This window comes from Cheilinus undulatus, linkage group 22, assembly GCF_018320785.1.
Source record: "Cheilinus undulatus linkage group 22, ASM1832078v1, whole genome shotgun sequence".
Taxonomy (NCBI): Eukaryota; Metazoa; Chordata; class Actinopteri; order Labriformes; family Labridae; genus Cheilinus; species Cheilinus undulatus.
Window position 1 is genome coordinate 12,037,017 of NC_054886.1, and position 121,896 is coordinate 12,158,912.

Consider the following 121,896-nt stretch of genomic DNA (forward strand, 5'->3'; position numbering starts at 1 on the left):
TCACTTTGTTCTGTGATGTCAAGAAAAGAAAGCCTAAAAATATCAACTTTCAACACATTTTTTTGAAAAACTTCCACAAAATCAGACATTTTAAGCTACACCAATAACAACAAGCCCACAAAATCCTAGGGGGAGTGGTAATACATACACAGGGTATCTGAAATATTGCAAAGCATATTCTGTTAATGGTGTAATAGTTCTGTTATTGATTCTGTCAGACCAGATCTGTTTGACTCATGTTAAACATGCAGAGACAGCTTTACAGTAAGCTGGCTTCATAATTCACACAACTCCTCTTAAGACCTGTTGTATCATATTTGATATACTTTTATGATACCTCTATCTCATCAATAGGATCAATAAATCACAAAAAAAAAATCTGAATACAATCTAATAAATGATAAAAATGCCCTCAAGTGGATTATCAGTTACCAAAAACACCTAGTGTATCAATTCAGATACAAAAAGTATATATGTTAAGTTTTGGGGAAATTTTTTTTTTTTTTTTTAGTTTCAGTAGAAAATGAAAAAACATTTCAATTCCAAAAAATGAGAATTTTCTGGGTATAACTTGTATTTTCAGGCTTTAAGGGGTTAATAGCAGAATACATTGTGAGGTAACTTCTGCTTCCATATATCTGGAACAAACTCCCAGAAAAACATCAGGTCTGCTGAGAGTTTGAGTTCTTTTAAATCAAGGTTGAAGACACACCTGTTCACTGCTGACTTTGACTAAAGAAACGTTTTACTTTTCAAATTTTCCATTTTTGCCCGAACACTCTCTCTGCACTGTAGCTTTTACTTTAATATCTGTTTTTATCTTTATTGGTTTTTTTTTTTACTTTTCAATGTGTGTTTTTTTATCTTTTTTGGATTTTATACAAATGGCACCAGGGATGTGTCTATTTTGTGTGGGTCTTATTTGCTGTTTTTAATCACCTTTTACATGCTTCGTTTAAAATGTGTTCACTGTGTTTCTTTTTCCCTTTGTCAATGTATTTTAATGAACTGTGTGAAGCACTTTGAATTGCCTTGTTGCTGAAATGTGCTATACAAATAAACTTGCCTTGCCTTGCCTTGCCTTGCCTTAAAAGAACCACACAACAGCTTCCAGTTGTTTTGCATGCTTTTTTTGGAACTGCAGCAAGATGTCTTACAGGCTGGGACTGGCACATTAGCATGTTGCATCAGGAAAACACTGCAGGAGAAGACACACACCAGGAGGCATTCAAGGGTTCTGCAGAAAATAGGAAATCCTACATCCCCCTGTATTTCCCAAAACAATTACTAATAGCTCCCCTAGTGGTAGGAAGACTATTGACCTAAACAGGCTTAACATTATTCTGCTCACATTACAACACATTGCATCTGAATTTTTGCAAGTTTGAATTGTTTACCAGAAAAGTAGGTCTTCGGTTATCACTATACAGAAAACATGGACAGATTGCTTCACAGAAATTTTCACTCCACCGCCATCGACCATTGCTCAGAATTTTGGGGAAATTTTGATTTTTTTGGAGGATTTCAGCAGAAAATGAAAAAAACATTTCAGTTAAAAATAATGAGAATTTTCTGGCTAGAACTTGTATTTTCAGCATAGACTGTAGAAAGAATTGGACAAAACCGACGTGTGACAACAGTCGTCTGCTTACAATGGGCGAACTCAAACGGCTTTTGAAGCCAATTCGTGGACGCTTCCATATTAAAATCGCGGTCTCAACTGAACTTTAGATCAACCTTATGGCCGCACACTAAGTGCGACTTCCTGTCAGTCTGCTAGCTAGCATCCCGGTTGACAGAAACGGAGCCTCTGCCTGCCGAGCTATCTGTCAATCAGCCAATCAGCTTTCATCCTAAATGTAATCCAAATGATCATGGTACAAAAAAATTCCCCCCCGTACAGTGGGAGCACAATAAGACACTATCTAATGAGACACGTTTGGTGTTTTGAACCAGACTGTAAACCAGTTTATTTTGTGTGTCAAAACCAGCTGTTTAACATGTGTGCAGATGGGACTTCCGGTGTTCCTGCTGCCAGCCTCGAGTGGACACTCGCGGTATAGCATTTTTTTGCACTGCATGTTAGATTCTAGTCATTATCACTCTAAAGCCTGATTTATGCTTCTGCGTCATGTCAACAGTGTAGCTTCGCGTAGACCCCTATGCCATAGCCTGACACGCACCTCAAAAAAATCCTAACTACGCGTTGTGGCAACACGGATTGGTCCGCTCAAAACGTCATTCCTTCGTCCAGGTCCCTCAGTGGGCAACCAGTGTGGTAAATTCACCCGTTCTCAGCCTTGACTTGTTTAGTGGTCGTACAGTCCCTGTCCCCTGCGCTTAACATTTGCAACAAAAGAATTTGTTTGTCGATGTTGATGAGCTCCAACTCCAAACACACCCACTCCACCTCGGTCGCCATGACCGAAGATAAACAAGGATTCTGGTGTAAAACCACACACACAGCCACAACCCCTAGCGACATAGCGGTGAATTACAGAGCAATGCGTTCCCTCAACGCAGAAGTTCAAATGGTCGACGAAGGCCTCTCATTGATGACGTACCTATGTCGTTGAGGCAACGCAGAAGCATAAATCAGGCGTAAGAGCTGCTTCTCCTCATTGAGGTAGCACTGTCCCTTTAAGAGCCAAGCAGGGCTAGACCTGCGAGAGCACGGAGTTCTCATGAGACTTTAGCCGCACGCAGGAGATGTAAGATAACTGTGCCATACAGTGACTACTGTGAAATCCTTCAGTTCTCAAAGCTAATAATTAATGCTGTTCTTATATAAGTGCAGTCGGGGAATAAAGACATACATAAAAATTAATTTAGTGTGTTCCTGTCTTTTATTGACCCAGTCACACTAATTTTGGTGGCAGCGGTGGGTCAAGAAGTGTCAGAGATGTGTTTTGACAAAGATGCAACAGCCAAAGATTCAAGCGCCCCAGACATCGTTCCTAGTTACCCACCTGCTGGAAGTGGTTGCAGTGGACTACACCATACTTGAGCGTGCTACAGATGGTCGAGAAAATGTCCTAGTGATAACAGATGTGTTCACAAAGTTCAGGCAAGCTATTGCCACTCGAGATCAGAAGGCAGATACCACAGCAAGAGTTCTCCTCAAAGAGTGGTTTCTGAGGTACGGAGTGCCAGAGCGCCTGCACTCCGACCAAGGTAGAAATTTCGAAAGTGCAGTGATTGCTGAGTTATGCAAGCTATATGGTATAAAGAAAACTCGAACAACCCCGCATCACCCTCAAGGAAATCCACACTGTGAGAGATATAACAGGACTTTGCACGACCTCTTGCGAACACTACCACCTGAAAAGAAGCGCCGCTGGCCCGAACACTTGTCAGAGCTTGTGTATGCATACAATGTCACACCCCACTCAACTACAGGTTATCCACCTTACAATTCTGTGTTTCCAGTCCAGGTAATCAACCTCTCACAGGACGATATCTGGTTGTCCCCAAAGACTAGGCTAGACATTCTTAGCCCCTGCCAATGTATTGAAGGAGAATCCTGTGAAGCTAAGTTTCCAGCGGATTTCAGCCAACCATGAGGAAGTCACAGTAAATCAAAGAGACAATAAAGAACCAGACAGTGACATACAGAACACACTGGATCAGCTACACATTGGTGGCATACCAAAGGAACAGGCAGAGCTAGAAACGTTTTTGAAAAAGTATGCAGATGTGTTTGCTGTTCATGATGAAGATCTTAGGTGTACTGATCAGGTAAAACATGAGATCCCCCTTGTAGACCAGACACCAGTTTCCCAGCCCTACCGCCGCATACCCCAAAATCAGTATCAAGAGGTCAGAGAGCACATTTCAAAGCTGCTGCGAAAAGGAGTGATACAGGAGAGTTCAAGCCCTTATGCATCCCCTATTGTTTTAGTCTGTAAGTCTGACGGGAGCCTAAGACTTTGCGTTGACTACAGGAGGCTTAACCTGAAGACCACATGAGATGCATTTCCACTCCCACGCATTGACGAAAGTCTGGATGCGCTTAGTGGTGCCAAGTTCTTCTCCATGATCGACCTTGCAAGTGGATACCATCAGGTTGCAGTACATGAAAAAGACAGACACAAAACAGCATTCACCACACCGTTTGGCCTGTATGAATATCTGAGGATGCCTTTCGGGTTGTGTAATGCGGCCGCAACATTTCAGCGCCTCATGCAAGCTACAATGAGTGACTTGGTTTTCCAAATTGTGCTGATTTATTTGGACGACTTGCTTGTGTTTTCATCAACATTCCCAAGACCATCTGGTGCGGCTGGAGACTGTTCTGAAGAGGTTGAGGGAGACAGGGCTAAAAGTCAAGATAGAGGAATGTCATTTTCTTCAGTCTGAAGTCAGATTCCTAGGCCACACAGTTTCAGCCAAAGGCATAAGCACAGATCCTGACAAAATAAGTGCAGTAAAACAGTAGCCCAACCCTAGCACTGTAAAAGACCTTAGGTCCTTTTTAGGCTTTTGTAGCTATCACAGACGGTTCATCGAGGGTTTTTCCCAAGTTGCAGGACCCCTCCACGACACTGTAAGTGTGTGTATCAAAGAGAGTAGCCATGCTAAGGCTAATCAGCTGTTCAAGTCAGGCTGGACTCCACAATGTCAAGTAGCTTTTGAGCTATTGAAAGAGAAGCTAACCAGTGCTCCCACAATAGACTATGCAGACTTTACCCTACCTTTTACACTTGAGACAGATGCTAGCAGTCTAGACTTAGGTGCAGTTCTGTACCAAGAGCAGGCAGGTGAGAAGAAAGTGATAGCATATGCAAGTAGAAGGCTTACAGGAGAAGAGAAGGATGATCAAAACTATAGCAGTATGACGCTTGAGCTACTAGCAATAAAATGGGCAGTCACAGAAAAGTTTAGGAGTTACCTCCTAGGGTCAAAGTTTACCATCATCACAGACAATAACCCCCTGTGTCACCTTTCCACTGCCAATTTAGGTGCTATTCAGCAATGGTGGGTCGCTCAGTTGGCTGTATTCGATTTCGATGTCAAGCACCGCCCTGGACGATGTAACACTGCAGCTGATGCTCTCTCAAGGCGACTGTCAGCTGACGAACCAGAGCTGGCCAGTGAAGATGCAGAGTTTGATGGGTGTGTCGCCATCTGTAACTCCCTCAGGACAGGTACAGGCCGATATCTTGCTGTAGGAGTTGAGTGCTGTAAGATTAGGCGGCTACAGGCATCTGAGGTAGATGACACAGCGAGTGACCATGCAGTTCAGAGTAACACCCCCACATTGCCTGGCTACTCTAAAGCAGAACTACAGAGCTTTCAGACATCAGGCCCAACACTTTCAGTGGTGAAAGGATTTTGGAACCAGAAGAGGAAACCTGCTCATCAGGAGAGAAGATGTTTAGCCAAACCTGTGAACTCTCTCTTGAAACAGTGGCCACGACTGAGAGAGAGAGATGGACTTCTGTACCGACTGATTGAGGATGTTCACCTTCGAGAATGTTACCAACTGTTGTTGCCTGTTTACCTCAGAGAGCAAGTTCTCAAAAGTGTACACGATCAGAGTACACTTAGAGTAAGTGTGTGAGAGTGCATCTGAACAAGGGATGGAGGACATACCTGACAGGGATCTGGAGATGGAACCATTGCACAGCCCCCAGTCTATATCAAAGTGTTGACTTGTGTGAGGAAGAGGTGGAGTTGAGACCAGTACCTGCTCCCAGGACAAGAGGAGAGAGAAAGGTTTGAGTAGAAGCACCTGTTCCCCCTCCAACTAGGAGTCAGAGAGAGACAGCAGGCAAACACAAAAACCCATTCCACTTACCTAAGGCATCATGCAATGCTGTGTCCCTAAGTCCAGATGTGTTTTCTCAAATATTAGCAGGGATGGTCATTACAGTCAAAATCTTGACGTTGTCTTGACGAAAAAACGTTGACTTTTAGCAGGGGAGAATGTAGCCGGATGAACTAGAGACTGTTTAAAAGACGGATTCAATAACCTAAATGTTAAATTCTAGTCATTATCACTCCAAGAGCTGCTGCTCCTCATTGAGGTAGCACTGTCACTTTAAGAGCCAAGCAGGGCTAGACCCGCGAGAGCACGGAGTTCTCAAGAGACTGTAGACACACGCGGGAGACGTAAACAGAACGCCCGCGAAATGCTGGACTTCTGAGATTGAGGAAGTGTGTGTCATGGCTGCCGCGCTAAGGGAAAAGACTGAACAACAGGGGAGATATGTCCAGTTGAGTTCCAGAGGTGTGTGTCTTTGAGTGCAGACTACACATTGCGGTGAAAAAGCGAGCCACTACTGTTGTCTATCTAGTGTTGTCTATTTACAGTTATTGTCTATTTAGCATTGTCTATTCACTAGTGTTGTCTGTCAGCTACTGTTGTCAGTCAAGATTCAGATTACAAGCTTTAAGAATTTATTTTGAAACAAAAGTGTAAGATAACTGTGCCATACAGTTACTACTGTGAATAAAGACCCACATAAAAATTTATTTAGTGTGTTCCTGTCTTTTATTGACCCAGTCACATACAGTGCTTAACACCCTAACCCTAACCAAAGTAGGGTTTATGCCACAGCTGCCCTAAATTAACAGCATTGGTAATTACCAAAATCATTTTTTATGTTTCTGCAATGGTTAATACACCAATATGTAGAAGCTCTTTAACCCAAATGATATTTTTAATGCTAAAATATCATTGTTATTGTTATCCATGAATTTTCAAATTTACTGATTTACAAAAAAAAAAAACAGAAAAAATAGTAAGTGATTAATATGTCAAATTATAGTTATTTACTTGCATTCCTGAACAGAAAAGTGAGTTTTAGTAGTTGAATGTTATGCTTGATTAATTTCTGACTTCTCAGAGAAGCCCAGTGAGCCGGCTCAAATTTGGGTGAATTCAGTTTGAAATTCCTCATTCCTGTTCAAAATGGTAAATCGTGGGGAGCTCACTGAAAATGAAGAGTCCGCATTAAAGCACTTCACGATGCTGGATGGTCTTTGAGACAAATATGACAGGTGGTCTAATAAATTTTTTAAGCACTGTATGTCCCAAAAATGTGTACAATTTAGTAGTGCAATGGGTTACAAAAGTCAGGGTTCACTTGAGATTTTTCTGTCTCGTCCGATTTAGGAAACACAGGGGAGCAGAACCCAATTGCAGGTATGAATAAATGTAAAATATGTATTAAACAAAAGATAAAAACGTCATAATCATGAAATTATGGATCACTTTATTTTTTTGCATAAGATAAACAGGAAAAAAGACACAAAATTTACTCATTTACTCAGTAATACAAGAAATATTCTTTTGTAAAGTTAAAAAAAAGCATGTTAAGCCTAGAACTTGCGCCCATATAGTTATAAGTAATAATGTTAAACTGCTGAATGCATGTGCATGGCACATATCATGGGGTATGATGGAAACAGGTCACCAATATTTACTACTGGACTTATGTGAGCAGTATTTTTGTGCCCCTGTACAGGAAGCCGATGAGGAGCCTGAGACAGCAGGACCGCAGCAGCAGGACTCTGCTGTCTGCATTCCTCAAAGCAGGCAGTATGTGAAGGGCAGAAACAAGTGTCCTATTTGTGGAGAGGTGTATGCCGATATAGTCCAGCACCTTAGAAGCACAGAGAAGGTGGTCAACAAATTCAAGCTGGTTCTTCTGAGCCAGTTTTCCCATCGACAGTAAGTGTCCTGTTTCCTCTGAAGGATGCTCTTTTTTTCCATTACAGAAACTAGACTAAAAGTAACAAAAATAGTTCTGTGATGACTAAAACTAGACTAAAAGTAACAAAAATAGATCTGTGATAACTAAAACTAGACTAAAAGTAACAAAAATAGATTTGTGATGACTAAAACTAGACTAAAAGTAACAAAAATAGATCTGTGATGACTAAAACTAGACTAAAAGTAACAAAAATAGTTCTGTGATGACTAAAACTAGACTAAAAGTAACAAAATAGATCTGTGATGACTAAAACTAGACTAAAAGTAACAAAAATAGTTCTGTGATGATTAAAACTAGACTAAAACTAACAGGAATAAATCTGTGATGACTAAAACTAGTCTAAGACTAACAAAAATAGATCTGCGGTGACTAAAACTAGACTAAAATGTAATGTAGTTTTGGTCTGACATTCTTAATCTGTGATATTTCACCACTGTGGGTAAATCTGTCAAAAACAATACATCTGTAGTTATTCTGCCTCTAAGCTGTAGAAAGCAGGGACCCCAGGTTTGGCAGAGTGCAAAGAACACACTACCATGATTTGGTACCAGATTTAGGCAAGAATATAAATGCTTGGACTAGGGATACCGATATTGGCTTTTTTACCAATAACCGATAACCGATATTGTCCAACTCTTAATTCCCGATACCGATATAAACTGATACCGAAAATATGCAGGGTTTTTTCCACCAAAACTAATGTAAGGTAACAACATCACATATACCCTGTTGTGAAATTAACACATTATGCCTAATTTAGTCACTTTATTGTGATGCCCCACTGGATGCATTCATAAATGTAACAACAAGGCTTTCAAATGCAAACATTTGATTTCCCTGTGCAAAAATGAGAAACAACTTCAACTTAAGTCATGGAGAAAAGTGCCAACATGGCACTGCCATATTTATTATAAAAGACAAGTGCTTCTTTTTTCTTATTTTTTTACATGCTTCAAACAACAGCTTGGATCATGCTCTCCCTGAGATAATCCTGACAATACCCGGCCACTACAACTAGGGCAAAATACTTAGTTTTGACTTCTTCACAAATGGCAAAACTACAACAAAAACATTGAAGGCAAACAGCTTCAGTCCAGACTAGAGTAGTACTAATAATTGTAAACAAAGGAGTAAAAATGTTGGCTGATCTAAACTCAGGGTAAAAGTTTTTTGAAATAATTTTTTTTTAATGAAAATGTAACCAGTGTTTGCTTATTATTGTGTAATAATAATGTAACAGATGTAATAGGTAGTAAATAATGTAGGCCAGAAACAGAAGACTAAGAACGTCTGCTGGAGGGCAGGGACCAGTAAATAAAGACCAGTAAAAAGGGTATAATTTCATGAAGTTTGCTGCAGATAAATGGGAAATTACAGGGAAAATCATTTTTTCACTTTGTTTTACATTGGAGGTCAAAAAAATGTGTTTATAATGGAAGTCTGTGGTACAAACTTTGTAGTGATCAAACTGAATGAAACTTTTTTGGACAAACTGACATTATGCAAAAGTACTAATGCACCAAAATCAATCTTCTCACGTATTATCATGATAGTTAAGCTGATTATACTGATAACAAACAAAGTCAAATTTTTTCTGAATAGTGACTTATAGTGTATTTTTCAAAAAAGCTGTTAGTGGTATATGATCAAAAATGGTATCTGAAGGGCTAATTTTTAATGTGATTCATTAAATCATGTAATAAATCAATCAAGAACCCTTTCATGAAGAAACTGGGGAAAGAAAGTTTGGAAAAATATTGATCTTTCATAAAGTTATTCCATTTTAAAGGTCAAACTACAAAGTTTGTAATGAACAAACCTAACATAACTTTTTTTTAACAGGGCATAAGGGTCAAGAGATGTGTTCCAACATCCTTCAGTAATAGTCGGGTAACACAACAACCTTTTCTCTATTTACATGACTCTCTTGAGGTTCATTTTACATTTATTTAAATTGAAATGGAGGGGTATACTGCCCAGAGGCCCACACCAAAAAATGTTAAAACCGCTATTTTCATGGATAATGAAAGGTAACAAGGTATCAAAGAGATGAGAAACAAATTGGATGATAGATAACTGTTTTTAAGTGTAATTTACAGCTGATTTAAGAGATGGGTCAAAGCCGACCCTTAAACATATGGATGGGTTGTGAAAGCTAACACGGGAGCAGAGTTAAGAAAATCCCTGTAATAAAAGTACTTTTATCAGAAACAAGTGATGTGATGGCAATTTAAATATCACTCTGTGATGTATGAGGCTGCAATTGATTTTACAAAAGTCTCTCCAAAATAGATGCAAAGTAGGTCATAAAGAATCTCTACTACCAAGTTTCATATGTTTTACATTTTTAATATTAGCAAGTGGTTACAAAAATACAAAGAAATGCTTGTTTTATTTCACTTCCATGCTTCTTACACATATTTTCTTCTTCTACTGAATCGATGACTCTTCTTCTACAGTTTCAGCGCAAATCTGGACTCCCTGGTGCGTCTCTGCCAGTCTAAAGGCATCAACCGACTCGACAAGCATCAACAAAGGGTCCAAAGCCTGAAGGTATGGACTTGAATTTGGTCCCTCTGTGTGTTGTTGAGTCAGGTCTAGATCTTAAAGACCCTGTAAAGTTAAAATAAATCTGTATTTAGGTTTGTTGTATGACAGGTCACTGTGTTATGACCCCCAGGTCAAATTTCAGTCAAATAAAACATCTCAAAGTTTATGAAATTAAGCTTCAAAATCATAAAAAATGAGGCAGTAAAATCTGCTCCAGGATGGTGTGGTCATGTCTGCTGAGTGAGCTGAAGCCACACCCACTCAGAAGAAATAAGATCTCAGGTTTTAAAAATATTACAATCTGAATGGAGGACAGCTATCACACCATTATCCTGCCTCTTGACCTTTTGTTGACTTCAGAAGAAGAAACAAAGTCTGTTTTCTGGCTCAAATCTCTGTTATGATGCTTTAAATGATCCATAGACCACTGTGGCTGATAGATTTGGTAAATTTACCTCACACTGAACAAAAAACAGCATTTAACTGATTGTTTTCTCTCAATAAAGGCAGTGACATCAGCTAATAACAGACTGTACTGAGATGAACTGCCCTGTTATTTTATATTGTTCCCCACTGTAGGCTCGTGACATCATGAGCCCACATATTGGCCCCGCCCAAATTAAATTAAGCCAGGAAAGAGGTGAAAAAGTCTCCCACCAATCTCAATCTAAAATTCAGTCACATGTAGATCTCAGTGTTTTCACATGTTTACAGCAACCATATTCCAACATATCTAGTGTGTTTAAGACAAAAACTTTGGATTTCACTTTAGCAACCTTGGTCCTTCTTGTTCTTCCTTGCTGTGTGGTGGGTCTGTGCTCTTCATTTGATCCTTGTGTGGTCGATTTCCGGTCATCCATTCCGTTCTGGGGGTGGGGGTGGGGGGGCTGGAGCCATCCCAGGTGTCGTCGGGCAAGAGGCAGGGTACACCCTGGACTGGTCGCTAGTCAATCACAGGGCTGACATATAGAGACAGACAACCAGGCACGCTCACATTCACACCTACAGGCAATTTAGAGTCACCAATTAACCTAATGAGCATGTTTTTGGTGGTGGAAGGAAGCCAGAGTACATGACTAAACATGACAAACCATGAGATTTGCACGCATGCACGGGGAGAACATGAAAGCTCTGCACAGAAAGGCCCTGGCCCTGACCGGGAAGCGAACCAGCTACCTTCTTGCTGTGAGGCAACAGCGCTAACCCTTGTGTGCAGTGCCACCCCCGATATCCAGTCAGGAATGCTGTATTTATTCAGTGCTACACATCTCGCAGACAGCATGTTGCAGGTTAAATACATGCATGATGCTAAAGGGGGGGGGGGGGGGTTGGGGTTAGAACATTTTAAGACAGAATGAAATGATTCACTAAATGAGCAATCTTTGACTTTTGCAGAACCCTATGGTTATGCTGTACATCCAGAAAGCTAAGGACAGATATATTGCCTGAGATCTGGCCCTCCTACGTGCCTTGAACCCCACACCACCGATGGTCTCGCATCTGGATGAGGTGGATGATGCGGCAATTGAAGAGGGTGTCAGGAGGGTGATGGAAGCCAGATCCCGAGCTGCTTCCCGTGCTGCCTGCAGCACCCCTGAACCTGGGTGCAGGAGCTGCCAATTTTTCTCTGCTGACCTAAAGTTGGTGAAAGACCTGCTACAGATTGAAATTGAGAGGAATGATGAGCTCAAGCAGCTACATTCTTCAACAATGTGTTCAACTGTGAGTGTTGAGATATTCCTCTGGTGTACATCTTAAATGTTGTTGGTTATTCTTGATTTAAAAAAAAACTGCTTCATGTGCTTTTTTTCAGGCAGAAATGTAAATCATTTTCCCCCAGCAAAGCCCCTCACTATGGCGAAGAAACCCTCATATTATAATATCTGTATTAGTAATGAACTTGAAGGATAGAGGATGTCGTGTTAATGTGCAGATTGTAAAGCTGTCCGAGGTCAAAGGGTTAAGAATGAAGACCGTGCAAGTATATTTGATTTGCTTAATGTTCTTTCCTCTTCAGTGAGATTGGTGGAGGAGTTTAGGGGCCACACAGAAGGTGCCAACCCCAGTAGGAAAATGTCTGAAAATGCCAAGCAATGAGCCAATCATGTCATCCATTTCCTCAAGTACATGGCCGACTCAGCAATCCCAAATACTGACCTTCTTTTCCTGTCGAACCATGCTAGAGTCCATGGGTAAGTACCACACTGTAAGAAGCATCTATGTATGGTAGGGTAGAGGACATGACTATATTCGTATTTTTCACTTTCAAGTTTTGTTGCGAACCTTCAACAAAAAGGCTTCAAACCAACGAAGCTATCTGATGGATGCTGTGGCCTTTATGAAATACATTTCAAACATGGCACCGTCATCTGTCAGACTGGGAACCAAAAAAATCAATGCCCTTTTGGTGGAGCTGAGGGCCCGGATCGGAGATATTAGCCAGGATGTGGTCGGGCACCAGCTCAGTGTGAGGCGAGCTAAATCTGGTCTGTTTAACATGCAACACCCTACCTCCAAACATTAACATCACATCAGTAAATGCAGGGAACAGCCATATAATAAATGCAGAGGGAGAACATGCAAACACATGGAAAACCATGGACTACGGACCTTCTTGCTGTGAGGCAACAGCGCCAACCACTGCATCATCGTGCAGCCCTCCCACATGTCTTTTTTGGCAAATTTTATCCATCCATTTTCTACACCCCTATATATAAGTTTTCTTCAAAATGCCACTCTTCAATAAAGCTTTGACTGGTGAAGAACCAGGCCAACAGTTGCTCACTAGTCTCCTTTTTGCCCGGTCATGCAGTTTGTGAGGACAGTTTGATCTAGGCAGATTTACACATGTTCCATATTACTTCCATTTCTTGATGATAGATTTAACTAAACTCTGGGGTTCAGTGCCCCATATATATATTTTATACATCCCCTGACTTATACTTTTCAATAACCTTTTCTCTGACTTGCTTGGAGTGTTCTTTTGTCTTTATGGGGTAATAGTAGCCAGGAATACTGATTAACCAGGTGTCTTTACACTACAATAACTGCACTCACTTTATTATATTTATGCAGTCACTTATTTTATGTTACATATGTTTGTTGAATCTAAATTACTTTGTGGAAATCTGTTTTACTTTGACATTAAAGAGGTTTTTTGTCAAAAAAGTCAAATTATATTGACCTTGACTGATTTACAGAACCAATAAAAGGGTAAAACATCCATGGGGATGCCTTCTTTTATAGGTTTGAGACAGCTGATCTGGTGATGTGGCAAATATAAAAGAGGTGAATTAAAAAATTAAGAGCATCCTTATGTAATATCTGTTTGAATTGACATACGCTGTGTTTTGACGTCACAAAGGCTTGTGTGAGGCACTAATGAGTCATATAATGTGTCATACAGTGTGACTTCACTGATGATATCTTTGCATCCAAGCACATAACCATACTGAGCTGGCAATGGCAAATGTAACATTGCACTGTGCCTTTGGTGAGGTAAGTATTGCAGCTCTGAACATTTTTACATGCACAATAGTCCTAGCAGCAGTGAGAGTCCATTCTATCGCATCAGATTCTAGGCTGTGCATCTCCTGAGGTAACAGAAAGTCAGGGGAAGAATGGATGGATAGGAGTCAGGGTGAGATGGTGAGGGAGGGAGACGGCGGAGGACATAGACATTTAGTGAGGAAGGCAGACAGACAGGCAACAAGAGGGGATGAGACAGGTGGAGAGAGACAGGAGGGGAGGGGGGGTGAGGAGAGAAGTGGAAACAAGAGTGAGCTAAAGGGAGAGTGGGAGGGACACACTTCTGTGAGATCGAAGGGAAGCAGAGCGAGAAAGAAGGGAAGGAAAGGGAGAGAGATGGAGCAGTGAGTAGAGAGGAGGAAAGAGGAGACAAAGGGTGGAAGGAGTCTAGGGAGGTAAGGAGAGATGTAGCAGTTGTTCATTAGTAAGGATGTAATAGGGACTGGAGGACTGAGGGAGAAGAGACAGTGGAATGGTGAGTTTCATGGACACTGACTAATGAGAGGAGAGGAAGAAGGGAGGCGAGGAGAGAGGAGGAGAGGTGGCAGGGGTGAAAATGAGGCAGGAGAGGGAGGAAGACGAAAGGGGGAGTAAAAGAGAGAAGGAGGGGGGCTGGAGGTGAGCGAAGCGAAACTGCTTTACTGTGTCACCATAGGGGGAGGGTGGGGGGAGGGGAAGGAAGAATTTGCACGTACGCACACACACACTGTTGAAATCAGAAGCGACATGTGAGCAAGATGGCAAAAGAGGGGGACACATAAGTAGCCGAAGAAAGAGACTGGAAGGAGGCAGAAGAGCAGGAGGAGGGGTGAGGAAGGAGCAGAGGGATGCATTGGAGATGGAGCTGAGAAATCATCAGTACAAAAAGAAAGTGAGGGGGAAAGTAGAGGAAGGGTGAAATATTAAGGAGGGGAGAGAAGTGGAGGGGAGGAAATGGATGGGGGTGAGGAGGGAGAAATAATTAGAAGTAAGAAGAGGAAGAAAAAAAATTTCCAGGGGGCACAGACAGTTGGAAGAGAGGAGAAATGGGGGGAGGAGGAGAGGAAATAGGGCAGATACACTCAGGAGGAGGAAGGAAGAGGGATAAAGTACTGGAGATGGAAAAAAGAAGAGGAGCAAATGGAGGGATGTTTTAAAAATGAGCAGGCTGACAGAGGAGCAGAGCAGTAAAGATGGACAAACATGAGGAGGTAGAACTATGGTGGGGACATGAGTGAACTAGAATGATGAAGAGGATGTGGGGAAGAGGAGGAGGAGGAGGAGGAGGAGGTGATGCCAAAGAGACAGCAGTGAGAACGAACCTAAGGAGTAACAGGCTGTTACATGTCAGAAGCAGACACTTAAAAAGGCAGCAGCAGGTTCTTTGTATTTGTGTTAAATTGTGTTTACCGCAGCATCAGGTGTGATAAATCCTGTTACATATCAGCTATCATTGAAACATTCCGCACACACATTCCCTATACACTCGCACGTGGACACATAACCTTCTAATGCGCAAGCACACACAAAGGAGAACTCTTTGAATTGCTCTTTTTAGATAGAAAAATAAATAGACCAAGTAAGCTGAAACTTATTATCTGATTCATTAACAGTCCATGCATAAAGTCACGTACTTATCTGATTGCACTCTTTTATGCACACACACCAACACGTACACAGACACAGTTCAATACTACCCTACTCGCCTGCCCTTTTCTCCACCATGCATATATACAAGTCTGGACAGCCTGGCTCAGCACAGAGATGCACAGCTGACGAATCCCTCCGCCGACACACGGGCAAGTAGTCCCTAATTTATGGGATTTTGATAGATGGCAGATTACAATTCTTAAACACTTACTTTTTCCCATAATATCCAACTGCCAGTTGTTTCTTTCTGTATTTATATGATATTTAGAGTGGATAGTATGCGTGAAGTGAACGTGGATGTAGGTGGTATTATGTGCTGAAATTTGGTCAAAGCCTTTCAGTACGATGCTGGTGAGAGAAACCAGTTGTAATGTATTGAATGACGTGCTAAACAGCAGACAATTCAAAACTGTGACAGACTGCAAGTAGTAGTTTGACAGGACTACTTCTTGTCAATCCAAACGGTCGGTTGGGAGGAGAGGCAAACGCATCGGGGCGGATGTCCACCTTACTTTTCCCCGGGTGTTGTCCGCCTCCCCGGCACACTCGCGGCTGCTACCATCTATCCATGCAGTTCACTTCATTGTACTGAGTGGGCTCATCAATTAGTCAAGAATTAAGCCTTTTTGGATTAAGTAATTATCTTTAAGCACTTCGAAGAGGTCCTTAGCCAGCGGACGGAGGCGCACATAAGTTTTGAGTGCGGGAAAGCGGATAGAAACGACGCTCAGGTACAGTGTAACTGTTATCTCCACTTCAACTACACGTTACTAATGTAACGCAGTAGTAGCCCGCAAGCTAACAGGCTAACACTAGCATCCCAATGACCAACTAGGTTTGACTCTACATGCACTTTTAAGAGGGAGGGAATACAGTCTGCTATTATTTCCGAGTCTGTGAAAATTACTTAGACAGTTCCAGCTGCTTACGAGAACAGCTAGAGGTCCCGAAAGTGACCAGCAACCTGAGTTTCAATTGTACAGAGAGGGATTTTTCTCACTTCACATCAGCAGCAGCAGAAGCGTTGGTAGTAGTAGTACCAGCAGGGCAAGCATGGGGAAAACAAAAGGACTTCAAAGTCTGATACACAGCACTGATGACTGCTTGGGAAACGAGTGAAGTTATTCATTTAGCTTGCTAACTGTGTTAAGTAAGTATGCCAAGCTACTTAGTCAAGCACTTATTTTGTTAAATTTTATTGAACTGATTCACACAAACCAACGTTTGGAAATTAAAAGCCGTATGTTATATAATAAAGGCGGCGCATAAATATTTCTTTATACCTTTACGAAGTACCAAAGCAGCTATTAGGTTAGTCTTAATATAAAAATGAGAAGCATGACCAACACACTAGTCACTTCAGGAAAACTATCATCGGCGTTAATTGTCAGTATAAATATAAATGATACTTCTGTGAATTTCATTTAAGCAGACCCAAGAAAAGAGAAATTCTTACTGCTGAAAATAAACAGGGAGCTCGCACAAAGCGGGTTTTAAAGTAGTTGTCCTTCACAAAGGGCTGTGAAACTTAGAGCAGTTGTGATGTGTAATAGTTTGGGCTTTTATTGCCCTCAATTGTTGACGAATCTGCTTGAGATCGAGGCTACCACAGCAGTGTCCGAGCTGAGGCTACCACATAAAAACTCTCTGAAAGTATACCGGGTGAGATTATACATGTCCCTCTCCATTGTAGTTTATGGCGATCACACAAAGATAGAATCATCAAGATCTCCGATTGTGGACCGAGAGTGGCTAGGTTTAGATAGTATTAGTTAGTAGTGGAGTTGTAGTGGACAGCTGTTGTAGTTTTGGGGGGCCACCGGAGCCACAATAGACAAAGACCCCCAGAGAGCCTCAGACACTTGTATTGTCTGCCAGAGTTTGGTAGATGTGGTATAATCCCTGGGGCTGTTCTCATTATCCTAAAGGGCACAACAGATCATGTTAAATGTGGAGTGGTAAGGAAATATAATCCATGTTGCTCGGCTCGTGCTTTGTTCTTATCGCAGTTCAAGTTAGGTTAGTGAAGATGAAGTTGTTCTTGTTAGAAGAAAGCTAATGTGAGCATTAACGATTCGCTGCACAGTCAGTGTAACTAGTTCAATCTAGGAAAGAACCCGGTCTTTCTTTGTGTTCACCTGTCGTTCGTAACCACTCTGTTTTTGGGAGGGAGTTCTGATGGGTTACTTTCTGCCGTGTGGAGCTGTGTCCTGAGCTGACCGTCTAGTCTTTTGTGCTACTGTGAGACTCGCTGCTCCAGAGAAACAGGCAGCGAGAGAGAGAGAGAGAGAGAGAGAAACACAGGGAGAAAACGAGGCTTAGCCACGTAGTTCTAGCTAGCACTGGCTGTGGATGACACTTAAAATGAGAGAGAGCCCCTCATGCAGGAGGGCCCTCGTGTAATCCTTGGCACGCTTTTTCCACGTTGTTTTTCAGATGCTGCTCCTTGTCTGTGAAGATGGATTTCCTCATACACGCAAGTGTCTGAGTACAATGTGATGTGCAAGATGTGTTAAAAACGGAATACATTTTTGTGATGTGTAGTTTGTTATACTGCAGACTGACAGGGGAAACGCTTAACCAATTACAGATATGGTAGTGGGATTTTTTTCTTGAATGATAATTGTTACTTAACTTTGTGGATAGATGTCCTGATTCTAGCTGTGTAAAGATACACAGCTAGAATTAAAATAAATGTTGGGAAAGTATTAATTACACACCGCCTACCAACTCTTGTGAAGAAGACCACTGTCTAGTCAGCTGTGATGCTTTTCTTAGTGTGCTCTAGACTGTGCCATCATATTATAATATGATGCTAGAGCAATGCTACTCAGCCCTGCTCAACCAAAGAGCTAAATTGTTGAAAAATACCTTTGCAGGAGCCACAATCCAAGTCAGGGGTGTCAAACTCAAGGCCTGGAGGTCAAATCCGCCCTGCGGTACAGTTACACCCCGCCCACCAGATCCTATCATTTTTATTATAACTGGCCCACTGGTTTGAGGTCTGCAGATTTCCTCCAGTTTAAAAATGTGAACTTAACCGTGATGATTTAAAATATCCTTGTTTAGTCATTAGAAAAAGTAAAAAGTTAAAATAATTAGCTAAAGCCAGAAATGTGGTAAAATACATGTGTTTTCATTTCATATTCTTAATTTTGCATCTCACATTATGACGCAAAGTTATGGTTTTGACTTTTTATTTCATATGTTGACATTTTCAATTCACAATTTCAACTTTTTATCTTTTTTTTTACCTTTTAGATCCTAAATTTTAAATTTTTAAGTCATATTTTGACCTTTTAAATTTGTGACTATGAATTATTTCTCACATTTTGACCTTTTTAGCTTCTTACTTTGACTTTAATCTTATAATTTGACCTTTAAGATGCTCAGTATTAAATTTTAAGTAATATTTTGACCTTTAAAACTCAAAATTTCAATGTTCTCACGTTTTGACATTTTGAATTGATGATTGTGAATTTATCTCATATTTTGACTGTTAAAAATCATGGTTTCAACTGTCTATCTCATATATTTGCCTTTTGAAAACATTATTTAAACTTTTCATGCCATGCTTTGAACCTTTTGAAATAATAAGTTTGAATTTTAACTCAGATTTGCCTTTAGATGTATCATTTTGACCTTTTCCATCTCAAAATCATTTATCATCAGTGCTGAGTCCCCCCCCCCCCCATGATTCATTGCTGGTGAATATGAGGTTGACAGTCAGAATTCGGTCTCTGCTGTGATTAAGTTTGACATCCCTGATCTAAGTGGTGAAAAGCAGTGAAAAAATGGGTTAAGTTGCAATATAAAAAAGTTAAAGCTGGCAACAAAGTGGAAAAATGGGTGAAAAGGGAGAGATAGACTTAAACTGGCAAAAACTGGGTGAAAAGTGACAAAAATGGGGAGGAAAAAGTTGCAGAAATGGGTGAAACTTGATACTAAAAATGAGTTACAGGTGGCAAAAATGGTCAAATGCGGCAAAAACGTGTCAAAGAATGAGTGAAAAGTAACTTAAATGGGCAAACAGCAGCAAAGAGTGGCAAAAATGGGTAAGAAGTGGCATTTAATGGCAAAAGGCAGCTTAAATGGGCGACAAGTAGCAAACAAATTGTAAAAGGGTGAAAATTTTCAAATTGTAAAAAGGATAAAAGAGGCTGAAACTGATGGAAAAGGGCAAAAACGGGATGGAAGTGGAAAAATTGGCAGAATGTGGCAAAAAAGAAGTGTCAAAAATGTGCTGAAAGCAGCAAAAATGGATTAAAAGTAGCGAAAAAGGGCAAAAATTGCAAATAAATGCAATGGAAATGTACAGACAAAAAATAACGGTTGCCAACTTAGTTTGACAATTGAAGCCTACTGTAAAAGTGTGGGAAACAAACTGATTAATGTGACTTGTTATGGATAATTTCCGAGGTCAAAGTTTCTCTTTTTTAAGGTTTTCTGGGAATATAATATTTCAAACTAAGACATAAAAGAGCCACAAGACATCACAAGGAAACCAAGCAATTTTTTGAAATTGAACATGGGAATAGCAAATTATGAGCTGTTTTGTTTTGCTCTCTAGTTGTTACAAAAACAGTCAAAATTGGTGCATATTGTTTTTCCACAATCACATTCAGTTTAGCTGATTGTTGGTTACACCTTAAATGGCCCTCTGTTTAGCTAGTGGTTAGTATACTTCTGAAAATGACAGGATCATGTTCTGGATTAGCTAAAACCACATAGACATCAAATAGAGTTATCAGGTTTTGGCCCTGAAATAAACAACATGAAGAAGTGCTTGTGGCTGTGTGCAGAGGTTCACTTTAAGTCAATGCTTGGCAGAAGATTAGAACTTCAAACTGAGATGTAAATTCAGCCATTAGTAAAAGTGTTTTTAACAATAATTAGAGCTCATCTCACAGCATCTTTACTACTTTCTACTGGGGGTCGACCAGTTGTCATCCTGGCTGATTATCAATTCAGATATTTTGCTGATTATCTGTATCAGCATTTTATTCTACTGCTAATCGATAAGATTAATCAATAAATAAATGCAGTATTTTGGTTCCACTGTAGTGTGTGTCTTAGCATCTGGTTTTATTTTCACCCTCCACAGTCTCACCAAACACTCTCCATACTACACAATCTGATACAGTAGTATACGGTTGAGTTGTGATTGAGTCATCATAAAGTGAACTGGTGTATGGTAAATCAGGTCAGGGAAAATTATGGAAGTGCCTCCAAGATAGTGCCATAAGGCAGCTGTATTGTACACGAGTGGATTAGGTTCCAGTGGAAACAAACGGCTGTCAACTTATAAAAGAATAAATATAGATGGTGGTTACTGATGTACTGCATGATAGTTAAGACAGGAACTGTGTTTTGTTGATAATTATTTATTTTTCATTGTCTGTGTTTGTTGCAGTCATGCCCTCTGTGATGGAGCGCTCGGGGGCCGGGGTCCTGTCCAGGAGCAGAGCTAAGACTGTAACCAATGGCAACAGCCAACCACACTCTGAAGAGGAGAGCAGCGATGAAGAACATGCTCATGGTAGAAACACAACCATTGTTGAACTGCAGTGTTTCTCCTGACTAAATCCAACCACAAATGCTTCTTCATGTCATGACCTGCTTTTCCAACCTGAGGCACATGTAGAGTATACCTACAGGACACACACATCTGACAGAAAGATCAGGCATTATTTCAGTTTCAAAATCATTTCTTACTCCTCGTACTAAACTTTTAACAGCCAGCATTATCAGTAAACCAGATTTTCCAGCATTAAGAATTCACAGTGCAATATCTTCAGAAATTACCTCTTTAGTTAAATGTATGTTGTTATAAAATAAAGGACATACAATGTCTTTAAGTTTCATGGAGCCAATGGTAAAAAAGGAGCTCATAAATAATCATTGTGCAGAATCACTTTGCTCTTGAAGATGATAGCAGTAATTATTATTGCGTTTTTGAATGTTGGAAATACTGTACATACAAGAAATTCAACTCCAACTTTCCATGTCCTCATACAAACATTAAACAGTAGCTGAAATCACACAACTGTAAACTCAGAAAATCAACAACAACGCAGGCCTACGTGGTTAAAGGATCATGGAAGCCCACTATTTGACAATTTGTCGGACTATTAACTTTGTTTAATTTGCAGAAAAAGGGTTTTTCAAGGTGAGGAAAGCTACAACTGTTGTGTCATGCCTCCTTCTAAGTGGATTGTAATTTGTAGGGGTGTCAGATTTAGAACATCTCCTTGAGGCTGCTAGACTCCTACTATCTGCTCTTTTTCTTTTTAGACAAACTTGCTAGGCTGCTGATTTCTCAAAACACAGGAGCAGCTAAAAGCATCGTTAAAGATTACGACAGATCTCCCTGTGTTTGTTGATACGACCACTATGGCCATATCAGTGTTTAACCTGCACACTCTCCAGTCATGATCCCAGTGTGGATCCTTGTCAGGCCAGCTGATCGGGTTGCATTTGGCGCTTTGCTGCAGTGCTTCCTCCGTCCTCGTCACGGTTCTCCTCTGGCACCCCTCATTTTCTCCTCCTCTCAGTCTTCCACTCTTATCATCCTCTGCTCATATACATCTTCTTACACCAATCTCTCCTTTACTTGCTGTTGATCTTTCATGTTCTAACTGTTATCTACACTTGGTAAAAGATATAGTTTAACCATTAAGCAGTTTAGGGAAAGTTCAGAGGACAATTCTACGTTTTTTCAGTCTACAATCACATCTCTATCTCCCATTTGCTTCCTTTATCGTCATTCCCTATAACTAAGAAGTTTCTTCTTCACTCACCCTCTTCCTGCCTCTCTCCACCCTTCTACTCTAGTTTCCATCACCCCGTCTCCTCCCTTCCTGTCCTCTGTCCCTGAGGAAACAGTAATGTGTCCTTCCTCCTCGTAGTCTGTTTCTGTGCTATTCACATAGTTTGTCTTCACTCTATGCTTTCCATGTCCTTCAACATGGCACTTATTACTTAGTGTCCACCATTGCTTTTGTACTTCCGGTTATTTGCTTCTGTCATTTTCTGTCTGTTACCACTTTATGAAAATATCCTGATTGTTTTTCTATCCTGTTGTGCATTTCTGCAAACCTTTATGTCAGAGTTACAAATCTGAGGAAAATACATTTAGGCAGGACCGCCTCTGTGAGCACCTTTACGTGTACGCCACTGCATTTGAGTGAGAAAATGTAATAAGAGAAATCTTTTTGGCTGTACTGCACATTGACTGAGTTTTGATCACAATGCATGCTTTGCTGTTACTCTGCCTTGCTAGCTTGCCCAAATAAGGTCTTTGTAGTGGAAGGATAGTGATAATAAATCTGTTTAAGGGCAGGGCATGGTCTTGGTATTCAAGATAATTATTGTTTTAACTTATTTATTATTTTATACAATTGATAACACTGATCCTCTCTGTTGTCTTGCCCCCTGCCTTCTTTATCACTAAAGCTCTACCCACTTACAGAAAAAAACAACTCATATTTTTCTTGTGTCTCTTATTCTTTCTACAGACAGCATGATCAGAGTGGGAGGAGACTACCAGGCTCAGATCCCAGAGTTCAAACCAGGTATAATGGGAGAGAGGGAAGCAGCAAAGAAAGGGAGATGACACAGAGGAAAAACAGAGAGAGGGAGGAGATCAGGGCTGAGAGGGAAACAGAAGTGAGGAGACATTTGGATGACATTGAAATGGACAAAGGAGGGGAATGCAGATTATGAGAGAATTGAAGGTCAAATGACCAGAGTTAGACGAAAAATGAGAGGAGGAAACGCCAAGTTTTTCTTTCTACCAGCAGTACCCCAAACTAGTTTTCCTCAAGACTGTTTCCTTATTTAATCTCTTTAAATACTCTTTTTTAGTTTAAATGGTTTATTTTTGGAATAAAAGACACTAAACCTGAGCCACTTCTCACAGGGCTATCAAACAAGTGAGTCTTTTTCTGATGTGCCAGAATAGCTCAGTAGCTATGATAATCTGAATCATGCTAGTTTTAGGCCTGTTTTTGATTTTTTTTGTAAAGCTGTATATTTTGTAGAATAATGGAAGCAGGCTTGTTGAAACTCTTTGATGTCTTGAGATTTGGTGGGCAAGAAGCTGCCCCAAAACCATCAAATGGCACATGAGGAAGAAGCAGGCAAACCAACCTTTGCTTTGAAGTCGGTGCACAGGTGTTGAATTCCTACAGAGAACACTAGCTGCATACCTCTGTCTCCTCCTCCACATTTTTCTTGACAATGAAGTGAAGCTAAAAAAGACACCAGACAGAACAGAAATACTAAAGAGAGTGATTAAGCCAGTAACAGTTAAATTAGTTTGATATGCACTCACAATCACGACTTATCAGTTCTGAGAGGGAGTTTGCACACACTTAAATGAGTGTAAATAATGACTTAACATATATTATTATAATCCCAAAGATAAGTTGGATTTAAATATGAAATGCTTTTATTTTGTGTTAAAGAAGACCCTGTTTGTTTTCATTTCCAGATAGTCCAACCCGCTACAGTGAGAAGGACCAGAGAAGCATGTTGGTCTGGTGTCCCAACAGTCAGCTGTCTGATGCCATGTGTAAGATTCCCATATGAACTCACACACTCTCAAACCTGCTAGTACCAGAGTAACAATCTGACCCTTTGTCTTCATTTCTTTTAATAATTTCTAGATGTTTTCTTTTACTTTGTTCCTTTTGTCACTTCTTTGTTGAACATCCTTTTTCTCTGTCTCTCTTGTATGACCTTGTTTTCCCTTTCATGAAATACTGTGTTTTTCTCCTCTCTTTGATCCCACATCATTTATTCCTTTTTGACACTTAAAAAATATCTTTCCACTTTTTAAACTAACTTTCTTTTTTTATATATCAGTGGATGAGTACATCCTAATGGCCAAAGAGAAACATGGATACAACATGGAGCAGGTATGGACAAATCTCTATAGCTCTTCTCTGACTTGTTCTTCTTGCAGGTTGCATGACCCTCTATTTGTCACCTCTGTTCCTTCAGGCTCTAGGCATGTTGTTATGGCACAAACACGATGTGGAACGCTCACTTGCAGACCTGGCCAACTTCACCCCCTTCCCAGACGAGTGGACAGTGGAGGACAAAGTGCTTTTTGAGCAGGCCTTCAGCTTTCATGGCAAGAGCTTTCACCGAATCCAGCAGATGGTGAGAGACATTTTTTCCATGTTCCATGTTGTCTGACCCTGGCTTGAATCTGATTTTCAGTTTGAAATTCAACACTCAGTGCTAACTGTTTTGATTTCTGTATTTGTCTTCAGCTTCCAGACAAGCTGATCTCCAGCCTGGTGAAGTACTACTACAGCTGGAAGAAGACCAGGACCAGAACATCAGTCATGGATCGACAGGCGAGGAGGCTGGTCAGCAAGAGAGAGAAAGATGACAGGTATGAGATGTCATATCTTCATTGATTTCCCAGTAGAAATTTTGGTATTAAGGAATAGAGTTAGGTAGAGGGAAGAATGAATCCTGTAGAAAGAGCTGAGCAGGAAGGGCACATAAGGTTCTTTGAAAGGTAATGTGACATATACACAACTCTCTTTGCTAAATGATGATAAGTTTGACATCCAGTGAAGAAAGGTTTTGCAGAAAGATATTAGATACAACATATGATTTTTATTTCCTGGTGGTGGTCTTGAGCGTTTTTGAAATACACAATTGGCTACAGACAAAACTTAACTATGGGCATTTGAAGTTAAAATTTCTTGTTTTTTCTTTGTGTAGTAATGACGATATGGAGGAAGGTGACCCTGGCAGTGACAGTGACTTTGAGATTGATGCCAAGAAAGAGGTGAGCAGCAAGAAGCTTGATCGTGATTGTTTGCCTGGCTGCGAGGGTGCATGTTTGTATTTAGACATTTTTGATTTTGTTAAGCCTGCCATACATAAAGATTTTTGAAATCATAACCGTAACATTTTTAAACGTGAGCCCCACATGTGGCGACACACTTACAGATTCTGTTCACAGACTACCAGAGTCTCAGTCTGGTCTCATCTCTCAAAGCTTGCGCAGTCAAACGCGACTGAAGAGCGTAGAAGCTACTATGGTTAGCTGTTAGCTTCATGCTAAGTCCATCCCTTGTCCTTTTGTCTGTGGTCTGTTTAACAGTACACATTGTTAAACACCCGTTATGTTGCCACAAATCATCAAGTTGCTCCTTCATTTCTGTCACCCATCCAACTTTATGTTTCACATTTACAATCAGTGTCATGACTGTGTTTTTGTGTTTTAAGTTTACTTTCTTCTGTCAGCTTGCTTTCTGATTGGCTGTTGCTTCGTGTCTGCTCAGCTTTCCTCTGTGCTCACCACACAGAACATAATTTTTGGTTGCAAATATTGAAAATGTATAATAATAATGATCTCAAATCGGAGCACCTTCAACCAGGTTGGAGGGGGAAAACACACCGCACACTATGTGCCAATCTGGCAAGATAATCTTAAGAACCATCTGATAATCAGGCCTTTGCTGACTTTGGTTAGAAGGTAGGATTCAGCCCAACAATCTGCAAGATTATTGTGTAGCGTGCTCTAGTCATGACTTGCCTGAGGAGATTTTTGTGGCCATATTTCCCATTCCAGCTTCATTCATTATCCATGAATGTTAAACTGCTCTCTTGGATTGCTTTTGTTCCTGATTTATAATATTTGTCCTTGTCCACACAGGCAGTGAAACAGAATCCCAGCAGCACCAACTCTGACAAGGCCACACCCAGCCGCTCTGGGCCGGTGAAGAAGGAAAGTATCGGGGCTCAGTACCGCCACCACCCACTCCGCGCCCGCCGCAGACCACCCAAAGGCATGCACCTCGAGCAGGGAGACATCATGTCCCTGTCGGCTTCCCATGATGCAGGGGTCCTAACTGTGCGACAGCTAGACACACAGTTAGTGTCACTCAAGAGACAGGTATGGTACTAATGTATGTGTGCTGGTAAACCTGCATTGTTACCCTTCATCTCTGGTCACTTTCAGCATCTACATACGTAAAGTACTATTGCCGTTAGAGGAACAGCAATGAGTAGAAAATGCAAAAATTTAACAACAACAACAAAAGAATACAAAGTACATAAAATTAATTCATGATCAGTGAGAGGTGTTTTAAAGTGTTTTACATTTAACTGTTGCAAATAAAAAATGATGTAACACTGAGTGGGAACAGCAAGTGTAATAACATGCAGGATCTATACTATGTTATTTGGAATGCTGCTTCTGTTCTCAGAGATGATGTGCTATTATTACTTCTATTTGTGTATTAACTTATTTGGCAGCAGTCCCTCATACAAAGATTTCTCTGTTTCTCACAGGTCCAGTCTATTAAACAGAACAACAGCATATTAAAACAGGGTTTAAATGATGGCGTGGATACTTTCAAACCTGCTGAGGTAGTTTTTTTTAATTGCCAAACTGCTGTTTCTCAACATTTCCAGCTCTTCTATCATTGTCTGTCTTACCTTTATTTTTCCCAGACTTTCTATTTTCTTCTTCTCTGATCTTTCATCAGTGTGTCCCTCTTTTCTTAAATTCATATTTATGCCCTTTGTAACCCCCTTTCTTGTATTTTTCATTGTGTTACTGAGATTTTTCTTAATCTGCTCTTTGCTCTAATGCTGTCCTTTTCACCCCACTCTCCTCTTCTTTACCACCTTATTCTGTCTCTCCCTCAGCCCGCACCTAAGATGAACTCACGTTGGACCACAGAGGAGCAGCTCTTGGCTGTGCAGGGTGAGTAAAACAGCAGTAGAAAAATTGTCTTCCTCCTACATAGACATGTTGTTCTACTAGCTTTTCTCTACCTCCTCACATTTGCAGGCAGAAGACTTTATATTCACATTCACAGTTTACCCTCAGACAAGCTGCCTGTGTCTGTGATGTAGAAGCACAACACTGATAGAGGCATTGCTGGAGACTTCTGAAGGCAAAAGGCTAGAAAAGATTACATTTTCAAGTTAGCCCTTTGGCTAAGGTAAAACTAGAAAAATTTGCCCACAGCTTGGTTTTAAATGTACAAGGCTAGGTGAGTAATTATGATACAATAGATGGCACAAACCAGCCCCTGGTGTTGCATAGGCTGAAGAAATATATCCGGTAAAAAGATTGGCCACATGTCTTCTTATACTAGCCTATATAGATTGATACAGCTGCAATAGATTAGAACTACAGAGATTTGTATTTCCAATTGTGACTGGAGCCAGCTAAAGTTCCAGTAGAAGTAAAGCAGCCACTGTCCCAGAGCACTTTGACACATAAAGAGGCACAGTTGCCTGATAGAAGGGCATTCAATGAGGGTTATTCATTAGTGAGGGTTTCATGGTAGACGACATTACTTGTTTGTTGTGGTAATGGACACAAATTCCTACATAGCATGACACCCAAATGCATTGATGGTGCTGTCTGGATGACTCTTCATTTGCTATATGGGCAAAGGAATGCAGAATGTGCAGGGTTATGACTAGATATTTTGTATTAGATATAGGGAAAAAGTCTGTATTTAGCCAAAATGAATCTCGGGAACTCAGTAGCTATCGTTAGCATTGATTTAGCTGTGAATTGTGTCTATAAGCAGATATGTGTAGTTCATTTCTCAGTTCTTGTATTTGGTCAGAGTGTAAACAGACCAGTAAATAGTACGAGTCTTGTATCCAGGTATCTGTAGTCAAAACAAAATTGTGAGAAAGACACTTCTTTATAAAACATGACATGAGATTGTTTGGTTAAAAAGTTATTTTAACCCAGAAAGAAATTTATTGAAAGATTATTGAGATTCTAAAACACTTTCATCAAAATATGCAGCTATCAGGAACAAGAAAGTTGCAGAATAACATTTTGGACAAGCTAAAGGCATAAAATCATTTGTTTCTAACAGTAAGTTGAAGCTAAAGGCTGAAAACAACTGACAAACGCCTCTCCAACTACTGCAGCTGTGTGGTTCAAACAGGAGGAGGAAAGTAAAGCTGAAGGAAATGAGCAAGTTCAGTTAGATGAGTTTTATGAAGCTCAGGCCAGGAAAGCACAGGTGCATTGACCGAGCTGGCCTGGCATATAAGTCAGCTGAAAACATGCATCAACAAGTCTGCAAACAGTGCTACCCTCAATTTTTAAAATATGTTTTGCATAATATTATACCCGATATATAATGTATGTAGTATATTACTTGCACATATATATATTATAGTAACACTGTATGCACCCATTAAATGGACTTACCCTCTCTGTTTCTTTTCCAGCTATCCGTCGCTATGGTAAAGACTTTGTAGCCATCGCTGAAGTGATTGGAACCAAGACACCTGCTCAGGTGAGCAGCATGTGAAAAACTTCTGGAAAAATGTACGACTTTTTCCTGACCTCAGTCTAACCTCTGCCCACCCAGCTGTTAACTTTCTGACAGCTGCCTATCAGCATTAATCTCCTTCAATTTCATCCTCATCCTTCTGTCTAGATGAGCTTTTTTCTTCTTTATAGGATAACTATAATCTCCATTATCCCTCCTTCATTTGTCTCCGACCTTCACTGTGTCCTTCACTGCAGCACAGCTTTCTTTCCCTCTCTAACTCTGCATCTTCCCCTGTCTTTTCAGGTGAGTTCATTCTTCGTGAGCTACAGGCGTAGATTCAACCTGGATGAGGTGCTGAGGGAGTGGGCGGCTGAACAAGTGGCAACCAGCCGAGACCAGAGAGACCCCAGGAGAAGCAGTGAGGAGCTGTCAGCTGCTACAGATGGAGCTGCAGAGGAGGACGAGGTGAGCTTTGAATTTTTCAACATTGACTTTTTTTTTCTTAAAAACAAAATCTGTCTATATAAATAACTTGTCATAGGTCTTATTGTATTTTCTTAAGAAGAGGTGACATGGACATTTTGAATACACTTAGTTCAAATAACTTTAAATTTAATTTTCAAACCTCAAATAACAGAGTTTAAAAAATACTTCAACATACTGGAATCTCATTTTTTAGATTTTTTTTCCAAATGCAAAATAAGCCATGGACTTCGAGCAAATGTCTGCATGTCGGAGTACAAGGGCTAAAGTTAGACTATAATTAGCCTAGCTTAGCATAAAGCCTAATGAAATACATGAATAAAAATACTATGCACATGGAATATCTGAAGCTCACACATGAACAAGTTGTATCGTGTGACGATGACATTGATGCTGTGTGTTTGGAAAAAGCCCACTCAGTGAAGTCATGGTGTTCAATTCGGCCGATACCGAGTACCAATCTGATGCCGGTGTGAACTTTCTGGACTGACTGTGCAGACTAGGGAATTATTTTAGACCTATATTTCACTCAGAACATGGCTCAACAAATAGAGTCATAATGCACAGCATCTCTGCGAGCCTAAAGTTGTTTTCCCGCTCACTATTGAGTTTACTGCTAAATAAAATAATAATACAGGGGGCTGCATCACAGGCTCTCTATCTCTCTCCATTTTGCTCTATGCATAGACAGACCCTCACAAAGGCTAAACAGTATGACAGTTAGCATTTGCAGTTGGATTAAAACGGATAAAATGACATTCAATATCGGGTCGACTGGTGTGGATTTAATCATTTAAGTCCTGAAAAGTAACATGAGTTCCAGCCTCGCTGAAAATGCTGCCCCAAGGGATTCAAAGGCATCAATTGCGTTAATGGGTAGGCATAACGGCTAGCTTAAAGAGGTAAACAAGTTAGAGGCAACGATTTATGGTTCTAAAGTTATTTAACTTTTAAAAACCTGTGTCACTTCTTCTCATGTACGACAGTGCCGGTCTGGAAGGCATTTGAATGATCACATTTAGAGAAAAACTGTCAGGCAGCCACCGTTCTTTGGTGCAGCAGTGGGTCCTTTGGTTCTTCTTTAGAACCAAAGGACCCACTGCTGCACCAAGTAGCTCATGCATGCAGAGAAGAATTGATTTCCCATTTATAGCGCTAACATTTAGCATGGCTAAATGGAGCAAAACATAAAGTCAAACCAAACATATCTGATCAGTGCATAAACTTATTCACTTGCTGATACCAGTACCTACATTTTAAGCATTATCGGACGTGTGGTGGGTGTGCACCTGACATTGGTATCAGAATCAGAATAACTCTAAACTCCAGTGAACACAGGGAGGTTGTCAGAGTTTGTCACATCATACCACTTCTGGCACACAGTGATGTATAAACAGTAGTTGTAGGCAGTCTCAACTAGACGAACATCTGTTAGGAACTCATTACAAAATCTTAAAAAACTCTTTATTTCACATCTGTGTTTATGTAACAATTATTAATCATTCAACACACTTAAAGTTGTATTTTTTGAAACACTTGGCCTCTGTTGCCTCCTTCTCTATAAAGAAGAGCTAGCAATGTGTTGAGAGCAGATCTGAACATGAAACAGAATAAAAGGCTAAGAGTGAGTTTATCATCATAAACAAGGACATCAAATTGTGGATATACCTTTGAATAATGCTCATCGATGTGCAAGAAAGTCTCTTTGTTCAATGCAAAGTGGTAAAAATACCCCAGACACAGGTTGAAGATCTATTTATGGTCCTATCTATTTTCTCTTTTTGACCTGAAATAAACCTTATACATGAAAAAACATACTCTAACTATACTGGAGAAGATCTCACACACTGGTTGATCTAATTTAGTGTAATTTGTTTTTACTTGCTTGTCAAACAACAGTGCTGTGCTTTATACAACCCCAGTTCCAAAAAAGTTAGGGCGCTGTGTAAAATGTAAATTACAAAATAATTAAAAGATTTGCAAATCTCATAAACCCATAATTTATTCAGACTTTAACATAAAAAACAAATCTGACGTTGAAACTGAGACGTTTTAGCATCTCATTTAAAATGTTAGCTCATCTTGTATTTGATGGCCTCTTCTGTTAACAGTCTGTAGATTTCTGGGAAGTGAGGAGAACATTTGCTGGAGTTTTGGGAGAGGAATGTTGTCCCATTCTTGTCTAATGTAGAATTCTAGCTACTCAGCAGTCCTGGGTTTTCTTTTCCAGTCTTTACATTTTATGATGCTCCAGATGTTTTCTATTGGTGAAAGTCCAGCACCTAGACTCTTCTATTGTGAAGCCATGCTGTTGTGATAGCTGTAGTATGTAGTTTAGCATTATCTTGTTGAAATATCCAAGGCCTTTTATGACAGAGACGTTGGGAGCATATGTTGCTCTAGATTAATTTTTCATACATTGGTGAACCTCTGTCCATCTTTACTTCAGAGAGACTCTGCCTCTCTAAAATGCTCCTTTTATACTCAGTCATGTTGCTGCCTAAGCCAATTACCCTGATTAGTTACAAAGATTCCTCCAGCTGGTTTTCATTAGTACAACTTACTTTTCCAGCCTTTGGTTGTCCCGTCACACCTGGTTGTTCCTGAATTTGGTAAGCAGGTGGTTCTAAGTTCCCTGCATGGTCTTGCTGTTTTATTATCTCTGTTTCCCTCTTCAGCTCTCTCCTTCCTCTTTTCTGTTTCCTTCTAACCGGCTTCTTTTACTTCTTCTCCCCCCGCCAGGTCAAGATGGAGGACTCTCCCTCAGACTTGGCTGGAAGCTCCTCTCCCCCTTCCTCCACACAGACCCCCTCCTCCCTATCCCAGCCTCCTCCTCTGCTGCGCCCCGCACCCCCCTCCGCACCCCCCAGCCTCCTCCGCCAGCCCCCTCCCCTGCAGACCCGCCCACTCCAGAACCGAGCGCCCCACAATCATCCCCCACCTCCTCTCATCAGGCCCGCAGTGACCACCTCGTCCTCCTCCAACGGGAACTCCAGCCTCAGGGCTTCACCTCCCAGCTCCTCCTCTGCTGCAGTGCAGGTGCCTCCATCACTGGTCGGGCTGAAAGTGGAGCAGCCCAACTCGCACTGATGCGCACCCATACACACACAGACACACAGTTATGTATGCATTTACACAAATCTAGCATGTAGACAAACAAAACACAACACTGTAACTCCTTTTTTTCCAAGCCTTTCTTCCTGGGACCATCACACATCACATGACCACATGAACATGTTCAGGTCCCCAAGGGGACATCACAGCTCCTTAAATGTGACAGGGAGCGTGTGAGGACCCCCTGCAGGTCCAGTTTGTAAGCCAATGGCCTGAATCCCCTTTACTGTACTGACAAAGACCTACCTCCAAACCAGCGATGTCTCACCTTAACATACATGACCAACTAGCTAGGAAGTCATTACAAACACTGCATACGCCTCCCAGCACACAACAAAAAGAGACACTGGATTGTCAAGCTGTTGAAGAAAGCCATGACCACAGAGTGAAACCCACCTGCTTGTTTCCATGGCAACTGCTGAACATCTGGATCACCGAGGAGGATCACAGAATACGTAAACACACACGCACACTGTAGACTCCACCGGGCAGGTATCAAGTCATCTCAGCAGCCTTCAGGAAAATCAAATAACAAGTCGATGAGTTTAAAGGACAAGTTGAGCCAAACCCGCTGCTCCCAACACCTAAAGTAGATCAGAAAATAAATCAGATGGCTTGATACGATGAGAGGGAACATGCTTTCTGTTGTTGAACTTTGCTTTAAAAACTCAGATGCTTAGTAAGGAGTATGAAGGTACTTCTATGTAAAAATTGAGCTGAGTTGATCGTTTTGGCTTTTAATCATTGAAGCTGTCGGTGCAAAAATGGAAAACTAAAGAAGGGCAAGAGATTTAGCCTCTCTCTCTTCTCTTATAGCCATGTATTACTAGTATTAACTGAAGTGAAGTTCCCCCCCTTTTTTTTTATTAGACTTTTAAAGTGAGCCCTAGATGAGGAGTTAGTTGTTGTAGTAGTTTAGGTAGTGCAAACTTTATGATGATGAAAACTGAGCACTAAGGAGAAGAAGAGCCTTTGACATGTGACGTACTTTTCCTCAGCTTTATCTTCTGGCTCAGTGTCGAAGTCCCACCGCTTTTTTTTTTCTTTTTTTTTGTTATTTCTTTAAGGAGTTTTTCTTGTTGTCAACCTCTACCTGTAGAAAAATTGGCCCTGTATGTTTGGAGGACATTCTTGAACCAGGTTTACAGAGTGAAGGGCACCTCTGTCTTTTACTGACCTACAGACACTGAAAACAAACTGTTGTGCCAAAGCCTTTTCTTGCTTTAAAAACTCATTGACCCACCAAATTTCCACTTTTCTTGTTAGCTGTTGAGCAGCCAAGTATAAATCTCACTAGTTTGTTGATTTTCTTTAGAATGAGTCAAAATGTGTTTAAGGAATTTGGGGGAAAACTTGTATACAATTTTTTGACTTAACTTTGTGTTTGAATGCTAAATGTGAGGCTGCCTCTCGTGCTGTCTACCTGACTAAGCAAACAAAAATCCTTGATGGAGAAAATGCCAGTTTTTTTCTTTCCAATGTGTTTTTTTATTCTTTTGTTTTCTATCCTGGGTCAGGACGGTTAATTCTCTGTAGTGACTGCCAGTTGCTAGGCAAACTTGCCTTCTATCAAATACTGTTATTTTTTTACTTAATAAATCAGATGCAGTCTGTTGAGGTTCTGGCGAGTTAGCTTGCTTATAGTTTGATTTTACCCATGCAGACGTAAGGAGTGATGAGGGGCCCTTTGCAAGAAGGTGACTCCAACGGCAAACTTTCTCCTTTAGTTTTTTTTGTCTGAGCTTCAGTCTGGCAGTCTCAGCCTTTTCACAGCCCCTTTTCAGGCACATAGGGATGTAAGAGGTCAAAAGGCATCTGGAAGAATTTAGCCAATGTACTGTCCGCTCCTGACTTTAGCTCATGATTAAAGCTTGTGGCGATACTGGCCACATCATGAACAAATGCAGAGGACCGTCTGATCCTCTGCTGTGGTTACTTGTTTGAGGTTTAATCTGCCAGCCCCAGCCTTTTCCTCTATTAATATGCACTAGCTGGATATCACTACATTTTTCCGGTAAATCTTGCATCACACTTCATGTTTAATCTACGTTGAGTGCTTCTTCACTAAGACAGTCTTATGTTACCTACTTTAGTTTTCAGAGGCGTTCAGTGATTAAATTCACACAGCACTAAACAGGAAGCAGAATGGCCCATCACTGTTTGGTTTTTAGGTGGCCTGCCTTTTGACTTTGCCTGGATTTGATTTCTTACTTTTGTCCCTTCTTCCAAAAACTGCTTGTGTGTACTGTATGTGAGAAATTGTTTACATTGTGGAAACTGAACTGTTTGTGTTTGAGAAATGTTTTTTTCTAGAATAAAGAAACAACAAAATCATACTGCCTTTATAATGTTTTAAATTAGTTCGAGGAAGTATAAAGTAAAATATACAAATAAGGTTTAGACTCAGAAATAAGAACATTTAGTAAAAACTGTGGTCTATGTAATTGTGTGTTAACAGCAGATATGTGTGTGCTTTATGTACACATCATCTATTCTAAATACTAAGCCCTATCCAAACACCATCTGTTGACTCCCATCAGGTTTGGCCACCTGCAGCTTCCACATTCCTGAGCAGAGCTGTGGACTCGCAGACTGTTGGGCTTTACCTGTGCACAAGGGGCCCATCCACAGTCATGAGAAAAATAACAGCAGACACAGTAGAGGGTCATGAAACACCTTTAAAGCTAGAGATTGGATCAAACTAAGAACCTTAAAAAAAAGTTTGAAAAGCAGTTGCTAAATAGCTTTAAGGCAATTAATTTAGATATCATAGACCAGGGATAACAGGCCACACATTTATTTCACTGAGTCACTCACATTAGAAACTCAGCACAGTTACAAAGGAAAAAAACACCTCAAAAGCACTAAACGATATGGGGCTATCTCATAAAGTAATGTTTTTTATGATCTAATTTACAAGTCACCATAGCAGCTACAATGCCTATAAAAGTATTAGCTCCCTTGGATGTTTTACCCAATCAATTAATCATGGTCAATGTAACCTGGCCTTTTTTAATGATAAAAAAAAGGTCTAAACAGATCTTTACAAGGTAGAGAATTAAATTTACCCTGTCTACCAAAGCATCTTGTCTCATAGCCAAAAAGCACCATTTTGGTCTCATCAGACCAAAGAACTTTCTTCTACTTGACCACGGAGGCTTGCAAATGCCCTCTGCCAAACTTTAGTTGAGATTTAACATTAGCTTTATTCATCAGAGGCTTTCTCTTTGCCACTCTCCCATAAAGCTTTGACTGATGAAGAACCAGGCAACAGTTGTATGCAGAGTCTCTCCCATCTCAGTTGCTGAAGCTTGTAACTCCTTCAGAGTAGTCATAGGTGTCTTCAGTTATTACTCTCCTTTCACGGTCACTCAGTTTTTGAGGACTACCTGATCATGTGTCTTAATTCTTCAATTTCTTGATGATGGATTTAACTAAACTCTGGGGGATGGTCAGTGGCTTGGGAATTTTTTTTTTGCATCCATCCCCTGAATTACACGTTTTAATAACATTTTCTCTGAGTTGCTTGGAGTGTTCTTTTTTCTTCATGGTGTAATGGTAGCCAGGAATACAGATTAACTAGTGACTGGACCTTCCAGACACAGGTGGCTGGATCTCAATTGAATTAGGTCAGCCACTCTAAAAGGTGCGAATATTTATGCAATCACTTACATATCTTTATTTAATTGACGTTACTTCAAAGTAATCTGTTTTCACTGACAATAAAGAGGTTTTCTTGTATTTTTTTGTCTAAAAAGCCAAATTACATTGACCATAATTGATTTATAAAATCAACAAAAGGGTAAGAAATCCACAGGGGTGAATACAAGCACTTTATATGGGGAACTCTGCAGCTCTGGAAACCCATGAGCCAAAGTTATTCCCAGTAACTGGAACAAATATTTGGTTAATAAGTAACCATGTTGAGTAAATAAACTAAGGTGGACCCACCTTTGTTTGCTTAAGTGGAGGCTTGTTTTTCCAAGAGGGACACAATGTCATTGTAATTATTATATTGCATGTTACTTACATTACGCCTACTCAAAAATATATAAATAAATTTAAGTCAAGTTGTTTTTGGATATGGGTAATGACTGGTATTGGCTTGTCCGGACAAAATAAAATGAAATTAAACATTTTCTCTCTGAACTTTGAGGTAACTTTACACCTGTAGTTAAACGACAACAGTGACTGGGCTGAGCTTCAGTACCACTACTAGCTTAAACTACTAACTTCTAGCTGATAGACTTACTAGGATGCCAGATCTCTGCTTCTGCATTAAAATCGTCACACAGGTGGTGAATATGAATAGTTTTTTCCAGTATAATTAATGAAAGAGAGACAATGGGCTGTTCAAATTCATTGGAATCTCACTATTCAATGACTCAGTTTAGATGTGAGAAAAATTATAGTAACAGAAAAAACAGCACCCCCTTCTGGTTACCACCTCCTTTGTCTTTTCACCTTCATATATATGCTGAATATGAAAAACAACTTTTCTGTCTGTATCCTCCTGAATGATTATGGATGTTTGGGTTGACATGTTTGATATTTTAAAAATCCAACTAAATTGGCTCATTGAAAAAAACAACTTCAGAACAACAAACTTTCGACCGAGTTCATTCCATATTTTAAGACTTCTGGACTCTAAATTCATTCAAAACAGGACTTTGTGATAAAAATGCTCGCATAAGTGGATGTCATATGGTGGGCACATTATTTGAAGCACCTCAAGCTTTACATAAATGCACTATTTTGTTCAGTTTCCCAATATTTTATAAGTCACTAAACAAAAGGCACAGGTGTCCCCAGGAAATATTTATAGGAATAAAAAGAAGACCAGGGCACCCAGGGACTGACACTGGGAGCGAAACAGCCAAGAGTTTTTTGTTTTTTTCTGAACTTTTTAGCAGAATTAAAGCTTACTTAATTAAGAAATGGTCATTAACGTTACTGAAGTGTAAATTAGTACAGCTCTGGTGCTCCTGAGAAGCAGGTTGGTTTCAGTCTCACCGGCTTGATGCTGAAATCTCAGAAAATTTGGACATCGTTTCCATGATGATGCTGAAAACTGATGAAAATTAAATTTGATAGATCTTGATAAATACAAGTTTTTAAGACCTTACCTTGAAATGCTGAGAACTTCCTGAGAGGTATAAATATTTATAAGACAAAAACTTAGCACAAAGAGTTAGGAAATTTGTGCTTGCTGGATTATTTCTTTGATGTAACAGTGCTTCTTTGCAATGAATCTTATACTGATGAGAAAGCTTGTTTCTCCCTTTTAAATGGTGCCACATTTGTAAGGATCATGCATTTGTGGGATGAGCAGCAGAGCCAAGTATGTGGGTTGTGCCCATGAAGAATGTGCTAAATCTTTGCCAATGTGAAAAAAAAAAGCTTAGTCTGGCATTGACTCTTGTTTGGTGGATTGGATGATTGCAGTCTGAAGAAACAAGACATACTGGCAATGTGTAGTAGTAGTGTGTGTAAGAACCATACACAGCCTCAACAGCCTGGCATCTCCTCCTCATGCTGGTCACACACTACTGTGGGTTGGCATCCCATTCTTCAACCAGCATTTGTCACAAGTCAGCCAGTGCGGGTATGTTGGTCATTCTGGCATGATCTGTACGCCCAAGCTGATCCCACATGTGTTCAATGGGGTTGAGGTCAGGACTGCTGACAGGCCATTCTTCCTCTCCACTCCCAAATTCTGGAGGTAGTCTCTGATAAACCCCGCTCTGTGGGGGTGAGCGTTGTCTTCTAAAGGACAGAGTTCAGTCCCAGACTGTGGAGATCTGGGATTGCCACTGGTTGCAGAATCTCATCTCATATCTTTCTGCATTGAGATTACCTCCAATAATTACAAGCCTCATTTTTCCAGCACCCAACACCACCACACTGCCTCCCAAAAAGATGTCACTCTATCAGTGCAGGAACACAGCATTTTCTGTGTCTTCTCCACACTTTGACACTACAATTAAACCGCCATAGGCAGAATCTGGACTCATCCCTGAATTTAACATTCCTAAACATGTTCAGGTTCCAGTGCATGTGTTGCTGACACCAGCACAAACGAGGCTGAGGTTGAAGGGCAGTCATGGCAGGCCTCCTGGTAGCCTATTAGACAGGAGAGAGGCTGTGTATAGTCTGTTCTGGATTGTCTGGTCAGAGAGCTGTCACCAATATCATCTGCAAACTTTGACTGCAAATCTGTCAGCACCTGGAGGTACCAGAGGCTCAAAAACAAGAGTCATTAGCAACAGAAGAATAAGTGGTTTCGGAAAGATTTGGCAAATTTTTTATGGGTGCAACCCACATACTCAGCTCTGCTGCTCATCCCACAAATGCATGATCCTTACAAATGTGGGACCATTTAAAGGGGAAAAAAATGACTTTCCACCAGCACAAGATTCATCATCAGGAAGCATTGTTACAACAAAGAAATAATCTACCCAACACAAGTTTCCTTACTTTTTGTGCTAAGCTTAGTTGAATGACAGGATTGTTTTATTTTATTCTTGCGTTCTACATAATGGAGAACATAGGCACACTATCATTATATCATTGTTTTTATTACTATCATTGTAATTTTCATCATTTTGTCTTTACACAAAAAAACAAACAAATAATACATTTTCAGGAGTTGATCACCCCTCCCAACCCCAAACCCACCACTACAGTTACAGTTTGCTCAAAACACATTTAAAATCAATGTAAATTACAGCAATGTAAAACGAAATAAAGTAAAATAAAATCAACCCTGAAAGAGATAATATAACAGCAACAGCCAGAATAATAATTAGAATCCAATACCCAGCACCTTAATACAATGATCAACTTTTAAAGAAAAATCTGACATATTAAAAACTGAAAGAAATAATAAAACGACAGTGTGTCATTGTGATAGAAAGAAAAGTGTTAAGTTAGGTACAACCAGCTGACGGGACCAAGCACTGTCCCTATCGCCCCCTTTTTCAAAACCCCAAGAGTGTATGTGTGTGTGTTTTCTTCCGGTTTGATAACCGGGAGCTTTAACACAAAGATAGAAACGAGAAGTTGCTTTTTGTGTTTAAGCGTGAAAATGTGTTCAGACATGGGAAACATTTACGAAGAAGTCTTCTCTCTCTAATTCAGGCCTTTCAGACTGATACGGCCTTCCAAAAATAAAATAAAACAAAGTAAAAAAATGGCCAAAGATGAACAAGCAGCTGCTGTCATCACCACCATCATTAAATACATTGATAACTCCTCTCTGCAACTGGGGGGGTTGGTGGTTTGTGTTTAATCTGGTTCACAATAAGCTGTGTGTTACGTGTGTTAAAGGTGCACTAAACCAAAAAGGCAGCAATGATATGATCCGTCGGGATCCCCCTGCCCCAAAAAATCCAAATCTGTACAAGCCAAAAATTCTCAACGACACAAAAATATATTATCAAATCAAAAGTAGAAGAAGAAAATAATTCACCATTCGTTGTCGTCCTTGTTGATAGATTTTTTTGTTTTGTTTTGTTTTTTTTCCAGTGATCTTTTATAATACACTCACACACTTACTGTTTGTTACATACTCCAAAGAAATCTTGTTTGTGAGTTTGCTCTTTGGGAAGGTGTAGCAAAGAGGGGATCGGGAGAAAAAAATATGGAGAAAAAAAAAAAAAAAAAAAAATTGGGTTGGTTCAGTGTTGACATTCTTGGTATGAAGGCATAATGCCAACTGAAGCAAAACAAAGATTAACAAACAAACAAAAAAAGCACAAATACATCATTTGAGCATTTATGTGCTGACTTATGCAACAAAAACAAACCCCCAATTAAACTTTATAAAGAAAGGCAACATAAAATCCTGGAACAAACCTGTTCATGAACTGACCTTCCCTCCCCAGTTACCCCTTATGCCCTCTTTTCCAGTGCACAACACTTTAAAAGCCATGAAAGACAAACTAAAATAAAAAAGAAGAAAAATCAAGTACGGACTAAAAATCAAATTGAAGCCCGAACAATCAATAATGTCATCAAGTCTGACTGGCCTCATCGGACATGATGGCATGTGAGAAAGGAAGAAAAAAGGGAGTGAAAAGGTGAAAAGATGGATGTGTTTGTGCTGAGTTCATTTTAAAACAAGAGGGAAAGGTTGGTGATGTGTTTTAAGAGAGTGTGTGGGTGTGTGTGTGTGTGTGGGTGTGTGTGTGTGTGTGAGGGGAAGTGGTAGAAGAGTGGATCTTAAAAAAAAGTTCATTTCTGGGAGGGGAGGTTTGGGCAGGCGGGTACAGGATGGAGAGAGTCCATTAACCAACATCAGCAGAGTTCATCCATCCAAAGATGCACCGTCCGTCTGTGAGTGTGTGTCTGTGTGCGTGTTTGGTTGCGTGTGTATATTCATGAGACAGTAGGCTTTAGCAATCAAAGTCCTGGCTCAGTACGAGTCCATTCAGTTTTGGAGGAGAACAAGAAAAAATTCAATCAAAACTCCTTTGAGTTTTCCAGCAAAATAAGGCTCCAAACTTCCAGTCCCTCATCAGCACTTGCTAGAGAAAAAAGAAAAAAGACATTTTTCCTTTGCTCTCCTTGTCCTCCATCCAACCCTTCCTTTACCTGGTTTACCTCCTACCAAGAAAAGACCTGGCAGCAGAACCGTGCAGAAAAAAACTGAATAAATAGCAGAAGTAGTGACAGGAGTGGTCAAAGTGATAAAAGTGTGACTTTTGAAAACAGAGATCGTACATGCAGAAGAGTGGAACGTCTAAGTAGAGCATGAAAATAAACCCAGCAGGGAAGAGAGAAGATCTCGGTCTATAAGTACTTCATAACTCTGAGGAAATCAGCTCAGAGTTTCAAACTGCAGGGCCTCAGGAACTTAAGGAACAAAATTTCTAGAAAAGAAACATTTTCTAGTCTCAGAGAACCAGTAGCCCTACTTCAGACCTTTGTCCAGATAACAATCATGTTATTTAAAGTGATCCCACCCTTTAGCTTACCTCCATAGTGACCTCACCCTGCTCACAGCATCATCTCCAACCTAGCTACCACCCTCTCTGCCCTCCCACCTCCACCCTTTAATCTCATCTCTCCTCGCTGTTCCCCTACACTCACAGTTTAAGCTCGTTGGCAATCTTTGAGGCAATGTTCTTGAAGGCGATGGACGTGCCCGAGATCCGTTTGAAACGCACGCCATTGAGGGAGAGTCGAGGAAGCTTGCACACCTCCATCTCCCACTGGACGAAGTCGTCGCGTGCTGGGTTTCCTGACACGCACAGCAGCATGTAGCGCTCGCGCAGCTCGTACTCGCAGCTGTTGGAGTCGAGCACCTTGCGGATCTCGCGCATCATTTCCATGGGCTCCATGGATGACGTGGTCTTCATGGACCAGGTGAAGCGAAGCGAGCGTGGCTTGGCGGAGTCCTTCTGGCTGGCGATGGCCGGAGGAGTGCCAGTTCCACCTGAGGTCGGACAAAGATTAGTGAGGGAGTGATGGACAAAAGCAACAAGTGGGATTAAGTAATTAATAACTACAATGTCATTTTCTTCTCTTGTGTTTTATCAAGCTGTTAAGGTGCCCTTCAGCAAGCAAACAAACCCCCAGCAGCTCAGGCACTATTAAGTTAGACCCTTACTTCAACATGTCTCCATCAGTTCATGACCTTTGGATCCAGTCTATGCATGTGTGTTTGGCTACGTTCACACTGCAGGCCTTAATACTCAATTCTGATTTATTGATCCAGTCTGATTTTGTTATTTGGGTGTTCACATTACACTTTAGATGTAGCCTGCAGGTCACAGCCCTGAACTGCACGTGCAGTAGAATAGTGACATCATGCACAGCTTGATTTACTGGAAGAAAACATGGCAACAGTCAGAGTTTGTGGCTGCTATGAGGCAGCTCAAAAGGCTAACAGCTAGTTTTACCCACCCAAACCAAGTCTAGCTTGTTGGAAAAGGGACATGTGATCCCACCATGACTTGATTAGAGTCCTCAGCCTGTTTAACCTTCTGAGACCCGAGTTTTTTCTTGGAATTTGTTTTTTAATTTCTCCTACTTACTTAGGATCAGTAGGACCTGATAAGTATAAAACCTAAGCCTTGTCTTTGAACAGGAAGTCATTTTCACCCAAAAACGATTTCTGCATGGCATAGGAGAACAGGCTCATATTATTTTACAACACACACACACACAATAAAAGATTTTATTTAATTCTCATACATTTAAGTGTGCTACAGGGCCGTTCAGTCAGTAAGAAATAGTGTCAGTCGTTCAGCTGTTTACAGTGTAATCCCCTTTCTGATGACAGACCTCAAGAACTTGTTAAGGGCAAGTAGGAACTAAATTCCCACTGGAAAATCCCTTTTAAATATAGAGATTCCCAAAACATAAACATGTCCCCTTAATTCCCTAAAATTTCAAAGGCCAAAATGTCCTCAAATATTCACCAAACATCTCAGTAAGCTTTTCTAGAAAAGCCAAAGGATTAACAAGCAAGCAAATAAGCAAAATCCCCCCCCCAAAAATCAAATAACCTCTTCCAAAATTCCATGGAAAAACATGGAAAAAAATCCCCCAAAATGCATAAATAAATTTCCCAAAGCATAATAACCCCCCAAAATAGATAAACATATAAAAGCAAGTCTCCAAAACACACGGGCACATTCCCAAAAAAAGTTTAATAAATTTCCTGAAAATTTCAAAGTGAACTGTCCAGATATTCCAAGCAAGTAACTTAAAATTTTATGGCAATTCTGGAGAATTATCTCTGAAATTCTAGTGGCAGAATTCACTACTATGATGTCAGAAAGTCAAAATGTAACCCTACCCTCATATGTGCACGCAGGGCCTCAGGAGGTTATACTAAGCTTCAAGTCTTTCTCGTCTTTGGCACTGCAGCAACATCCTCCTCCTTTAGCCACATTTGGTCAGTTACTTCAAAAGCCGGCCAGTTCCTGTCAGACCTCTCAAGTTTTGCCTGTACAGGAGCGTCACCCTAAATAATTCTGAGGTCTAACACCTCACTGTTCCCTTTACTGACTTCAACATATTATTATAGTCATTATATAAAAATGTCCCGAATCTGATATGAAAATTTCAGAGATTTTCAATGTGACTTGTACTCCTAACATTGCCAAAAAAAAAAAAAAAAAAAGACATACGAGTCACATAGGAGCAAAAAAATTGGGTTTGGATCTCGACTACAGTGTGAACGTGTGCTTAGTATACTCCTGGCCTGAGTGTATGTAGCATGTTTGAAAAAACTGTGTAAAAAATTAAATTTAGTAACACAGTACGTCTTCTTTTGCTCTTCAGTAGAGGTTACAAAGTACAAAGCTGCTTGTTACTGCTTTATTGTAAGTGCCCTCCTGTAATAGTCTGCCATTGTCCAATTTCATTCACAAAAGTAACATCTGCATCTCCCCAGTATTCCTCAAAAGTCCTCTCAATGAGGGGGCGTTTAAGTTTTCACTAATGAGACTGGGAATCAAATGGATAAATAAGTAATAATCGAGCTCAGTCCAGAATATTTTCCGTGTCAAAACGAGGCTGAAAAAGTAACACGTACAACACGTTATCACATTTGTTTTTTTTGTTGGTTTTTTTTTTTTATAAATCAAAATAACTTGCAATCCTCATATTTTTGTTTACAAAGTAGATCTGATTCTTCTAGATAGTGTATTATCTAACTGAGAGATAAAGAGTTTGATGGTTATTTCCTTTGCACGTTAAAAATGTTTCTATAGACAATCCTCTTAATCAAAAGTGCAATTAAATTAATATGCGCCTACTAATTTTTGTGGCACTACTCTCATCTGAGAGTTTTGACCCCATCTTGAAGCAAGGTAAATGGCACAATGACAGAAAAACAAGAGTAATATCCAAATGTAATATATTAATGTATGTATCTTTTATAATTAACGCACCAGTGTTACCAGATCCTGGTGAAGAGTTGTTCTCATCATTGTTGGAAGAGGAGGAGAGCACACCACCAGACGTCTTCTCTGACTTGTCCACCGTGCTGCTCAGCATTGACCTGGTGGAGGGATGGGAGGGTGTAGGAGGAAGAGGAGGAAGATGGAGGAAGAAAAGGGCAAAAGGATGAGACAAGTGCAGGAAGAATAAAAAGCAAGAGACAGGAGAGGCAGGGAGAAAGAGGGATGAAGGTGGGAAAAGACGGGACAAAAAAGCAAAGAGAGGGAAAAAAAAGCGCATAAGAATCGAGAGCATTACAAAAAAAGTACAGAAAAAGAGGAGGGAGTGAGGAGGGAGAAAAAAGGAATGTTTGAGAGGAAGAGGGAGATGATGAGGTGGTGAAAACGGATGAAGACAATAAGCAAAATCTTTAAGTACCCCTGTGTGTGTTTGCGTGCACACATCTTAGATTACAAAAATATGTAGATTTAGAGATGCAAAAGGGTTTCAGTGATTTATAAATTTGCTGGCACACAAACACACATTTGGGTTTTTGATTTCAATTTCCCATCACACACACCACCATGCAGGTCAATCTCCACACCAGCACTTTCACTTTCTGGGATGCTACCATTTGTTGCTAATTTGTCAACTCCCCATTGGTTAAGCAGATGACACCATCACCACCAATCACATCCCAGCTTGCCCCTCCCTCTCCCAGCCATTCACAACAAGCTCAAAGATCATCTACTAATTGGCTCAGGTCTACTGATTGGCAGGCGGTTTTGGTAGAGCCTGGGGATTTGAAGGGATTTTCGGTTTTTCGGGCTGTTCTGCATCTCACCTGCTCCCCTCATCCCGACCCTCTCCCTCATACGGACTCCTCGAGAAAAATCAACACAAGTTTAGTCTTTTTTTGAGGGCTTAGGGCACAGTTGGACTCTTCAAACATTTAAGTTAATCAGCTGGCTGAACACAGTCGCTCTGCTCACCATGCCTAACTGAATGTTCCAATCCAACCTCATTGATCCCAAATACTAAGTTTTCATTTAAACCACTTTAATACAAGTCTGCACCTGAGGACTTCAGCCCAGAGTGCCGATCCTTGTGCCAGTCCATTCTGTGTGACAGCGAAACAATAATCTTCTCTGATACAGAAGGTTCAGGGGTTAGAAGGTGAGAGCTGAATTGAGTACCAAGTCCTAAAATTCTTCTTATTTTTCTAGATTAAGTAATCTATTGATAAGGAACACAATTTTAAATAAAAGGTGACACCACTTTTTTAGAATTGACCAAGTAGGCTTCTAGGAAAGACTTTGGTCGGATAACTTCCACTTACAATAGAGAAGCTTTGAGATGTCACCATGGCTCTGTGACTCCAGTCCAATGTGTTCTTCGAAAAATATTTGTTTCCTACACAGAGAGTAGAACCAGTATGGTTCAGATTGTACCTGATGATGCTAGTTTTTATGGAGCCATTAAATCATAACAGTCTAACCTACTGGCAGAACATCTCCTCATTTTGGGTACACAGTGCTCATTTTGGAGAATCTACATCTGTGAATTATTACATACAAATATGCAAATGTTTTTACAGTGAAGCACCTTCAAATGACTTTAAATATGGGAAAATACATAAAGTAATCCATAAATCAGCTGCTGGAAAAATCTGCCATATTATGTATTGTATTATTTATGCCACAAAGAAAAAAACAGTAAATCCTAGATGGATCTGGACGGTTTCTTTTTTTCTCAGACTTCTGAGCAATTGGCTGCAAAAAGTAGTACATGGACACTAGTGTTAATTTCGTCGACAAAAACTCTGACTAAAAATGTTTGTCAACTCCCTCTGTTCCTAACCTGGCATGCCAGATGGATATGTTTCACACATCCATCAGGAAAACCTCTCATACACAGCCTTTGGGAGAGAGCTGAGCCTTTGGAAAAAAAACTCGTAGGGCAATTGGATGAACATTCTGTCACATCTTTATGGGCCAATTAGAGCAACAAAACATGTGACGTAGCCGCTAGCGAGCTGCGTTCCTACCGAGGACTAAACTCCATAGGGAACTGCATAACATGAACCATGGCGACTATAGACATGTCAGTACACGACTTTTGTCGTTTTTGAAAAAAAAACCAACCCACTGCTGTTCTCTCACTCTGTTCTTCTTTTAACGAAGAAATGTCGTCAAGTTCTGATAAAACTGGCACTTTAGCAGCATCCACGCTAATCTCTTCCGCCATAATTACACCAGCCTCTTAAAGATGCTTGCTTATGTCACGACTCCGCCGCGCCAGAAAGTACTGCCCCTCATCACTGATTGGTTCTGTCACTTTCTAACCAGGCCCAAACGGTTCAGATGGGAGCTTTGCAAGATGGATTCACCAGTGAGAGAAACAGAAACGGGCGTATCCATCTATTATGTAAGGTTACTCTTTTCCATGAGAAAGACTAGACAAAGACTAGCTAACAACAGAGCTTTGATGCTAAAACTAACTAAAAGTAAGTTTTTTTTTCGTCAACAAGATTAAAATGTAATTTAGTTTTTGTTGGGCATTCAAAATCCATGATATTTCTCCACTGTGGGTAAATCTGTCTAAGTACAATGCATCTATAGCTATTCTGCCTCTTAGCTGTAGAAAGCAGTGACCCCAGGTTAGGCAAGGTGCATAGAACCATGACTTGGTACCAGATTCAGGCAAGAGAAGAAATGCTTAGACTAAAATATGAGGATGTTCTTTGGACAAGAACTAGACTAAAACTATAAAGGGTAGAAATGACTAAAATGTGGCTAAAACTAAGAAGTAATTAATCTAAAGACAAAGACTGGGACTAAAATTAAAAACAGCTGTAAAAATTAGCACTGGTGGAGACTACATAGAGGACAGCATTTATTAGTGTAAATATCCCCATTATGTTAACTTTGTAAAACAAGAAACGAGAGCAAGATCATGACCAGACATCTCAGTCTGATACTAATAATCTGCCTAGTCCAGTCATCATTTTATGAGCATTTTGCATCAAAGAGATGCACATCTGTCGTTCCTGTTGCTCGGCTGCAAAGCTTATGGACCACAAACAAGGCTGTACAATGACAGCAGAGCTATGTGCTGTCTCCACAATATATAACCAACATGCCTACGGAGTCACAGGATTTCATTTCTGGTAATGCAAAAGTACTCCGACTTGTTAGCTTTGTCAGTTTTTAAGGTAGCAGCAGTGTAGTAACTAATGCCAATAATCTTGAAGCAGTTTCTTAAAGCTGGTGTAAATAAAAGCAGGATGGATCCAAACTAGGCAATGGATGGAAAAGAAACAGGACTGGGTTGGAGGAGTTAAAGAAGTTAACTAGTCCCAATTTAATGGAAAGTTTATAAGTATTTGCAAGAATTTTAATTTCTAACCAGAGGACCAAAAAAATTAAGTTTTAAATAGGGTGGCTTGGCACAGGAGGAATGCATTTAAACACAAAGGATAAAAATGTGAAATGGATTTGGACCTGGATGGAATGGTTTGGAACATAATGGGTCAGCATGGTGAGGGCGAGTCGTGCAACTTAGAGGGGGTTAGGAGCATTAATGATCCCAGCACTGCATATAATCCTTTATTAGTAACATTGTTCCTAAACAGAAGGGTTTTTTTTTTAAACACAGACACTTCCTAAAACACAGCAACTGGAACCTATATAAACACATGCACACACCACACAGACATGTTCTCTTTCATACCAACAGACAAGACAAAAAGACACAAAACAAACTCAGTGGAGAGACAAAGACAAAACAGCAAAACACATGCAGACAATAGAGGGAAAGTGACATACTAAAATCAATTAATGAAGCTTTAAATCAAGTCTGTTATGGGAAGAGGCATCATTCCAGTTTAGCCCCTTTTATAAATATTCAAAAGAAATAATTCAAAAACATCCTGCAACAGACACATGGTTAAAAATATTGCATATGGGAATGACAAGTGAGATAAGTGAAAAGTTAAACCACGATTTCTTAAGCAATAAGGGTAAATTGATGAACAATGTAAGATAAGGTTGTTTCTGCAATTTTGCATGCCCTCTAGAGTTGTAAGGGAATGCAAAATGGCTCCAGAGGAGAGTGTGGGCAAATCAAATGAAGATGATACCTTGATTCAATAAATCTCAGATATTTCTCATGTACTCTTTTCATAACACATTTGCCCATTATTTATTCATATATTAACTAGATTCTCGTATTTCTCCCTCCAATATTACAAATGTCCGGATAAATGAGACTCCCCAAATAGAGCAAAATTAGCTTCTTGCACAAAGAGTAACTGGGAGGGAATTCTTCATAAGGCTGACAAAACAAAATATAACTTCTAACCACCAGGTGGAGCAATGGTCTAGATTAAAAAGAAATTGCTCCACCTCCTGGAAAAAAAAACAAACACTCAACAGTGTGTATGAGACAAATGTGAGATTCTGTACGTGTGTGTTCAGTGTATATGACTGTAAATTTAGTGAGGTATTCTATATCTTCATGTATTACAAATAATATAAATAACATGGAGAAAAGTGAATAAATGTTTTGGTATAAGGTGAATATGTGTATAAAGTGTAATCTGTGTATGTGTGTCCACAGTATTAAGGTCTTTTCCAGCCAGAGTAGGTCAAAGCCATCCAGTTCTGCTGCTGCTGCTGCTGCTGTTAGAGAGCCATTGCCAAAGTGAGAACAGAGCAATGAAAGAAAGGAAGAGTGCAGCCTCCAGAAATAAGTGCAGCCTGAGAAATACTGCAACGTCCCTCCTGGGTCCTCTCTACCTCCATCTCCAACTCCAGACTACAATCTATGGTGGATCTCTTCAAAAATTTACACTAAACACCAGCTGATTTGATCTTAGTGACCAAACCAAAAAAAAGCAGTGAGATGTGAGATGGATGATGTTTAAGGGTTTAGATAGGTGGCATTAGCTTTGGTTATGGTTATCATGGGAATGTGACAAAGCAGGACTTAAATCCCCTACAAAAAAAACAGAAATCTGTCTTTGTGATTCTCTTCTCATTCATATGTTTATTAAAGCAACTAAAAAAAGTCTGTAGGATGCATTTTATCACATCACCTCACCAGCTTATGACTTGGAGAGGAAGCTAAGAAATGGTGCATTATTCCCTGCATCTGAAGCTAAGAAACAGAAAGGGTTAAGAGTTAGAAGGGAAATGTTTGATCTATTACACCATTAAGCCTCGACCTAAATCTAGGGCGCTACAGGGGGACACAAGCTCTCACACACTCTACCTGGTAAATAAATGGATGGGGGGGTTTGGAAAGAGCAAGGTGGGAGGGACGATGGAGGGACGTCAAAGGAGGAGGGGTGAGGTGTTATTGTGCCGCATGATAATGGAGTGAGTGAGTTAAGTGAGAGGGTGGCTGGGTGAGGGGGTGGTTAGTGGAAAAATAAAAACTAAATAAAAATGGGCCATAACACGGCACTCAAAACCAGAAGGCTGAAAAAAGGGGCCAACCACAGAAAAAAAGGAAGTAAATATATAAGGCTCAAGGCACAAAGGAAGATTTAAACAAAAAGCTTCACGAAACACCAAAAGGGGTGAAAAAATATATATGTAAAATATATATGAAGAAGAGAGTATACGTATATATAAAGGGGTTATATTTAACGTCTGGGATGTTGCCTACCTTCTTGGAAACCTGAACGAGAGATTTCTACAAAAACAAAAGAGGGATAAAGAAAGAAAGAGAAACAAACGTATGTATAAAAATGTTTAGATTTATGACTTTCCTGTACAAAATGAGCTGCCCTGAGTAGGGATTTAACGATACACAACTCATGATGCCGTATATGGATCAAAATAATGTATGCAATATATAACTAATATAAAGCTCTAGGATTGAATTCAATGAATGTTTAAACATAAATTGTTTATTTAACTTCTCTGAGCAATTTTGCAAATCCTTTATCTAATATTTTTTAACTAAATGCATGCAACACTTTTAACTTAAAGGTTTCTTTCTAATAAATTATGTCTTACAAAAAGACATTTTTAAAATTAATCATCTAAAGGTATTAATTTAAAACAAACCTGATATCATATAAATAAATCTAGCATGAATAGAGTACAGCCCATTTGTGGGATTGAAGCTCCAAAGGCTTTTGAGAGGCAATTTTATTTTTACTCAGCAACTTACCTAATTTAAGTTTTCGTTTACATTTTAGAAAGTCATTTAACTGGCTCTGTAATGTGCATCTTCAGCCTATAAACACCAATGTTCATCATTATCTTTTAAGCCCTTGCAATTGCTGGATTGGTGGCGTTTTAAATCACTCTTCCAGCCAATGTTTGTAATATACTGCTGGTGTTTAAAGTCTCTTGAAACATTTACAAACCTTTTTTGTCTTCTCTATTCTGCTTACCTTGCATCTAACCTAAAACCGGCACATTATTAGCCCTAAAATCTTGCTTCCGCAAAATCTGTATGCCTCTCTTCCTCAGCTAGCGAGAAAAGCAGGTAGCACCCTCTGCTGGCTTAAGCACAGAATTGCAATATGTGTTTTTGTCTCATTGTTTTAAATTGTTAACCATCAATTCATTTTTAATAGTACTTTCCTGTGCAGAGTCACGGGGGCTGGAACCAATCCCAGCTGTCAATGGGTGAGAGGCACCCTGCACTGGCTGCCATCTTTGCATTGTTTCTAATAGTAATGCAAGGTATCGTTACATCCCTACCTATGAGTAGCAATCTTTACAGCAAACTGTCAGAAAAAGTCCAAAATGTACTAGGCTAACGTCAGAATGAGGCAACAAGCACAATGAACATTACATAACCAAGGGGGAAAACATCAAACAACAAATGAAAATCAGTGTCACTACCATTGTAATAGGAATGTGGTCAACGGTGGGAATTATTGGTGTGAATGTGTTAACGCACGTTATTAAATGCACACCAGAACACCTTAGAGGGATTTTATGAGCTCAGTGGGAAATTCCATTAAGAGCCCCTGTTTGAACAAAGTCACCCTCATCCTCCCTCCCCCCAACTTGAAAAGACACCCTCCTCCAGACACAGAGCAGTCCTCGTGATCTGTAAAGAAGTGTTTGTGAGGTAAAAAGTTCACATTTGATAAAAAAGGAGAGAAAGCCAAACCCTAAGCACACAAAGATACATTTCAAATAAAAAAGCACAGGCTTAGCAACAACTTAATCTATAACACACAGAAACCTAATCTCCTTCATTCACACATACTAACACTGGTAAACGAGCAGACACACACATGCAGACATGTTTAAAGGACAGAGGAACATCTCTCTGCAGACCATGCTGGAAAGTGCAGGTTACATGGTTACATGATATGTTAATAAAACACACAACTTCTGTGTTTTTGTTTTGCTGAACTGCACAAATGCAACACAATCTCTTCTCTCCAGCACCTCGACTTCCTACTAGCATGCCAAGTTATAAGTGTGTGTGCCTGCATGTGTGTCAAGGTGTCCCCAGTAGCGGTATTTATAGTTGAGGGAAAAGTGATATCTCCGGTGTAACCATGGATACTGTCGCCACGGAGCTACAGTATCTCTGAGTGGGAGGCCTAGAGATTGGCTGTGCCTGTACCTCCGCCTTTTGTATACATACACACACACAGACACACCCACGCAAGCAGGAAACACTTGATCATTCTACATTTCTCTCTAACAATCACCAAAAATAAACCGTGCACTCTCTCGTTCTTCTCCCCATTTACTTAAGACACTTCAAAAATGTCATTCATAATAAAAATCAGGGAGAAACCAGAGAAATCTCAATCTTTGCTGCTCTCTTTGCTGTATTCCTTTGGAGATGAAGGATATAAGAAGTGGCCTCATTTTTCACTAGCATTTTCTTCAGCATAATCTGCCTTTAACTGGCTATAATAATCAGTGTTTTTAGTATTAGAAAAAAAATCTCATGAAATCCAGATGTTCCTCAAGTCCCACAAAAACGACAATAAATACATCCTGAGTTAAAGATATGCTTCATAAGAAATAGGATGTATCTGGCAAGCAAAAGTCAGATCACAAGTATGAGTCTAGTTTTCAGAAGACGCTGCTGTCAAAGAGCTGGTAGATACTATATTTGCCCAGCTCTCTCATCCTACCCTTCCAGTTTTATAACCGCTGTGTACAGTCAGTCTTTACCTCACCGTCTTTACACAACAGGGTTTGATCAAAGTGAGGCGCCATTTTCATGTATATATGCTATCTATATTTTTAACTTTAATGCATATTTTAGCTATTAATATGCTCAGGTACCCATCAGAGCAGTTGTAGCTGCCGCAACCTGCCCTAGAGGACTGTCATCTGTGATGAGATGAAAACTGGGCCAGACATGGAACCAAAACCAAAATTACTCCCTAGTCACCACTGCTCCAAACAAAATTACAGAGAAGACACAGCTGCTGCCTTCCTCTCCCTTTCTTCTCCCAGCCGAGTTACAGATCAGCACCAGTTTAGAGATAGGGATGAGATCAGGCCAGCTTCTTTAAACCAAAATACTCTGCAACCCATGAAGACATGAGCATTTGCATACAGCATGTTGTTCCTGAGAGGAAATGGGCACGTTCAATGATTTGTTACATTTTCTGTTTCAGGCTGTAACCTAAATACTCAAAAAAGCCTTTTTGTACTTGAGCTACAAAAAAAGCAGCATTATAAGTAGAACAGCTGCTACCACAACTGCTTCAGTTTCATTGACTAAACTAAAAAGTTCATTCCTGCCACATGTGGATCCACATCGGTCTTATGGCTTCAGTCTCCTTTCTGAGTATAAAGATTTACCCTTCTCACTTTCCCAGGACACTTCCTTTCTTTACTGCTACTCACCTTCGTACAAACTTGGAAGTAAATTTGCTGAAGATCCCAGTAGCGCCATGTGCCCTCCTGGCCTGGCTGTTGCCATGTGACAGTGATGGGGAAGCTGGCCCACCGGGGTAGGCAGAGCCCTGCTGGTCCCGGGCACCCCGCTGTTGTCCTGCATGGAATGTGCTGCGGATGCCCACCCCCCGGGAGAAGTTGGGACGGTCTGACACAGCAGCGCTGCTGATGTTGTGGGCAGATGGTGAGGCACCAGGTGCCCGCTGAGTTGGGGCACTATAGGAGATGATTCGAGATATGAAGAGGAAAGGTGGGAGGTATCCAAAAGAAAGCGTGATGCAGAGAAATGCAGAAGGGCAGTGAGGTAGGGAAGTGGACAAAAGATTAGAGAGGGATAAAAGGATAGAAGGTGTAATCAGAGGAGAGGAATTCATAGTGACAGGGATTGGAAAGGTGATCAGAAAAAAAAGCAGGAAATAAAACGTAGAGATGCAAGGTTGGGAAGGAGGGAATCAGAAAGGAAAGGAGAGGAGAGGGCAGGTAGGTGAGCATAACAAGGTTTGGAAGTTTGTGGAAACAGAAGTAGAAAGGCATGAAAGAAGGGGTGGGTTGAAAAGGGAGTGTAGCAAAAAGAAAAAACAGTTAGAAAAATACACAAAACAACCTTCTTGTGTACTCTAAACCTTATTGAAAGTTTAAAATAATGTCTATGTCTATTTAATTTCTGCTCACCCTTATATTTCATAGAACCACTGTTGTCAGCAAAGTCAATACATAAGTCAGCATCAGGTCAGTGAGACCAACAGCTAATGCTTTTTTACTCTGAAGGGCAAAGCGTCACAAACCTGAAGCTTGCACGTTCTCACACATTCAAATTGACAAAAGATAACCACTAGCACACTGGAAACATTCACTGAGCTAAAACCTTGTGCCTTTCTCTATACTGTATGCATTTGTGCCCATCTTCCAAGCCTGAGTAAGAGTGCAGACACAACAAACATGACAAAATCACCAACACTGAAAGACAAGCAAAGACACAGTAATAGAAGTACAGAGAGCAGGATGAATAAAGATGTGAATACAAATGGACAATCGACCACAGAGCGCTGCAATCAGACTGGGATAGAGGATGTGGCCACACTGATGGAAGAAGTCAACATGATTAATACCCAAACACAGAGGTCCTGTTCTTGACAAACATGCATATACATTTCAATGCTTTTTCCACCATTTAACAGCTTTTTATGCCTATTACTTGAATATTTATCTCCTTCCTGATTTCAGCTTGAGTTTTGGCTATAACAGAAATTGTACTCCAGTTAGCAACTAAAGGAATCCTGTCACTGCTGCCCATCTGTAGTCCAGCATTGCAGAATCTATTTTGTACCAGTTGCTATGGGAAACAACAATAATCATTAGGCAAGAGGGACACAATCCACCACCTTGTCATCTTCTCTGCTTTTACCTGTATTATATGAGGCTTGAGGCTTTGCCTGATTCCTTGTTTTTTTAAAAAGGAGAAGTTAAAATATTATGACTATATGTTCCATTTTCCTGTGGGGTGGGGTGGACAGATTCTCAAAATGAAACTGTGTTAAATGCTGAAATGACCAAGTTAGCTCCAACAATGGGCAGGAGTCTGGTGGAGCAAGAAATAGTTATAAAAATTATCTGAAAGAAGGACTGTGTGACAAAATAAAAAAGTCCACTGCAGATCTCTAATACAGTCGACTGTCCACAAAGAAGAAAAAAGCTTCCCATAGAAACAGTGTAGCTATATGATGAACAGCTCAAACATATCTTTTGATTTGATGATATGTCCAAGCTGTGCACCAAGGAAAATACTGCCAATTAGCCTAAACACACACACAAACACACACTCAAGCTCTTTAACGGATATAGCTGCTAGGAAAAACTGGCTGAAGCAGGCAAAATATTGGGGACCAGCATGACATGTTGTAGTTATGGATACGACTTGATTGAGAATGTTGATATAAAACAGCTATGATGTTTTCTAACTTTTAAGCAACTTTTAAAGTGAAAACAGACTGGACAATACTAGCTGCAGTTCTAAAAACATTTTTTTACAATCCGATTGAATTTATTCAGATTAGAGATTTAAACTTCTCTGTTCACATGGACGTTAAAAGATGTGATCCGATTCAGACATGCAGGTTCATGAATCATACATTTAATCTAAATATAAGTGCTCTGACATGCGTAGCACCGTCCCATGGATCAAATCAACCGAAAATTCGCTGTAGAAGACGACGTTCTTCATCGCCTTTTGTTGCAAATAAACTGTCGGCATTTGCTCGTTTAACTCCTGCTCGCGCAAAATAGTGGACTGTTCACCTATTTCGTATCTGTACCTTATACCATCTGATCAACAATTCTGAATTCTTTTAAAGTTTCAAATAAAAAACGTTATCTCAGTAACGGTTCAGTTTTGCTTTGCTCCCGCCATGTTTCTGTCTGTTCCGTCCATGGGACAGACGAGCGCAGTAAGACAAAAATCACCCCAGACAGGGAGAGATGATCAGATTGAGGGTTTTTACGGATGCTAAACAGAACGACTATGCACCCCTCTCGAATGGAATGAGCCGAATCAGAGGATTTTATTCTGAATTAAGTTTTTTATTCAGAACCGGGATTTATTGTGATTACAAGCGGTCCATGTAAACATAGCTACTGATGCAACTTATGTTTGAATGGTGCATCTTGATGTAGTTTATGCCAGGCATACATCTCAATACAAATATGGTACCGGCACTGATCTCCTGCTTTATAACATAACATCAAGACTTGGGTGATAAATATGTCAGAAGTAATGTAATTTTTCTTACTATGAATGTATACATAAATTGATGAAGAATTAAAATGTGTTTTTTCAGAAGGGTAACTAAGGACAGCTGGATAAAACAGGAATGGATGGGATTTGGGGACATGGTCTACATTCTGAGAAAAGGTGCCTATTCCTCACTCTGGGGACAGTCTATGTGTTGAAGCGGTACCTTCTCTCCAGCGTCCCCAACCAGGTTCTGAACATCCCAAGCTCACTGCTGAACGACGCATGCAACAGAACAGGACTTCAACACAGAGCAGACAAAAGCACATACAGCCAGAGGGCCACCTTGACATTTGCTCCATTGGAATTTTAGTCTTGTGGGATTTTTTTCACCAGACAACTGTCACAAAAAAGGGTAAGGGTCTTTGTGCAAATGGCATATCAGTTCAACCTCAGACAGAATTAAAGGCAGCTTATAAAATATTCAAAGACTATCTTCCTGTCAATGTAGCATATGACTAGAAATGTTGATGAATAAAAGAGCTAAACTAAAAATTAAGTAAAAATCAAAGTAGCCCTTTAAACAGACAAACAAAGCAACAGACAACACGCAAAACCCACAATTCACACTGATGACCAACAAGACAAAGCCATGTTATTAGATGGGTTCCTTAGAACTTTTCTTCAATTACACAAACTAATAAAACTCCAACTTTTTTTAATCCTTTATCTGAACTGCCTACATGTAGAGGCGGACCTTGCAGTATCCAGATAGTTTTTACCATGATGATTATCACAGTCAGTTAAGTGCTGAGCAAATGAGAATAAGTACCCTACACTGCAATGTGCGTCCCTTGACTTGTAAAATATAGCAAACAACCCTTGTTGGTTTTTGTTGCACAAAGGCCCTAAAGGCCAAGTGAATCAGAAGCTGGAGGAGATTTTTATCTCCAAACTTTTTTTTTCTACTCTTTCCTCTAAAATACAAATGACGGTCAAGTATTACTGAAATTTTGCACAACTTGAAGATGTCCATCTTTTCACAACATCTGACATATAATAGAAAATAGAGAAGTAGAAGTTTAAATGAAGGAGTTGGCAGTATCATAACTCTCATTTCATTTTCACCTTAGCTGCTAACGCTAATATCAGAGTGTTCACTCTTCTATATAACAGGGCTGTTATTACTAACACAATGTAGCTATATTCAAGAAAATAAGATGTATTCATGGCCAGGACATCAACAAATCTATCTTATTCACTTTAATTGCTTTCTGCACCTCTCTCTTCTCTTTCTGCATCTGCCTCTCTCTTTTTCTGCATTTCCCTCTTTCCACTTTCATGCATCCCCCTCTTCTTTCTCTCTGCCCTTTACAACTCTAACACAGCTTCGGCAGAAGACTGTTCAACATGTGCCTGGTTCTTCTCTAGGTTTTTGCCTGGGAAGCTTTTCCTCATCACTGAATCTATGTTCATTTGTTTCTTAGTTCTGAGCTCATGGTTGCTAAACCCATCTGTGCCATCTATTTTAAGTGTCTTGAGAAAACTCTGGTTGTCAACTGGCGCTATACTAATAAAGACTGATTCATGATATTTAAATTAAATGCACAAGATGCCAATATTCATAATATTGATCCTTTTAAGTATCCAGAAAGTTTCCAGGTACTCCATGCACTGCTATATTTTGCATCCTTTTTCACTTTGTGGCAAGACACAGATTATTGTGTACTTATACCTCTGCCTGAGCAAAACCTGATCACTGCTACTCCATGAACGTACTCACTTTAAACTGGTGTGGGTATTTTTGGCTGCCAAGAAACAAAACAAGCAACAACAACAACATCGAAGGCATGTGAGATACAGCAGAGTGAAAAACCTGCCCATCTTGTTCTGAGGCTTGTTACGGTCTACTGGGTAATGTGAGGCTCAAGACTGACTAATGGCCAAAGATGAGACCTGTCAACATCTCAACACCAAGTTTAAATGTGTCATGTAGCTTTCTGAGCTTTACCATCTACCTCCTGACAACTGCCAAAGAATTGATGAGTGTATAAAAGCTACCATTAGAGATACTGGATTTCTCACTATGGTATAGCTATAGTGGTAAACAAATACAGGTGTATTTGTGTGCAACAACACAAAAAAAAAAAAACATTTTCACAGAATAATTGATCTATTTAAAGCTGCCCACATGCTTACAGTAATAAAAATGATGCATTTATTTTTTCTATGTACAGTAAGTATTTTGAGGTGATTTTAGCTAATAAAACAAGAGAAACACGTTAAAATAAATTTGAACAGGAACTTATTAGACATTGTATTTGTGTAAATGTATATGTGAGGACACAGCTGAAGAGCAGAGCAGTTTCTGTTATAAAACATCTACTTTGGGGGGCAAAATTCACCTCTATGATTGATTACACAATTTGGAAGAAAAACGCTGGCAACCAGGGGATTAGTATGTGCCAGAACTTGTCAATATTTGAATAAAGATTAAAAAAAGAGAAAAGTTGATGCTGTCTATTTGTATAGCAGGGGTGAAGAGTTTCAGGACCAAAGATGACTCTATTTTCAACCCTCCTTTTACCTTTTGTTGTTTGAGTTCTTGTGGGAAGGCTGATGATCCTCTGGGTAAAGTGGTACGTGATGAAAGAGGCCGCGGGAGTACTGAGCTTGTGTTTGTGTGAATGTGCGTGAGAGTGTGAGTGAGAGACTTGCCTGGGCCTTGGTGCGTGCAGGTCAGAGGGGCATGGATGATTGGAGGAGGACAGTGACTTGTGGTGACGGGGACGCGAGGAGGAGGAGGAGGAGGAGAGGACGGCAGCGGCCGAGGCAGTGGAGGCGCGGGAGCCCGGAGTGTTTAGGCTGGGAGGAAGGGGTGGAACAGGAGGAGTGCCCCGCCCAATGAACACACAAGCGCACACAATCCCACAAACAAGACCGACACATGTCACACAATCAAACATACGTCCAAGTACCGCACATACAGTCACACAAATTGGGCGGGGTTTGTGTGTGGGTGGGTGGGGAGGTGAGGTGGAGCATGGTTAGAGGCAGCACATATCAAACACAGTAATGGGGGAGGGGAGAGGAAGGAGGGAGAGAAGAACAGAGACAGAAGAGGAAAGAGGAAATACTGTAGAGACAAAAGGAGACAGAAAACACGGAGGAAAATGACATGAATACGGAAGTAAAGTTGGTCTTTTTTTATATGAGAGGCCAGATGTGTCCTTATGCCTTCATCTTCATACTTTACTTTCCTGACCAAAAGACCAACTTTAGAACACACAATTACACTAACTACAGAAACTACAGACAAATTAGCTGGATAAAGTCAAGTTGCGAAAAAAGAAATAAGCACCTAAATTAAGCAAATCAATAACATTACCCAGCAAACCCCAGACTTTCAATAGTAAGCTCATTAATCTCAAGGATAAAGTTGGCATATTGGAAAAACAACCATATCAACAGTTTTACCACAATTTTTATTCTCTTAACTTTTTTCCTCCAGGTCAGTGACACCCTATCTTTTTCTCTTTTTTTGGTTAAATTCTAAGATTAGGTGGACACAACACATTATTTTTTGTTTCAGTTGTTTTATTGGATTTTGTATGGAATACATAAATATTTTATTACAATAATTTCCAAACAAAATACTTCCCTTAATTTTAAAGCTGCTGCTGACAGCTTACATGTCCGTTTAAGAAAATCTAAACAGCAAGTATTGGACAGTGACATGGCCACCAGTACTTTTATTAAAAATGTGTCCAACTATATCGACTATTTTATTTCTATTATTTAACAATTCTACCATTACTGACTTTTTTTCTCAGAAAATACAAGAAGACATTTCTACATTTGTCTTTTAAACTGAGTACTGAGCAGCGATGATTCTTCCAGGGATAAGTCAACCCCACAGGAACCTTCAGATTCCTAAATGCATTTAAATATCTTTTGTCCACTGGCTACACAGTGAATGCTTTGATATTGTTTAGCCTTCTCAGTTTGACTGATGCTAACTGAAAGTAGCTAAGTTAATGCTAACAAGCAAGGGATGTGTGTAACGTGAAACACCTCTGCTCATATTATTTCTTTGTTCAGTCAGATATTTATTAAAATAGAAATTCAATTACTATTCCAAACTTAAAAAAAACATCGCTGAAATTCAAGCATTTAAGGCAGTGATACTCAACATGTGGCTCTTTTTTGATGACTTGTGGCTGTTTTAAGTCTAATTCCCCCAGAAAAGATTAAAAAAGGGAAATTTTGACCACAGAAATGATCGAATGCAAGTCACATCAATCAATTTGTTTCCCACACACATACAGCAGGCTTTGTAAGTCATATTTAATGGTCAACCTTTTTTTTAGTCTGTATATTTCCATCAGACATGACCAAGAATATGCAAGAAAATTTCTGTAGGTGGAGGTCCCAACTCACAGTTGTGTGCATCAAAAAAGGATTCAATTTTTAATTTAACTTTTTGAGAAAAGAATTTAGAATTTTAGTCGGCTCTGACAGACACACTAAAATGCATTTTATTTTTACCTTATTGATTCAAGATAAATGTCAAGTTTTCAGTTATCTCATAGTGGTATTTGGTAATGATATTTAACAATATATTTTGATTCATTTTCTTATTTTTTCACTCATTTGAAGTGTTTGTCTCTGAATTTCATGATTTTCTAAATTAATCTTTAATATCAACCATATTAAACTAATCTCTTTAAAGTTATTGTTAGTTACAGATTAGATGATACTTTAACAAATAAGAATAAAATGAACAGAGGTGGATGCATTTTTTTTCTAAATTAGCAAAACCATCATCTGCCGGAGTCATCAATAGGTATAAAAAGTAAAGGCTTGAACTGGCTTTTTAACCCAAATATAGAAAAAAAAAATGAAAATGAAAGGTAAAACCAAGCTTTGCATGCTCTAATAATACTCTGGGTTTAGACTGTGGCTCTTGCCAAAGTTTTTTTTTTTTTTTTTGAATTTGTCTTTTTGGTTGAGCAGGGTTGAGTAACACTGATTTAAGGACTTGGATCTGCAGGAACCATGGAGAAAATAAAACTTTTTTATTGTCATTTTATTGGGTTGGCTAACAGTTAAGCTGAAATTGCCCTGAATTCTCAGTCTGACACGTGCCCACTTTAGTTTTTCAGCCTGTTGCCTTCTAATAATAACTCTCTACTGTTGTGTTTGCTGGATCAGTTAGAATAGTTTATGGAATTACTTACGCAGAGCCCTGTTGTTTTCTTAACCTGCAAGGTTGCTCTTTAGAATAGTGACAGCTTTAACTTGACTTTATCCACAAACAAAAACAAACAGGAGAGAGTGTGGTACAAGAGAAAAAGTGAGGGGGAGCAAGAGAGGACTAAGAGCAGCAAAATATGATGAATGAAAAAGACGGACATTGATGGAGGTCAGCTAAACAAACACATTAAATAGAAACACACTCTTTCTTACTGGGATTAGTACAGCTAGTGATAGAAAAACAACTGTATTTACTGGACAAGCCAGTGTGTTGCAAGAGTTTGAGCATGTGTGATATGTACATTTAAGCTTCTGTGTGTGTCAATGAGTTTGTACGCGTATGTGTAAGCCTCTTAAGATGCAAAAATGGGGACCATATAGTGCCACTAAGAGTTAATATTCCATCACAAGTCTGACTAATCTCCTTAAAGAAAGAGGGGATAAAAAGAAAGCAGAGAAAGACAAAGAGGAAGGAAAGAAAACTGGAGAAAAAAAAAGCAAAGAAAGAAGGTTCTGGTAGGACCAAGTTCAGTTAAACATCAAACGACAAAAATAGGAAATGTTAGAAAGGGGAAGAGTTAGAAATGGGGAGTTGGGAATGGGGTAACAATTATAAAGCCCAAACTTCAAAGCATTAATGATGATCAAATAAAGTAACTTTAAATCATAGCAGATGATAACCACTAAGCTAGCACAGCCGACCAGGGCTAATTGACCCACAATATTTAAAAAATGATGCAGCTTCAAATGACCAACATGTCCCCTTGCAGTGTTTAGCTTAGGAGAAAATAATTAGAGCAAAGATTTAAAAATTTCACGAAACCTAGACTTCATTGTATGAAACTGGAGTCAATTTAATCATTTTTATTTTTCTGTAAAAAGGGCACAAGGGGTCATTTGAGACTGACACATGTATAAGCAGCTATGACACTGAACATTGCATCACAGGTGGTGTTATGCTTAATGTTTATGAAAAAAGCACACAGAGCTTATGGCAGGTTAGGCATGAGCGATGTGCACGTATCTGATGTGTCGATGTGTGTGATGAAATCAGATGCAGATGAAAAGACCTTTCTTCCGTATTGAATTTTTTAAAAGTTGAGGACAAGTTTGGAGCTTGATTGATGAATTACATTTAGGAAAGACTACAAAAAGGGAAGGCAGCAGATTATCACACTTATCAAATCAAATAAAAGTGGAAAAGATTGGAGCTTGCCTTCAGCTAAATACATTTTTTTTATTTGTTGTAAATATTCTGAAAAAAATATAGATTTTTATACTTTAAGATTATAGTCTTGATTGTCTTTGCAGAGATTTTAAACCTGCTTAAAAATAAAAACAACTATCCTTGGTTTGAAAACTCTGTACATCAAACAAAATTGAGTTTAGATAGAAAAAAAAAACAAATTCCTTGCTATTTTAGGGCAGCATACATCTACCTGCATTTGTATGAGTGAAGATGTGTGTCCACTGGACCCTGCCTCTGCTCTGAATGGCAGAACTCCATTAAACCATCACTATTAATCTGTAATCTACTGGAGGTTTGGCCTAAATTCCCAAGGGAGCCTGATTTTCTTGTCCTGAAGGGTTCACCCTGCCTTGGGGGAAAGCTGTGGGCCTCCCTGAGCCAGCTGGCAGAGCTCTGGAGAGTACCAGCCAAGGTCTGGGATTCAGTCTCTGAGACAGCTGTGGGACTACTTCATTCACAAACCATAGTGAGTGTGTTTGTATTATGTGTGTGTTAGTAAGGAAACGGCTCTGCCTTGCAGCAGCTACTTGAATTGCCTGTGACTGGATTGAATGAGTGTGTGTGAAGAAAGATTGTATGAGACTGTACTGCCTTTAAAAAAAAAAATCAATACTCCTTTACACTGTGCATCATATAGGTTCATATTTATTTGTGTACCTGTCCTTGCCGTTCTGGATGCCCTGTCCCAAAGTGGCTCTCTCAGTCAGAGGAGAGTTCCGACTGCGACCTGTACCAGTGGACAGGATGCTATTCTGAATGGAGAAAGAAAACAGCAATGATTTTAGAACTGTAGAAATGTTTATGATTGAGGTCGGCATTTAAGACAATGAGCTTTCAGGTCTGTGGATACGGAAGGGAGTAAAGATATTCACAGTGATAAATTATTAACCCTTTGAAAACGGCACTGTGGTATATGACTAGAAGAGACACGTGCTATTTCAAAGCTAAACAATTTTTGAACTATAAATCTAGCCACTTGTTTCTCCTCTGAAAAGCCTCCGCTGTGCTGTTCTAATGACGCTAGCCCCGCCTTTGTAGCTCTTACAGAACATTTTCTAGTGAGCTTGAAACTAGGGTGACTTTCCAGGGTCTTTAAAGATTAAATCCACAGCAGTAGCTCAGATATCGGATGTCTTTTCATCCATTTATAATCCATTTTTCGATCATTCCTGCAGCTAGCAAGTGAGCCCACCGCCATACTGTCTGTTTGTATCTGGGCTGTGGCAACTAATGGCAGGCTGCTCCGTTGTCACGTTATGCTTTGGTGCATGTACACAGACTTATAAACTGAAGAAGAGAGCCTGAATGACTCATAATAGAGAGAAACAGACATGGGGAGGCGTAGGCGCAAGGACTTTTTGTAAATATGCAAATATTTTTAAGACTTTTTGTCAAGGAATGATTATTTTTTAATTCTTTGCTCCCAAAGAGATTGGAGAACAAGTGTGTGAAAAAAAAACCTAGACATACACGAAATTCTTTGAGTTTTCATTTTTCTATTGGTTTTACCTTTGTCTTTTTAGTCCCATTAAGTTTTTAAAATTCAAGTGACATTGCTGCAACACACATATTCTTAAAGCCGAGGTTGTCTTAAAGAAAACAATGTTTAGAGGTTGCGCACCACGGGACTGATGTTTTTCAAGCTTTTTAAGACAAAAAGTCAAGGTGGAACATAGGGGTTACAGAAATAGTTTAGGGCCTACAGGGTCAAAAGAACAGCCTTGAACAAGCAGTGAAGAATGACTGACTTACTAACATTAATAAAATATTCACCAGATCTAGACTTTAGAGTATTTGCTACAATAGGTATTTGCTTGAACTTGTCAAATAAAAAGCTCAAATGTGAGGCCAATTCATTTAAACTTAATTTTAGAGGCCCTGTACTTCCACACGTGTTAACCTTAGCGCTCAAAGATTCTCCACCTGCTCAGGCTGAATTGGGCGGGACTTTATTGGGAATTACTCACTGAATCATATCAATGAAGTCCACACTAGAAAAAAAATGATCAAAGTCCACATAGTGCTGCATGTTCCAGGGTGTGACAACACTGAAGCTCAAAAGAGCTGTACGAATAGATGTAAATGTACTAAATGTTACGTTCGGAATTTTAAACATAAAACTATAACACTTTGTAAGAACGTTTCATAAATTAAGTCACAGAGGACAATGATGTTTGAAAAATTAAGGAAGCCTTAACAACATTTTCTTGTTGGTTTAAATCATGATAGTGGCCAGTGATATGCAACTGCTTAGCTTTAACGTAGACCTAGGGCCTTTTAACTGAGGCCAACTCAAAGGACATAGAAAAAAGATTTTATAACAATATAAAGTCTTGGACATAACACATACTCTCATGTCTTTACCCTGCAAGGAAACTGTCAGTTATATGGCTATTTATTTTTATTAGTTTAATTTGTAACCAGCTTTGCTTTTGATCCCTGGACCCAAGCCTAAGATAAAAAATGACTGATGCTGGTTAACACATGAGAGCAAGAATGACTTTCAAAGTGGTTTCAAAGTCAGATTGTGTACTAATCTGAAATTTTTAGACATCTGTTTTGTTATCTGTGTCTGAAAGTGGTTTCTTCCCTAAATTTGTAGTGTACTTGTTTGTCAGGATTTGCTTGTATGTAGGTGGTCATACAGTGAAATAAGATCCACAATATTTTAAGGATTTTTGATAGAACTAAGAGTGGCATGGGAGCAATGATGATGGATTATCTTACTGTAGAAGGCGTGGCGCTTTTCTTGCGGTCAGAGGAGACCAGCGGACTCGCTGGCACCTTGGTAGTGGAGCTGCCTGATGAACCTTTCCTCCCAGAATCCTCCACTGCACTCCTGTTGTCTGCTTGACCTCCTCTTTTAGAGTAGGAGGAGCCTTAAGAGAAAAAGAAAGGGAGTGATTCAGAATGGGTAAAAATGATGTACCTAAATTCTCCTTCCATTTGTTCTCCAACCATCTTATTCACATTTTATGTAGGCCTGAGTCTTTTTTTCAGTTATTTTCTCTTCCGTTTTAGGACTGGAGACCATTTTGGCACGTACCAGGATAGTAATTGAAGGATTCACTTATAAACATTTATAAAAAAAAAAAAAAAAAAAAAAAGCTTGCTACATCTGCTGTTACGTTGCAACGGTCTCAATTTGTTCCCCATCATTGCCTACTTCTGCAACACCCCTTTCTCCTCAACACACACCAGTCTCACCCTGGTCGGTGGCTCTGCGATTCTGAGGCTTCTGGTTGGACGACACACTGCGTTGTACCTACAAACAAGATGGCCACATGAACAAAAGTCCACAGTTTGAAACAGTCAAATGCAGCACAGCAAAGTACCTTTGGTAAAATATACTTGGTGAAGTCCGTGTGCTTATTCACTGGTTGAAAGACTACAGTATGTGAGAGAACTAGCAGAAGAGATTATGTGCTCTCGTTGTACCTTGTGAGGCGGGGAGGGGGCATTTATGTTGCTTACATCACTTCCTGGCCGGGGCTTGATGCCACCTTCATCCAGCTAAAGGGAGAAACAAAAACACAAACGTGAGTGTATCAGGAAGAGATGCAGGGGACTGTGGGTACAGCAAAAACTAAAAGAGCGAAATATGAACTATTTTTTACATGCTACTGTTATAAGAAAACTAAAGCATACTGAGCACACATGTACGTGATCAAATTTCATAGATTAAAGCAAATTGTAGGCTGTGAGGCTAAAGTGTGAAGCCACACATTTACTTGTACATAATGATTTTCACATTGGCTGTGCAGGTGACTTTAAGAGGAGCTCTATGTGAGGGAGCTCTGAAAAACTAATAATAACTGGCATGGTGCTGGGTGAAAGAATGTAGGGGTTACCTCAGAGTTCCTATAGTCCAGTAGCAGGTATGCAGCCATCACATCATTGTACTTCTGGTTCACCAGCGAGTCCTGGATCTCCTCTAGAGAGAATCCCATTTGTAGCATAATGTCTGCACACAAAAAAATATTATAATTATAACACAGAGCTCCACGCTGATTTATACTTGTCCAAAAGAAAAATTGCCCCTGTGAATGTACCGAAGAAAAGAACATTTGTACTTTAATGTCTCAGAGAAGATAAGGAAAGGAATGATAAAAAGCTAACAGACTACACTTTTGTGCTTTTCTGGTTGTCTGAAAAAAGTTCTCTATAAAATATGTAATGTTCACATTCACACATACAGTCATTCTCTGATAGCAGAGGCCACTATGCAAATTACCCCGCCTCCAATTTGAATTTTAACAATTTACATTCACATACTCATGTAACAGGTTGATGTTAACTGTTGCCCAAGTAGACTTCACATGACAACTGGTGGAGAGATACAGAAAGGATCAAATAAATGTATTTTTGAGCTTATTTCTGTAATCTACCTGTCCTCCTGGGGTCCTTATAATCTGGCTGGGGTTCAATGTAGGGCTTGAGTTCCTCCTCCTCGTAGCCTACATTCATCCAACGGTCCCTCATTATCTGCTGCTGGGAGCAAACCATATTGACACAGGAAGACATAAGATGTCAAAAAATTAGAGGAGTAAAAAAAGAAAAGGAAACTATCAGTATATAAAAGGAGAAAAACTGGAATTAAAAGTGAAAAAGTACCTCTTTGCATCTCTCTAATTGATCAAATTACAACCGGATTCTAAGTTTTGTGAATGGGCTAAGCTTGTCTTATTTCGTCTTTAGTACTGAAGCACATTCTCATTTGAAAGCAAACAACCCTGACATTAATAGCCTATGAGAGATTAGAGTTTGGCACCATAACAAGCAAAACTGAACCACGCCACTCTTATAGCTGTGTTTAAACCTATAGAAGTTGTAAACAGACTTTAAAGAAAGTGTAAATGAAAACATCAAACAACTGAATTCTAACAGTGGTGCTTCAGTCTTTTGTCTCTAGTTTTATTGGGCTGCCATAATATCTAGCAGCTCAAGCAGAGACTAGTCAAAACTTGAACAATCTAATCCAAAATATTACTGGGAACCCAGTCGACTCAATTGGCATCAGTTACTCCATCAAAACACAAGATATCTTAACTTAAAACAAATATTCTGAGCTATAATTTCAATTTTAACATGTATGTACCCTAAGTGCAACCATATTTAGCAACTCATAAGTTTTAAACTAACAAGCATTTACTATGTCTTTAAAAAGCACTTCACACTTCAGCCACAAATTCACATACAGCTGGTGAAGAAAGTCCCAAGATTCAGTGCAGTACTGTATGCACCACATATATCAATAGATACAGGCACTCACTTTACTGACTGTTTTTTCAGTCTGCCTCTTTAATCAAGTCAAAACAAATGTATTTTAACTGCAGAATGATGTTTGTGTGCATGTCTTTGTCAGAAAATTGTAGTTTTACCTCCAGGCTGCCTCTTTTGGAGGGATTCAGGATGAGGAACTTTTTGAGCAGGTTCTCACAGTCCGTAGACATGTAGAAAGGAATCCTGTATTTACCACGCAATACACGCTCTCTCAGTTCCTGCCAATGAACAAAGGCATTGAAAGTCAAATACAGACTCAATAACTTTATAAAAAAAAAAAACCACACACACACACACACACACAAAAATGCTTCACATCCTGCATCAATGAGACCAGCATCAGTCTGAGGAAAGCACAAAGACAGAACAAACTTTTCCAAAAGTGTTGAGTTTATTTCTTTTATAATTAAGGACTTGAATCAGAAGTAAATCACTGTATGTTACCAAATCTAATGTGGCGATTACATCAACAGATGGGGGACATCTAAAACAGTACAGCGACCAGATATAATCAAACTGTATTTTCTATACAATTCTTATGATGGTGGTAAATTTGGATTCTTATTTATAATGTTTAATGCTACCTGTAAATTATGGGGTTAAGTCCAGGAAATTCAGTGGTAACAAAAGCCCAGCACCAATAATCAACATCCAAGCAGCCCTTCATGGGCCTCTGAACATTAAACAGTAAAATATAGGGATGCATGATATTGGATTCCTGCCGATATCCGATATTTGCAGATTTTAGCCGGTAACAATATTTAAATGTGCTTTACAGATCAGAAATTTCCGTCCTTTTGGACAAAGTTTAATGTTTAAGGATGACCAAGGAAATAAACCTGAGTCCTTACAAACACCTAGAGGTTTAAAGAATAAGGATAATAAGTAAGAATGACCTCAACTGACTTACATCAATTGATTCAGCCTAAAATTTTACTTATTTATTAGTATATACAGACAAAATTTACAGTTAATGTATGCTGAAATACACGGGCAACATATCAGATGTAAATATCTGCCAAAATTTTGATATCTGCCAATACCAATACCAGACCCTTAATATCGTGCATCCCTAGTAAAATGGTGTACCTCTGAAGTTAGTAACCTCATTGACAGAGACGTATATCTTTTGGCTACTCACAATTAGATCTGATTTTGATTCTGGAGGTAACAATTTGATACACAATTGATTTTTGATTCAAGCCGCTTTCAAATTTAAAATGCACTCCTCCTTTGTAAGAAAGAGGGACTTATCTCAGGATCAGCGCCTGATGTGGATCTCTTAATTATTACTTGACATTAAAAACTCAACTAAGTATTCAAGACGATACAGCTTTTAGCATATATTTGTTGCATTTTAATTAGCTGACTACAACAATGTAGATATACAGAGAAAACCCTAAAACAAAGACATTTATTTGTGCTTAAATTCCAAAAACTTAATATAAATAAAATCTGACATGGTGGATCCTGCTATTTTATTGTCTATTTTTCAGTATCGGCTGGTAGATCCTTAGAGTGACAGTCATCAGTTGTTGGCATTTGTTCTGCTCTAACTCCTGAGCGCATGCTCTTGACCCGTTGCTACATTTATTTAGCAGTCTGAGCATGTGAAATACGCCGGTATACTTCCTCTTTACCGGTGGGATTTTTCAAACCAGAGCATGTCAGACAGTGCCTCAGTTTAACATGGCAATAAATCTGTATGACAGCAAAGCTATGTAAACATTACCAACGCTAGGAGCTAGCTCTGCTAATGCTAACTGTGCAGCTAAGTAGCCAGGACAGCATATCTCCTGTATCAGGAAAGTTTGACAAGTTACATGAGGGAGCTATCAGCACCAGGATTTGCTGTACTAAAACCGGCTTCTGTAGGACATTTCAGCATAAAATAAAAAGATCTAAAAAATACTGTTTTCTGGACATTCTGACGTGATGCTGACTTGTAGAAATTAATATTTGTGATTCTAATGTGAATCAGTTTCTCACAGCACCCCAACCCTTTGGCATACCTGCCCTGATCAACTTAATAAACTGATTGCAATTACAGATTAATCATAGAAAGTACAGATCAATCTATCATCAACTATCTTAGTTTTACTTTACACATTTTTGTCCTTAATTTGACACATCAGTATGAAAAAATTTATTTAAGAGAAGTTACGTGGGTGTAAAACTAAGCTCTGGGAAGCTGCAATGCAAAGGCATGCAATAAAAGCCTTGCTGGCAGTTTCCTGGCATGTGAACATCAATATTCTCACATTCAATGTTTCATCACCCACCCAAAATGTGTCTGCATTTCCAGAATGAGTCATGTGGGTACTGACTGAATGTGCAGTGGGATAGGTAGGATGAATATTTATAAATAACCAGTTTTAGGACAAAAAAATGAAATACTTTCTTGAAAATAATGCTACAGATTTCAGGGCTTATATGGTGCAACACACCACCAACCCTACTTGAAGACAAAGCTGTTAGGTAGGCATTTAATAGATTTTCTTCTATTTATGTTTGAGTTTAGTTTCTGCATTTTTAGGGCAGAAGGAACAGAAACCAGCATGACAAATACTACAACCACCCACAGAATACAGACATCTGCTTATGTAATGCAGACGAATGTTTAAGCGCATATGTAACACACTTTCCCTGCTTCCTGACCTTGAGGTTCTGTCCATCAAAGGGAAGCGAGCCGCTGACCAGTGTGTAAAGGATCACTCCCAGGCTCCAGACGTCCACCTCAGGCCCATCATACTTCTTTCCCTGGAAGAGCTCTGGGGCAGCATAGGGTGGGGAGCCGCAGAACGTATCCAGCTTGTTCCCCAGAGTGAACTCATTACTGAAGCCAAAGTCTGCTATCTTGATGTTCATGTCTGCGTCCAGCAGCAGGTTTTCTGCCTGCAGATCAACGAAGCATGGGGAAACAAGGAGAGACAGGCATAATTTACGAAAGACAGCCAGAGAATGAGGAGGAAAGCAAAGGGAAGGCAGGAAAGGAAGAAATCAAACATAACTACTCAACACACCAATGTAATGATTTGTTTTAAAACATATGGAAATCATTCTGTTACTTCCTCAGGCAAAAGAGTGGTCTGAGCTAAATAAAGGTTAAAGCTTGTTGTTGCAGGCTAAGTTTTAAACAAACTGGCCATTCCTTCATGTAGTATCACTGTAACAAAGAATTTCCCTGACATAAAACAGAGTTCCAGGATTACACGTTTTAAGACCGCTGCCTGACACCCCTTCTCTGGGAGGAAAAAAAAGAAAAAAAAAAAACCTTCTGTGAGAAAGGGGGTTTTCAGGGTAATGGCTTCAGGCCAACAAGTAGCACACAATGGACAAAGTGAGCTGCACAGTTTATTCCTGTGTGTGTTTGGATCCCTAAGCCTAGAGTGAGCCAGTGAGCAAGGAGGCAGGGGTTGCCTAGCAACAGGTGAGCTCTCCTTTTCACTTGCACTGAATACTCCACCACTTCTCTGTGTTTGTGTGTGTGTGAGAGAGAAAGAGAGGGGTGAGAAAGTGAGAAAATGTGCATGCACATAAAATAAAAGACTGACATCATCTCTGGGGCTGTGATCTAAGAAATGATGAGAAGTGGCTTCTAATTTTTTGCAGAAAGATGTTATAATCTGTAAGAAATCAAAGTGACATCAAGTTTTCCCAAGTGACAATGTTTAAACCTTTAATATAGTTTCTTGATTTTACAAAGAGAGAACAGTGCTGTAGTTTCATTAGTATAAAAAAGGATAGAATATCATTCAAACAACACTGTTTTTTTTAACCTGGAAAGCAAACAGATTATTTGAACTGCAGGGTCATCAAATTTGCTTTTACACAATCCAGCCTACTGGAATTAAGCATGTGCCGGATTTCACATCACAGATCAGAGTGATTAGGATAATGTGCAGGATGGTACGCATTAATTTAATGAGAACTGTCCATCCTGAAGAAATCTCTTCTTTTCTCTGCTGCTTTTTTCTTTATCTGTTGAAGTTTAGAAAATCTTGACCTTTGACCTTGGTCAAACAGTTAAAAATGTTTATAAAAAGCAAAAACAGACCATTAAAGGGGCAAAAAGCCTGATAAAATGTCTGTGTGGTTACTGTAATTATGATAATGTCTTATTGACAGGTCTGCCTGCTGGCACATTAAGAGGATTTAAAACTCTGCATAATGCCATGAACTAAAGTGACCCCTAAGCTTCAGACTTCAGACTTTTTTTTGTGAAAATCCTGTACTGTTCAAAAACCACCTTCAGTGAATCAAAGGCAGAAGGAACAATAAAGAAGGCAAGGAGCCAGTGAGGGGCCAAACAAGCAACCCCTTAGAGGCATTGCATTGCACATTCACTGTGTTCAGTCATCGTGCTTTAAGTGGGACATTACATTGTGATTAACCTTTGAATTCCCTGTACATGGAAGTGGGATTTCATGTGAAAAAATTAAATCCTATTGAGATTAATATGCAGGCAGAGGGAGGAGAAAGGCAGATAGAAAAGGAAAAAGTGCATGCTCTCTTGAGCTGTGATACTCATTATTCAACACTGTGTGTGTTCTCACCTTGAGGTCTCTGTGTACTATACACTTCTGATGGCAATACTGCACTGCTGACACGATCTAAAGTGAGAACGTGAGGGAAGGAGAAAAAAAGGAAACACAGAGGTAGAGAGAGACACTGTAAGATACATTTATAATGACCAGTTAATTCTCATTAGACATTAGATACAAAAACCACTTAAACCTTTATTTATATCGTTTACATCTTTTTGATTTTTGATGTTGAGCTCTAAACACACATAGTTTATTATTTTGGAAAAATTACTTCACTTGGTTTATAATCCAAAACTAAATCATGCCCCAAAAAATGGCTCGTGCATACCTGTCTGAATTTGGCACGTGCTTCTTTCTCCTTCATCCTGCCATGGGCCACTAAGTAATCAAAGACTTCTCCTGGAACGTCAGAAAAAGAGGAGGGAAGCAGATTTAGACTAAAGCTAGAGGACTTAGCCGGGATGTAATGGTATTAGTATTTGTCCTGAACTGTCACGGTTTGGTGCACAAAAAAGTAGAGCTGGGCAATTAATCGAAAAATAACTGAAACCAACATTTAGAGCCTATAACCGACAAAGTCCTGCCATGTCAATTATTTCAATTTTTTCCCTTGTAATATCTCTCTCTACTAATGCACCACCCCCTAAAAACAAACTACTAGCTGTGTAGTCACTTGATAGGCAGCCAGGTAGTTTCATTTCAGCTGTGTATTTTGATTTCAGTTGTCTCAATAAATAACCATTAATTGTTAATCTCGGCATGTTCCTCTCAGTTATTCATTTTAGAATTATTCAAATATTTACAGAACAAACAGAGTCGGAGGTTTGGGGTGGAATAATCGTTCATTAATCATAATCGAGGTAAAAAGCCCAAATAATTGTGATTTTGATTTTTGCTATAATCGCCCAGCCCTACAAGAAAGGCAACCACAGACAACTGTATTACCCGCCAATCTAGGTGGCAGTAATGCTCTTAACTGTTTGGTTAACAATCAAAAAAAAAAAAGAGGAAGAAGCACACACAACAAAACACACGAAGAAGAAAAGTTAGCTTCTGCAGCATTGGCAGCATAGCTACAAGACTTGCCGCTAACTTCTCCCTCTCCTCAGCATGTCCGTGCTGTTTTTTTAAAAAGCATATAAATGAAAAAGCAGTGAGGGTAAAAGACAGTAGTGATGGCAACTCATTTTAAAGGCGGATATGCAGAAGTAGAGGACAGTGGCTACAAGTGTGTATTTTAGTGCTCTGCTCAGGCACTGTCCAAGCCCGTGTTTACATATAAGCTATTCTGCATTGCTCCAAAATACTAGTAACTTCATTTGCAGTTTTACATTGGTTTTATATTGTGATTTCTCAGGAGATATTAGGCTATTCATTTTCTTTGTTGCTTTTTATTTTGCAGCTTATTTACCTGGTTTTCCACTCTTTTTTCCTGTTTAATTCATCATAGGCTGTTCTAACTATCACAAGTAGCTCTAAGTAACACTAGATAGAAAAAACTGTAAGCTGCACTGGTGTCAGTTAAAATAAATAAATGAGGTCAACTTCGCATTATGAACTTTATTTCCCAGATGAACCTAACTCCTTCTGAACAGTGACGCCGACCCCAACCCCAGGCGAGAACAAAACTTTGCCCTCTGTGAATGTTTACATCCCTAGTACTTGGTAGATGGAATGTCAAACTGTGGAAAGGATGTGCATGGAGTGAGAAAACGTAAAGACTTTCCAAGCATTTTTATAAATATCCAATGCCAAATGAAGTAGGATGCAAATATCAAAAACACAGACAAAATCCATACAAAATATAGAAGGCCTGTAGACTTACAGGTATTTTTTTTTTTTTTGAACCATTAGATGGTAACTTCCTAAGTGCTAGGCCTCAGGGGAATGCACGGTGGGATGCACTTACCTCCACTTGCGTACTCCATTACCAGGTACAAAGTCTTCTCTGTCTCTATCACCTCAAAGAGCTTGACTGGAGGGAGACAAAGAAAGGCGAAGAAAGTGTATTGGACAGGGATGAGAAAGAACAAGGGACATGGGGCAAAAGGAGAGAGGAGATTGAGAAGAATTTGAAAAAGATGTAAGGAAGGAAAAAAGCCAGTACATTAAGAGTGAAAGCAAGATATAAAAAACGAAAATGATCACTGCGCTCTATGTTGAATACATGACCCAGGTGTTCCAGAGTGACTCACCTATGTTGGGGTGGTTCAACATCTTCATAATTCTCACTTCCCGGAAGAGCTGCAAGAAACAGATTTAGTGTTTTGAATTAATTTCAGACATGTTTGTGATAACTGCAGGATTCAAGCTATACCAGTGCTTGTCAGATTCATGGGGTGGGATAATTAAGACTGAAGAAGGCAAACAATGGATTCAGCTGCTCGTGCAATCTGAGTAGAGTACATGCAAAGTATGGAATAAATTCCAGCCATTCAGTCCTCTTTTTTGAAAATGTTTTATAGTATACAAAATTTTTCCCCCTATGAAAATACCTATTTTAAAGAATACTGAAGTACTGTTAAAATTAGAAAGGATCTGTTAACACAGCTTCCCCAAATATCCCATTTTTACTTTGGATGCTAACATTGTTTAACTTTAACCCTAGACACAAATTATTTCACAAAAAACCATAAACTACCAGGGTCAAAATTATTAACCCCATTGATGCTACAAGTCAATTGTGTCCCCCTTTTGTGTCTCTGACACGTCTTCTGTGGTATTCCAGCCAATTCTTCTTTGGCCAAGCTCCTGTAGATTTTATGGTCTCCTGGCATGGACCTTGTTCTTCAGTTCACCCCACGGATTTTCAACAGGATTCACATCAGAGCTCGATGCAGGCCAATCAGTTATGCTTCTTTTGGTTTTCTGGAGGTAGTTCTTCACCAGGAGGAATGTATGTTTTGGGTCCTTGTTCCCCAGACCCAGTCTTGCTGCCAACTGCTTGAGGCTTTCTTTTTAATCCTTCACTTTTCATGATTCCTTCCACTTTTACAAAATTCCTAGATGCACTGAAGCATCCCCACAGCATAATACTCCCATTGCTGTGTAGAAGGACATGCTCCCATTATGCGTAATCTTTATTCTGGTTGTCCTTGTCATACTTCAATCTGACTTGAAGATGTCTCTTCTGAAGAAGTGGAGTTTTTCTTGGTCTGCAACATTGCAGTCCATTTCTGTGCAGGCCTTTAAGTGATTGTCTTCCTTGAAATACAATTCCCAACTTGGCTTAGTCATCCCCTAGTGTCTAGGAAGCTGTTCTGGGGACTTTAGACTTGACTTGTTTTCTTTCCTGAATCTTCCTACCTCTGCAAGGTTTATCTGTACTGCGTGGCTCTCTTTGAAATTCTTGATGACACTTCTCAGCCCTGACACTTGGAAATACTGGGATAACTTTGTACTATGATGCTTTCTCAAGGGACAGCTCAAACCCATACTGATTTTATGGATGATAACCCTTGATTTTACAATAGTAGTTCATGCTAGGGCTCAACAAAAGGTCCCGTCTAAATGGGGCTAATAATTGCAAACCTGGTAGTTTTTGTTTTTTGGGGAAATAATTTTGTTTCTGAGTGCAAAGTAACATTTTCTAGAAACAGGACAATTTGAAAAGCAGTTTTTTTTTATCCTTCCTCTGTTGAGAGCACTCTGGAAATACTTAAAAAAATGAAATATTCATGGGGCAGCTAATAATTCTGCCTCATCTGTACTTTTGGCTATAAGAAATTTGAAATTATGGTCTCAAAAATGTTTTTGGAACACTGATGAAGACGAGTGAGTGACTAGCCTGGAGCTATTAAGGTCCAAAAGCCTTTTCAGTTTTTAAGAGGTAGAAGGTCACATATCAAAATTAGATTGTAAAATGAGTTTTTGTCCTAACATACAGTTTCATTACAGATGAAAAGAAAAAAAACATTTAGAACAGAATAAATAACTGAGTTTTTTAACTACTAAAAGAATATGTTATTGGGGTTTTCCTGCCACTTCTATTCCTTGTGTTCAAGGCATTGCATTTGCTTACATCTTGACATTCATAATAATGGTGTCTGAGTGCTGGCATTTAAATCTAACTGTGCCAACGTTAACAGCTGCTTGTCATGTGCTCTATCATGCATGTGCATTTCCATACAAGTTTCTATCCAATGCCTTCTATCTGCAGTGCATGTATATTTGGTGTGTGTATGTTGAGTAAGCAAGCATCCATGGATAGAGTGTGTGCGTGTGAGTGGACAGACCCCACCCTGCCACGATCAAAAGAAGTAATTGCAGCTTGTTTCCTGTAATTAAAACTCTCTCTGAAAACTAGACCACTTCAGAAAGACAGCAAAAAGGAGAAAAAGAGAGAGCGAGAGAAGGAAAAAGAGAAATGGTGGAGACTGCAACTGAGTAAAGACAAACGGGGCAGGAAGAGTGCCAGCAGAATTAAAGATCTTCGAAAATAAATATCAAGGACTAAGGTTTGAATTTTGTGCTTGACAGAGTGTCTAAGTGAGTGTGTAAGAGTGTGTGTGAGTCCCTTGACAGACTGAGTGAGAAAGAGCAGACAGAGAGAGATTTCACCTTCTAATCTGTAAATACTTTAAGTGAAAACCTTTAACTTAAATATGGAATTTGTAAAATAAAACCTTGTCTTACATATACTAGTTATAAACTACTATCTTTATTCTGTTCTTGTATAAAATATGTAATTTATACATTTATTTTTGCACTGCTTTGGCTTTGCTAATACGCTCTCCATGCCAATAAAGCTCACTGAATTGAACTGAATTGGATTAAGAGGGATAGAGAGAGAGTTAGAGAGACCCACCTTTTGCAAACTGGAGGAATTGAGCTGTGTCTTGTCAATGATCTTTACAGCCACCTAGAAGCAGAGCAAGAATATATTTATTACACTTCTTTTATTTATCACACTTGCTGCAGTGGGCTTGATGCATCTCACTCACACAAACCCACACAGCCTCAGCCTGTGAATACAGCACAAACATCCATACACTCTTTTTGGAGACATCTCTCTCTCTCACTCACTCACATCTAGCGTGTGCGCACACACACAAAGTGAACGATAGAATCTCACAGCATCAAGTGATAAACACACAATCACAGCAAGGGACAGTTGCATAATAGGGTACTGTAAAGACAAGGACGCACAGGCTTGAAGCCTGGGCTTATACCCTGACCGTAATGAAGTTTGCGTTTTCAAGATCTAACATCTTAGTAAGAGAGAAACGCAGAGACAAAGTACAGCAAGGAAAAGAGAGATATAAGGTGGAGAAAGAGTAAAAATAGAGAAACAGACAGATGGGATGGATTCAAAGTGGGATGTAGAAAAAAAATGAAGAAACGGCAAGGGAAACAAAGAATTATCTCTTTTAACCAGGACACAGAAAGGGAAGGTCTACATTTCTCTTCCAATTATGCCTTTTGCTGTCAAGTTACTCCTTTCTTCCACTCCTCTTTCTGGTTGTGCTTGTCTGACTGACTCTTTCATGCCCTCTGATTCTCCCTTGTTTTCTTTGTGTGTGTATGCCAGCAAGTCACATGGAGTGCTATCAGGGTGTCAGGCAGAGAGCTGTCACACATTGACAGAGTCCGCCCACCCTCTCCAGCACTCCCTCTCACACACGGACCGAGAGTTTACTTGACCAGCCCTTAGACAGAGCCCAGCACAGGCTCACTGCAGACACAGCTTTTCCCTTAAAGGGACAGGCCACCACGTTACGTCACATCTGGAATTCACAGTAAGCTGGAGACATTAAAGCTCTCCATTCAAGCTGACAATGGTGATCTAATCTCCTGCAGCAGATGTACCGTCTCCAAAGCCATGGAAGCCCAGGATCAGACCTGACCTACTGTGTGTCACAGCATGAGCCCTCCCCTCTTCTAATCAACCAGGATTAACGTTAAGACATCAACTAAACATTTACAGATGATTTATATCTCGGCCATCTTGACTAATTAGAAAACACTTCCGACTTCCTTTGTATTTTACTGTTTCTACACGATGCTATCCTCTCTCTACTCTGAAAAGGCTTTTTCAGCAGTGCTTTTAATCACTCAAAAGTTTCTATTGAAATAAACACTCAGTTGCAAAGTCCGAGAGAATGTGGCTAAAAAAAAATAATAAAAGAAGTTCAGAAAGTCAAGGAGACCCAGAGGCCAGTGCACATGTGTGCATGCATGCCTACCTCTTTTCCGGTGAGGACGTGTCGTGCCAGTTTGACCTTGGCGAAGTTGCCTTTGCCAATGGTTTTTAGCAACCGATAGTTACCAATGTGCGGCTGGTCATCTGATGTGGTTGTGGCAACTGAGTTCCGACATCGAGGCATGCTGGAGCGTGATGACTTCGACTCCTGAGGAGAGAGGAAGCAGTATGTAAGCATAAGAGGACAAGATTTATCATAGGCAGTAAGTCAAAGACTGGCAGAAAACCCAAGTTTAAGAAAAAAAAATCACTGTAAAGTTGAACATTTCAAAGTGCTATTACTCCTGGACACTATCATTTTGTATTTAATCACGGCTAATATGAACAGATTGGTTTTCAATACAGGTTTTCTTATGTTTCTTTCACATTTAGAGTGACTGTTTTCTATACAACTGTCTTTCAGGCAACCTTATTTATTACTGTCCCACTTCAGTTCAGCCACAGCAATGTCTGCCTGCAGCTGCGTTTCTGTTAAACACACTATATGGACAACAGTATTTGGTCACACAACCATTAAACCAACAGGGACTTAAACGACATTGTAATCAAAGACCTCTACTTTCATATGGAGTTGGCCCTCCTTTTGCAGCTAAAACAGCCTCCACTCTTATTGGAAAGCTTTCCACGAGGTTTTGGGAGTGTTTTTGAGGGAATCTGTGCCCATTCATTCTGTAGAGCATTTAATGAGGTCAGGCACTGATGTTGGACGAGAAAGTCCGGCATTCTCCATTCCAGTTCATCCCAAAGGTGCTTCATGAGGTTGAGGTCAGGGCTCTGTGCGGGCCAGTCAAGTTCTACCATACCACACTCATCAAACCATGTCATTATAGTCCTTGCATTGTATAAGGGGCAGAGTCAAAATAAAAAAGGGCCTTTCAAAGACTGTTGCCGCAAATTTGGAAGCATAGCATTGTCCAAAAATGGAACTCCTCAGCTATGGAATCAGCAGAGCATTTGCGACTTTAATGCACAATGAGCATTAGCAGTCACTGACTCTGCTCAGTGATTGTGTGTGGTGTTGTGCTTTGTGGCTGAGTTGCTGTTGTTCCTAAAGGCTTCCACTTTCTAATACTATCACTTACAGTTAACTCTAGAATATACAGCAGGAATGAAATTTCACAAACCGTCTTATTGCAAAGGAGGCATCCATCATAGTACCACGCTTGAGGTCACTGAGCTCTTCAGAAAAAAGCATTTTGTATCAGAAATGTTTGCAAATGGAGACTGCATGGCTAACTGCTTGATTGAAAAAGCTGAATTCAATACTTAACATGTGTGGCCAAATACTTTTGTCCATATAGTGTAAGTAACCTGCTTAGCCTTAATATCTCATTTCAGTTTAAAAACTCTTAGAGACAGCTCAGTAAATCCACATAGTGTTATCAAGCATTTCATTTTTTACTCATTTCCTTATTTCCCATAAAAATCCACATGAAGCTCCCTTTTCCATGGGCAAGTAATAATTAATCTTCAATCTACCCTAAGTTCCTAATTTTCTTGGGACAGATTCCTGGTCTCTTTACTATTTGGTCCCTCTCCCTATATGTCCTGGCTCTCTTCAGCTGTCCAATCTAAACAATCATTCAAAGTAAAAAATAAATATATAAATGCAGGCCTGTAATTAAACAGGAAGTCAATCACCCCAAGGGTAAATCCAAAATGAGTCAAAGTAGTTTCCATTGCAAAACAGCAGAATTTCACATTGCAACAAGAGGGGATATTAATAGAGATTAACTCCAGAAATCCTGAGATTAACTGAGATTAAAAATTGCAATCATCGAAAAACCCTAAAAAATACATGTTTGCATTAAAAGAAAAGAAAGCTTCGTCAGAATTTAAACACCTCATCAACACAACTGCTTTACTGCAAAGATAGCAATGGTTTTATACCAAAAGATGCAGGCTTTTTCGACTTCAGTCTTTATCATCAAATGCTGGAACAATGAATCTGAGCAATGATGTGAAAGATGCAGTTAAATCAAATTCATTTTCTAAAAAATATAAATAGGTTTAAAAGGCAAATGTGAATGAAATGCAACACATCAGCTCATACACCAACAATTTCTATTTAACACATTTCCAAGCTCACCATATTCAAGCAGATAATTTAAGATGACACTTAAGCCTCCAGATTGCTCAAATCCTGTAGCTATAATCTTGTGGCAACAGAAACTTTAAACAGCCAATCATTATTGATCAGGGTTACTAAATATTTTTCTGTATGGATACTAATACTAGGCAACATGGTGAAAAATTACCTCTTTTTTATGACAGAACAATCAAACTTTTCCCTCTGTGCCCATATACTGTAAATTCTTTAAATGCACAAACACTGTACTAATAAGTTAGGGCTAATGGGGTGTAACGATCCCTCAATGTACATCAACACATCAATTGGTTGATCTATTATCCAGTCACATTGGTAGAAAGTCAAAACATAGATCCACACTGCCTATTTTATGCTATGCCTTTATTTTGAAATTCCTCCCATATGCTTGTCAACAGTTCGGCCTAGCTGCATGCTGTTCTGAACTTTCAAATAAGCTGGTGGTGGTGACCGCAAGTGCTATCAGCAAGCAGCTGAGGTTGAGAAGATGAGGAAGATACCGCTCTGCTATCAGCTGTTTAGACATATCTCAGACACAGACTGCACCAGGACAGGCTTCTTTGCCCACTATGATTGCATTTTTAATTTTGTATCCAATTTGCCTTATGAGACTGTACAGATAGAAACCACTGTCCCCTCGTTATCTACCCATGGCTTAAGTAATAGCAAGCTAATATGAGAGGATCAAGTCTGCTGTTTCATGCATCCTTTGATACACTGATACACTTACACCCCTAGTTTCTACACTATTTTAGTTCTGTAGTATTCCTACAGCTATAGCCCTGCACAAGTAGCCTATAATCATGTGCATGAAAGTACTGAATTTACTTTAGATTTGTTTTTAGACTAGTAAAAAGATAAAATGAGAACATTTAAACATCCAGAATGTGAAGTTTTAATACTATCTTTATTTTTATTCCTACAGTGGTTGGGACCATTTAATGACAGACAGAACAGTAACCACAGCATCACACTCACAATTTGCTACTACTCTCTGAATTAGAGAGGAGACAGCTGATAGCAGTCACTTGAAGCAGCATGTGTACATGTCAATGAATGGAAATCAACAATTATACAGTTTTAAACATTTTAGTAATGAAAGGTCTGGACCTTGCTGGCAGGATTGCTTACCTCCTTTAAAACTGATTCATAAAAAAGCATAGAAAAAGCCCTACTCTGGTTTAAATGCTTACCTCTGTTACCACACCTGGGTGGCTTATATGGGGATGAATATATTAGGAATTAAAATGTTTACGTTTTCTTTAAAGGATGTGTGATTCCATGAAACCTAAAAAGTTAACTTGTCTTTGTCAATGGCACAATGGTGGCTCTGTGACCCACTGACTGATTGGTGACCTGTGGCTTGTGCGTAATGTTGGTGTAGTGATGATTTACTCTCAGGAGTTCATGCATTGGGTTGTATACTGAAGTTGACTGGATTCTGTGCATGTTTTCCTTTGGTCATGTGGATTTATGAATATCTGGTTTCTTCTCATATTGAGAATTATATCCCCCCTGTTCTCTAAGAGCACCTAACCTTATCCTACAAATCTTCCACTTTATTTATATTTTAAGGAGCTTGTATACCAAGGTTACAGCAGAGTGTTGGAAACCTAATCATATATAATAAGCACTGGCCCCCAGGCCTAACATCTTTCTTTTTAAAACCTTGTTCTTGAAATGCAAAAAAGTATGATAGCCCTGTTTTTATCTTGAACTATGCAAGAATAGGTGCTGGAAAAATGCACACATTTTGCCTAGTTTTACAGTCTTAGCAGTCTTCTTTTTAAGTTATTTGTACTCTGCTTTCAAAGATGTACTAATTAGACCCCATTGTGGCTTTGGCAGATGTCTGTTTAAAATGAGTCTGGTCCTGCTTAAGCTGTCTGTCCTAGGTTTTACTTTCCACTGTATTGTTGCTAAATGTTGCTTAGTGCAGAGCTCATGGTGATTAATGTTGGGTCTCTGTAACATATCAAAGAGTACAGTCCTGACTTGCCCTCTTTGTAAAGTGTCTTGAGATAACGGTCATTATGAATTAGGGCTATAAAGATAGATTGATTGATTGAAATATCTTACATCTCTACATCCTTTACTACTTCTCTTTAACTTTATTTTAAGCCAAAAAAGGCCATGGTGTGTACGGTTATAATAAAGTTTATGTTTAAGTTATGTTTCAGTGAAAATGCCTTAATTTTTCCTATAGAAAAGAGCAAGTCTTTACAGTCAGATACACACACCCACAAAAAGAAAACAAAACATGGCTGTGCTCGTAGATTTTCATGGTGTGCAAAAGTGATTGGGTTTCAACTCCAGGAAAGAGTCATAGTCATTGTGTGTGTGTGTGGGTGTGTGTGTGTGTGTGTGTGTGTGTGATCTGAGCGGACAGGTGACAGGGATCAGGGTCAGAGGAGAGGACGACTGGCTCCAGGGTGACGAGACGCAAACACACAGGCTGTGACACAAACAGCCATGCAGAAACAAGAATACACACTGGTGTGGGCTACAAAGACATGTGCACGGGTGTATGCAGCAGCATAAATCACACACGCCTCTTAGAGATTTGACACCAATGAGAGAGACAGTCCAGTGAAATTCACACTGCTTGTGTGGAGCGAAGATGAACTGCAAAAATCATTATCTTGTTCTCCAGCTCAAACTCTGACTAGTCATTCTAGTCATCTAATTATCTCAATTTGTCTCATTTGAACAAGGTGGAGGCTCAGTCTACATATGTTGTATAAAACACTACAAATCATATTTCTGTCAACACATTCCTCCCTCCATTACCATTTTTTCAAGCACGGGAAATAGAGATCAGCAGGATAACTTCATTGTTTCAGTCCGTTTCTTGTTCCAGATGGTATGATCTAATGTCTGCAGCCCAGCCACCCCCCACCACCACATCCTCATGCTGACAGTGCAGACCTGCATAAAACCTTAAGAGGCCAAATTAAGCTTTAACACAAGAGAGGGAACTGGAATTAAAAGAAACTGAGGTACAATCAACTCCAACGCCTTGGAAAGAGCCTTGGATAAACTAGTTAGAAAAACATTAATTTGTTGTTATTTTGATTTATGGAGTAGAGAGAGGAACACACAGAAGATGTTACACGTTAACAACAGGTGTTTATGAATCAGTAAGACTCAATCTCACTGCACAAAATCTACTTGATAAAACTGATTTTTTCTGAAGTACTACTGTCCAAATGTGCATTAAAGGTCAAATAATGAAAATATGTGTGCCCGTCTTTGTGTCTTGTAAATTTTCCTGCACTTTACAAGGTAGAGAAGATGAGAAGCTATCATGTTATAATATTTACATATAAACAGAACCTAGACATCATAGTGAAATTTCCTCTGTTCAATCCCACTCTCTATATACCGAGATTGACTGCTGTCTGTGTCTTCATATTTACGTTTAATACAAGTGTGTAAATATCAAATTCCACGTTTGCAAGGTTGTTATGCTGGGTTGTGTTATTCAAAGTTGAACTCATTTTTGCAGTTACACTTCCACCAGGATATTGTCGTAGTGGCACATGTCTCATGGCAACAGTGTCTGAGGCCATTAATGGGTCATCTTTAAATGTGATGTGAAAATGCTCTGTTATTGGCAAAGCAAACACTGGCAGACAAAGAGATAAAGTTCCAATTCACAAATTGCACCGTAGCATTTAGCAAAAACTGTCTACTACTCTTTATAACTGGCAAATTCCTTACACAAACAATAATAATAAAATGAAACCAACCAATGGGAAAAATTCTGTCTCTTGTAAAACTACAAACAAATCAACACAAAAGAGGACATTTGAAATATACAGATCTACAACAGAAGGGCTACCACACTTTTCAACCCCAATCTGTATGAATTACTAAAAGTGCAAATAAACACTACACAAGTGTAGCTTAATAAAATACAGTGGATCCTCTACAGCACCTGGACTGTGACTCCTGAGCTGTTTGGAACCATTTTTCCTTCTTCTACTGCAACAACCTGCTGGTCAGTGCTTGAAATATTTATATAATCGTCACTGATTGTTTTCACAATCAGGTAAGAGGAGTCTGGGGGTTTTCTCCTAAATATTTTAAGCAATAAAATGTATTTTCCAAATCCTGATATATTTTGTGGAATCATGATTTATGTGGCATCTCTTTTTGTTTTGGTCTATTTTAGGGTTCATCAGCAAGTTTTTAAACGGTGATATTTATTCAAAACATGTTGACTATAAGCCAGGGGTGTCCAAACTGTGGTCTAGGGGCCAAATGCAGCCCGCGGACCATTTTTGATTGGCCCTCAAACAAATTCTTAAATGAATGATTATTCTGTGAACAAACATTTTGACAAGACGAATTTGTTTTCTTGATGAAACTGGGACAACACTGTAAAAGGTAAACATACTGGCAACCAAAATTATATTTAAATCTTGATTTACTTGACTGATGAATATGGATTACAACAGCAAAACCAGCACCAATGACATTCAGGCGCAGTTCCAGTGATATCCAGGGCTGACCAGGGCCTCCTGAAATCTGACTGACACCCCCAAATCCTTAAAATGATTGGCTATTTTCCTTGTCAGCAATGAAGTTTAAGTTAAGTACTCACTTTAATATCCTCACTGATATGTAAATGACAGTGCCTCCCCCCAATATATTTCTGATTGTGGCCCCCACTGGAAAAAGTTTGGACACCCCTGCTATAAGCAGAATCACTACGGCAGTTGTAAACAGATCAGTAACCCCCTGCTCACAAATAAACTTATATGAAAGTTTTGTTTATAGTATAATGACAAAATAAGCAAATCAAACAGCCTGGAATGGGATCAACTTCTGTGACATATAGTCCTGCAGTGAATAAGTTACACGACTTTTTTACTTTTGTATCTTGGTTTTTATTCATAAAGGGGTCAGGAAAACTGATATTAAAGAGCACGAAGCAGTGACATTACACTCACACCTGCCTGCTGCACACTGAGAATGGGAGGAGAGAGAAGGAGCTGCAGGGTTTATTGAATTTAATGATTACAGTGTCTAAAAATGTCTGCCTCCTCTGCAAAAAAGACTCAGGAGTTAAAAGTTTCACTCATTATGTCATTACGTGGACAGATGATCCTCGTGTAGAAAGATGACAAGACTTTTTAATAATGATGTAAAACACCTAGAGAGATTAGAATAATATGGGCTGTAATTATTATAACAACAGGATCAGATCTTTCTCTGAAACACTCACCACCGCTGACCTTAATGTGTCACATCTCTGCCCTGCTTAACTCCCAGCAGACCATTAGGGAGATTGTCAAAAGTTTTAAACTTTGTGCATATCAATATTTTTGGCACCCTGATGGTTAAGAAATCCATGTAGCAATTCCATCTGGAGCAGTCAAAGCTATTTAAAAGCTATTTTTGTGGACTATATGTTAAGTTTCACTTTTGTTTTCAAGCACTGAATAGGAGGGGTGCAGCATTTAATCAGACCACATTTTGATAATAAGTAGATACCAATCAAATATAGACAGGTTGTTGCCACAAACTGTGACTGAGACAGAGAGACCAAACAGGTCAGAGTTCATCATCATACAGTCAGGATCTAACAGGTACAATGGAGCAGCTTTATCCCTTAAAATTTGTTCTCCAGGTCCTGATATGGTGTAAAAAGTCACAGTTGTACAGTGGATCAACTTACCAACAAAAATGTATTCCTTACTCAGTGTTTCCCCTAGCATTCTATTGGGAGGGCGCCCCACCTTGCCAATGGCACCCCCCCGCCCCCCTTGAAGGTCGAGTGAATTTTATTTGTTTTTATTTCTATATAGCACCAGATCACAACAGAAGCCATTTAAGGATAACTTTCCTATAGATCAGGTTTTACTTGGTCCTTTTATTAAACAACTAAAGAGCCAAAGTTATTTATCTTGTTTATATTAATGTATTTAATTTCTCAGTCCTGGTTTTCTGCTTGTTCCTTCTGACTACATGACCAGAGCTGAGCAAACCGCTCACTGAGCAAAGAGCCCCACCCCTCCTCTGTGTCAGAGCTGCGGTCATGTGTGTGAGGGGATGCTTTGACTCAGTATCATGAGAGAGTTCTCCAATGCAACTGATTTATCCTCTAAAGATGTGTATGAACTGATGCCCCACTTGTTTTACGTCTGGGATAGTTAAACGAGCGCTGAACTTCGGCGCAAGATTGCAGCAGTTGTGCACAATTTATTAAATTCTCACAACAAGTCTGACACTTGTAATGCAGGTAAAATCCTGCAATCACCCATATAAAACAAACTGGTGGGAAACAGTGGGTTCATGTCCGCACCAGTTCCCTCTGGTCTTCTCATCACAGCAGGCAGAAATATGAACGGTTCCTCACAGGTGTGTGGGGGCAGGTGAGCCGTGAATATCGGAGGGGATCAGTATCATACAGACTATGACTGAGCGGCCCCTCTGTGGGTCACCTGACGATCATTTTATTATTTTAAAATTCATTCATCTGGGATCAATAAACTGGTGGATGATCTCTTTTGTCCCTTTATTCCTCACGTGCATGTTTCTCATAGCGCCTGGCGCTATTGGTTTGTTATTACGCTCATAAATAAACTTCGTCAATGTGCAGATTACAACAGAATCTCTTCAACCATTATAAACGTAGGAGTATTCACAAAAGATCACACAGAAAAGAGACAACAGGAGGAGAGGAGACATGAACTGTGTGTGGATAATAATATGGAAGAGAGAAAATGAGTAGATAAAGTCACTGGAGGACAATCAATCATCATTAACAACATTTACCAAAATACATAATCTAACCTATTATAAATATATTATATGTTACAATAAATGGTTTCCTAAATAATTTGTTTTGGTTATTTATTAGTTAAATCTTTCAGATGTTAGACTCATTTGCATGTGGGGATGCCTTTTTGACAACATAGGTAAACTTTACACTAATACTGGTCTGATACAGTCCTAAAGTTACTCCTGATGTGGCAGGAGGGCAAAAAAGTTAATTTCCAAATCTGTCATTTATACATGCATGCATAAATAAATTATGACAGACAGACAGATAGACTGACAGGTGGAATTTAAAGGAATCACATGAACACCATTATTCCTGTAAGTGTTTGTGTCCGGCTGAACATGAAATTAAGTATTAAAGAAACATCTTAAAATATACTTTTAAAACTCAGTGGCTCTTGGAGTTTTTGGTACTGTGACAACACTAACAGTATAATGGACCAAAAAACCCTCAACATCCCTGTACTACAGCTGACATGACAGACAAACCCACTTCCAAAGCTATGCTTTCCTTCCCTCCTTTCACAGGCCTCAACTCTTTAGTCTTACTTCTCTCCTATCCGCTTTCATGTCTGACTATTTTAGTCTTCTAAGCAAATCCCCTCCCCTCCTCAAACACACATGAACACATCCACATCTCCTCTCTCCCACCAGTTATAACTATAAATATGCTGGAGAACAATTAATTATATCCTTTTATTGTTTTCACATAATTCTCTGTGATTGCATTAGACTGATGAATCCTGTTAGGAATTTGCTTAAAGACATAGTTTAGAAAACAATTGTCTGACTTAGGATTTCACAGTAAACCATATTAACTTTAATTAGACACTTAAAAAAGGCTGATTAATTGCATGACTGCTGAATCTCAAGAGTTTGTTGGCGACAGTGCCGGATGAAGGAATATCTGATGGAAGGAGTGGAGGGAGTAGATTAAAGACAATGCTAAATGACACGTATGCAATTATATAATTGCTGTATTACTAGTGATGCATGATAAGAAGTTTTTGAACCAATACCAATAACTGATTATTTCCTGCTACAGATGGGCAATAACTCATAAGAAATGATTTTTTATACAGAAATGTATTTTATGTATTTATGCGCATCTTGGGCTAAGGAGTTTACAACTAATTCTAACTGACACCGATCATGTTAAAATAAAGATCAGTGCAGACTTTTCCTCCAGTTACCCTTGAAATAAATTAAATCGCTGGACAAACTGTCAAACTTTACATTTCAATCATCTAAACAAGAATTCAGCTGACGTGTCCAACCACACATTTCCCTACTAAAAAGTAGTCAAGTAAAATTGATCCCTCAATTAAAAATTAGGGGCTAAAAGCCTGCTGCAAATTACTGTACAGCTAAAACACATAAATAACATGCTGTTATTGAGAGGTTTAGGGGACAGTTGTGTTATTTTTACTGCACAGGTCAGAAATTAAAGAGAGCTAATGTTTTTCATAAAGATCCAAATTTACACTGACATAAGTCATTTCAATGATGGGTAAACAAAATGCAGAGTACATCGTTAATACATAACAGTGGTGTTGACTGTGATTAAACTTCTGTTGCTAATGTTGTTGATCAGATTGTGAATGAAACCACATCAAAGAGTAGGGAGCAATGTGCCTAAGAAGAAGAGGTCTCCGGCAAACTTTCTGCCCTTTCAAACGCCTGCTGAATCAGCTCTCTGCCTGGTATTAGCCTTTGGCTTGGTCCTAATGCTAGTGGTAGTGCTGGCGGCTACTGCCGCTTTGTATCAACAGTCTGTCGTTAGGATGACAACTTTTGAGTGAATAATAAGATCAGTTGTGTTTGAACTCGAGGACTTTTTCCATTCTTTGGGTCTTTGCGTGGCATGCTTTACAAACAATGTCATACTATCCTCCCCTAAAACACTGAATAACTCCACCAGTGATGCTCTGGTGGAGTGGGTCACATTCTGTGGCACCACCTACTGTTTTAAAATGTGTAGGCTTGTGACAAATAAACAAAAGCCTTTATTATCCATGGCATTTATCAGTTAATATTTTATCATCGGAATAAGAACAAAATATACAAAATAGATGAAATATTGGTCGATAATATATAGGTACCAATAATTATTGTGCAGATAATTATCATTCAGGTGAGAGTGTGGTGAAACTAAGTATGTGAAAAAAAAAATCTGGATGGTCAGCATGTGTAAAAATTTGAGGTGTCAGCAAAAGGTAGAAATTTATGTGCCTATTCATATATTTGAGGGTAATCGTGTACGTAGCCCTTGTAAAATGTTGCATGAATATTTCTGAGTTCTTACAACTATCAAATGCCTCAATTCCTCAAGTATAGACCACTCCCATAACCCACTGGTAATCACTGTATACTATCATCAGGTAGACAGCACATGCCTCTAGGGAAAAAATGCCAACTTTTCAGCAACTCCAGTAGAGTCAGCAGTCAGCATTATGACTGGGTCAGACTTCACGTTTGCACGATTTTAGCCTGACCTGGCATCAGGAGGGTTTCAGGACCTATTGGCCCCAAATCTGTCATTTCCTCTAGTGTAACGTGTCATAAACAAGAATCAGGGACACACCTGAGACAATCATGACCCCCCAACGGAGAGTCGAGCATGTTTGATTTATGTCTTGCCACCTACAATTTGCTCCTTGACGTTAGTGACGTTTACCAGTGACAGCACAGAGCACGCTGCATGTGCAGCAGTCACAAATGTAAACAAAGAAAATGGGGAAGTGAAAAAAGAGTGATGAAGTTGGTGCTGTGAGATGTAATTATGAGTCAGAGGAAAATGCCTAAAATTGGGGCACAAAGCTCTGTCTCTGTTATCCCCTCTCTGTCAGAATGACCATCTTAACAGACATAAAATGTGTGTTCTGATCCACCCTTTAGAGGGCTTTATTCAAAACTTTCTTTTCTGTGCAGCATAACTACATCTACAAGGTAACTCCATAACATCCAGGAGTAGCACCCATCTATCTGCATCAGAAAGTCAAAGTTCAACAGCAGAAAACAAGATCCAACTGCTCTGGCTCACTTTGGCAGCACATATATGAAGAAAAACTTCAGTTCTTCTATGATACACGTGCCATTAATGGGGATTAAGTTTGCAGAAATAAGAATCAACAACTATGGTCTTCTAAAGAAATCCAAACAAATGAAAATTTCATTGTGAATGCACTTGCATCGTATTAAACTAGATGTACATTTTTGTAGTTATCATTTTCACAAACAAAAATTTCCCATTTTCTCACATCAAGTTTATCTGTGCTACCATCATTAAGTGAAAATGTATGCAGCTGAGAGCTACTGACTTCCACAAAAGCATGTGCACATGACCAAAACACACACCTTCACACACACAAAGTAGTAATTTTAATCCAAGGCAGTACTGGTTATGTTTTGACTCAAGGCTCATTATCATTGACCTTTGCCTGTCTGAGTTCTAGAAGGAACTCATTTAGATACCACAAAGATTTTTACACAGTATGGTTAAGAAGGTATGATAGGCTAAGCAGGGTAACAAAGGAGTGATGAACACACTTTTGGAAAATGTGAAAAATGTGAAAAAATGTGTCAATCAATCGCAAGGCGATCATATCCCTGGACAACAGTTGTTTCTGTTTAAAACTTACTGAATGGACTATTTCATCTCCTAATACTCGATTCTGCAGTCACAATTAAAAAACATAGTGTTCATTGTTTTAACTTTAGGAAATTTGAGGGGCATGCTAATACAGAAAAGTCATCATTAAACCTGTTTTAAATTAAGAAGATAATTTGCTTTGGAATCCATTCATCTGTCCCTTCTCTACACTGCTTTAATCAGCTGTCAACGGGCGAGAGGCAGAGTACACCCTGAACAGGTCACCAGTCTTTTTGACAGTGAAAATCCTACATATGGGGAAATCATTTCAATAAGCAAATTATTACTTCAATTATTTGTAATTACAACTTAATGGCTTTTTTTGCCAAATGATGCTTCCAACAAACAGAGGGCTCATATCATTACACACTGTCATTTAAACTGCTACCAGAGTGTTACTCTATTTATTTCAGAACAAAAAACAAAGTGATGGCTGTTAAGGGATAGTTATAATCACACAAAAACAAAATCAAGCCAAATGTAAGGGATAAAAAGCTTCAAACCAATTTATAAAGGTTAAACTGAGAGGAACTGGATTTCCAGGCTTCATATTACCAGAGCAAAGCTTTGTCCAATAAAGTGATTCAGCTGTGGGGATTCCCCACCATAATGGATTTGAAAAGAAAAACAAAGGTGTGTATTTTTAGTGTTAAAGTAAGGGGTTTCTTAAAAATATGACATCTACCATCAGGAATTATAGACATTATATCCGTACCTCCATTATCAGGGGCTCAAATGTATTTGGACGAATGGCAAACAGCCTTGAGCTTGTATAGTGCTGTCCTAGTTGTCAGACTTACCAAAGATCTTTTTACACTGCACTACGCACACTTTACTTTCCCTTTAAGTAAACTTTGGTGATACCACTGCAGCATACAGTGTTCTAACAATAGATATTTAAAAAACCCTCAGAAACAGCAGTGTCAAAAGTCATCTGCATCTTGTGTTATCAAAACATTTACCCTTCTACTGTTCCCTTATTTCCTTATCAATCCATAACAAGTTCCTTTTTCTGTGGTTAAGTTAATGCCATGATATTTGATGTACCCAAATTTTGGGATTAGAGAATAATTACAAATAATCTGGAAAATCCCAAGAATAACCACAACTGAAACATGTTCAATTGTTTGACAGTCCTAATCCAGCCAACTAATCCTGTTCATACACGTCCTGTACACATTCACACATCAACGACAGAATCAACTGATTGGTGACTCTTAGTACTCAAAATCTTAACTGGTCAAATGCAACTTTAGAGTAAACCAGCTAAATGTGGCTAGCTGTTAGGTACCTGCTAAATCCACTGTGATTGTAAATAGGACTGCAACAACAAAATGACAGAATTCATCATCAGTTCTTTGTGTGAAGACATGGGATCATTTGCCATGGCATACAGCTGTTTATAGCATACTCGGACAGTTGATAAACTTTACTTTCACTTATTATTTTGATAGGGATAAATAAAAAGTATGAGGATAAAATGTCATCTACAACTATTTCCATCACAGGATGTTGGCCACCTAAAAGGATCTTTGCAGTAAAAACTCAGCTGACATAAGTTTTGTTTTCAGTCAGAGGAAGAGACCGAACTGAAACTATTTCCCCCAACGTGAATCTCATGTTCGCTAAAAATCAAGCAGGAAAGGCAAGAGGTGTGTTTACACTGCAGACACAGAGCAGAGGAGCGTTTGCTTGTGTGTGTATGTGTGGAAAGAGCAGCAGAGATCAGGAGCTGACATGACAACAAGCTTTAACGAGCTACTGATAACTTGGGCAAGCAGTGAGTGACAAAGGTCTGTAAGTCACTGGAATATCAATAACCTCTGAAGGCTAGGGCTTTCCTTTAAAGAGGAGTAAAGAAGCTGACTGATTAAATCAGTCGCTCTTCTCTGATTAAATGTACGTCATGGGTAGTAAAAGCACTCTTACAACAAAGTGATAATATCTCACAACAAGCACAAGTGCTTCATCCAGAGCATCAGTGTTGTCATCCGTCAGATATTAAAAGTGTATTCATTTGTGGACACAAAAAACTTTGACACACATTGTAGATCACATATTTGTGTTTCTAAATTTATTCAGTGGCCTGTTGAAGATTTTGTGAGGTAGCAAAGCCCATTAACATTTAGATTTGATTAAGTTTTTAAAGATAAACATTATCTGCAGAATTGGAAATCTCAAACAGTATTAAATTTATCAATCAATCAGGGAAAAAAATCGGCCTGGCTCATAGATCGCTAAAATAAAAGTTTGGTGCAGCCGTGTCCTAAAAGTTCTCTTGTACAAATGTTAAGGATCTCAAATCAAAGCAGAATTGATTGTCTTCAGGGTTCCTACAAATTACTGAAAATCAAATTTAAGACCACTTTAAGACCTGTACTGATTAAAATTAATACAGCTTTATGAGCTAGAAATAGTCAAAAATGAAGGTCATGACATTTCTCTGACCACCAGACCAGGACTGATTTGATTTAATTTAATTTAATGTACTGTTAATGAAATGTCAAATGGTTTAGGACAAAGATTTTTTTGAGCCATAAAGGCCCAAATTTGATGATTTATGGCAAATTTAATGCCTCTATTCTACCTATAAACTGTATGGTAACATTCATCATAAATTTAAGCAGATGTGCTAACCTGATTCAAAACAGTTTAGCTGTTAAAGAGCAGAGTAATGTTTTTTTGTCAAGGAAGAGCTGTCAGAATAATAGTGAACTGCACACATTTTTAAGTGGTTATTGGGTAATTTGGTAGACCAGATGTAAGAGAACTGGACAAGTGCCTCACACATGGTTTATTTAAACACAGCAAGTTAAGTGGGGGGTCTACAGAGGAATTTTGAGTACTCAACACCGAATTCCCTGAATTCTGGAGAATATTTCAACAAAAACTTGAGGAGGAAATTCATGAGAAATACAAAATAATTGTTAATGAAAAAAAACTATTTTCTTCATAAAGCTTATGTTGAAGTTAGCTTAACTTTGTGATTTTTAATACTCTAAAACTGAGTAGTGTCATATTAAACACAAATCACATGAGAGGGTTCTGTTTACAACTAAAAGACCATCTAAAGCTAACCTTACATAAAGCCAATCAAGAAATAGTGTAATCTAAAAGGGAATTAACTAATTGTTTTGATTTTAATTGTTTTGATTAATTGTTGCTTAGACAAGTTTTGCAACCTTAATAGCCCTGACTGTAGCATTTCTCGCCCTTCTCCTCCCTCTCTCCCTCTCCCTTCATCAGTGACTGGTTTTTTAGCTTTTCATGTCTTGGCTTTTTTTACCATTCATTTTTCTATGTATTGTGTTTATTAATTGGTCAATAATGCACACAAACATGCCTTGCGGTAAGTCAGAGTTTTTAAATAACACGCTAAGAAGCTGATTTGTTAACAAGGGATTACTCTTCGCTCTAAACAAGCGGCTACAAGCAGCCAAAGCACTAAAGATGAGTTCCTGGCTAATTTTTCTACAGAGAAACAGGAGGAGATGCAGACATGAGGGAGTGAGCACAACAATATGGACAGAGACCCCCTGATGCTTATTTTACAGCTGTCATGTGGTAGTTACAGTTTTTCTGCTGTTTTTCTGGGACATCCTTAAACAACGAAGACTCCTTTCTTTGAGGCTGATTTAATTTCTTCTTTTCTTTAATTATTTCACTAATATCTCTCTGACACTGAAGGCTCATCTCTGAGCCCTGCTCACTCTGAGGGGTCTTTAGAACCAGCCAATAAATATGCCTTTGCTGCCTTTAATTTGAAGAGTGGACCCAAAATTGACAAAGCAAAGGGTCTGGAGATGATTTCAAGTGTTGAATTGGTATTTGAATGACAGGAGATATCAATATGAAGTCCAAGGAAGTATTTACTGAAGTGAAGAAGGCCACACTTAGGCTGAAAAACAAAATAGATCAAAATATTTTAGAGTGATAGAATCCACAGTTTGGTACATTCTTCAAAAGAACAAATGAACTGGAAAGCTCTGCAACACATAAACGTTAGGAAGACCACAGAAGACTTCACAGCTGCAAAAGTAAAAGATTCTCAAAGTCAAAGTCTACAATCAAGAGAGACCGCCATGAATGTAAAAACAGGGACTTTACAGCACATCAGTAGTGACATTTAAGAACAGGAAGGCCAGAGTAGAGTTACATTAGACTTGTACATTTAAAAATGGATGTTTAGCATTCTAACTTCAATTTAGAGTGTAAGCTAATACCTAAAGAACACGGTTTTCCTCCGTGGAGGTCACAGAAACGCACACACCTCCTAACTCTGAGCAATAATGGATGCGTTACCATGGAGATTTGTCGCTTGCTCAATCTGCTCTGTATCTTGATGTTGTTTTTATCTCTTTCATGTTTTGTTCATTTTGTCTTGCTCCCTCCCTACTTCAATCATCTCTTTATGATACCTGGATATTCTTATGCTAATGTTTCTACCAGTATTCATCTTAAATGCAAAGATAGGACTCAAGAAAAAAAATCACAGGTGACAAGAATTACAGTCCTGTACTGTGAGCCTGATATATGAATTATCATTGAACAGTAGTATCCCAGAAGGGTTGAAACATTCAGTTTATATGAGATGTAACCTTTACTGTATTCTAAATCACATCTTTGCTATCTAGATATTCCCACAAATACACATCTTTAATGTCTAAAGCCACAGCTACTAACTGGAACTTGCCATTTAGCAAATTACAAGGAAACTCCCAGTGGGGAATAACTTTGGGAGTACACGTTTGACACAACTGCTCTAATGAGAGGGAAATTAAAAGCACCAAGTTAAAAAGCAATCCAATGACTAAGAGAAATGTTACAACACCTGTTTGACTATGTGGCTCATTCAGGTCATTAAGGAAAGCCAGTTAAACTAGACCAGGGTGTATACCACTTTACATAATACAGATCTGGCAAAGATGGAAATAAAAAAACAACACAGCTACAGTCGCACACAAACTGCTTTAAAGCCGTTGGTAAGACAAATCTACAAACACTTCAATGATATTTATCATCATATGCACATGCTTTAACCAACCAAAATGTTTAAAGTCAAATATAATTTATTTTTTATGCCCAAAATATTAGCAACATTTATGAAATATTTCTGATATTGCATAGGAAGTGATATTATGATGAAAAAAAAACCAAAACAATCATTAGTATACACACATGCCCGGCGCAAAACAAATGTAATACAACTTATGTGCTCACCCACTTTGCCCCTCTGAGTTTAGGCTTACTTCTCTTTGTGTTAAGCAAACTACATACCACCATACTATCTATTAGTGCTGCATGATTTGGTAGTAATGTACGGCTGCGATCATACTGGCCAAACTGTGATTTGCAATTACAACAAAACATATAAACGGTATCATTTATTATCATCTTTATTATCATCTGACTCCACCCCTGACCACACCCACACTCCTCTTAGAAAATAGATGTGGCACCCCTGATGTTATAATGTTACAGACGCATTTATCCAAAGTTCAGGACCTGACTGGGATTTGAACTATCAATCTCCCAGACCAAAGTCAGCAGGGTGAGCTACTGAGCTATCCAGCATCAAAGCTGGCCACTGAGAGGAAGATCAGGAGAGGAGTGTGGAACTTCTTCCAAGCGGGGAGGGCCTACCAAACCTGGGGGCGGGTGCTTACTCCCCATGTGACATCACGAGGGTAAAATCTGAGAAGCTGAGCTTGTTTAAGCACACATTTTCTGAAAGGTGGAGAGAGAGAGGGGGGGAAGGGAATGGACCTTTCTAGTACTTGAGGGGATTGTGGACAGGGTAGGGGCACATAGTTTTGTTAGAAAAGCCTGAAAAGGTGATTTTTGGATATGTCCCCTTAAAAAAACAAAACCTGAAATATTTTATATTAGTGCTCTCAAAATAATTTCATATTTATAAAAGTTTTTCATTTTTTGCAAATAAAGGTACTTCTACAAAATGCAGTGGTGGCACTGTTGTAAATTGAAAGGCTTTTCTGCAGACATTTTTGTACAGTTTCATGCTGTCCTACTTAATACAAAAATAAATGCAGATTTCTTTCACATTTCATTTAATTGCACAGCCTGATATTGCAATTGAGACTGCGATTAAATAAATCATGCAGTGCTACTATCTACTTCTATACTGGATAATATATATAGTTATTCATGCAGTGTGTGATGCTGCTTCCGTTTTGTTTGATGGAAACCTAACCAAACCTGGACTGATCTACTACAAAAGTCCATCTGATATCAACATTCAAGTTAGAAAACAGAGCACTGTGCATGCACAGTCTGTGTTTCTTGCATGTAAAAGCATACAAGTGATGCTTCTGCTGTCACAGATACACCAACATGACACTCGAGGCAGACACCCAGTTATGCAAGGCAGATCTTACTCAAGTGTATCATCACTATCAGGAGATCCAATATTGGTATCGGGTCCGATATGGACGTAATTAAGAGATCGGATATCTGACTGATGGTGCCGATCCAAGTGACCGATCCAAATCCATCCTACAGTTTGCGGTAGACCATGAACGCACCGCAGTCTAACACGAGACTGTCTGTGTGTAACTGAGCTAGTACTAGTTCGGGATGTTCTTAGCGGTATAATTACCTAGTAGATTAAATGTAAATCTATATTTAGAATAGAAAAAAAATAGTCTAAAGATGAGAGAACACAAAGAAGAGTGGGTGTGACGTTAGCCTGATAACAGGTGGCGCTAGCATTGAAAGCTAGCCCCTCCTCTTTGCAGATAAATATCGTGTTTGATATCTGGTCTCTTTCCACTTCGGGTGAGTAGTCACAGGAACTTAACCCTTGACAGCCCACATACCACTTTATTTCCATTTACTACTTTGGAAAACTGTCTTCCTGCTACACGCTAACAGCTTAGCTTAGCCACCGGCGAGTTTCTCATTGTTTATACCCGGTGAATGGTCAGGGAGGAAAGCTGCGACCATTTACTGAAGCTACAGCGGTCTCTAGTGGTGGGGGGTTCATTAAAGACCATTATAGATGGGGATTTCAAGCCTGTGTTCATTAAAAAAAAAAAAAAGATATTTATTTTTTAGTAGTAGTTCAAATTAATTTGTTTAGAATACATTTAAATTCAATTCATTTTGTAATGTTTTTTGCTTTTTAATAAGAGGAGCTGGGTGGTTTACTACAGCCTCATGTAACCTCACATGTTATACCAACAACAATTATAGCTAATTGTAAAAAAAAAAAAAAAAAAAAAAAAAAAAAAAAAAAATATATATATATATATATATATATATATATCGGAATCAGTATCCGTATTGGCACATATTTATCGGAATCGGATCAGAACTGGAAAAAAGTGGATTAGTGCATCCCTAGTATATAGTATTTCCGCCAGGTGTTTAAGAAGCACATTTCACAGACACTTGTCGTCGTACACACGTAATCACAGTGAGCAGAGCACACACCTTCACCAGTGTTTCATTAAATCCCCAATCAAAATGCTTCAGGCCTGAGAACAAGGATGTTTATTAGGGAAGGTTTATAGGAGCGCTGGAAGATTTATAGATGAAGAATTGTTCATACATTTAAAAAGTAAACTGAGCTACATTAGGAAAGAGGAGCAAAGGAAGCTCTTCTCTTTTTCTGCTGTCAATGGCACAGATGTGTGCTTTTTCCTCTCTCTTCCCTCCCTTTATCCCTGATTTAATAGAAGAAAAAATAATCAACTGTTATCATAAAGGATCTGGCACTGTGAAATATTGTTCCAATTGCTTTTAAACAGACAAAGATAGGCCTTTATTGTTATTCATTTCCACATTTTGCTTCAATGGCAACCGCTATCCAGCCACGGTTTCACTTCACTGGAAGCTAATAAACATGTTACGGCCTATTTCGGTGCCTAAAATAACCATCACATACATTTAAAGAAAAGGGATAAACAGAAGTCTAAACATTTTTAAAAACCTTGATGGTTTTTATTGTGTCTGGCAAAACTTCTATCATTTCTCATCATTGATCTACATCCAGACAGAAGAATTAGTGTTTTTAAACTCACATTGTTTTGGATCACGTTACAGCCACTGGTGCACGTTTAAGAGTTTGGCTTTAACAGTTTGAGACCATAACAGGATGCCAGCCGTTGGAGGATATATGCGTGTGTTTGTTGTGTCCCAAATTAGTTCAACGACATCATTAACAGAAGGTAGTTTTTTTTTTTGTCACTTTTAAAGTATCCTCACACACAGGCAGTGGTGCTGTGGGTGGAAATTGACACACACTCTTGAGGCATGTAATGTAAAAGTGTGCTCATTACACAGAACTTTCTTCATGAAGGTAATTATAAAGCAATACTGTCGCTATTTCTTAATACCCTGGGATATGGTATTACTGTTTTACCGCCTGTTTGAACGTTGTAGAAAAGGCTGATGAGTTTGAGTAACACAACAACAGTTAGGCCTCAAGTGTGTTAGAACCACTGTCATGGGGGCTGTCAGTGATGAAAGTTAGAGGGGATTAAGACTGTAATCTGACAATAAAGATTAAGAATAATATAAAAGATGGTTAAAATTTAAATTAATGTACATTAAAATAAACTGCATTCGTCTGGTATGGTTTCCTTTTTAATTTAAAAAATTGCAACACATCTCAGCAACACATCTCAGACAGCACAAGTATCATAATATCAGTTTTTCCAGCATCACTCAGCCCTTATCTTCACTCTACTGTTCGCTCTGTTGTGCTTGTGTGTGTTTTAATTTTTCTGCAGCTGCACATCCAACACAATGTTAGAAAGATTGCACAGGGGCTAAACAAATTTGATAACATATCTTGGGATTATTTTGACTCATTGTGTGCAAATTCAGTATAAATTGCTGTATTATAGGGAAATATTATTGATATGCCTTTCTCATTTTGGCTAAGAATTCTTTTTAGTTAACTGACTAATCAGATTGTTATTTTTATCTGCCTGTGTGTCTATATTAATTAAGAAACAACAGGCAGCAGGGGTCACTGTGTTGGTTTGAAAATGTTATTTAATGATAAAACGTGGCTATTTAGGCTCAAAAGTGGGGCTGGTTTGATTAAAATCCAGACTTAACATAAGAATGCTCTCAGCTGTACTTGCTGTGACTTTGTTCCTACTTTTTCACCTCTGGTTTGCTTCATGAAATAAGAAGAGCCAACAATGTATGTGCAGAATGGCTATAAAGTATCTCCACACACACAATATCTGTCAATGCCCCTTATTTTAGCGGGCTGGTGAAACACAGGGTCTCAGTTTGCTGTGAATGAGTGTGTGTTCTCTTGAACTGGTTTGCCCTGGCTCCCAAGGTATGTGCATATTTGTGTGTGTTTGCATGTGTGTGTGTGTGTGTGTGTGTGCGAGTTAAATCAATTCAGAGCTCCTGTTTGCTCTGTTGCTGCCACTGTTTGGACACAGAGCACAGCACTTCCTTGCATGCCCTTGTTCTGCTGCTATGCAACTTGATGTGAGTATAAGCAGAGCATGTGGGCCCCCAAAGTAAAAACGTCTATGCAGGTTTTAGAGTTTCCCAAATATGAACAATTATGAATGAATAAGAAGCATACAGATTTTAGCCAACTCACCATTTTCAGAAATAACGACAACTACTGCCCTAAGCAGAGATTTAAAAATCTGATGCTCTGAAGATGAACAATTACCTGAAAATAAAAACTTAGTAAACATCTTTAAAGATTTAGACTTCTGGGCCTGACCAGCTTGGATCTTTTTTTTTTGTCTTGATTGAGGCAACAGCATAAAAAGCCTTTTAACACAGGTAGGATGTTGCACAAGGACAGAATATGGCCATGGCTCTTTTGCCCAGCAGTCAGTACTCCTTTCCACTCCAATCCAAAATTCAGATAATGTCTTGGACTTGAACTGCAAGCCCATTGTTGAATCTGAGGCAACGTCAATAAACTGCTCTTCTTCTATAGTGCTGAAGTCATCAGCAGGTGTTGCCTTGCAGCGCCCTCCCATCATGACACCCCCCCCCCCCCCCCCCCCCGGGCCCATGGCCCACTTTGGGAACCACTTCTCTAGGTGATAGTATACTTGCTGTATACACTCACAGACCTTGCTCAGAGTCAATTAAATCACATCCCTTCCCTATTCTGATGCTCAGTTTGAACTTGTATGTCCACATTGCTGTCGTGTAGTTAGCTGATTAGATATTTCCTGTACTAAGCAGTAGAGCAGGTATACTGAATGTAGCGGTCATTCTTTCTATACTTAATAGATGCCTTGGTATACAATCCTAGTTTCCATATTTAGGATTAGGTGGTGTCCAATATTTGATAATGTTTAACCTTCCTCAAAGTTTCCAGTGTAAATGAAACTATAGCCATGCAATGAAAAATCATAACACAAGAAGCTCTTTCAACCAGTCACTTGCCAGTGAGCAGAGCAGATAGCTCAACACATTTCATTCAATCCTTCTAGAAGAGCTTCTTAAATGGAATCTAAAGGACACTCAGCACTTATAACAGAGGCGCTGAGGTGATCTTTAACTGCTGTAGTAACACACCTTACTGGTAAATGGAATTGCTTTAGGATGAAATTAACTTTTGTTTGTTTTCCTTTTAGCTCTGTGTTCAACAGCGCACATCTCCATCAATATGAGTGGCACTATTTTGTGAGTAATTGAAAATTGAATGTTTTGTAAGATTCCAAACTCTGATTCATTGTTGAGGTATATAAAATTAGCAGAAAGAGTTTAAATTCAACAGCCACTCAAAAGCACAAAAATGTTACCAACCATGCTCAACTTTAGCATTTGGCAGGTGCTCCTTTACCACCCTGTATAATATGCCCCAACTTACCCTGTTCTAATACAGCCTGGATTTCTGAATCAGTGTGACTCAGCAGAGATCAGAAAGTTCCATCTGATGAATGCAACTAATCCTGGAGAATCCATATGGTAAAAGGAACTCTTGTTGGGCAACAGTTGCTTTTTCCAATCACTGTTGAGGAGGTATATGGGTTTTAGTGTAAGCTTCACTACAACAAACACCTTTGACAAAGAGCGTCTTAGCTGTACTAAATGTCTTTTGAATAGCAGCTCAACGCCCACTGAGAGCTCAAAAGGGAAAGATTTGATTTGGCTATTATTCCAGCAAATACTTGTTTTTAAGACAATGGAAGTATTTGTTATTAAACACCTGCTTGGAACAACACATATTTTACCACCAACATTTTACCAAGCTGAGGTCACAAATTAGCAGACCCGTGATCTGGATCCCGGTGCCATCGTATCTTCGCACAGGTATTACATTCTGATGAGTGCTTTGATTTTGACCTGTGCAGCTATTTGACATTTATGGTTATCTATTTTGATCGGCGCAGGAAACCTTGCCTTTCACAGTAGCCACATGTGACACTGCTAAGCCAATCAGATGCTCCAAAGAGAAGGAAAAAAAGCAAACATCATGAGTCAAAGCACACATTTTTGAGCAACCATGCTGACCAAACCCTGATCTATGGAGAAAATAAATTAACTTAAAGCCCAATATGTACAATGACACAATCATTCAACACCAACAATTCTCCCCAAAAGCAGTTTTAGTTTTTAGGTGATATAAATCCTTTTGTGGGTATGAGGTTGTCGGTTATAGGCCTGATTTCAGCACAGATTTCAGGTGATTGTTTTTTTCTCTGAGTGTGAGAAAAGTGTAAGAGTAGGAAGAGGGAGGCAGAAAAAAAGCTTAAGTTGTTAAACTTTCCACATGCTGCAGCCTTCTATTTGTGCCGTTCAGAGGTAGCCTGTTTTGTATTCAAATGTCCTTCAAATCTTTCGCATGCGATGAAAAAATAATTCATCCAAACATTTTTAGTATTGTTTTATTTTTACAATTTTATCATTACCACTAGCTCATAAAATTGTATTGTTTTCGATTTTCATTATGAACTGGGCTGAATATCACAAGTTAGATTAAATGGCACTGTGGGTCTTAGCCTAAAGATACTTGTTGAAGTGAGTCTCATAGAATTCGATGATTCCTGGTTTAAAATATAGCACCAATGTTTGTACCGAAGCTTATGTTGAAACAAGCGAACTAGTTCTTCAAATAATCCATCAAACTTCCCTAGACACTCAAACATACTCATCTGATCACTGGAAGAAATGGAATTACTGACGAAAGACTGATATCAGATGACTCATCAGAAAGACTGACTTATATTCATGCAGTGGGAGAGAAGTCCACACTCCTTCGACTGAGTGACGTCAAGCCCTTCAAATCGCAGGTCTACAGTTAGCCGCCACACCTACCGCTCTGTTCAACTGGAATGGCCTGTTTTACCCTGCTATCGCAGACAATCCAACACATACAAACACTCATACACAAAGCAATGAACTTCACTGCACTCTACTGAAACACCTTGGTTGCACCCACCAGTTGTCTACTAATTTTACATAGGGACTTGAGGTAAAAATGACAAACACAACCCACTGAGGCCAGTCTAAATTCAAATATGAAGAACAACTAAGTGCAAGTGTCTGTGTGGGGAAAGAAGAGTGAGGCTACTACTATGTAGAAGCGCCTGCAACAAATGTGAATGTGATGGAGTGAATGATGCAGAGCGGGTGAGAGAGAGAGAAAGAGAGTGTGTGTTTGCAGCAGGTTCTCTGTTGCTAGGGCCCTGGCTAGCTTTGTCTTTTCTCTTCATCTGCCTAGTGACTGGTCTGGTAAGGAGAGAGAGGCATAATTTATGGTTTCCTGGGCGTGCCAGCAATTGGCTCACGTGTGTCTGTGTGTGAGAGAGAGATATAGATTTCTTATAAGATGACTCATTCAAGGTGAGCATGAATGAAGTCCAGCAAAAAAGGTGAACTGTAGAACAGTATAAAATTGGTCTTCATCACAAAGCTTGTGTTGATACGGTCTCATCTACACTTTGCTGGGGAGTTCCTCAAGGAGGTTTTTGTTACTTTAGTACCTGACAGCCATTAAAAACCTTCAACTACTACTTTGACAGCACAGCTACAGGTAAAAGAGGTTAAATGGAAAAGTATCAATGAAAAAACTATTTTTAAGATTAGTTTTTAACAGATCAGAATACCTTTTGAATCTTTAATGTAGTACTTTTGCATAAACTACGAAAATATTGCTAGTACAGACATTTATTTATGGTCGTGCAATAAAGAAAGGGACCATTTAAAAAAAATGTTTACAGAAACTACATGTATTTCTTATGCTGCAGTTTCTATTTTGTTTTAGTTTTTCATGATGAGTCAGGATTTGAATTTTGAAATGGGTTATAAAAATTGTCCAATGACTGAAGATTGAAAACTTAAAATCACCACAAAAAATGTGGGACAGTGACTTAATGTTGACAGGTCCTGCAGCCTGTAAATCCTGGGTTTGTTTAGAAGGGAAATCTATAAATAGCCTGTATTTAATTCTAGTGCTATTGACTGTGTTTAATTTTATTTACTGATTACGGTAACTGCCTTTTAATTTTTCAAAAAGCAGGTATACTGCATGGAATGACAAAGTGTAAGTTCAAGACAGAGATCCTATATTTCAAAAGGAGAAACAGATCCTCTATTGTTAGTTATACATTGTTTTGCACTGGATTATTTGCACTGGATTCTGTTATTCCTATTTTAAAAAGGAAGCAATAAAGAAAGTTGGAATTTGTAAGAAGGTTTATGTGAGTCTATTCATAAAATCCCATAAATTAATACTTGTGAAACCAGGATTATCTCTCAGACTTTAAGTGTGACACCAAAATGTATAATCATTGCATCCCTAATTAATCCAGTTATTTTATTTTATCTAGAAGAGTAAGACAAGTGATTGATAGTGACAGTGCTACAAGTACTCAGTGACACAGATGTAATGAAGCCTCAATCACCTTAACTGAACTTTAAAAAACATTAATAATGTATAAAAATTATGCAGACTCAAAGCAAAAGGGCAGTCTTTAATCATGTTCCTGGCAAGCAGAAATTGATCCAAGATTTCATTACGGGCACAAGTGATCACTCAACAAAATTTTGATGATCTGATCAGTTTAATCATGAAGGCTGGTGCCCCTAGACAGTTCAGTATAAGTTAAATTTCACAACTGCATTGCAGTCTCCTTTTCCCATAAACAAAAATACAAACAAAAGATCGCCATCATTTACACTAGGGATGAGGGCTGAGACCCAGTTCCACATTTTACAAATCCAGGGAATCAAAAACATTTGAGCTCATCAGTACTGCAGGAGTCTCACAGGTCCTATAATGTAGTGTCAAGTATCTCCCACACATACGTTATGCTTGGGCGGGCCACCCAAGTAAATTTACGCCCACCTAGGGGTGGGCAATCGAGGATACCTATGTATCGCAGCTTTTGCCATGTGCGATGTAAAAAATTACTACATCACTAACATTGAGTATAAATAACTTTTGATTGAAGTTTTGTGCCGTCAGCGTGCAATTCTCGCTGGAGTTTTGCTCCTCCCGTTGTCCCTGAATGCCTCTCTTTAACAGCAGAGCTTACTCCCCTGCCCATCCTGCCCCTCTTGACAAAGATTTGTAGGCAAGTATTTAACTCATTTCTCCAGTATGAGCCTGGATTTCAGCGTGAGAATCACGCACAACTTACTCAATTCCCGCAGGATTTTCTCTTACCCTGCAGGAAAATCCTGCATCAATTTAAAAGCCTACAATGTTTTTTTTCCACAGTGCCCCTTTATGTTTCAAAAGCGAACATTTCAGAAATTAATGATTAAGGAAACCATAGTAGGTCACAGAAGAATGAGGGGTACAAGTCTTTACCATTGGTGCAGCAGGTCTCCCCTTCATTTGCATAAACACACACTTGCATATAGGCAGTTAAAACATGGGTCCTCTCAGTGCACTGTATCAAAAATAAACTCCACAGACATATCTGGCTGAAACTACATTTTGAAAACATAGTTGTCAGAGTGTCCCTGTGTTTGTAATAGGCACACCTGTGAGCATCATGAGCGGGATAGGTATAAGAAATTTTCACTGGGGAACATGGGCCGATCCAGTGGTTGGGCAGAGTGACATGTGCCCCTTTTTAAATCAATGCTGCCACACCAACCTCCAAAATAAATGTATTGGGCTGTGTTTGAACAGGTTACAAGCCAGTTTCTTTTAAATGTGCAGCAACAGGTCAGTGGGTGACCGGAATCTGACGATTTTCAGCCTGTTAAGCTCTGATTGGTGACCTGCTGGTCTTCTCAGGTACGATCAATATAGAACTGATCTCAGACACACAGAAGCTGCTTCATTTTGTGCTCAGAGCAAATAAACATCAATGCTTCAGCAACACACACACACAACTTAACATGTCAACATTAAGGACATGTGGCATCCATAAGCAGAGAAAGACCTGTGAAACATTGGTAGACTAGAAAAGCACTCTGAGAGCGCAGACCTCCACCATTAGCCTTATCTCCTAATAGGAAAAAATCCTTTAAAAAATTCCTGGATCCAGACGGTGATCCGGATCACTCCCAAAATCTAATCAGTTCTTCCTTATGCCATTTCTGACATTTCCTGAAAATGTCATCAAAATCTGATCTGTCCATAACTTTATGAATTATGTTGCTAACAAACTAACAAACCAACAAACCCTGCCGATCACATAACCTCCTTGGCGGAGGTCATAATAAAGCTGACAAAATGAGGTCTGCAGACAGTAAGAGGCAACATTTTTGTGAAAACTCCAAATAAACAAAGATTGCTGGATCAGCAATTTAGCCTTCATTTAACTACAGCCACAGGTGTGTTCATCAGCGCACACGGACCAACACTGGACAATCGCCGATGAAAAGACTCAAAATTCATTTGCACGCTCAGTTTTGGTGGAATGCTTGTTAGCCATTTGTTTTAATGATTTGGACTTGTTTTCTTCTTCCTTAAAGCGTTACCTGGCCTTTGCAAGCTTCTTACTAAGTGTAGCAGCTTTTAAGTAAACAAGCTAACTCAGAACAAACTCAGAGCTAAGTGCTGTTGTTTGTCATGTGTTAAATACAAATGTGTAGAATTTCATGCCGTTCAACATGTACAATAAGAAATGGCTTTTCTGTCATTTTCATAGTACAGTCAAGTGTACTCTCTGTAAACCAGTGAGATGTTAATGGGGCAATGACACTGGTTTACCCTGATTCCCAAGCCTGGGTCCAGCTCAGTTCCTGTTATCTTGGATGTGGGTCAGGTTTGGACAGATGTATGTAACCCTAGCTATGCTCTAACATAGACACCAAGATAGACCATAGCTTTTTGTGTTTTCTGTGCATTTTATTGCTGTTAAAAGCAGATTATAGCCATATATGACTGTATAACACATACACTGTTTTGCCAAAAGTATTCACTCACCCATCCAAATAATTGAAATCAGGTGTCCAATCACTTCCATGGCCACAGGTGTATAAAATCAAGCATCTAGGCATGCAGACTACTTCTACAAACATTTGTGAAAGAATGGGTCGCTCTCAGGAGCTCAGTGAATTGCAGTGTGGTACTGTGATAGGATGCCACCTGTGCAACAAGTCCAGTGGTGAAATTTCCTCTCTCCTAAACATTCCACAGTCAACTGTCAGTGGTATTATAACAAAGTGGAAGCGATTGGGAACGACAGCAACTCAGCCACAAGGTGGTAGGCCACATAAAATGACGGAGCGGGGTCAGTGGATGCTGAGGCATACTGTGCACAGAGGTCGCCAACTTTCTGCAGAGTCAATGGCTACAGACCTCCAAAATTCATGTGGCCTTCAGATTAGCTCAAGAACAGTACATAGAGAGCTTCGTGGAATGGGTTTCCATGGCCGAGAAGCTGCATCACCAAGTGCAATGCAAAGCCTCAGATACAGTGGTGTGACGCATGCTACCACTGGACTCTAGAACAGTGGAGACGCATTCTCTGGAGTGACAAATCGCACTTCTCCATCTGGCAATCTGATGGATGAGTCTGGGTTTGGCGGTTGCCAGGAGAACGGTACTTGTCTGACTGTATTGTTCCAAGTGCAAAGTTTGGTGGAGGGGGGATTATGGTGTGGGGTTGTTTTTCAGGAGCTGGGCTTGGCCCCTTAGTTCCAGTGAAAGGAACTCTGAATGCTTCAGCATACCAACAGATTTTGGACAATTCCATGCTCTCAACTTTGTGGGAAAAGTTTGGGCATGGCCCCTTCCTGTTCCAACATGACTGTGCACAAAGCAAGGTCCAAAAAGACATGAATGAGAGAGTTTGGTGTGGATGAACTTGACTGGCCTGCACAGAGTCCTGACCTCAACCTGATAGGATACCTTTGGGATGAATTAGAGTGGAGACTGAGAGCCAGGCCTTCTCATCCAACATCAGTGCATGACCTCACAAATGCATTTCTGGAAGAATGGTCAAAAATTCCCATAAACACACTCCTAAACCTTGTAGAATTACTTCCCAGAAGAGTTGAAGCTGTTATAGCTGCAAAGGGTGGACCGGCTTCATGTTAAACCCTATGGATTAAGAATGGGAAGCCACCGAAGTTCATATTCGAGCCAAGGCAGGTGAGCGAATACTTTTGGCAATATAGTGTAGATTCAACTGTTAATAAGCAGATATGAAATAGAATTTAAAAAAACCTGTGCGACAGCAAATACTGTTCATTATGGCAGCAACAGGCTGGAGGCAGTCAGGTTTGAGATTTTAGGCAATGGCTAAAAGACACGGCCGCTGATAGAATTCCTTAAGGAATCAGAGTGAATACAGTTGAAGACAGAGGAGCAATAAATGTCTGTTTCTTTGATTTATTAATAAGTTACAATAAATAACAAGGAACAAAGAATGGTAATGTTGACTGTTTTGTGTTTTACTTAATAATACAGTAAGGAGTGGAAATATCTGGACAATATTTTACATATCATTTTGTGTCTATTCACCACCCCAATAGATTCAAAGTGAACCGTGAGGAAAAAAATGCAGGATGATGATATCTATAGGCAATGCTGCAAGATTTATGTGCCAGCAAATATACTTAAAAATGCTCTCAGGTTCAGTTTGTGCTCAGGCGCAGAGAAGCGGTCTCTTTTTAAAGTGTCTTTTAAACAGTCTCTGTTTACTGCAAACCAATGGACACAACTACAGGAGAGAAAGCATGCAGATTGATACACATCCCTGTTATGGAGGCATTGGTATGCTTACCTTTTTGGGTTTTGGTTACCTTCATATACGGTTGATACGTTAAAAACTTTCAGTGTGGCTTTGTTATATCCATAATATAGTTTGAATTGAATGAAAATTGGACAGAAGTGTAGAGCTTCAGTTTAAGGACTTTTACAAAATATGCCACTTACAAGGGATGCCTCACATTGGTTCCTAGCAACTAATCACTGATTATCTATGAGTGAGATCCACCAATCATTGATAAGATACAGATCATGTTTTGTTTTGATATGTCAGCTGGTTTAGTGGCCACTTAGCCTACTTAGTGGTGGAGTGTATGTACATTACTATTATCATTATTACCATGACCATTATTATTATTATTACTGACCGGGAAATTTTTATCATTATTCAGTGGGTTTAACTGTGCATAAAGTCTTAGACATAAAAGGCAAAAGGTCTCAAAATATTATTCAGTTACATTATGCAACTGATGCAATTGTTTCATATTGCTGAGAAATCAAATTCACCTCCCAACAGCTAATTCTTCAAGTGTCTCATCAAAACCCAAATTTCCATTTCTCAGACTTAAACATCATGTGACTTGCCTTTGCCTAACCATCATTAAACCAACAGGATCTTAAACCACATAATTTACATTATATGTCAGCCAATGTGCTTACAGCTATCATAGGTTAGCTAACAAGATTAAGGGACTCCAAAAAACATCTGGCGGATTTTAATACAACTGGAGGACTAAGCAGCAGCAAACACAGCAGTAGTAGTTGCTGATGCCAGAGTATGAGATGAGCCGGATGATCAGAACGGTGAACAGCATTTTTACTTATATTTCCAATCATGTATTTTTCATAAATATTGGCCAATCATGAGCAGCTTTTGATCAATCTGGGTACCTGCAGATTTTAAAATCTAACAATTACAAATTTAGCCACAGTTTTTACTGAAAATCCATTGCAGCAAACAACTGCACACACTTCTAAGTTTCCTCCCTGCAGATGCTTTGCCAGGACTTTATATCAGCTGCCTTCAGTATCTGCTTATTTGTGCATCTTCTGCCTATAGTTTTGTCTTCAGTCGTCAGACTCTTGGGTTGCTTTCCCAGTATGCTTTGAGTGATTATCCATTTGCACAGTAAAGTGCTGTCCTTTAAGTTTGGCAGCCTTTGGCTCAATGTGAGAAGAGTATAGCCCTATACACTTCAGAATTAATCTTGCTACTTTTGACAACTGTCCCATCATTCATAAACACCAGGGAATTCGTTGCATGCCCATGCCATAACACTTCCACCATGTTTGACAGATGATGTGGTACACTTCGGATCACGTGCTACTCCTGTTCTTCTTCTTCACTTCCCAGCACTCTGGTAAAGCTTTATGAAGCAGGGCCTTAATTTCACAAAATGTTGAAGGTGATGTAATGTGATGTGATTGTTCCCAAATTACCTCATTCATTAGCTATATGTTTATGTTGTTTGTATGTGAAAATGCCTGTACTGAAATGAAAAATTGATAAGATGATATAAAGCTGATCAAAGATGACTGATACGTATTATGTATGGTGTTTGAGGAAATGGAGATGGAGGTCAAACTCAAACTGCCTAAGGATACCAAAAGTTAATGTCAGAAACTTCAATTTTGAGTTCTGGTGACTCCTGCAAACAAAATTGTGCATCTATTCCTGTATTTACACATCTTTTGTTGGCTTTGTTTGCTTTCAAAGGTCAAACTGAGGCATCAACATTAGATCAGTGTTTTTGATAAGGATGTTCCTAAGCCTCTATTTCCCCATTTGGCTAAATGCTCATTTACATTTTGTTTAATCAACTAGTCTAAGGAGGAGAAAACCCCTAGAAAACAGTCAAATTCCTCACAGGGTCATTGTGTCAGTGGGTGTGATGTTAGCCTGATATACTCTCTACAGCGTGGCTAGCATTAAAAGCTAGCGCCGCCCGCCTTTGTTCCTCTTTGCAAAATAATATTGTGCTTTGATATTTGGCCTGTTTTTACTTCAGGTGAGTAGTTATATGTGAGTTTAACCCTCGACAGCCTACACACCGCTTTATTTCCATGTAAACTTTAGAAAACTGTCATACTGCAGTCTTCCAACCACACGTTAATAGCTTAGCCACCACTTAGCTTCTCATGTTTACATCCGGTGAAGTGCCAGAGAGGAAGGCAGCGGCCATTGACTGAAGCTACTGTGGCCTCTAGTGGCAAGAGGTTCATTACAGTTTAAAAGAGCATTATAGACCAGGATTTCAAGTCTGTGTTCATAAAAAATGATTGGTGATTAGTTTACCGAAATCCCATGCCGGCTAATTTGATAAATGATTTTAACTGTTTTACAGATTAACAGCGCACATCCCTTGTTTTTGATGTTATGAATAAAGGGGTAATCCCCTCCCAGTTCAAAAAGTGAATTTCAGGCCCTATGGAAAATGGAGTAATAAAAAATCCAATTTGGAAGTTGAAAAATATAAAAATTTCTGCCGATATGTTGGCTGTGAATATCAGAATACATCGACTGTAAAATTTGGCCATATACTCTAATAAATTGGTGGAGTTTTAGTCTGGACCACCAGACCTGTCAGTTGAGATCTTTTTTTTAATTCATCCTCATTCTTTAAACTTTCAAGTGTTTTTTTTTAAGGAAAAAAGTTTTTCTTTATTTTTTTATCCTCAAACCTTAAATTGTGTTCAAAGGACTGAATGTTTAGTTATGTAAAACATATCTAAATACTGATATCGATTAAAATGAATCTGTAAATATCGCCATATCAGATATCCGCAAAAATCCACTAATGTGCATCCCTAATATAGATCCAAGGTACAGAAATAAAGTGACTGTTATGGTGTTTCTCATGTCTAATATTGTTGATTTATAATTAATATTTTTGATGATTAATCAATCAAAAAGCCTGTGGTTATTCATAATCTTATTATTTCAACCAATTAACAACACTAAAAAATCTTAACAATACTCATCTCTATTCTGAATTTTGTTGAATATCACCTTAGCAGCGGGCTGAAATAAGTTGTAGCATGTTACAAGAAGTTACTGTAACTCGCCTATTTAACAATGCTTGTCCAAAAGCCGAAATGCCCTTTAAGATAACTAAAGTCATCCGAGTCTGAATACAGCTATGATTGTTCAGTAGTACAAGTGCTTCTTAAATTATGAAATATCTTATCTATATGTTTCATGCATTTAAATTCTTAAAAGATTCTGAAAGATATTGACAATAGCCAAAAAATGTCGTTGGGGAGCACTTGTGGATAATGTGAATCAATAACATTTAACAACTAGAATGGCCGTCTGAGGCGGCAGACCCACGCCTAAGCAGCGCCACCAAGGAACTGACGCTCCCATTGATTACTATGGTGTTCAAAATTTCGGAGTTCGAGAAAAACTGAACGGGTGCGCGGATCATCACCAAAATCTAATCAATTTTTCCCTGTCACTATCCCAACATTCCCTGAAAGTTTGGTGAAGATCCGACTTTCTGTTCTGGAGTTATCTTGTACACATACAAAGAAAGAAAGAAAGAAAGAAAGAAAGAAAGAAAGATAGAAAGAAAGATACGGAACCCTTTACATAACCACCTGCCGATTTCATCGACGTGGGTAACAATCTTGGTGCAACTGCTTTATGCTTAACTATCATGTTCCTTTTGCAATTTCATGTGAGGCCAGATAGAGAACCATTTAAAAATTAGCTTGGGGGACTTTAATCCATACATAAAAAAATCTAGTCCTAGATTTTTGAGTTAAAGTTTTCTGGACAAGACTTTTACAATAGGGCAAAGTCTTTTTTTGGACAAATGAATGGGTCAAATCCATAACACCTCCATGCAGGGAGGATCCAGTTTGTTCAGATAGTGTGCAGCTACCCAAACAATGACATGAATGACGAAGTAACAACTGAAAAGGCAGACCAGTATTTCTGGCTGCATCAGTAAGTCTTTTCAGAAGACGTGGCTCAGTGAATAGACAGGGAACAAAGTAAAACAGGAAATTAAACAATGAAGTGATCATGATAGGGAAGTTGACTATGAAAGAAAATCTACACCAAACAGGTTCACTAAACAGCCTACTTATAACTCATTATGAACAAGTCTACTAACAACAGTACTTTATCATGTACTATTATTCAATTATGAACCGTGTTTGAATTCTAGGATATTAAATTCAACTGGTAGTAATGCTGAATCTCAAGCTACTCAAATTACAGCCAAGAAAGAAGCCTTTACAAGGAGGCATGTCAATTTCAAACACCTCTTAATATCAGCAGTTAAAACCATCAGGGAGATGTCACAACACACAACTTACATTTTTTGATATATGCCTGACAACTTTAGTCAGAATAGGTCAGATTTGTTTGCTGCACATGCCCCTGCTATAAACATTAACTAACAGCTGAGTTTGCTGTTCAAAATTTTAAATCATCATTTGGCTACCACAATGTAAATCATTAAAACATACATCCTCTCTGTTTCAGGCGCACTGACCAACGAAATCAAACTATGCATTTAAGTACCTGACAGGAGCACAGTCATGTCAACACTAAGCCTGTCCTCATGTCCGGTGCCATTTTGTCCTGTATCTTGAGACCTGACACCGGGGTTTTCTATACATGGACTTTAAAACAGACTGTTTGTGTGGGAGTATCCATCCGTGACCTTTTGCCTACAAACTCAGTAAAGGACTTAGCGTGACCCCAAACCTTTTTTCTATCACCCCTGTTGTAGGATGTGTAAAGGTTCCTTCAGCCCTTCAGTGGCATGACAGCAAAACACCACATAGGGTAGGATTACCACATGATAGGGCATAGAGGAAGTTCAACGTGAGGGGCTATCAGTCACTAAGGTACTGTGTGTGGTTTTATATTCTTTTGTTTCATTTCCTTCTATCAGAGGCCTTTTCGAGAACCAAAAAACCTCATTAAATTCAGTGAGGGGTTTGCTTATAACAGAGGTTAAGACTGACAGCCTTGTTTAACTGTTTGTCCTATCAATACATTCAAAACAACAATTTTAAAATCCTGTTGGTTATAAGGAAAGGTGTGTGTGGTTGCATGTGCACGTGAAAAGCTGCCAAAGTCAAAGAGACTTATATAACCGGGCGTACTGCTAAGACCTCTGTTCCAGGTATGGGTGTATCCATGTAATAATATGTAAGTGTCACTCATATCAGTGTGCACCTTTACAATGATCTGCTTTCCTGTTGACTCTGATGGAAGGAGTGATCCCAGTGTATGAGACAAGCCATCAACACATGCAGTGAGATCATGGTATCAACAAACAACTTCCGTCAGCATTTCGTTTGTACAAAGACTAAAGACAAGCCAAGTCTTTTAACCTTTGAGTGTCCGACACCAAAAGACATACCTATTAGCTAATAAGAGCTGGCCAAAGCTCTGGTTGGCTGTGCAGTTTATAAACCAGGGTTGGGCTTTTAATATGAGGTAGAACACTTTTTGCCAGGGGCTGTAGTACTTTGGACAGGCAGTAAAGTTGTAACATTTAAATGTGCTCTTGTAATCTACCTTTTTTATGCATTTCTTTAATAACCACTTGGGTTAGTTATGAACTATTTACTTAAAAAAAGTAAATCTACAGTATATACCATTTTTGCAGTGAAATGTATCCTATAATTTTAAAAAATCACTCCTACGTTATACATTTTAGCTGAGCTTTTACATTAAGTCATATTCAAACAGTTCAAAACCAGAGAAATTCTTTTACATTTTTAGAAATTGGACGTCTTCTAAATCAGCAATTTCAGAAATACTCAGGCCCTGTTCACACAACGTTTTCAGTAGAAAATGTAAAACTTTTGTTGCATTTTGGCCGTCTGTTCACACGAGAACGGCGCTTCCGGTGCCTGAAAATGGAACAATTTGGAAACGGACTCCAGAGTGAAATGTTTTCAAAACTCCCCCACCTCAGTCTCCATGTAGCCGGGCAAAATGGCACTTTCTGAAAATGCACATGTGCACTATGGTTGTAGTTAACTTCCATGCACAAGTGTCAAAGAAACTGAACAATGGATAAAAATGCCAATTTTGTCAGATAAAGTCATGCTATTAATTTTGGAAATGGTTCTACCTCTTTTTTCCTTCGATCATCATGATAATCACCGTCATCACCATTGTAGCACAGCAGTGAAATTTCATGGCTCATATAAACACAACTATGCTTCGCTAGCTCAGTCTTGTTATAACATAGACACCTTCTGATAATAATTAATTTTCCACAGACAAATTTATTTCCTACAGCCTTTAAATTTTCATGTATTTTCTCATAAAGCGCAGTGCTTCCAGCTTATGAGCACAGCTGGAAAAAAGAGAGCCTTTCAAAACGATATTTCATTTGTCCCTTTTTCCAATGTATCTGCCTCTCAGAAATTATTTAGCTTATCTTTCTTCTTCAATCATCTTCCTGAATCTCATGGTCTGAACTTTAGTGAATCCTCTAAAGCATGCCTTCATGCCAGATTGCATCAGTTTCTGCCATTTATGGCTGAATAGAGATTTTCATTAATGAATAACCAGCTGAAAAGGTATACCTTATCAGAGGTGGCGGAAGTACCACGCTATCATACTCAAGTACAAGTACAGTTACTTTGGTCAAAATTTACTTAAGTATAAGTAAAAGTATTGGTCTATAAATCGACTTAAGTTAAAAGTTGATAAAAATTCACTAAAAGTATGGACTGAGTAGCTACTTTTGATGCCCAAGGGACTTTCACAGTGCAATTTGATCTTTCCTTGACATGCAATAACTACAAGGTAATACGGGTCATCATCAGGTTGCTTATTATGGGTGTGACTTCACTTTTAAGTAAAACACAACAGCTGTTTTGGGAATAAAAGTGAGCTCATTCTCTCCCTATGTGCTACTGACTTAACCTGACACGCCAGATTGATTTGTTTCACACGTCCATCTGGGAAAGCTGCAATAGGAAACGTTTGAGAAAAGGCGGAGGTTTTAATAAAAACCCAAGAGTGTGATTGGGTGAACGTTCTGTCACATCTCTACAGGCCAATCAGAGCAACAAAACATGTGACATAGCCTCTATCGAGCTGCGCATGCACAGCTACTGAGATTAATGCGAAACATGGTGACTACAGACATGTAAGTACTCGACTGTTGACATTTTTTAAAAGAAAACAACTCACTTGACAACATTTCTTTGTTCTTCTTTTAACAAAGAAATGTTGTCAAGTTCTGATAAAATTGGCGCTTTAGCAGCATCCACACCAATCTCTTCCTCCATAACTGCACCAGCTCTTGTTGCTGCTTGTTTATGTCACGACTCTGCTGCGCCTCAAAGTACTGCCCCTCGTCGCTGATTGGTCCTGTCACTTTCTAACCGGGCCCAAACGGTTCAGATGGGAGCTTTGCAAGATGGATTCGCCAGTGAAAAACAAGGAAAGGGACGTATCCATCTGCTTTGCGAGGTTACTACTGACTGTTATAGTGTTGTGAAAACCAAACGACTGGCCATTTTCTTGTTGCTGGCAAAAAGCTTGGACCTCCTTGTTCTGAGTAAATATAGTTGGTTACTTCTCACTCCAGTACCTAATAAAGTGGCCGGTAAATGTATCTTTTACTCAAATGTGTGTGTGCATTGGCTTTATTTGTATTGCTTCATACTTCAAAGCTTCAGACCAACAGCTAAAATAATCTTTCTAACCAAATTCTTACCACAGCTACATCTGCCTATCTATAGTCAAGCAAAAAAAATATAGGTACCGATAGGCTTCAAACACATGCTGACATCATCCACTGGCTACCCTGGTTACTTGCGGACACAATTGTTTCCATCCAACACTCATTTGCGAGCTGTGTAAGTAATGCCGATCATGATCTCTAGTGGAAACTATAATGGTTTTCATATGAGATTAAGAAAGATATTGCTGTCTTCAAAGCAAGAGGTTTTATTCCAGTTATCTAACAATGAACCTGTTCAAAAAATTTTTGATTTTTATAGTACAGTAAGGGCTCACTCACACTTGGCTATCCATACTGTGCTGAAGCCTGCTTGACCACCCAAGTCCAGTTTACTCAACAAGGGATAGACTGTGCAATGCATTAGCAGTGTCCACTTCCCTGACGGGGAAAGATGGAAGAGTTGGGCGGCAGGACAGAACAGTTGCTCATGCACAGGCACATCAGCGTGGACACGGCATATAATAAAAATGAATATTCCTTTGAACAATTATTTAAAACAACGGCAGAGTGTTAGAGGGTAATGTCAGTCCAAAATGTCTCAAATCACACCACAAAGCAAGAAAAGTTACAGACATATTTTCCGTTTATATCTCCTTTACGTGCTCAAACTGTTTGCATACAATGTGATGATGTACTCGTGTTTATGCCTGGCTAGGCTGGAGAAATGTATGGGAAGGAACAACGCACTCGAGCACAGTACAGGGCAACTGGGCATTGTGGAGTGGCCCCTAAGAAAGTGTTTGGCAACTTACATGAACAGAAAAACAAACACCAAATAATCTATAACTCTGACTCTAAAATCCTTTGATTTATTTGCATGAGTTCAAATAAAATGGGATTTTACATGTTAATTTAAATGTTGGGTTGTAGGTCAAACAGTATGTGTATTTTTTTTTGGGGGGGGGGTCGCTCACAATTGCACTGTCAACAATTTAAATTGATGGTTTTTCCATTTCTAAGGGTCCTTTAGACGCGCAATTCAATATCTTACTTCTAAATAAAGGGAATTAACATATCCAGTCTCTGACTAATGTTAACCATCTTCTCTCTGATAAATTCTTTTTTGAAGTTAAGATTCTGAAATGCATGAGAAAACCACACTATGATTTTTGATAATCCTGTTTCTAAGGGTGCTAAAAAAATCAGATGAAACATGAAACAGCAAATTTAGGTAATAAGGAGGATGGTCTTCTCTAATTTCGTGGTATTTCTATGGATATTATTCTTAGGATTCTCATTCTTACTGGACAAATTGTGACCGGTCATAGTAAGGAAAAGTCATGTAGGAGGACATGCCCTAACTCATAGACTAAACAGAAACCTAAATATATTCTTTTTATTCTGCAAGGAGAGGGAAATCCAGTTTGGGTGCGTAGGCAAGCGGGTGAATCACTGCTGTGTGGCAAAGACAACAGAGACAGAGAAAAGGCATAGGAACGACCAGAGACTCTTTAGGGCCAGTCTGGGCCTCTCCACAGCAAATCATTCCGTACCAAATAATCAAACACCTTTGAGAAAATAAAAATTAACCAGTTTCAGAGACTTATCTAACAAAAACGTCTTACCTGCCCCGTCGAATTCTCAATGACTTGCACTAGTGGGATCCTTGTTGACATTTTTGAAGAGTAGAAGTTTCCAACTGGGAAAAGGAACGGTGTCAAAGGGCCGATTTCTCAGTGTCTTTTGTGCATTTAAAAATCTGTAAAGGTGATGATACACTGAAATTTCCAACGGATGTCCAGCGCTAGCCAGCTAGCAGCACGACAGATAGCTCGTGAATCAACAAGTTGAATCCCACATCAGCGGCTAGCCGAGTTAGCCAGCTAGCTTTGAACTAGCTAGCAGCAACCGCACGTCCCATGTTTGTCAACAGGCACCAAACATGAAAAGGTAATTTTCTTCTTTAGCTAGGGATAGGGTGTGAAAACACCTAGTTCCCAATATGCATTAGCAGCGTTGATGGTGACCAGCGGGCTACCAGACGGATGCTGTGACGTCTGGCAAGCTAGCTACTTGGGCTAGCTTGACGAAAAGTTGGCCAATGGTTGTGTTGAACAAGTAGGGGGTTCAATTAGGTGGTTAGCATGCTAACCTATAGGTTTGCTAACTAACGTCTGGGGAGCCCCAACTGTCGCCGAAATCTACAACCAGCGTTTTTCCAGCGTAGCTTTCATAACACAGCCTCGAAGCGTTTTTTATATTTTGTCGAAGAAATATATTTCCTTTCAAGTATGGAACCAGGTCTGGAGTCTACAAACTTTCAGGCCAAAGTTATTCCCGGCGAGGTCTCGACCTTCCCAATTCACATGAAACAATTCAGAATGTTCCCAGCGAGATATCCAGGATTCGATACCCCCAAATAAAACCACTACCACTCAGAATTATCACATAGCAGGCGAGTAGCACGAATTAATTTGCCGCGCTAGCTAACTGGCTCGCCAATATTAGCCAATGTAGCTAGCTAATTCCGTGTTTCTCTCGAAGCCAAGCTAGCCAGTTAGCTTATCCTCCTGCGGCCGCAACGGCGGTGACTGCCACCGAGCAACCCTCGAAACTCAAAATCCACGGAAATCACCGGCGCTCTTCCTTGTGATGCGTGATTGGAATAAGGTCGTTCACCAGTGCTGCAGTGCAGTGTGGCGATATACGAGTTCGTCCTGTCGGTACCCCGAATGCTGTTATTATTCCCCTGGCCGGCCGACTGAAGGAGGAATCATCAAGTTGTAAAATCCATTATCGGTAAACTCTTTCTTGTTGCGAAGTACGTGTGACGGGCAACAGGGGGAGAGAGGCGAGGAGCTGCGCCCGAATGCAGTCTATGCGCACGATCCTGCCCTGATACCGGAACAAGCTCGCGGCAACATGGCTGCTTGCACCACGACTGAAAGAGAAGAGGGAGGGAGTTTGTTCTGCGCTCGACTGTGCTCGGCTTTTTCCGAGCCTTTAGTGGTGTCGATTATGTTGGTAAATGGCAGGTGCGGTGAAATGTGTATTTTCTTAATATCCTGTCAGGAATTTTCTCTTTGCTGGAGAACAATTAAGGTCAGACTCCGGAAGCCCCAGCTTAATACCTGTGTTAGCCTACTTAGTATTTTGGCCATTTTAATTACATATTTGTACCAATAAAATACAATGTTACACAGAGGTTATAAAGAGTCCTGCCTGTTACATGGAGGCAGGGGCGTAGCTAGGGATTTTGGGCCCCCAGAGAGAATATTACACAGGGCTCCCTTAACCAGATTGCCATATTTTTACAAATATCTCTGCATTTTAATGTTTTTTTAACCATAATTTCCCCATTTATAAGCAATAATTTTACTATGGGTAAATTAAATTTACTAGCATTATTTTGCAGTGCTGGACATTTGGACATTTTTAAGGGAGAAGCAGCCCCCCCCCCCCAACACACACACACTATTCAATATAAATTTCAGTCTGTTGACCAATTCATTGATTTGCTTTTGATTCAATAATGACACTATTTACTAAGAAAATAAAACAATAAAACACTTTGCGTTGTACCCTTTGTCCCCCCTGTGCTACACCAATGTATGGAGGCCCTAACATGTCCCGTCGATGAGCAAACTTCTCACACTGTTGGGCCTCCAAGATCATCTATGAAACCATGTTATAGGGGATTTTTTTTCTGATGTCAAGCATGTCTAAATAGAATAAACATGAATAATGTGATATTCTTTGGTGTGTGTGTTTCACTGACATTTACATCCTGGGACATGATCCAATATCTGAAATAATTTAGGGAGAAAAGAATCCTTTGCAACAACCTTGGATCAAGCTCAAGTTTCTTTAGATTTGAATAAACTAAGGACATTTTTATGCACATGATTTTATTTAACTTTTAGTGTATCATTCCGCAGAGGTCACACAAAAGGTACCTACAGATGTTGCATATTTTTCTGCAGTGATTTGGAAATTATCTCTTTTTCCCTTACACCCATCAGTGAAGCATCAGCATGAGTGTAGCCCAGGGGGGATAAAGGGTACTGATTACCCAGGCCCTGCAATGAAAAATGTGTTTGTATTTATTTTCTCTTAGTAACAGACTGAAATTTGTATGGAATAGAATCAAATAAAATATTGGGTGGCCCTGCCCCTCTCTTAAAAATATCCAAATGGTGTAGTCAAGCGCTGCAAAATCATGCAAGTAAATTTAATTTCACCTTAGTAAAAACGTTGCTCATAAATGGGGGAAATTATGGTTCTAAATGTAGAAATATTTGCAAAAATGACAAATTTGTTGCTTGGCTAGCTGGTTAAGGGGGCCCAAAATCCATAGCAATGCCCCTGAGCATCAGATAATGCAGAGAACTGGTTAAAATTTTCTGGTTACATCAGAAAAATAACTTCTAACTTCATCTGTTATTTGTTTTGCATTATTTAATTGTAGACCTTACTTAACCAGGGTTAACTCAATTGATCTTGACAGCTCTAATATAGTATATAAATTTAATAAAAAAAATAATGTAGGGAAATTTGTGTTTGGCAGATTATTTCTTTGTTGTAACAATGCTTCGTGGAAATAATTCTTATACTGTTGAAAAGCCTGTTTCTTTCTCTTCTAAATGGTGCCCCATTTGTAAGGGTCATGCATTTGTGGGATGAGCAGCAGAGCTGAGGTTGCACCCATGAAAAATTTGAGAAGTAACTTAAATAACCTTGTTACAACCAAGGTATGCAGAATACCATCTATAAACTCACAATATGTCAAACCTTGAAGCAGATGGGCTACAGCAGCAGAAGACTACACCGGGTGTCACTCCTGTCAGCTAGGAACAGGAAACTGAGGCTACATGCATGGGCTCAACAGACTTGGTCAGTAGAAGATCGCAAAAACATTGCCTGATCTGAAGACTTCAGCTGCAACATTCAGATGGTGGGGTGAGAATTTGGTGCTAACAACATGAAGCATGGATCCATCTTTTCTTGTATCAACAGTTCAGGGTGGCACACGCTGGGGCCCGTAATACCAAACTGAGCGTCGTTTAAACACCTGAGTAATGTTGCTGACCATGTCCACCCCTTTATGATGACAGTTTATCCATCTTCTAATGGCTGATTCCAGCAGGATACTGCAC

General features: G+C 39.3%; 2 protein-coding genes across 13 annotated transcripts; one reads left to right on the plus strand and one right to left on the minus strand.

The window, feature by feature from the left end:
- Positions 1–15,993: 15,993 nt before the first annotated feature.
- On the plus strand, positions 15,994–34,648 carry rcor2 (REST corepressor 2). Its single transcript, XM_041778733.1, has 14 exons — positions 15,994–16,159; positions 20,842–20,967; positions 22,946–23,002; positions 23,923–24,003; positions 24,297–24,349; positions 24,435–24,596; positions 24,710–24,834; positions 25,173–25,239; positions 26,113–26,352; positions 26,751–26,828; positions 27,111–27,168; positions 28,671–28,738; positions 29,021–29,182; positions 31,943–34,648. Exons 2-14 carry the CDS (start codon positions 20,844–20,846, stop codon positions 32,288–32,290), a joined length of 1,623 nt encoding a protein of 540 aa, XP_041634667.1. The 5' UTR covers positions 15,994–16,159; positions 20,842–20,843; the 3' UTR covers positions 32,291–34,648.
- Positions 34,649–38,994: 4,346 nt separating this feature from the next.
- mark2b (MAP/microtubule affinity-regulating kinase 2b) lies at positions 38,995–119,670 on the minus strand. Of its 12 annotated transcripts, none has more exons than XM_041779647.1 (21): positions 118,366–119,670; positions 78,361–78,525; positions 76,983–77,036; positions 74,371–74,419; positions 74,085–74,150; positions 72,504–72,574; positions 72,185–72,241; positions 70,287–70,523; positions 67,727–67,846; positions 66,734–66,833; positions 66,197–66,309; positions 65,784–65,858; positions 65,553–65,610; positions 65,073–65,224; positions 63,003–63,097; positions 58,559–58,705; positions 53,062–53,328; positions 49,883–49,909; positions 45,054–45,092; positions 44,221–44,330; positions 38,995–41,753 (listed from the first exon to the last, which is right to left on the minus strand). In XM_041779647.1, the coding sequence occupies exons 1-21, from the start codon at positions 118,414–118,416 to the stop codon at positions 41,404–41,406; spliced, it is 2,403 nt and encodes an 800-aa protein (XP_041635581.1). In that variant the 5' UTR covers positions 118,417–119,670; the 3' UTR covers positions 38,995–41,403. The 12 variants fall into 12 exon arrangements, with proteins under 12 accessions (XP_041635581.1, XP_041635585.1, XP_041635582.1 ...); XM_041779651.1 differs by having other exon boundaries at positions 65,820–65,858; positions 66,734–66,836; XM_041779648.1 differs by having other exon boundaries at positions 45,054–45,089; positions 66,734–66,836.
- Between the last annotated feature and the right edge of the window lie 2,226 nt (positions 119,671–121,896).

Excerpts from the sequence above, each read along its gene's own strand:
- rcor2 (XM_041778733.1), top strand. The coding sequence starts at position 20,844 with ATGCCCTCTGTGATGGAGCGCTCGGGGGCCGGGGTCCTGTCCAGGAGC. Across the intron at positions 23,003-23,922 it reads GATCCCAGAGTTCAAACCAG|ATAGTCCAACCCGCTACAGT; the intron begins GTATAATGGGAG and ends TTTCATTTCCAG. Across the intron at positions 26,829-27,110 it reads ATACTTTCAAACCTGCTGAG|CCCGCACCTAAGATGAACTC; the intron begins GTAGTTTTTTTT and ends TCTCTCCCTCAG.
- mark2b (XM_041779646.1), bottom strand. The coding sequence starts at position 118,416 with ATGTCAACAAGGATCCCACTAGTGCAAGTCATTGAGAATTCGACGGGG. Across the intron at positions 66,310-66,733 it reads TAAGGACCCCAGGAGGACAG|ACATTATGCTACAAATGGGA; the intron begins GTAGATTACAGA and ends TTTTGTGTGCAG. Across the intron at positions 58,706-63,002 it reads ATCCAGAACGGCAAGGACAG|CCTAAACACTCCGGGCTCCC; the intron begins GTACACAAATAA and ends CCTTCCTCCCAG.